The sequence below is a fragment of the Copadichromis virginalis genome, linkage group LG10 (genome assembly GCF_057382275.1).
Source record: "Copadichromis virginalis isolate Kocher_CV1m ecotype Utaka linkage group LG10, C_Virginalis_male_GT1.1, whole genome shotgun sequence".
NCBI classification, from domain to species: domain Eukaryota; kingdom Metazoa; phylum Chordata; class Actinopteri; order Cichliformes; family Cichlidae; genus Copadichromis; species Copadichromis virginalis.
Window position 1 is genome coordinate 26,340,170 of NC_140627.1, and position 128,965 is coordinate 26,469,134.

At 40.3% G+C, this 128,965-nt stretch overlaps 4 protein-coding genes and 1 long non-coding RNA gene across 10 annotated transcripts; 2 read left to right on the forward strand and 3 right to left on the reverse strand.

Annotated features, from left to right (window-relative positions):
• Nucleotides 1-889: 889 nt before the first annotated feature.
• kcnj15 (potassium inwardly rectifying channel subfamily J member 15) lies at nucleotides 890-6,366 on the reverse strand. Of its 2 annotated transcripts, none has more exons than XM_085470874.1 (2): nucleotides 6,136-6,366; nucleotides 890-2,971 (listed from the first exon to the last, which is right to left on the reverse strand). In XM_085470874.1, the coding sequence occupies exon 2, from the start codon at nucleotides 2,901-2,903 to the stop codon at nucleotides 1,881-1,883; it is 1,023 nt and encodes a 340-aa protein (XP_085327000.1). In that variant the 5' UTR covers nucleotides 2,904-2,971; nucleotides 6,136-6,366; the 3' UTR covers nucleotides 890-1,880. The 2 variants fall into 2 exon arrangements, with proteins under 2 accessions (XP_085327000.1, XP_085327001.1); XM_085470875.1 differs by lacking the exon at nucleotides 6,136-6,366 and adding an exon at nucleotides 3,326-3,615.
• On the forward strand, nucleotides 2,374-10,767 carry LOC146700611 (uncharacterized). The gene is made up of 3 exons (XR_014922595.1): nucleotides 2,374-2,751; nucleotides 10,000-10,160; nucleotides 10,265-10,767. It is a non-coding gene; the product is annotated as an uncharacterized LOC146700611 (long non-coding RNA).
• On the reverse strand, nucleotides 10,683-17,568 carry smg8 (SMG8 nonsense mediated mRNA decay factor). The gene is made up of 5 exons (XM_085470873.1): nucleotides 16,850-17,568; nucleotides 14,769-15,666; nucleotides 14,476-14,621; nucleotides 13,176-14,057; nucleotides 10,683-11,877 (listed from the first exon to the last, which is right to left on the reverse strand). The coding sequence occupies exons 1-5, from the start codon at nucleotides 17,471-17,473 to the stop codon at nucleotides 11,665-11,667; spliced, it is 2,763 nt and encodes a 920-aa protein (XP_085326999.1). The 5' UTR covers nucleotides 17,474-17,568; the 3' UTR covers nucleotides 10,683-11,664.
• Nucleotides 17,569-21,213: 3,645 nt separating this feature from the next.
• On the forward strand, nucleotides 21,214-80,609 carry ppm1e (protein phosphatase, Mg2+/Mn2+ dependent, 1E). 3 transcript variants are annotated; one of them, XM_085470876.1, is made up of 8 exons: nucleotides 21,214-21,383; nucleotides 21,496-21,683; nucleotides 62,742-62,863; nucleotides 68,069-68,268; nucleotides 69,395-69,583; nucleotides 69,866-70,009; nucleotides 70,993-71,086; nucleotides 71,997-80,609. In XM_085470876.1, exons 2-8 carry the CDS (start codon nucleotides 21,505-21,507, stop codon nucleotides 72,923-72,925), a joined length of 1,857 nt encoding a protein of 618 aa, XP_085327002.1. In that variant the 5' UTR covers nucleotides 21,214-21,383; nucleotides 21,496-21,504; the 3' UTR covers nucleotides 72,926-80,609. The 3 variants fall into 3 exon arrangements, with proteins under 3 accessions (XP_085327002.1, XP_085327003.1, XP_085327004.1); XM_085470877.1 differs by having other exon boundaries at nucleotides 21,214-21,364; nucleotides 21,448-21,683; XM_085470878.1 differs by having other exon boundaries at nucleotides 21,214-21,364.
• Nucleotides 80,610-89,982: 9,373 nt separating this feature from the next.
• On the reverse strand, nucleotides 89,983-116,118 carry trim37 (tripartite motif containing 37). 3 transcript variants are annotated; one of them, XM_085470879.1, is made up of 26 exons: nucleotides 115,856-116,118; nucleotides 113,978-114,047; nucleotides 113,712-113,813; nucleotides 112,356-112,396; nucleotides 111,869-111,985; nucleotides 111,462-111,549; nucleotides 111,223-111,345; nucleotides 108,971-109,094; nucleotides 107,787-107,854; nucleotides 106,753-106,877; nucleotides 106,432-106,482; nucleotides 105,995-106,076; nucleotides 105,786-105,862; nucleotides 104,937-105,116; nucleotides 104,720-104,834; nucleotides 104,281-104,472; nucleotides 103,794-103,927; nucleotides 103,586-103,668; nucleotides 101,553-101,801; nucleotides 100,099-100,407; nucleotides 97,894-98,040; nucleotides 95,323-95,518; nucleotides 95,125-95,216; nucleotides 93,582-93,692; nucleotides 92,507-92,549; nucleotides 89,983-92,334 (listed from the first exon to the last, which is right to left on the reverse strand). In XM_085470879.1, exons 2-26 carry the CDS (start codon nucleotides 113,996-113,998, stop codon nucleotides 92,097-92,099), a joined length of 3,108 nt encoding a protein of 1,035 aa, XP_085327005.1. In that variant the 5' UTR covers nucleotides 113,999-114,047; nucleotides 115,856-116,118; the 3' UTR covers nucleotides 89,983-92,096. The 3 variants fall into 3 exon arrangements, with proteins under 3 accessions (XP_085327005.1, XP_085327006.1, XP_085327007.1); XM_085470880.1 differs by having other exon boundaries at nucleotides 92,209-92,359; XM_085470881.1 differs by having other exon boundaries at nucleotides 92,209-92,549.
• Nucleotides 116,119-128,965: the final 12,847 nt, after the last annotated feature.

The following is a 128,965-nucleotide window of genomic DNA, read 5'->3' on the forward strand; positions in this document are numbered from 1 at the left end:
TTCCACGCTTTAAACGTTGCATGCTCATACTCTCTCCCGTACTCATTATATTATTCATTCTTGATCTGCACACAGCTGTTGCCAGGAACGTGGCACTTGCTTACATCATTGTCATGAGACACTCACAAAAGAATCACGGTTTTAGTAACGCAGTAACGCAGCGTTCTTACGGGAACGTAATGGTAATCTAATTACCTTTTTTGCAATAGTAATCCCTTACGTTACTCATTACTTGAAAAAATAATCAGATTACAGTTACTTGTAACGCGTTACTGCCCATCTCTGCTCCCATTATTAAAACCCAAATGAAAGAATCATACAGGGCTGTTAGCCCTTCATTCTGGTAGGGGAGACCGGGGATAGTTGTAACATTTTTGACATTTCTGTCTGTAAATTGAAGCTCTTTTAAGGTAGTGGATTCAAAATGTAATGCAAAGTATTTACATGTCTCTGCTATTAAATAGTGCAGCTATTTTCTCTGCAGCACAATTACCCATTGCATGGTATGGTCTCAAACACGAAGAGTGAAATGTTACAAGTAACCCCATAGTCTGGGTTAGTTGTAACATATCCTGGGGTAAAATGTAACACAATGAAAAAAGGGTACTAACAAAACATTAACATGTAATCTTTGTTTATTCAACACATGAATGCATTTACATCCATTTATGTAGCTGTGTGTGTGTGTGTGTGTGTGTGTGTGTGTGTGTGTGACAGAATGCAGAAATCTAGCTTTTGAACATATTCCAACCCCCCCCAAAAAGACAAGTTATGGAATTTTCTGCAACTGAATATTTCATTAATTTTGGTTGGTCTTCCTTGAGTTTGGCCTCATTGGCTCAGTGGGTATTATAACCTACAACTCTTGCACCAATTTTGAACATAACAATGAAGCTGAAAAAATGTAGTTGTTCACCAGCATCGCAATTCCATTACTTTTTATCATGGCTTACCTTGGTGTGGTTTGCAAAGTGCTTCAGAAAGATGAGGAAATCTGTTTCTTGCACCCATCCTGATTTATTTCCACTACCAGTACTTCCTACTGGTCCATCTCTGAAACAGTGGTCTGCATAATGTATGTGTGGGAACACAAACAGTGGAGGAATTGTGTTGCCAATGGCATTAACCGCATATACAAATGCGACCAGTGAACCTCTCTCTGCTGATGTCGTTGCCCCAACTTGTTTAATATAAGTTAAAGTAATAGTGTGGTAAGTTGCAACATCTGCATTATTGTTACAACTAACCCAGACTGTTGCTGTTACAACTGACCCAGACTCCTATAGCCACGAACTAGCTAACATTACAGCCAACGGCTAAAACATTAGCACTAAAGACCTACGCAGAATATATCCCCATAGACATACAAATAACATAATTTAAATTTGATGAGTTTAACTGCAAAGCAGATGATGTTATTAGAAATTGAAATAAAGTAGAAAAACGTACTTTTTGGCATACAAATTACTTTTTTTCATGTTAAATTGTCTGTGTTTGACAAAATGTGCTGATTTTTCACATGTGATAGCAGAACTGAGTTGGGCATGCACAGGACGAGTCACATCATTTGAAACTTAGCCCTGATTGGAGAAATTGGAAGTGTTACAACTGACCCACGTTACAACTATCCCCGGTCTCCCCTACATTTAATTAATTTAACTTGAAAATTAATACAAAAAAACATCATAATGATTAAACGAATAAACAGAATTTTACAGTGAACACATGTCAGGTTTCTAGTCTTCTTAAAAGTGTAGATAAAAAATCACTTTTATATGATTCAAAATAAACGTTTTACGTGTTTAAATCAAAGGTCATAGCTGTAAGGGACATTAACACAGTGGCTGAGCCTCAGGTCAATTAACAGTAATTAAGATCCTCTATTCCTCCCTGAATTCCCTCTCGAGTTTCAGCTTTTCTGAACTGTCGCTGTGGATGTCTGGATCACTGCTCTTTTGCACCTTGTCAAAAAAGTTGAAGTCTGCCACAAAGCGTCCACTGGGGGTGCTATACAGCACCGGTTTGAACTCATAACCCCACAGGATCTCGTCAGGGATGTAAGAGGTACGTCTCTGACACGTGGCTGCCGTCGACTCCATGGTGGCATTGAGGGTGATGAGCAACTCAAACCTACGCGTTTCGAGGTTTTCTGCCGTCAGTCCTGCCAGCGGGCTGTGCTGGTCTAGGACGTGATAGAAGGTGAGAGGGAGGATAAGGAAGGGGCACTCGCCACCGGAGTACATGTTGAAATCAACAGAGCTCTGATGGACTTGCGTCTTCTCGCCCTCCTCAGTCGCGTAGGGTTGCAGGAGCTTTCCTGTTAGCTGGCACTGGATCAGGAGGCTCTTCCTCATGTTGGCCACCCTCACCATCAGACACAGCTTTCCTTGGTGCTTGCAGATCACCGCCACCTGGCTGAACTTGATGGTCTCTGCTCGCTTCTTGGGTCTAGCTAGTTTGGCCAGAAAGGCACCGGTAACGAAGATCTCAGCCAGTCCAGTGATGACAAGCTGAGCCACCAGAGTAAAGATGGCCAGAGGGCATTCTTCAGAGATGTAACGAAAACCATAACCAATGGTGGTCTGTGACTCTAGAGAGAAGAGGAAGGCTCCAGTGAGCGTTTCCACGTTCATCAGGCATGGAGTGTGGGTAGAATTTAAATCTGGCTCAAAGTCACCATTGCCCATTCCAATGAAGTAAAAGATGACCCCAAAGATGAACCAAGTCATGACAAAGGTGGAGGCAAATAAGGTGAGTTTGTAGCGCCATTTCATGTCCACCACAGTCGTCCAAATGTCGTGCAGGTACAGCTTGACCATGCCCTCCACGTTATCGATCCTTACCATGTTGTGCCCATCCTTGGACACAATCCTTCGCTGGAAATCTTTATTCCCTTTAGCCATGATGCTCTGGGTCAATTCAAACTGAAGGTCACGTCTGAGGTTTTAGTTTGGCATTGCCAATTGAAGGTCTGGCAAAAGAGATAAAAGATATTAATTAATATCTCACTTTGAGCTGTAGCACCAGTCAAATCAGTGGAGATGGCAACCAATTCAAGGGCTTTTACTTATTTATACTATTTTCTGTAATGTGGAAAAAAACCCTGAAGGCTTGTTAAAGCAGCCAGGTTGTCTTGACCTCTTGCCCTAATCTGCCTCATGAAAGTGGCACCTAGAACAGCTTTGAGTTAACAGGTGAGTCTTACTCCTCAGTTACAAAAGCCTAAAGACCAGTTGGCAACCATCTAACATCTACCATTCACAAGGGAAAAATGTGTATTCCTTAACCAGCTAGCAAGTGGTTGCTAGAGTATTCTGGTAGTCACCATTAGTGCTCCATTCAAGCAAGCCTTTGGACCTTTCAGTGATGCTCTGGCAACCTGGTTGCTAGGCAAAAGTGTGTTCTCTGACAAGCTAGAGAGTGGTTGCTGTAAAATCCTGAAGGGATATTCAATACTCCTTTGTTTGCGAGGAGATTGCCACAGTTACCCATAATTAGCACGTAAGACACCGACTTGTCTGCAAAAAGATGTTGAGCAGTAGTAAAACTGGAAATAGAGAATGTTTTCCTTCAAAGTAAAAAGTTGTGCCTTGTGAGATGCATTGGCTGCAGCAGTGTGCACAAGGAAATTCGAACGGCGCAAAACCCAACTGAAATAATTTTTCAGTTCAGTTTTATTTAGATTTAGAGGGAGTATCATAGCGATCTGATGGTCGCTTATGTGTTAGAACTTGATAATAAGGTGTACAGAGTTGTTATCAAAGCAACTGTAAAGCTTTTGAGATTTTATGTCTATACTTTTTTATGAGCTATACTTTACCAATTGTGTTATCACTGACAGTATATAAAAGGTTGACATAGCTTCCAGGTCTGAAAAGCGAGGCCAATGTAAAGTCTGCTTGTATTGAAGTCTATGATAGAACGGTTCTATCTTCTAGTTGTTTTATGGCCTTAGCACACACTTTCTTAATGAGTTTATGGCCTCTGTCGGTACTTCTAAGTTTCGCTAAAAATAACACAGTGTTCTTTCTGTACAGGTCACCAGGTTTTGACTGGAACTGATTAAAGAACAAATATCCATTTATGATTTAAACATTTAATATTTTAAGTATCAACTAACATAAAACTCCAAAAGAAATTATCCCTTCACTGTGGTCTGTTGATATAGTTAGGGAACACATTCAGTACTATCTAGTTGTGGTACAGCCAGTAAGTGCATTTGGTAAAGTACTTGTAAGTATAATTGAGGTACTTTAATTTTAATTTCATGCTACTTAACACCCTAACTTTACTGCAGATAAAATAAAATTGATCTGCAAGCCTATGTTTGGAGTTATAGTAAAATAACACAAATATGAAATGTAAATAATTAACCGCTAAAGGTGAAGCCATTTATTTCAAGCTTTTATCCAAAAAAGTTGGATTAGAAACTTATTACATTAAAAATTTCAGATACAAGTTACGCATCTTTAAATTTCTATTTATGAACTTAAAATTTGAACTTACTCAGAAATAAGATAATTAGATATATGTAACTTTTAAGTAATTCATCACCTTTTATCTTTTTATTTTTAATTTAATAATCAAAATGACTTTTTTAACAGTAAAATAGTAACCAGATAGCTTTTTTCAGTTTCCTGAATCCCAGCTAAGCTAAGCTATGGCTATGTGTCGCATATAGATATGAAACTCACAGCTTTTTACCCAAGTCTAAGTAAATATAGCATAGATAGTTCATGTTCCAGATTGTATAAGAATCTTATGTGTTGATTTTAATATTTTTTTCTTGTTTGTTTTTTTACGTTTAGATAGAGATAGGTAACTGTTTCTCCGCTAGGCTAACTATCTATTTAGCATTCAAATAAGAAGCTGTTATCAGCCCTAATTCTAGGCAAAAAGAATCAGACACAGAATTATAGTCATTTGCTTATTCTTAAAAAATAATTTGCAGGCAAAGAACTGACTTGGATCATTGATCACATCTAGTTTTTTTTTTCATTCTGAAGAAAATGTAAAGATAACTTTTTTCATTGTGAGCCACATACAGCCCACTTTGACTGGACCAGGCGACTCTGTATCAGTGTAAAGATGTTTAACTGCACAACTAATCCCTGAGATAGTATATTAATGTAAGGAAAAGAAGTGCAATGTCAGTAGTATATCATAGTTTTTGTCCAGAATGTAATAATAACACAACGTTTTTGTTAATTCACAGTGCTGTTTTTTTTTTTTACTGTAGTAATTCAAGAAAGAAGAAAAAAGGAAGTGTTCTGTTATTTCATCTATTATATAATTTATTTGGTGCAATATGGATGGCCATGGGGATGATCTTTATCAGAAGCGAAAGCTGTAAAACTATAAAAATATAGTTAAAAGTCAAAAGACTACTCCCTCCTTCACAGTTTTAATGCCATCAAATGGGCCAGATTGGTCCTATTGTTTGAAACCCTTATCCTAAAAGATATTTTTTTATCTATATAAGTATAAATTAGGGAAAAGAATAGCCGACTGAAGTGGAAAAAGTCACGTAACAATAGCAGACGAACCTAATCAAGTCAAAAATGAAGTAGATCTATCAATGGATGTTGTATTAAGAGTCAAAGGTAAACAGATTGCGAAGACTGGTTTTAATTTAACTACTTTAAAGCTGAAAGCTAGTCTGAATAGAGGTCAGTCTCAATGGGAAAATTACATAATTAATCATTAAGGAAGTGTTAGATATTTAAAACAGTCTCATGACAAGTGTAAAAATGAAAGAGTAGCTGTGAAATACAGGAGAATATAACAAAAACACTCCAGTTCCTCAAAAATATACAGTTTTACATTAATTAATGGACTCAGTTAGTCTCATAAGGCAAAGCATGTAAAAACCCTGGTATGCTCTTTGAAAGTTAAGCATAATTTGTATTCACAGTAGAGTACAATCCAACAATGTGACAAAATAATCATTTAATGAATGGAATACACATATATTTTTTAAAACCCCACATGATGTATAATAATATGCTGCTATTACAGAGTACTGCTAGACAAGGTTGAAAGTTAACTTGGTAGTAAACCATTACAGAAGCCAGAGAGCACCTGCCATAACTTTAAATAATCATTAATTACTTCATAAATCTGTATTTTACTCACATCCTTTTGTCTTGCCTTGTTGAATAGTCCCAGATATTTGCTTTCACTTGTCTCTGACACAATCTGCAAGATGAAGCTGCCCGAGAACATGTAGTTCAGTGTCTTCTTTCGCCTATTGTGCCCACCTGTGAGATCTGAACTTTGGCACAGTGGTTTTCAGCGATAGAACAGAAATGGGAGACAAAGCTTGGCTGTTAACTGTGATCTGAATGTGGGCTGGCTTTTCCTTTCCCCCTCGTCCGCCTCCTCTACCTGTCCGCAGGTAAGGACAACATTCAAGTTTGTTTTGCTGCTTTTATGTATGTTGTTGCTTTACACACATACCCAGATTTACTGCTCGCAGAACTTCTCTGAAGGACATTTTCAGTTAAAACGAATAAAAGGTGGTCTGTCTAAATCCAGCCCTCAGGCTGTAACTGAAAATAAATAGTGCTAAGGAAATTTGACACCAAATCAGCTTGTGTTAAAACAGTGCAGAAATGTCAAAATACTGCAAACAATTAATAATAAGTGGCTGTCAAATAAGTAATACTCTCGTCAAAGCGAAAACTGTTGTACATTGTTGTCACTTTATTAACCCAATGCCGCATCCTTTGTAGTGCAACACAAAAACAAATCCAACTGTTACAAATGTTTGCACCTGTTGAGTCAGTAAACCTTTAAACATGTCAGCCTGGGATGGATCAGTGCCCCCTTGTGGACATTTTCTAACATTAAAAAATGAGTTTTAACTTTTTTCCCTTCACAAATTTATATATAAATATATAAAAACTTATATATTTTAGACTTAGACTGCAGTTCCACTGGTGGCCATTTGAGACAGAATCAAATAGTAAGTGAATTTTATAGACTGTAAAAGACCTCCAGCTTGTTACTCCTACAGTATAATACTCATAATAAAAGTACAGCAACAGTAATGTTAGTTAATGATTTGGCAGATACAATGGCTTTTTTGTGTTTTCCATAAAAGTCATTTCAGTGACTCATCGTCAGGTGTCTGCTGCACATTTTAATAACAGTACATTCAAAGCAGCAGAGCTAATGTCTGCACTACAGCACTGACTTTTAATTTATAATCAAGCATGAAAGACATTTTAGAAAACACACTTTTAAAAAGTGCAATGCTGATGCCTCGGAGTCAGTTATGTTGGTTTGTCCAGTTTACTGCAGAACACCTCACACTGTCAGTGGTTATGGAAAGTAAATGTTGGATGTCTCAGCATCTAGCTGCAATTCCTGATCAAATGTCTGACATAAATACAACTGATATACAACTTAAAGTTCTGAAAAAAAAAAGACTCAAAATTGAAACCATAATCTGAAATGTCAACATATGGATGCAAAAATCGTTTTCATACAATTTATAAAAAATCTGTATAAAAATGTTTTTGACCCTCAAAAAATTTAAATCCTTCTAAAGGTAAACATACTGCTTCAATTAGTATGCCATAGTGGCATTTTATTCATTGTAGCACATCCTCATGGTCAGTTATTTATCTATTTATTTTATATTTCTCAATAAATGGGAGCCAGACTTCATGCCATAGACTGTGTACAAAAGATGGCATCTGTCACGTCACGCACTGATAAAGCACAGTAAAGCATTCAAGCTGAGCGTTTTTGTAGTAAATTATGACGTTTTCATAATAATTTACTAAAAAACCATCATACTGTACTCAATAAGGACCTGAAACTAATGATTAAGATCATAAACTCATCGCATTTGAGTTTAATGAGGTCACAGAGTAAGAGAGTCAAAGGAACCTATAGACTTGGATACAACTTGATGCCCTTTTGTCAGCAGAGGAGTTGCCCCCTGCTGGCCATCAGAAAGAATGCAGTTTCAAGGCACTGCCACGTACACTTCTATCTTTTATATACAGTCTATGTGCTCCACGTACCAAGTCTTGTTTTGATGGATCAAAATGCTTTGGAAATATTCTTCACTTCCACTAAATTCGACCAGCTGTGATGGACCAACTGTTCTCATACTCATATGGAAAAAGGAGAAGACATCAGAAAAACTGTGGATGCTTCTTTAAGTTTTAGGATTGAGGGACCACATCACTAGTCTGGTTAACTGAGCTAAAGGAAACCAGACTTCTGCTGTTTAGGCATGACATGAATCAAAAGCAAAATACTCACAGGCCTGACTCTGCATCAAAAGAAAAGTTCAGGTGACTGACTTTGTTATGACCTAATAGCCAATCAAAATTCAAGCAGGTGAAGTGTGAGTTAAAAAGTGAGACAGCAGAAGGACAGAGAAAGTCCTGAAAGGTTGTTAGGTGTCGGTTAAAGAGAGAAAAAGTAAAATTGTGTTTAGTTTCAATTGATGTGTTATCAGTGAGATGAGTTTAAAAGGTACTGTTAAAAGTAGCAAAAAAATTTAAGAGTCACTTGAAATGTAAAAATCTGTTAATGTGTCAGTGAATGTAAAATTTAACTGAACTGAAGTGGTCAGATTTGAGTGTTCCCTTGAGTCTTTATGACCTTGAATCAGCGTCTTTGGCTTTATTATTAACCTCCCTGTTAGTGTGCACATTCCTGAAGGTTATGTGTGTGAGCTAGATCGCCCATTAACTTCCTGGTTCTCTGTTATCCAAGAGAAAATCTGAGAATCAAAGTGTGTTCAAATGCAGATGAGATTCCCACACACAAAGAAAACTACTGTTTTTAACCTGTCATCTGCATGCACCTGCATTCTTTCTGTGAAGTTTAAATACAGAAATATTGTCAGAAACACATGTAAAACTGTCTTTAAGAAGCTTTTTTTTACTGCTACTTCTGTGTCCACCAGACTACAGCATGATGCCCTAAAGGGCCATGAGATCATTTTCAGAGGTTGTGTGATGATTACTGGGAAAAGAAAAAAGAAAATTCTAAGTACTAATTAACAAACCTGTCTTCGTACTTTTGTCCGAGTGTCTGGGAGTGATTTAAATTAAACCACTTGAAACATTTAAAAGGCATTCTGACAACTACCAACTCACAAACATATAAAATGTGTTGAAGGACACAAACTATGCACTGATTTTTGTGAAGCCGAGTGGTCTGATTATACTAGTGTGCTGTCTCTGTTTTATAAGCACATCGTGTTTTCTTTTTGTAAAGTTTGAACTGTGTGGAAAAAAACATAGTTAAAAGTATAAAGAAACGTATATTGAAGAAAATTATGGATTTGACGTCCTAAATTCTTCTGTAAGATGAAGCACATAAATTGTCCAAGTCGCTTTTTTTTAATGTGTGGGAACCTACAGTTAAGTGAAAATATGTCCCAAAGAATCCAGCTCCACCTAGTGGACGTAAAGTGTACTGCTATTCATGAAACCAAACACAACCTACCTGGAAAATTAAGCTTCTCTTCTAAAGATGTTAGTCTTAGTGGTATTCCTGACATGATCTATCATATCAGTAGTGTGCAAAAGTCTAATTTCTTTATATTTTGCTTCCGTGGAGACAGCCTTTCTCATCAATTTAATACTCTTTACCCCTTGAAAGCCAGCTAGGAGTCATCTTTGAAGCTCCTTTCTGAGCTTTCTGTCAGGTTTCTGTTATATTTCAGACCTGCTTATAAAACAAAATGAAGTATCAGAAGTTAGTGAGGGTGGTCTCTGCCTATGCAGCTAACATTGTAAAAACCCAGAAACTATTCTAATATTGTGATCTAATGCACTTCCCTTTGACATAATACTGAGGTTGTCAAGTGTCATTTTTATGAGGGAAAGCGTTAAAATGTTCCATATCTCGGCATGGTGTGCACTGTGTCCTTAAAGAATTTGAAGAAATGGGAAAAGTGGAGGACCAAAAAAAGAAGTGGCAAGCTTAAAATGAACAGTGTCTGAAAGTCGTGTTCTTTTGAAACAGGAAAAAGAATCCAACAAAGACCTCACACAGGACCTGAGAGATGCACCTGGCCCTTTAGCTGATCCATCAACTGTTCACTGAAGCCTCATCAGAAATGGTCTCAGTGGAAGGGTGGCTGTCAAGAAGCCATTCTTAAGAAAGGGAAACAGGGAAAGTCTGAGGTATGCGAATTTACACAAGAGCTGGACTGAAAATCAGCAGCAACAGCTCTGATGGAGTGATGAATCCGTTCATCCATTTATTCTCTTCTGCTTATCCTTTTCAGGGTCGCCAGGGGGGCTGGAGAAGCCAACAAAAGGCAGCCAAAATTCAAAGAAGAGCTTTGAATGTCCTTCAAGAAGCCTGGAGAACTAGTCCTGAAGACTGCTTAAAGGAATTACAGGAAAGCTTCCCTAAGAAAGTTCAGGCTGTGTTGAAGAATAAATGTGGTCATTACAAACACTGACGTTCAATCTTAGAATTTAGACAGATTCTGTTTTACCTTATTTAATTCCTTTAGAATGTTTTCACCTATTTTCCTGGTGAATTGTAAAGAAGTTACAGGTGACTCAAGAAGTTCTGTTTTGACATCAAAAGAGGAAATTAATACTTCTCAAAGTGTAACTGAGGATTTTTTTTTTTTGCACTTGCTTTCTTGACATCTACAACACTGAGGAAAAAAAATCACCTCCAATAACATGAAACAGAATGTCCGAGTCGCTTTTATTTACACAGAAAAAACAAAAAACGTCTTTCGGTTTAGTTCGAGTGTATTAAATCTTTGTTTGTGAGCAATAGTGTGTGTTGTGATATCTTTACAAACTGAAACAAAAGAAACACAAGTTCAGACGTACACAGTCAACTCTAGTCTCTGCTCTAATGAGAGCTTCACTGTTTGACCAGTGACAGGAAAATTTACATCATTATTAAAGCCTGCCAGCGTGAATGTGCAGGGATGCTGGTACTGGAAATTTAGCTTAGCTTAGCTGCAAACAGCTACCACAGGATCCACGCCCCCTCATGTTAACTTTGAAGGAAGTTTTTCCTGGTGCTATTATTGTGCTCAAGCTTGAAATGTGAAGATTAATGTCACTGCAACATTGATCTGTCTTCTGGGGAGCAAAAAAAAAAGTGAAAATAAGTTATTTTAAATCACATTTTGCAATTTTTATTTACTGATAAAAATATAAAATAATCCAAGTCTTAATTTAAAGGCTTTTTTTCTGTGCTTAAATGTGCCTCACAGTCTGAGAACCAGTGGTCCAAATCTGTAGGTGTACAAAGCTGTTGTCACATATTCACTTGAGACAGATCAAATTATTTTTCACACTTGGGAAATAGCCCACTTCAACACAAACTTTCTCTGTGGTTTTGGTGAGGAAACATTCGACCACACCAGCATTTGCGTCTGCACTGGGAGAGGTAAATGCAACACAGTATTGCATGAATGGATTTGACACTAAACATGGTTTAGAGAGCAGCTAATACGGTCTCACATACACCAGAGCATGTGTGCAAATGCTTATCTGTGGAGACCATGCACGCCCGCATGTCATTTCATTGAAATCCAGAGTAAAAGATGTCAACAAAAAAGGAAATATTTGCAGTGTCTGCAAATATACAGAATGTACAGAAACAACACTGGGAGGGTCTGCGAAGGTGGAGTCTTGAATAAAACCTTAAGGGTTATTGTTGTGGAGAGGTGGCGGTGGTGGCTTTCAGGATGCCTCGCAGCACCTTGTAGTTGTTGAGGGGCTGGTTCTCTTTGGGGGGGTAACAGGGACCACGTTCTGTGGCGTAGGAATAAGGAAACCGCAGCACCCAAAGGCCATCAGATGGCAACGATATTTCAGTCTGCTCTGGGTGGAAGATCGGACAGGGAGGAGGGCCTGGCTGTACCTGAAATCACAGCAGAGGACAAAAGACGATGTTATTCAGTGCTGAACCCTAATAATTTAGCCACACAACTGAAAATCTAGGCTTCAAGATTGTCACTTTGACAGGTTACAGGTGGATACTGGGGTAGTGGAGAGGTTCAAACAGGAGGCAGCAATGGAGAGATGGGAAATTTTGCTGCTTTTTTGGTCAAGAATGAGGCATGTAGTGACCAAAAGAGTAAAGTTGTTTATTCACTTGAGTGTCTGGGCTTGGAGTAGAGCTGTGTCAAAAGAAACCAGCTGAGGTGGTTTAGGCATCTGCTTAGGATGCCTCCTAACTGGGAGGAAACCCTGATGCAGACCCAGAACTTACTAAGATCTTGGCCGGGAAAGCCTAGGATCACCCAGAAGAAAGTGGAAAGTACAGCTGAGGATGCCTGGAATGACCTGCAGCCTGACCTCAGATAAGAGCAGGATGGATGGATGAGGCAATTTAGTGTATGATGCAGAGCAGCTTGAGTTGCCTTTATTAATCATTTGGCAGATTTCACTCCTCTTTGTTATATATATGCACCATATATGTGTTAAAGGGCAACAGAATCTGCAACTACAGCCAAGTCTGAAGGTTTGTCTTTGTTAAAACTGTGACATGCTCAATTTAGTTTTCATACCTGCCTAAATAGTGACATGCTGGAGATATCTTAACCTTTTCTTTGCACATTTTGTGATACATTCCTGTTGTTGAACAATGAACTGAACAGTGCAATAGGTTCTTGCTTGGTTTGGGTCTTTAAGGGAAACCCCAGTCACCCTTCAAAGGAAACTCATTTCCACGCCTTGTATCTGCGACCTCATTTTTTCTGTCTCTACCCAGCGCTCGCAACTATAGGTTACACTCAGCTCTCTCTAGACTACAACGGACCGGCAGAGCTCCAATCCGTCTGTCAATCTAATGCTTCACTCATTTGGGAATAAGACCCTGAGACACCTAAACTCCTCCACTTTTCGTGGCAATTTGTCCCCGACTTAGATTGCACACTCCAACCTTTTCCAGGCGGGGAAAAAAAAGATTAAAAGTTTAGCTTTGAACTGTAACTTTAGCTTTTACAGAGTCCCAGACATAGTGATCATGGACATATTGCTGAAAGAATTAGCTGACTCACTGAAAACAGACAGAAAATGAATCCCCCTTTTTAAAAGAGTTTTTGTTTACGTCGCTGAAAAACATCTGAGAAAATAAACAGTAGATAAGAGTCCATTAAATCATCATCAGGTGCACCCCTGTTTGGAGATGACTTGGAGTCTCCTCCTGCTGCTTACCTGTGGGTTGAGGGTCACCTCCAGCGGGGCGTCAGGCACTACAACAAAAAGGCGAGTCAACTGGGCGAAGTGGGGCTTCAGGCCACGGCCCTGGGAGGGAGAAGGGATGTGCAGCGGCATGTCGGTGTTTAGCACCCTGGTGGCAGGATCTTTAGCACCCCCCGGCCCCAGCACCTTCACTACTTTATCAGGCCCGCAGCTGATGAAGCGTCTCCCCCTGCCGTCTTCATACTCGAACCCCACGAAGATGCGAGCCATGTCTTCCCTCCTGCGACTCCTACCGAGCCCACCGGTGCTGCCTCGCTTTCCCACAAGGGTCTTGTTGGGCACTGGCCACGAGGACGTGCCTCCGTCCAAAGGCTCCGTTAGTCCTGTATCTTCCTCCGATCGGGAGCGAATCACCAAGTCCCACGGCAAGAGGAATGAGGAGCCAGGGAGGAAACCTGGCTGCTCCAGGCCCGTGTGGCAGTTATACGACTTTGCTGGGCCAAGTTTCACCAGTGACCAGCTGGAGAATTTAGGGAGGAGACCTTTAGGGCAGCCAGAGTGCATCATTCCAGGAAGGTACTCCACAGTGGAAGGCTGCCGGTCAACAAGGCTCGGCCTCTTTTGCTGGACTTGTGTTTCGGCTCCGTCTCCGTCCCCGTAGGGCCCCAGGCTGTCTGTAGACTGGCCTAGACTAAGAGCGAGGCTAAGGCTGGTGTCTCCAGGCGTGTGGCTCTGGGCAGTGCTGGGCTCCTTCAACCTCTCTGCATCACCCGATCCTGAAGCCTCACAGGGGTTTCTCTGAGCCTGGTTTGCCGGGGCCGGGTCAGGAGTGCTGGGCTGGAACACTGGAAACTCAATCCTCTCCAGCTTCCCACAGCATTTCTCCTCCAGCATCTACTCAGGAAAAAGACAGTTAACAAGCAAATACTTGTGAGTGATTAGATGTTGTGTTTTAGATATACAATTTAAAAACACAGTGTTTTTATAATGACACGAGAAAACTGAACAATGTGGAGGGATAATCTCGTAGCGAAGAACCATAAATCTGCAACCGGATGACATTTCTGTTTTTGCTTCACTCTCGTGGCTCTTAGAGGCATTTTTGACAATTTTCAATAAGAAAATCTCTAAAAGCGCACAGCGTACTACCTGAGCTGATAAAGGAGCTGTTATCAGCTACAGAGTGAGACATTTCCCTCAAAATTTTGTGTCTGACTGAGTCTTTCACAGCTGTATGTAGAAATACTGACAGAGCAGAGAGCCTGTGCCCCTCTGTGGTCCTCAGCAGGACCCATGTGGAGTAAATCCTGACCTGGTAGAAGTCGTAATTTGCTGCCTGGATGTCAAAAGGATCCTCACGGGGAGCTTGCTTCCGTCCACAGTTACAGGAGCTGGTGGAGCGCCCTCTACTGTTGTGATTCATGATTGGTGGGTTGTGATCCATGTCAGGCTTCTCTCCTGTGGAATTAAGTGTCAGATTTCACACTTTTGGCTTTCATTTTATTTCAGTGTTAGAGCTACGACAATTATGTGAAATAGTCAATGAAAAAAATTGCATTAAAGGGGCCCTCCTCAAACTTGTGCAGAGGAAGATGATGCGCTCACCTGGCTGAGGCAGCAGGTGGAACTTGTGAACACAGTGCTGGTCAGTCAGACTTCGCTCCTCACACAGCTGGTGTCCGTTGCTCCAAAAGTTGTAGCAGTCCTCGTGAAGCTGTAAAGCGTAGCGTTGGAAAGCCACTCCTCGAGCGTGCTGGCTGTACACCCGCAGAGCGTGAGCCAACTGGTTTTTATGGACCGTGGTGGTGTAGTTATGGGGGAGGTTGGACTGGTAGGCGCTGTGAGCCAGAGGCAGTGCTTTTTGGCACCTGTTCTCAGAGAACTTTGTGTCAGCGTCAAGAAAACCCTCCAAAACCTTCACCTGGCTTTGCACTTTTGTGGCTAGCTCAGCCATTTCTTCATCTGTGTTTTTGATGAGGACTTGGTGGAGTCTGGAGGCGACCTGGACCCATTTGGTGTAGGTCGGCAGCTCAAAGTGCGAAGGCTGCGGGTTGCGGCCGACGCTGTCATCAAAACCTTTTTTGGTGAGCACCAGGTCGACATGCTGCCAGAGGAATTCCTTTAAGCTGCAGTCCACCAGCTGACTGCCTATCGATATGCTGCCTGAGTCTCTGCTGCTGCTGGGGTGCCGAGATGAATGCCGCATCTGCTGATAGCGCCTCGGCCCCGACACGGGCACGGAAGAGTCCTGCTCAGACAACATGCAGTTGGACCGCAGCTGACCGAGTAATGCACCTAAGGGGTCCTCATCTAGTGCTGGGATCACGTACACAAATGCTTGGTTGGCGGGCACCGTGAACAAGCAGTTGCTACTCTGGTTGGTGAGAACTCGGCTTTTACGGAAGATGCGATAAATCTGGTCTTCCAAGGCGTGTTGAAGCCTCCGCCTGGGGGAGTGCTTCTTTGGTTTGTCAGGATTTGACTCTAAGCCGTTTGCAGAAACCTTTAGAATAACAAACAAAGACAACATCATTTGTATTCATATGGCTACCCTGAGTTCTTATATGGCGTGACCATTTATTAAAGAAAGATTTGACAGTTTCTGAAATATTTTTGCAAAATTTCCTATGGACTGAACTGTCATTATTTTACTTAAAGTCCAGATTCTGTGTTAAAAGAAAAAATAAAACAGTTCCATCAAAACATATTGACCTGATTTTCTGTTTTTTGCATGTTTGTCACACTGAAATGTTTCAGATCAAACAAATGGTTTTATAATTGGTCATTAGATAACTCAAGTAAAGACAAAATGCAGTTCTTAAATCATGATTTCAGTTATTAAGGGAAAAGTAATTGTCCCTTGTTGACTCATTAATTAACTGCAATTAGCCACATTTTCAGCCACACTCAGGCTGAATTACTGCCAGACCAGAACCTGTCTGACAAAAAAATAAGCAGGCTAAAAGATCTCAAAAAGCAACATGTTATGCCAAAATCTAAAGAAACAGCTGAGAAACAAAGTCATTGACGGCTATCTGTCTGAAAAGAGTTAAGGCTTTGGGAGTCCTGGGTGGACTTCCCAGGCGTGTTGAATCTACCAAAATGAATCCAAGAACACATCAATGAATCTTCCAGCAGGTCCCAAAAGAACCCAGAACAACAACTAAAGAACTGCAGGCCTCACTTACCTCATTTAAGGACAGAGTTAATGATTCAACAGTAGGAAAGAGACTGGGCAAAAATAGCATTCATGGAGGGCTTCAAAGGAGAAAAACACTGCTGAACAATGAAAACAATTAAAGACTCATTGCCAGTTATCATAAATGCTTGATTGCCGTTCTTGCTGCAAAGGTTTGCACATTAGTTATTAGGTTTAGGGAGCAATTCCTTTATCACACAAGGCCTATGTAGGTTTGGATAACTTTTTTCCCCCTTATAAATGAAATCATAACTTTAAAACGGCATTTTGTGTCAACTCGGGTTATCTTTATCTAATGTTCATTTTTTAAATGATCTGAAGCATGTAAGTGTGACAAATATGCCAAAACCACCCCCAAAGAAATCAGGAAAGGGGAAACGATTTTTTCAAAGCACTGTAACTATACTAAAATATATATCAATATTTCAGTTTTAATATAAAGTGCATATATGAATGAGAGCGAATAAGGACTTGTTAGAGAGCAGACCTTCAGAGTGACGTTCATCTGGAAGACGAAGAGGAGCCGTGGAGGGCAGGGCCGGCAGTTCAGCTTCCACTCTTTAGATACCGGGGAGTCTTTGATGGCAGCCCGTATCAGAGGCAGAACCTTCTGCCGCAGAGCGTCCAGAGCTCGGAAGAGCCGGTCGTAGGTCACGTCGAAGGTCTGGTTGGGGTGGACGAGCAACAGGACGTGACACACGGAGAACATGTAGAGCAGGTGGAGGCAGTGCTGCCGCTCCAGGCCCTTCCAGAAGTCGTGGGCGTCCGAGTGTCCGTTCCCGGTGTCCAGAGACAGGCAGGCTCGCAGTAGCTGTCGGCTGTCGCAGACGGAGGAGAGCAGGAGGTACAGCACCCGGTTCTCCTGGTCGTAAAAAGCCTGGATGTGGCTGCTAGGCGTGCCGCCGTCCTCCGGTCCGCCGAACATCAAGAAAAGGTGTTTGTCCGCCAGTGTGTTGATCAGAGATTCCTTCAGCGCGCCGGGCTGCATGTTGCTTTTACCGAAAATACCGACCACACACAGCCCCTCTTCCCGGTAAGCAGCGTCCTCTAAGAGCTCCGCTTGTAGTAGATCCCCCACACTGACGGGACGAGCCATGTTTGCTTCCTTCATGTTGAAAACCAGGGGAATGAAAACAACCCCGGACTCTTTTCCCCTATCATTTCCGGTTCCTTGTACTAAAATGTCCGAGTCAGTGCAGCATTAGCTTCAACGTTCCTCTTCCCAATTTAAACCACAGTTTGTGTCACAGAGTTATTAAATTGTGGGTTTATTTTATTTTATTTTATTTTATTTTATTTGTTCGGTTTCAGCTATTGTCCTAGGATGGGAGCATACCAGGAGGAAGACGATCCACTAAAAAGGAGCTGCTAAAGAAAGAAGAAGACAGTAGTTTTTTTTTTTTAACTTTATTTAACAAACAATGAGTATACATAATACGAACAGATGAAGTATACAAAACAACAGAACATGAACACCAAAAGGCAGGGGTAAAAGAAAAAAATAACAATTATAAGAATACACGCAACAATTCACATACATATATTGTTTTGAGAGCCTTTTTGTTGGTGGGGTCTGATATTGATTGTATGTACATTTCCACATCCTTAAAAAAAAATGACAGAAATATGGTGTTTTGTTAGTAAACTTACATTTATGGATAAAAAATTTAGCTAAAAGTATTAACAAATTTATCATAAAAACACATTTATCATACTTCTTGGGGAACTTAAAGAAACAGAATAAAACATTTTCCCATCATAAAGAAAACTTCCTTAAAATATGGACAATAACAAACCTGCTAAATTCCTTCCTGAATCTCTGTGTAAGAGAACAGTACCAAAAAAGATGTGTCACAGTTTCTGGATGATCCCCACAGAAAGTACAATTATGTCCCTTTTAAATTTTACCATGTAGTGACTGGCTGGATAACATTTATGTAGAATTTTAAATGAGACTTCTTTCACCTTATTTACAATCAAATATTTATGGGGGATCATCCAGACTGTCTTCCACTTGATATCTGGAACATATCGGTTCCAATAAGATATTATATATGGGAGAGAGACGATATCTTCTTGGAATAAACTACGTATTCTCTTATTGCTGTTACCAAGTTCCTGTGAAAAGCAGATTTTTCCTATTGGTGACTCAGCTGGATCAGGGAGAGTGACTGAGGTAGATATTGAGCTGTCAGTGTTTTTATATAACATTAAAGTCCCTGACGGTATGGCACCAAGCACCATTGAGAATTCCTGAACACTGATTGGAAAATTATATAGTGCAATAAAGTCGTTGTAAGTAAGTAGTTGTCCCTCTTTGTTAACCAGCTGAGCCACCAATAGGATCCCATTTTGGACCAGGAAAAGTGATTTATTTTTATATAAAATATCTCTGTTGTTCCAGATAAGGTATTTGTGAGGTGAGAAGTTGTGTTTATAAATGAGGGTCCACGCTAAGAGGACTTGCTTATGGAAGGATGAAAGCTTTACAGGGAGTTTCTCAACATTGTAATTACAATTTAAAATAAAATTAAAGCCACCAAAACAAGAGAAAATATGATATGGTATAAAGTTCCAGATAGAGGTAGGGTTTTTAAGAAAATGTTTAGCCCAATTAATTTTGAAAGTGTTATTTAAAGTAGAAAAGTCTAAGATGTTAAGCCCACCTGATTCGTACTTATTCGTCACAACAGTTTTTCAGTAGTTTAGGTTTTCTTTATCATCGTACGGATGCTCTTTGTAGGATCCTAAGACTTAAGAAGTTAAATAGAAAATAGACATCCCAGTCTTATTAAACATTCACCGCAAACTCTCCTAGTGCTGTTAGTGACCAAAGACTAAATTAAAAAAAAAAATTTTTAAATTTAATTTGAGTTATTTTGATAATAACAAGATGTGCTTTCAGTTGTTTTTGTTTCCTTTTTTCTAATTTCTTTTTCAAATTAATTACTATTTTCCATTAACTAAACAGTTTTCTTTGCGTGTGTTTTTTATTTTCATACGTGGTTTTAGTGTTATTTTTTTAGTTTTAGTTAATTAGAATAACCTTAATTGACATAAATATTAATTCAGATGTAAAAATAAAAAAATAAAAAAAATAAAAGTAAAGCAAAACCATACTGTCAAAATATAAACCGTAAGAATGATGTGAGACTGAAATTTTAATTTGTAAAAAAAAATAATACAAATTTAAAAAATTAAACTGCCCATTTTAAGTAGTTAACATAAACAATCATTAAAGTTTTGTTCTAAGTTTTTTCTTTAGTAAGTCTCATGTTTTAGCTCTGCTTTTATTTTGCATTTAACTGTTAATATCTTTAAGCGACAGCAGCTGTCACATAAATGCAATGAGGTTTTTTCTTGTACTGAAATTTTGATGTTTTTTGTTTACTTTGGAAAAATGTGTTTTTAGTGTTATCAATGAAAAAAAAAAGTGTTATCAATGATGAGTGGATTGACCTAAAATACACTTTCAGATGAAATAACATATTCATTAATGTTCTGTTTTTTATTCTACTCGAATTGATCAATTTTATATATATAGACAAATAGACAGCTGTGTAATTATCTGGATATACACTCATGGCCACTTTATTAAGCACACTCTGCAAGTATTGATTTGAACGCCCCTTTCGCCTTCAGAACTGCCTTAATTCTTAATGAATATGAATGAAGCTAATGTAGGCTGCAAAATGCAAAATATACTGTGTAGAGATGTGTGTGCTTGTGTTCTGTGTATGGATGGGTGTGCTGTGACATTGAGGTTATACCTGCAACTTGTGATCATGTACATCACTTCTGACCGTTATAACATTTCTCCTAAGCTCTGTAAGCTGCTATTCTCTCCATGGAAATGTACTCTGTAAGTAAATTAATCCAAAATTATCGCTAAGAGGGAAATCATCTGGGAATTCCGGACTTTAGCCAGATGTGTGTTCATGGGGAAAGGAAATAAAGTAAGTAGACAAGTATTAGTTATTTAAGACTTTGAAACAGTTTGTTCAAATCCAGATAAAAAAAACTAAGTCATAACTCCTGTTTGAGGTATCAGTGTTTAGTAAAATACATGCTCTTATCAGTCCTGCTATTTTCTTTATCAAGTGGATATATACAGTATATCGTTTCAGTCTCTAGGGCTAACACAGAAAGACAGACAACCAGTCACACTCACATTCACACCTATTAGAACCACCAGTTAACCTAACCTCACTAACTGCATATCTTTGGACTGTGGGAGAAAGGCGGAGTACCCGGAGAGAACCCACACACACAGAAACTCCACACAGACAGGCCACGGCCAGATGGTGGATCCAAACCCCAGGACATTCTTGCTGTGTGCGGAGTGCAGAGTGCTAATGACGACGCCATCGTGCTCTCCTCAAAATATATTAATAATTCTGTAAATTGAAACATAGTCATAGTACTGTTCCCAAAAATACTGCAAGAATACTACAACCTAAGAAAAAGTTATATTTAAAAAAAAGCACTAAAACTAACTCACAAAATGAAAACACATAAAAACTACTACATTTAAATAGTATAATAAAGTTCTCTGTATAAGCTGTAATAAAGTGTATAAGCTGTAATAAAGTGCTCTGTGTGTGTGTATATATATATATGTAGTGAATCCATTCTGACTGTGATATGTTAGTACTGTTGTACTCGAGTTAAATATCTGAATTCCTTCCTCCACTCGTGTTTACTTTAAACACCTATCACCTTCATCGTGATGGCATGTCTTCAGAAAGGTCTCGGGACGTCAGGAGGCAACGTTGCGTGCGCGCTCGCGACCCCGCTTTGGCGTCGTCTCTCTGACGTCACCGCCCTCTGATCATCCGAAATCCCTGATAACACGGCGCGCGCTCCCGCTCTGCTCTGAATGGGGGCTCAGTCCAGCTTGTGACAGCTCGTCCTGTAGTGTAACCGTAGAGGCCACGGTCCGCTCATCCAGTCGGGTCCGCTGCTTTCAGACGCGCCGGTAGTCCACGGCCCTGCTCCTCCGGTAGTACACATTTATTCAGGTAGTATGGTACTGCACTGTCAGTCCAACTAGTTCGGTTAGTGTACTGACTCTTCTCTTCTTAGCCCGGCAAGTTAGTGTACTGACGGGCGGAGCTGTCTCTGTCTGTCCAGGAATGAGAAATGATGGCCGCAGCAGAGGAGAAAACCTTCCGACGGTTCTTGGAGCTCTTTATTCGGGAGATGAGGATGCCTCTGCAGGAGGGCGACCCGCTGCCGATGCGCCCCTTGTCGGACCTGGTGTCTGAGGACGAAGTGGAGGGGGAATGCCTCGACCTGTGTCTCCAGCACCTCTACAAATAGTTAAGTGTCCACTTTTTGTTCGTGGCATGCTGTCATTTCCGTGTCTCTGTATAGTCAGATAATGTCAGTGGCCGTGCTTTTGAAATGTGGGTTTCTACTTTGTGGAGAGCTGCGCCAGGTGAGCGGAGCTGCGACCCCGACTGGGTCCAGAGCAGGATGAAGCGGGATGCCCGAAGCCTGCTGCCCTCCCGGGCGGCCAGCCGCCTGCTTCTGGGCATACCAGGGTGTGCCAGCATCAAGTTTAGACAAGTGCCGTTACAGATGCGGAATTAAAGCTAAAGCAGAAGTTAAAAGCCGCCTCGCCTCGGAATGTGTTCGTGTTGTTCTGCGTGTTTTATTTGCGCACTTGCGCCTGTTTTGTGCCAGAAATTTACGTCGGAGCTGTAGGTCCACAAAAGGTGAACCCCTGGTTTTGCGTAACAGCACGACGTCATTGTGGTGTAGGAGGAGGAGGAAGCCATCGCCATCACTGCTGAGCGCATCTTCACGGGCTAAAAATAACCCACCGGTTACGTTATTAGCCTGAATCGTTACGCTCTAAAATCCAAGTCGCAGACTGAATGAATGGCCGCAGACTGAGATTACCACATTTATATCAGTGACATTTAACAGATGTGTGCTGTTTACCTCAACCTCAATCCCATTGCGAAAGGAAAAGAAGCAAAGTACAGATATGTTTATGAGTGGACTCTTCTCTAACATGCACGCTTTTAACAGCTGCTCAGTTAAATTAGTAACAATCCAGCTTCTGAGGCACGAACAAACTTGGCATGAACGGTAAAGCTGAGACAGAAATGTACGGCTGCCCTGAGCTCTGCTGCCTGGCCTGGTTTTTGAATCCAAAATAGGTGCAGAAACTGTGCTGGGAAGAAGAGGGTGGAAGGACTCATCTAGGGCACCGAGTGGCAAGGGGACTGCATGGTTGCATGTTGAAAATGACTGCACCGACCGGTCTGCATGCATGCTCTTCCAGCTGTGGTGAAGATAAACTCACGCACAGCCCGGAGTGCTCACAGGGGCTTTCTGCAGAGCGTATTTAACCTGTTGCAGCAGCAGCCACATCCAGATCAGTGTCACCGCACATTCACGCTGTCTCTATCGCAATGTCCAGGTTTGTTTGGCTGGCGGATACAAGGTCACTGACCGTTCAGCACTTAACATCTAGCGCAGCTTGCCACCTCCTCCCTCTCCCTGTCTTCACATGCAGGTTAACCCCAAAGGACAAAGAGTGGGAACAGTATGAAAAAACCTGTAGATTTTTCTGTTTAACTCATGCTCTTTAGGAGCAGCTGCATCGGCTGGCGTGCCTGTGCCTGATGGTTTTAAATATTCAAAGAGCAGGAGCTAACAAGTTATTAGCAGGTACAATACATAACCACTGAGTGTAAAGGTTTCCAAACTGAGATGCACAATAGAGGAGGAATTAGCTACTACCCACTCTAAATTTATTGAGCTTTTTTTTTAATGTCTTCTGTATTTGAGAAACCTCCACAATAACCAAAGAAAGCATGAAAGATAGAAGTGCCTTTAACCTTAAATCAGTATTTATAATGACCAACAGGGGGCGACTCATGTGGTTCCAAAAAGAAGTCCAGATTATAGAAGTCTATGGGAAATTGACTGTGGGCTCCTATGATCCATGACCTCAGTAAATGCCGTCCTGATGACTTCCTAGGCCCAATCACTAGTTTAAGGTCATAGATTAAAACATGAAGTCAATTTTGTAAAATATAGTTATTATTAGAGTTAGAAAGGAGGATCATCCAGCATAAAAATCCAGCCAATGAGAATGCAGTGTCTTTGTTTTCCCTTCGGACTGATCCTTTCGTCACATTTTGTATCAAATATCAAGATGACGATAGTGAAAATACTAAGTTTGAGGCTTCATGATGCCACTTTTTTAACCGTTCATCTACATTCATCTTTTGCAATGTCACATCACACTTCCATCTTTTCGTGATACTTTGATACCCACAGTGAATGCTAATCTAGTGAAAGCTGTAATGTTTAAAGATTGTCGCTCACGATCCAATCACAAACAAGTGATTGGGACTGTATTGCAGATATATATATATATTTTTTTTAACCCACTGTTTCAACGCTTCACAGTAGGCGTGCCTGATCTTTCAGCAACTGATCAACCATAAGGTGGGCTTACAGAGTTTTGATTAGCCTTTAGTAAAACTGTGCAATTAATCAAATTTTAATCTAAGCAGCAGTTTTGCCTTACACTTATTAATAAAACAAAACAGCCAAGGTGATTATTGGACCACGTGATCACTCCCCACAACGATCAGCTTCTCCCTTAGTTTTGTGTAGAACTTCAAAAGCGGCCAGAATTTTTAAATTTAGCAACATATTTGAAAACTCAAAAAGTAGAATTTTTCTCAACATTACAGCACAAGTCTCAAGTCTCAAAATCTCTTGGTGTTGCCGGGTTCAGCTAAAGTCACAAAAGGGAACACAACCCAAGTTTACTCCAAGCTTGTTGCACACTTACCTTCGACAAGACGTTGAGGGAGCTTCACAACCTCAACGTCTGGGAAACCATTTAAATGCAATCGCTCACCAACCATGTTTTTTTTGTGGTCACACGGAGGTTGATGATCTATTTTTTCCTCTACTGTGATTGAGGCCTTAAGCAGTCACTGCACTTCACACTGTGCTTCGTGTACTTTATAAACCTGGATACGACAAAACATGTCGCCTGTACGATGATATCACCTACGGAGATGCACGTCTGCACTATCCTCCCTCCTGCATCGTGATAATACAGAGGTGGAATACACAGGGAGGAGACATCACACAATCTTTGTTAAAATTTCAGATTTGCACTGTAGATATGCACGTTTCCTATTGCTTGGCTGGTTAGTGGATCAACAGCAGCCATCTTTGATCGTATGAGCGACCAAAGACATTGCCAGGAAAATTTCAGCATGCTTATCTTTAGTCTTGGAAAGCCCGAAATCACACATCATATATTTTATCTAGCTGCCCATATGGACACTAAAACAGGTTTGGTTTTCTGTGATGATTCCTCCAGTTCATACTGCACATTAGGAGTCTACTCGCTAATGCGCTTCATACTTTAATCCAAAGATGTGTGACTTCGCTCTGACTCACAAGTCTGAGCTTTCAGCTGGGTGAACGTGAGCTTCCACCCTCACCACCTGGTGCCAAACCACTCCAAGGAAGCAGAAAGTTGAGGCCCGAAGCAAGAGTTTGAATCTGATGGGTTTCTATAGAAGTGACTGTTAGTTCATACATTCTTGGTTGTATTCAACCGATTTCAGAGCTGACAGAGCTGCATATGAAAGTACAAATGTCTGATGTGATGAAATTGGACATTAGTTGATCTTTAACCCGACAGCTTACTAGTAAAAAGTAGCACACCTAATCTTTCAGTGGACTAGTTACCAATTCAGGCACCTTGCTTAAGACAACCCTGGAAAATATCCCAATCTTTAATCAAAAGGTATTCCACATTGCCTCTTTATCTGTTTCTTAACTTTGTAATAATTCTTTGATGATATAAATGAATTAAAATACTATCAATAATAATGCAAAATAATTGCTGCACACCAAGATTATTACATAAGACTGTGTTTTTATAACTAAAGCTAAACCAAAAAGTAAAAGTAGGTGTGAAAAAACATTTTAGCCAACTGCCACACAGCATGTTTGTTCATCTGTAATATATAAATGGTAATATAACAGTGAACTAGGCCATTTGGAGAATGATATTAGTCTTAGATGCTGTTATTGCTTGAACTTCGTTTTACTACAGCCCTCGGAAACTTCATGCCCTCTGAAACAGGTGTGAAGGTGAAACAAGGCAGAAGCATGGCTGCAAGATGTGGGTGTTTTATATGTACTGTAGTAATATTTTTGCGCAGCTCTGTGTGATTCATCGTGTGAGAGTTACTGCTGATCGGATTCGAGTGAAAAGCTAAAGTTGTGGCAGTCATTTTAAAAATAAGAGTCCGTCCAATCTGGATGTGTGAAGCATCCTTTAGCCAAGCCTACCAAAATAACTGCAGCTCAATGCACAGGCTTACTTTGTAAAATATCCCACTGTCTCTGTTTTCTGGCAGAGGCACTTTGTTGTACATTTGGCTTGTTAGAGGCAATGAATCACTCATTGGCCACTCTCCATGTAACACTATATTTTCAAGGGAGACAGATTTGAGGAGCTACTGTATGAAGGTCAAACAGGGCCATTTATTTCTCCCATCTTATATACCCAAGGCAAAATGTTGGAGGCGTTAAATTATTAATTAATATATACTGCTTAAGGAAAAGCCAGTTGGTTCCCAAAAACCCAGAGGACTCGTCTTCTGGGAAACATGAATATCCCAGATCGGCTCTCCAAGATAAACAAAAGCATCAGTCATTTCAGCCAGCGGAGCAAAACTATATGTTTAGAAGCCATGACGCTGGTCAGTTGGGAGCAGAAGTGGGAGTAATTTACTGCAGAGCCATAAAATTTACTAACAGTTGGACGTGTGAAGCAGCCCGGGTTGATGGATGGGTCAATAAAACATTTAACTGTAGAGACGACCTTTCATTTACTATTTCAAATTCACATGCTACTCGGGTTTGCTTCAATAAAATCCACAATTTCCCCCCCAAACCTCAATGAACTTATTATTATAACTAGTTAGACTTAGCAGAGAAGATGTTTAAACCCCAATGTTTCACTACATTTTTAAATTACTGTGCACTGAATGGGTTGAATCAGTGAATGATTGGATGAATCTGATTTTCGGCTCAGTTTTATGTGATTTAGGTATGTTTTATGTCGCTCTTATTGCTCACATTGTGCTGTGTTGGGCTGCTGCAGCTGTTTTCAGAGAAAAGCTCTTAAACTCGTTCTGTCCAGACCATTTGGCAATATTTACAAGTAAAATAATCAGTCAGGGAGAAAGTTGGAAACAATAATATCCGTCTCACTGTTTTTCTCACATGCAGTGACGAGTGGGTGCTCACTCTCAGAAGTTGTGCCTCAAGGAGAGTTCTTGCAAGAGAGCACGGCCTCTGAACAAACCAACAAAAACAAGCTGTATATCAGAGATGGTAAAAAACTAGAAAAATACACATAGATACACATCAAACCATACTATTGCTGGGACGACAACAAGCCAAATATGATAAATATTGAAAATGAAATGAGCAGCATGCACGCTGCAGGGCTCCAGTTTGACTGTTTTATCGCACTAGCAAAATGATAAAAAGCGCTTGTGCTTGAAGACGGTAGCAGTAGTTGACAGAGACAGTATAAAAGATGGGACATAGCTACTGTGACCTCACTCCAATCGGTTTCTGAAGTCCCGTTTTGAAGCCTAGAGATGAGCGTTTTCTGCCAGAAACATTTTGGCTGCACAAAACAGATTTGGTGAAACGTCACAGTTTTCATGATGTAGTTTTCTATTAAAACTAGAGCCCTGCAGTGTATGAGCCTGAGCAGAGCATTTTCTCCAGTGTCATCTCCATTGTATCTTAATTTTTGACCATATTGGGACAATAATTGACAGAAAAAACATCATCTTGTGTTGAATAATACTTAAAACTAATGACTGAGACTATAAGCTCATAGATCAACGGAGCTAAAGGGTCGGTTTCCCATAGATTTCCATACAACCGTTTACAGCCAGAGAAGTTTCCGCCTGAAGGGAAAGAGTTCAGGTTAAAGCCTCACTTTTCAGTCCCAGAAGTAGGTCCTTCCATTTTATATCGGGAATTAACACAAAAACGGTCTAAACTTTCATCAGATCAAAATGAACAGAACGCGTTATGAGATGGTTGAAACCAAAATTATAGCAAAAAAGAGAGTGAATCACATTTGCAAAGGGATCAGAAAAACTTACAGCTCAAACTAAAAAGTGGATGATGTGTCAGTGTTGTTTCCTCAACTTGTTTAAAATCTGTTATTTTACTTGAATCCAACCAGGAAAGTTCATCACTTTAGCAGCCGATCTTGCAGATTTAAGTGCCGTCTGGTTTAAAGTGTTTTAACATGTAAAATGAGCTCCCTCAGTATTAGGCTGGAGGCAGTCCTGCAGGTACAGGAGAAACAGGCAACACATAGATCACGTATCACCTCCAATTCAGACCCGATACACGATCTAATGTATCACTTAAGCGCCCATTAACCTTGGCTGCAAGCTCTTAAAGCTGGGCTCTTTGTGCATTAAGGCTGCGAGTGGAAATGCAGAAGTATTAGCTGCGTGTATTATTTGTTTTTGTTTTTTTACATAATTTACAGCACTTATCATTGTAGCAACCCAGGTATCCTCTTGCTTAGAGTAACAATGGTCAGTCTGAGTACAGCAGGCAGGAACAGCAGCAGATTAATCATGTTTCAATCAAGCGTCTTTGTATGTGAAGTTTGATAACAGTGCTTCAGACAACAACATGGCCAATCAGTATGCCTGGTCCACTCTCACTGTATTATTTAGCTCCTTAGTTTTACTTGTTTGAGTTGGCATGTCCTTAATTTCTGGTTGTCTGAGGACAGTGTGTTCAGATCAGTGGGAAGGACATTTTATAGCAGAATGTGGAGCCGAGTTTTATAGTTTACTTTGCAAAATAAATAAATAAACATTAACTATAACATAAAATCCCTTTTCAGTTTAACACAGGGTCTTGGTCTTTTGCTTTTATAGGGATGCAGTAAAAGAATTAAATGAGCGTAAAGGGACGCGGGGAAGGAAAGCTGAAAACAGCTTCCTGCTCTGGCTGTTTGGAATAATGGGTAGAACCGGAAAAACTATTTTTCTGACCCTGAGTTCCTCTTTTACATTTCCATGGGGTTATCCCCAGTGCTAACCAAATAAGCAGCCAAAAGTAGCTGTGTTAATATATGTAGCAGCTATCTTTCCTCTTAAATGAGATCAATGGGTTGTATTGTGCTGTGATATAATTTGGGCTCTCTTGAATCTTGTTTTTTTTTGTATGTCATGTATGTTTCTTTATGTATGTCATGGTATGTATGTGATAATCATCACCTTATGGTTTAAATTGGGTTTGTGTGAATGGACAACGTCCTCACGGGGTCGAGGTGATGGGCAATTTGCTCATTTCCCTGCTAACTCATCAGTTTAACATTATTATTATAACAGGACTGATAACAAGTTGAGTCTGCCTCGCTGTAGTTTCATGTAGCCATCTCCAGATACGATTAATGCTTGTAGATCTCGAGATCTAAAATGAAAAAAGTAAAGAGCAAGGGAGATGCTATAAGTTGATACCATTTAAGATGCTCGGCTGATATCCGTCCACTTATCACGGCAGGCTAAATCGTGCAAAGAACAGGTAACCATGCAAAGACGTCTCTCATCTCTCTAATTTATAGAGGTTTTCTAGTCTTAGTGACTCCTCAAAGCAATTTAGACTACATCTAGCTATACAGTCATACTGCACTTTATCTTCCTCACATTCACAGCCACATTAGAATCCCGAGATAACCTGGGAGGAAGCCACGCAGGCACATGGAGAACATGCAAACTCCTCAAACCGGGAACCTTCTTACTGTGAGGCAACAGTGTCAGCACACGTATGTGCTGCTGAGAGAGAGCAGTGTTGTCTTTTTTGTGTTCGGGGCAAACATGAAGGGTTGGAAGCACAACCTTAGGCAGAGTCCGGTTTGAATGATCATCTGGTCACAAGGGAAAAATACGTAGTCCCCAATTGGTTTGTGAGTGAATTATTTTGAGGTTGCCGTCAAACGCTAAAGATTGTGCTGCATCAAAGACCTCCATGCGATTTGTTTGACTGAATTCTCTTTACTTGAAAACCAGAAATAGAGGACATTTGCCTTCAAAGTAAAAGTTCCGCCATAACGTGTTAGAATAGGCTTGACTTATTTTGTAGGCGATTTCCATTCGAGTCGCACTTTTCAGAGTTTCAGTACTGCTTGGACAATAACTAGCAGGGGGTTGTAGACAAATCATTGCCCGTGGCAACCTGCTAGTGACCAAAATTATTGCAAGGAGGTCTTTCAAACAATTTTTCCACCAGCAGCTCGTGACCATTGGTGACCAGTCTCTAGGCCTGAGGTAGCATGCCTACCTGTGCTTCCTCTGCCAACCTGTTGGTGATGGTATTGGTCATCAGAAGACGATGACCCTTTGGAACAGGTCACCCGAAACTAGTTTAAGAAAAATTTATGAGCAAAGCACTGTAAAACAGTTAAAATTGTTTAGGCTTAATTTTATAGGACAATGGGGAGAGGAATCAAGAAAGGCCTTGGGGCGGATTTGAACTTCTTATGGTGCATGCGCGCCTCTTATTTTTCTCTGCAATGCAAAAGAAATCTCCTTTCCCAGATGGAAGCTGTTTATATACCTCACTGCCTGGATAATTTTAATGCACGGTAACAGGAGGCTCTGCTGTGGCTGTTAGAACTGACTGATCATGTAACTGAACTGTAATGTAATGAAGATATTTACAGAGAATACGTGCTGAGTGTGGAGTTTGGCTGATACCTGATCGGTCTGAGCATTGAGGCTGAGAGATGCTAAAAAGCTTTGCAGGGGTTATTGACAAAAAATTTTAGGATATGAATCTGTCAAGCCATCGACACAGTAATGAGGTTAAATCCTCAGATGGATTTGATATGAAATAAAACAGTGGGTATTTGCTGAATCTAGATTTGTACCTGCAGACACGTGGGCTTCGGACGCTAATGGACGAGAAGCTGTAGCAGTTGAAGCAGACTAATGGTATGAGTGTGTTTATATTTGTGGTGGCCAGCATCCTACATGGATGTCTCTACAGTAGCTCTGCTGTGAGTGTAATGATAGTCGGAGGCAGCAGCTCTGGTGATTCATCCCAACGTGTCATTAGTTTGTCTCTGGGTTGAACAGCTAATAATAGACTTGTGCAAAAAGAGAGAGATCCCCTCTGCGTGTGAATGTGTGCGTTAATAGGGGGTGGGTGAAGCACTTGGTGTGCTAGAACGTGATTGGAGGTGTGGACAGAGCTTGTGTGTGTGTATTAATCCATTTTCCTCCAGGCAGCTGGGAGTCACATCTGATTTTTGTAGATAATTGATACATTTGTTGAAATATCTACAGATATTAGCGGGAAACACACACACACAAACAGACTGGGTAATATTTGTAAAGTTGCTTTTTTAAACTACTCTTGTCCAGAAATGTGTCCAAACTATAATTTGGAACCTGTAATTTAGTATTCAGTATCTTTATATAAGTAGAGATACTAAACAAAAATAATCAGCTGCTGATGTTTACTTCATTTCTATCAGACAGCAGTAAAAAAAAAAACCCCTGATGTGCTGCACTATTATTAAACGCGAGGCTGTGGTTAACTAAGGAAAATCCTGCACACTATCTGCTTAAATAGAATTACACACAGATATAAGTATCAAGTATCATTTAGCTTGGAGCGGGTGGAGCTGCTGACAGAGCCTTAAGCTGGTGATAATTATTCAACTAAATATATTGAAATAAGCCAGCAGTGTTTCCTTACTCATATAATTTACTTGGGCGGGTCACCCAAGCATTTTAAACATACACCACGCAAGTAAATTTCAGCTCTGTAAAGCCTGAACCATGAAATAATTCCCTGAAAATTCAAATTTTTTGAAACAGGAATGGTTATTGATTTTTTTTCTAATTACAGCATTTTTGTGCATTTTATTGTTCGCAGTAGCACTGCATGTGTCTACATCAGGTTTTTAAAGGATAAAAAAAATCACACTGATGATGTAGAGGCATCAAAAACTCATGTATCATATATGATGAACTTAGTTTTACAGGGTTAGGATACATTTTTATCCTTTCATCTTCCAAAACTGGTAAATGGTAAATTGTACTGGTTCTTATATAGCACTTTTCTACTTCTACTACTTTCATAAACACACTTTTTTGTGGAGGGGTATTGCTCAAAATTTCTACTGTAAAAAACAAAAAGGTAGGAGCAGAGTCTACATCACTTGGTCACCACCTTTGTTACCAGTTGAAGATCAGGCTCTGGCTGCTGGGCTGGGGTCAGCAGATATTTGGCTGTGTCATCCCTTGAGGTTCTTGGCTCTGTGTTGACTGCCCAGTACGGAAAGGACAAGTTTTGATACTTTTCTTGGCCTGCTGTTAAGATAACTGAAGAACTTCATAATTACTTTAATGTATTTACTGAATGTAGTACAGTAAATCATTACAATACCAACTGAAAAATGTAATGTGACTATTGTAATGTGGTACTTTAAAACACACTGCACCCACCAATGTTTAAAACAGCGATGCAATTTGTTTTTGGTATAGCCCCTAGTTCTTATTTTGAAAGTTTAATCACTGAAAACTAGCTAACTCCAGTTAAATAGTTAATAGACTGTTATGTACAGCATATAAGGTGCTTTTCTAATATAACTAAACCCCACACTCACAAAGATTTCATATGCAGCTTTATTCTGGAGGATCTGGGAAGCAAACCACCTTAACCAGAGTCACACAGTTCTTCTCTTCTAGTGTTTCCCTAGATCAGGGGTGTCCAACTCTGGGCCTCAAGGGCCGGTATCCTGCAGGTTTTAGATGTGTATTTAATCCAACACAGCTGATTTAAAAGGCTACATTACCTCCTAAACATGTCTTGAAGTTCTCCAGAGGCCTGGTAATGAACTAATCATTTGATTCAGGTGTTTTCACCCAGGGTGATATCTAAAACCTGCAGGACACCGCCCCTGGAGGCCTGGAGTTGGACACCCCTGCCCTAGAGGTAGGTCAGCTTGCTGAGTCTGTCTCCATCATTTTGGACTCCATCTATTGGTGATTGCCTTTTTCTGCTCTGGGATCTGGAGGGCTACTCTGAGGACCTCAATGCAGGTAGCTAACTTCAGTCTGCAGAAGAAGTGGCTGGAGATACATCTGATTATTGCTCAGATGTCACGAAGTGTATATGATGGCTCAGTGTTCAGAGGCCAATGATGTGACTTGTATCTCCCTAGGAGAGCATACGGTCTGAACAGTTGACCAGTTGAAACTAGGATCCTAAATAAATGCTCATGTTTGCCAGGAGATTATCGACTGAAGACAGTTTCTCTGCACAACGCTCCGGGTGAGCTGTCTGCCCGCTGATCTCTTTCTTGTTACTACATGTAGCACAGTTAAGCAACCATACATTTCCAGTGAAGAGATTATTTTGTTTTTAGAGCAAATGAAATGATCTGTTTGCACCTGATTGTTTTCATGTGTATTTGCACACATTTGATCCTTTGAAGGAATTCCCTCAAATTGAGTCCTTGCTAGATTACAATACTTTAAATTATAAATTTGTTATCGTCCATGAACTGTTAAGTACTGTCCTTTGTCTAATAACTGTCTAAAACGAAAATAAATGTAAATCTGGCCTCATCGGGCACAATTTAGCTTTTCCGGAATAAAGAAAGTGGGCAGCAGTCATCACTGTCAGTTTGTGCTGAATGTTGATGAATTGATGATGACTTGAAGAGCAGGAAGAGGGGGAGTTAAATAACCCCTTCTCTCTCTCACACACACACACACGCAGCTGATAGATAGTAATTGAGGGGAAAGCCTTTCTATACCTCATTAAACAGAAACGTCTCCCACAGCTGTAAAGAACCAGGGGGCAGGATCCGGCTTCCTCCTGCACACAAGCACACACACTGTTATAGAAGAGTGGGCGGTGAGAGAGGAGCTGCCGTTGACGGCTTTATTAAAGGATAAACCACAACGTGTGACGAGCCGCTGTGCACATGTACTGTATGACTCCATGACGAGCGTCTGATAGCCACAAATCACCTGCCTCACATCACAGACAGTTCTCTTCTTTCCTAACCTTTATTTAGCACTAACCTTTACAGTTTAGGACTGCCTGCGCCTCAGTTATTATATAACGCCACAATATGTTTGGCGTAAATGCGTCAGAGTATAATGTCAAAGCCAAAGTTTGACTTCACATGGATTTCATTGCAATGATTCCTGTTTTAATTGACAACTGAACTTGTCTTCTTCTTAAAGTTTTGCAGTAAATGTAGCCTACTGGTGAAAAACCAGGGCTTTGTAGATGCCTTGCAGTGGTTCAGGCCCATTATACTGGGAATTTACAAAAAAATTTTGATGTTTTTTTTAAATCAATGTATTAATCAAGATGATATTTATCTAAATAACTGGCACTGAGAAGAAGCATTATTTTCTTCATTCTTGAGGACTTGCGGTCTAATTTTGTTTGTATCAGTAAATGCTTTAGTCAGATAGCTGTTTTTCATGTGCAATAAAACGAAAGCCGTTAAACATTCAACCATTTTCTGCTTTTTGTGCATTAGCAACAAGACAGTGAATTCCCCATAACGCTTAATTAAGACAAACAGATGTTTCTGGACTGCTATAACAACTGTAGGAGGAAGAATACCCTTATTTTGTGCATCTGCTGGCGCTGAAGTCCCAGAAATGCCGTTCCCTGAATGGCCAAAATGGTTGACAACAGTGTTGGGGTGAATTTTAAATTACTTTCCTTGTATTGTATTGAGGCTTTTTCATTATTCGGGGTGTGAGAGATGTACCGATTAAGCCACTATCTCCCCGAAGGTATCACCTCAGCTCATTCAATGACCTCAACTGGACCTCTCAATGTGGTTGTGGCCCCTTTAGGAGTCTTTGTAACACAATGATCTGACAAACAATAAGCGTTTGTCAGGATTTCTTTGTGTACTTTCTGTCCAAGTAGTCAGCTTTCTAGTTCAGGTGAGTGCAATTAAAGAATTAGCACAGTAGCAACTGGGGATAGTTGTAGTTCTTAATGCCTAGGTTAGGGAAGGTAATTCTCCAGGACAAGATGACTGTTTAGTGACGCAATTGTTTGCCTAGTTATGGTTAGTTGCCATAGTTGGCTGTGCGAATGCAAACTTCATAGGTTTCCTATACAAATCCTGTAAAGTTTAAAGTTGACAGCATTCAAAGTCCTTGGTGCCAAACGATACCATACTCAAGTTTTTGCTTTTTGTTTGCTAACTTCGCTCAAGGCACTCTTATTTGAATAGTTCAACTTTTGCTCCAACGCTGTGGCTGTCGGTGTGTCTTCTTTCTTTAATCAACCAAAATGCACAAGGGTCCAACATGGCGATGGGGCTGCGGACACTGACGCTCAAAGTATATAGTTTCCTGGTGGTAGGTCAGGAATCAAGGCTATAATAGGTAGCTACAATTAAACTAAAAAGTAAAACTTGATGTGAAAAATCATTTTGTGAACTTTGATAACCGAAATGAAAAAATATAGAGGAAGTTTTAGTATTTGTGAGTTTGGTATAAATCTTATTTCAACTTGTCTGATGAGGTTTTGATGGATGCATTTATTGAGACTTTGGATGTCTACAAGGCTGTGGGTCATAATACCTGCACTGATTTTCCTAAATCTTGCCTCTGACATATGCTGTCCATTTAATGGTAATAATTTAAAATGACTAAAACTAACACTGAATCTAAGAGAAACTAAACTTAAACCGGTTCTGGAAACAAACTAAAGTAAACTAAACATAAAAGCAAAAAGTCAAACAAAATGAAAATGAGAAAATACAAAACTATAATAACTCAGTGAGGAAATTAGTAACTCTTAACATCTTTACAAGAGAAAGAGAAGAAAAAGGTCACGTGGAAGATCGCAAATGTCCCAAACTTCTATAACCATCCAAGTTGCAGGAAGCCAGCGTCCTCTTCATCTCAGGTATAGGAAATCCATTTCCCCGTAAAATCTTGGTGTGAAAGTCATGGTCATCATTAAGATGGGAAGCATCATGTTTACTCCAGTTCTGTCCGTCTCCTTTTTTTTTTTTTTTTTTTACCAAAAATTTGTAATATTTTAACATATACCATTCATTTTTTAACAACACTTTCTTTTATTAGCCCAAGGTACAATACAATGGCACCTTTAACGTTTTCATACCCTGGGTCCTTCTTTAAAACATATATTGTCCCAAAATATTAGAATTTTCCTGTGTGGTTAAAATATGTGTGAACGGTTGGCGCCCATGTGGCGGCACTCCCTCCACTGTAAGGTGTAATAAAAACTAATCCTGTGTTTCCAACCAAATTCTCTTCACTTCCTTAAAGAGCTTTAAATGCTAATAATAGTATTTTAAAGCTAATTCTTTGCAGTACAGGGAGCCGGTGTGATATGTTCAGCTGAACGTGCAAAAATCCAAATAGTTTTAAACCACTGTGTTTAATAAAGCTTTATTTGGACCCTGGTTTATTTGGTGGAATAGCAGGAAGTTGTTTGAAAGGTTCCTCTTCCTGCTGCTGTTGGTTTGTTCCTTCAGTATCAGTGCTAACAAACCTCTGTCTGTTCTCAGCTTGTGAGCTACAGTTTGTAGCGGAAGTTAGTTTACACCTATGCTCCTGCCAGCTTAGTTGTCAATCACACCGGAACGGTTTCACACCCACACTGAGGCTAGCAGGCTAAAGGCCTTCTGATGTCTCTCCAAAGACCAGTTTCTTCCTTTCAGTAATCAAAACTAAAATAATTAAATGGTGGGTATTAATTTATCAGAAATATATTAACAGATAATTGACAACAGATGATGAACTTTACTCATACTTAAAGAGAGTGACAGCTGCCACCCTGTTATAGCCTGCTGTGATCAACCTCTTTGACTTTAACTGACTGACATTTGCCTGCTTCGGGCTGGGCAAACCTCTGCTTTTATAAGTCATGTCCGCAGGTCAAGGACAAGCTTAGCTTTGTTTAGAACAAGCATACCTCTCAAGGGCTTTTTTTTAATGAGGACTTACCTCAGGCTGTGTCGATGAAGTACAAGCCCAATTTGAAAAAGGCTGGGACAATGTAAAATAAAACAGAATGATTAATCTCTAAAAAGTTGTGACAGGGACATGTGTACCTCTGTGTAGCATCCCCGTTCTTTTAACAGCAGCCTGGAAACTGAAGAGACCAGCTGATGGACTTTTTTGTCTAATATAGGATTTTAGCTGTTCAGCAGCTTCTTTGTTGTATTTTTTATTTCATGATGCACCAAACATTTTCAGTTTGTGAAAGGTTTGAATCACAGACAGGCCAATTCAGCACCCGGACTCTTCTACTATGAAGCCCTGCTGGGGTAATAGAGCCTCAAAAGCCTGAAAAAGACATCATCTGGATGGGAGTGAGTATATACCTTTCAGCACTCATGGACCCTTTCTAGCTGCATAAACAGTCAGTTCCATAGGCACTAATGTACCCCCATACCATCAGCAATGCATGCTTTTGAATTGAGTTCTGATAACAAACCAGATGATCTCTCTCCTCTTTACTCCGGAGGACATCCATGTTTTCCAAAATTCATTTCAAATTTCCAGTCGTCTGAGCACGGCACAGTTTTCCACTTTGCCTCAGTTCGTTTTAAATGATGAGCGTATCTGTAGCATGTTTACATATGGCTCCTTTTTTTGCATGATGCGTTTGTGGATGGCACGGTCTGAAAGCGTTCCTGAGCCCTTGCAGTGATTTCCATGACAGAATCATGGCTGACCAAAGATCGTTAGTGCGAAATACAGATTTTTGCCTTCCTCCCTTGCTAACAGAGATTTCTCCAGATTCTCTGAATCTTTTGATGGTATTATGATGAGTTATTCTAGGTCTACAGAATTCTGCACTCAGGAACATTACTGTGAAATGATTTCACATTTGTAGAAGTTTTTTTTAATTTTTTTTATTGGTGATCCTCTCCAAATCTTTACTCCTGAGAAACGCTGCCTCTCTAAGATGCTTTTTATACCCAGTCATGTCACACTGACTTGTTGCCAATTAATTAGTTCCAAAATGTTTCTCCAGCTGTTTATTTTTAGTATCAATTACTTGTGTCTGTGAAGGTTCTCAGTCATCCAGGTCATCGTAGTCAAAGGAGCTTGCAAAACTGGGCGTGGGTCCCAATCAGCCAGAGTTTCGGGTGTGTTCGGGTTGATTGGGACCCACGCCCAGTTTCCCACCTTGGCTCAGGCAATTAGAGGATCATCAGGGGGTCCTTTTGTCCCTCTGTGGGGGGTCACTCCCACTAGGTTTACATCTGGGACTCTCCACCATTTGACCTTAGAACTGAAGAAGCTTCTCGGATGAGAGGTGAAACGTCTTCAAGCAACTTAAAGAAGTCCAGACGCTTTTCTTTGCAAGCTCCTTTGATCAATTACTTATCCAGCCTTTTTTTTTTTTTTTTTTTTTTTTTTTTTTTTTGTCCCTGTCCCAACTTTTTTAGTCATGTCGTGCAGTCATCAAATTCAAAGGGAGCTAATGTGAATTAAATATGTTATATGAGATTTACAGATACAGATCTGTTTTTATTTACATTTGAAAAAACAACCCAACTTCTTACCCCTCAGCAGTAAAAAGTTGATGGGTAGTCGTAACCCTGTCCCGGGGTTTATCTACTGCGAGGCTGAGGGGTAGCACCGGCAGCTTCTGGTATTTTTTTGGACCTGGGGTTGTAGGATGCTGCAAATGAGAGAGAAAATACTGCCAGTGCAGGCGTGTGTGTGTAGCAGCATTGATGTCCAGCTGCCCACACACAGTCTTCCCACCCCTACACGCCAGGAGATGTGTTCACACATAGCTGGTGCATCGCAAAAATGAGTGACCTTTAATGTGTAGTAACACCGAGCAATCTGCACGGAGCGATAACGGTTAAATTAAGGAGCAGTAAAAGCATTTTTAACAGTAAATCGGCTTTAAAACTGATAACAAATGAAAACATTCTGTACAAAGCTGATGCTGATTAAATATCAGGATCTTATCCTGGGATACAAAATTTATTTCCTAGTGGGAGATGAAATGGTGTAATATTATGTGCTATCAAATGATTTTAATCCTATCTGGAGCAGTTGGACATGTTTTTTTTGTTTTGTTTTTTTAGGCCCAAACATCTACTGTGTGTGTGTGTGTGTGTGTGTGTGTGTGTGTGTGTGTGTGTGTGTGTGTGTGTGTGTGTGTGTGTGTGTGTGTCCTCTGCTTTTTCTTAAGGTCAAGTCTTTGTGCTCGTAATGCGAACACACACAGTTTTTCATGTGAACACTTCTGTGGAGTTTAATGAAAGAAGACACACTCTGTGGTTTTATGAGCACGCAGGGGATTGTCTTGTCTCATATGAACAATCTCTCTCCACTTGGCGCAGCCTACCTCACATTAATTGTCTCTGATGTCTCTCCTGAGCACAGTTTGAAATGTTTTATTATTTATCATTTTGTTGTGACGATAAATAAATGTCTTAACAAGAGAGACCCAATGTGAATGTAATCCAAACATAATTAAGTTGAATCTAAGCGGCAACATGATGTGATTTTAGTTAACAAGGAGCAGTTTTAATAAAAGGAAAAGTAATCCACTAAGAACATATTGTGAAGTAATGAAATCTAATTCCAAAACCAGTCGGTGCTCTTTAAAGAATAGTTTATATTAGGAATGTAACACTTCCTGCAGAGAAGAAGGACAAAAGCTTACTTCATCTTAATTTTTTAGTATGAATACAGACTGTGAACATGGGCCCTTATGATCGTCTTGACTTATTGATTTCTAAGCAGGAGCTGTCAGACAAGATCCCACCGAGGTAACTGACTTGTGGTGTCTAAGCGCTCATAGCAACTCAGTGGGTTGATTTCTGTTTTGGCTGTGAAGCAGAATTCACCAAACTTTGCATTGTTTACTCAATAGCAGAGAAAGTGACCCAGGTTTAGACCTGAGACGGGTTCATTTTACCCGCCTGATGATGTGTTGTTGCAACAGTAATCCTGCTAAGCATGAGAGGAACTGCAGGTTTAGACATTTGGTGTATGCACTTGGCTGAGAAGCCAATGGTGCTAAGCTACCATCTGCCTCCAAGGCAGAATCCTGTTGTATGTATCCACAGTGACATTAACCATTTCTAAGCTTCACTGTTGGCGCTTTGGCTGCTACTATTTCATTTTTGTTTGTTTCTTTCACACCCGGAAGCTATGTCCATCTTTTATGGCACAGACACACGTGTTGGCAAATTGGGCCTATATAATGGACTGATAAAACACTCGAACTTCATCCACCAAAATGAAAGTGCAACTTTTTTGGATGGTGTGTACTGCACAGAAAGAAATAACATTAGTCTTACAATCCATTGAAAAATCTCCAACAGTGCAAACACACCAAAGAGATTTAGTTAAATTAGTCAGAGTAGTGGATGAGGCCTAGCAGCAGTGTTGGTCAAGTTACTTGAAAAAAGTAATCAGTAACTAATTACTGATTACTTCCCCCAAAAGTAATCCGGTTACTTTACTGATTACTTATTTTCAAAAGTAATTAATTACTTAGTTACTTTTTTAAAAACACGATTTACAGCCTGAATAGGTGATAAAACGATAGATCTTTCAGCCCAATTCTACTTTTTCTGCATAATCTATCATACAAAATGTAATCAAATGGAAAAGTCTCTTTTTTAAAACTTGTTTTATTAGTTTTAATCTTTTAACTTTATGCATCACGCAAAAATTAAATTATATGCAACATTCTCTGACTTGAAGAATTTTTTTTAAACATTTAAACCTATTTTCTACACACGTTACTGCTCATCTCTGCCTAGCAGTCACCAATGTCGGGACACCTGCTGCCACCATCCGAACGTACTTATCCAGGTGGAGGAGTTAAAGCAAGAAAATTCAACCCCACTGGGGAAACTATACATATAGTTTCATTAAGCCTGTCGGGTTAGTGCCATCGTACTGTGCTTCTTGAAGGTTTGAGTCCCAGTAAACACAACATTGCACCATAAGAACATGTTACCCACAGTCAAGCATGGTGGTGGTAGTATGATGGTCTGGGACTGCTTAGCTTCCTCACGACCTGGATGACTTGCCATGACTGATGGATCCTCTCTACCAGAAAATGCTGAAGGCCATCAGTTTATGCCCTGAAGTTCAAGCTCACTTGGGTTATCTGATCTGAAACACAAGTCGTCATAAGAGCTTAAAAAGAAGGCGACTGGACTTCTATGTCCATCCCAAAGGTGAACGACCATCATTGAACAGAGGTGGTGGCTGACACCAACTCAGCCACTTACAATGCCGTCTCGAGATGCCTTCTCAGAGACCTTAAGCTTCCATCAGGTGACCTCAAAAGGTCACATGATAGGGTAGGGCACAACCAGTAACGTTTTCACCCTTAATAAATGAAATCATAATTTTAAAATGATATTTTGTCTAATATTAAAGCTGAAACGTGTGACAAATATGCATGTGGCGTGGGTGTGGTCTCTGGCCAGCTGCAGAGGAGGGGTGACGCAGTGAGCTCCCGGGGCGGCGCAGGGGCGGGGTGAACAGGTGTGCTGGGGATCTGTCAGTGACTGTCACTGTCAACATATAAAGAGAGACAATCACTGACAGATCCCCAGCACACCTGTTCACCCCGCCCCTGCGCCGCCCCGGGAGCTCACTGCGTCACCCCTCCTCTGCAGCTGGCCAGAGACCACCCACGCCACAATGCAAAAATAAGAGATCAGTAATACTTTAACAGCACTGTAACTTTTCTCCACCTTGCTGATATTCTACCTGACACACAACATGTACAATAGTGAAAGTGGACCAGCAGTTTTATGCTGGTGACACAGAGAACCTGTGAAGTGCCAATCACTCCTACAGTGCGCAGAGGGGGCTGGGAATCAGTCGAGAGGTTGACAGTAGAAACATGACAGAAATCGAGTGGAGACATGCAACAAAGATTCCTCACATTGTAGGAGGACCTTGGTTTTCATAGTGGAGCAACCCAAGGCGTTCTGTTAATAAAAGAAGCCCATTCACCTTCAGAGAGCAGAATGAAGCTGTATTCATTGCACAGGCTGTCGAGCACAGCTGACAATACGTTCTTCTTTCTGCTTTAATTAGAACATCATAAAGGTCAGAGAGCCCGAGAAGATGTGTCAACAGCAACGGTACTGCAAAGTCACAGAGGGAATGTATTGTGTGTATTACCATAGCAATGATCCAGAAAACAAGGCTGCGGTCCAGAGCTCAAAGTGGATTTTACTGACAGTGAGCAAATGTTAGTTGGTTTTGTCACTTTGCAGCAGACAAATCAGAACATCCACCAAAGTCCCACTTGCACTGTCTCAGAATGAAGTGACCTCCTTTTGAGCTGAACTAGTTTCAAAGACAGCGGATATCTTCCTCACCGCACACACACTATAAAACAACATCAGGCGCGTTCGCCGCTTGTGTGAAAGCCGCCGCTCACCATCAAAAGTCGTTATCATGAGCTTTAAAGGAAAACTCAAGATCTGCCCGAGCACAGAAAGTGCATTTGCCTGGAATGTTTGAAGTCCTACTTTTTCATGCTACCATCTGTCTGTCTGCTGGCTTCTCTCTGTTTAATCAGAGCAATATGATGCCGGGAGAGTTGATCCCCCTGGAGATGTATATCCATCGAGGCTTCTGGGAAGTAACTGTATGGCTTTCTAGAGCAGCTCTAAAAACTAAAGATGTGTTTTTTAGGCTGTGAGAGCCTCCCTCTGTCCTTAAAGGGGTTTTTCTGTTAGTCTGAGGCATCCTGCCTTAGAAAAACACCAGCCTGGTAATGTATACCAATGAAAGACAGTGCTGGAAGCTTTTAGAGAGTTATCGGTGCTCTTCTTCGACACGTTTAAGGGCTGTTTCGCATGCATCCCCATCCTCATTCTCTCATTCCTCCCACTCTTTTTCCTCCAAGCGCTGCTCTGGTCTATCCCAGCCTTTGAAATTAGTTTCAGAAATAATCCTTTAATCAGAGAGTCTCGCTGGGATTACCACAGAGGGCAGCCTCAGTTACTGCCCTCAACCACTACTGGCAATTGTTGAACCTGCAGTATTTGATTTAGGCAGCATCACACATCCAGCACCACCATGAGGCAGCAGGGATGCCTCATGGTGGCAACTTTTTCACACCCGTTTCCGACTCTTGCACGTACACATGCGATAACATTTCTCCTTCCTCTCTTTTAAGCTGTTAGTAACACATTTGTGTGGACTCATCTGAGTTCCAGATGTCAGCTGGGAAACTAATGGCAGCATTTTCCAGGCATCATCTGTCTGTTTCTTGGCGTGTCACACAAGTGTAGTCAGAGCATGTATGTGAATTTGAAACATTCGTTCCACTCAAATCGCTGCGTTCAGATGAGCTGTGCTATTAGAATAAAAGAGCAAGAAACAATTTTTATTCTAACATAAATAAAAACACTAAATAAATAAGGTTTTGCATAGGGGTCGGCAATGTTCAGTGACTGCTTAAAGTTTATTGTGGTTACTGTGTAGCCTGGTGGCCCATGGGAAGAAGCTCTGTTTGAGTCTGCTGGTCATGCCTTTTATTCTTATATAGGTTTAATGCAACGTGTATTTGCATAAACCATTTGATTTCTGACTATCTCAGTATCTGGAAATCATGCACATCCCTTCTATAGAGAAACTACAAAGTCTGAGTAATTGTTTTGAGGTTAAACCCCTCTTTATTTTCTAATATTAAGAGTAACCGGTGATGCTAATGATAATGGTAAGCCTGTCTGGGCTCACATCAAACATAGTAGTCATTCCTGTCTGTGAGAAGTAAATGGAGTTCCTCTTTATGAATGCATAGTTAGTTATGGATTTATGTGACATGACCCGGGAGGACTGGGGAGGGAAACCAGCACAGGCCACACAGTCATGAGCGTGAGTGTCCGGTTGACCGAAGCTGTGGGAGGAAAGCAGAGCACGCAGAGGCAAAACATGCAAATATGGAAAGGACATGCAAACTGCACGCAGACAGGAACCGGAGTCTGGCTGTCATGTGCTACAAAGCCAGTCTTCTTCACAAACACACAAAGTGTTTCATTTAAGAAGTTCTTCTGCTTTAAGGGACACATTCAGCACATCTGTGGTTTTGTGTATCATCTCAGAGATTTGTGTACATCACCAAACTTCTCTTCCTCTTTTTTTAAGATGCTCTCTCATTTTTATTTCAGCTAAAAAAACACTACCCTCTCTGTCCTTCTGCCCTTCCCCTCGTCTGCCGAGCTGTAACGTTTAGCCTTCTAGGGCTAATAGGAAGTGGAGTTAGTTAATGGCAGCTCTAAATATAAAATTTGAATAAACAGCATTGGATTGTTTTCATCATCCTTATCTGAACACATCAGTGAGACATTTGGAGCAAACCTGTTCATTTTGCTTTCGTTTCTCGTGCACAGGATCCAGTCATTTTAGAGGACAAGGACTTACTGGGGCCTTCATTTCTATTTAGTATTTGCCTTCCTCTGTGTATGTAGTTTAACTGCCTGTACTGGGAATAGCTTCGCAGTCATTCTGTGACCCAATTATTGAGCTTCTTTTTACTCCTGTGAACACAGTCTCACTAAAGCAAACACTTCTAATGATCCTAATGATCACTTACCTGAAAAAGTAAGTGAACTGCTGCATTTCCCCTGCCTTAAACTGGGCCTTCAAGGTGTTGTTGAAGCAGATATAGTTATTATTAAGGTAATGTGTCCAATTTAAGTTCACTTAAAATGATTTTTTGCCACCTCATGGATTTTTTTTAAAATTAACTACCTCTTAAAAACTCCTTTAACCACAACAACCTCCATCATGCATTTCCTCTAGCTTCTTACGAGACAAGGAGATGAGTTTTGAACCATTCTTCCTGAACTTTCATCTTTTAAAGCCTTACACTTATCATTTTACTTTTTCATTGTGTAGTTCCATCAGTAGCCCTCTTTCAGACAAACATAATGTACCTAGATAATGCTACTTATTGCTTTTCGTTGGGCTTGTGTGAGTTAGCGGAAAGAGGCCCTGTTGGGTGACCTTTCTACCTGATAGGTGGATTTTTGTATTTAGATCGTGGTCACGCTGCATTTACATGTGGCGAGATCTAATCGCAGCAGCGTCCTGACCTCCTCCAAATGTGGCCTGTGGAGGGTTTTTTTTCTTTTTAATGGAAGCAAACAAAGCTAATCTTGATATTTGTCACATTGTGATATCTTTGATCGCACACGAGTCAGCAACATTTCTAACATCCTGCATTGTTTTTCCTCGTGTTCTCCAGATATGAAACAAAACATCAGAGACTTGGTGAAGAGTTCACAGCATACATTTAAAATTTCATATGTCCAGATAAATGATCTTGCCGTGTCAGGCTTTTAAGCAAACATCTCTAACCACACCTTCAAAAAATGTAAAAGAAAATAAGTTTTTTTTGTTTCAAAATTAAACTAATATATTCAGTATCCTTAAGCTTTTTGGCTTCTGAAAATATCAAAAAAACAATTAGATTATTTGATTATTACCATGTTCTTCACAAAATTGTTTTCTGATATTTTTAAGCATCAAGTTAATCAACTGGAGCTTCTTACTGTGTGAAAAGCACTTTCCCTTTTTGTGTGAGAGATGCAACATAAGTTTCTTCTTTGAAAAGAACTCAGTGAGACATTTCTGTTCTAATGTGTTTGGTATTTCAAAAAGAAACACTTTTTACTGACATTTACAAGAGGACAACTAAAAGTTGGAGCCGTGTTGGTTTGAATGCTTAAAAATAGAAATCTTTTATGTGAAGCTGCAGAAATTTCTGAAGATATTTTCATTGCTTTTCTTAAAAGAAGATGAGCTTCAGGTTAACGGAGGAGCATTTACTTACAGTCCAGTTTTACAGCGTGGCAGGTTCACGGTTTGTGACTCATACTGGGCTGTAAAGAATGGAGAGTCTTTCCAGCAGTGGCTCACATTGATGTCTCTAAAACAGGCGCCTTAATTAATTTCAGCTCTGGAGAGGCCCCATTTTTGGAAGTGCAATGACCTTCAAAAGTGTGCAGTGTCCTCCTTTTTCCTTTTGCAGCATTATGGATGCTTTTGCAGAAGCTCTTCCAGCCTGCTGCTGCTGCTTGAAAGTGCTGGGCATCTTTGTTCACACAAGGTGCCCATAATTCAAATGATGAGTCATATGTCTGTGGCAGACGAACTGAATGCAAAGCAGTTCATCTCATGCTATAGTCCAGAATCCCTGCCTGTCTGACCTTGAAAAATGTGCCTGAAAGCTGCTGAACGAATGCCCCCAAAGCAGCCGTGCACAAACCGACATTGTTTTATCTGAATCTGAACGAGCACCTGCAGAAACAAACGGCACAAGTGCAGTTATTGTTCCTGGAATTGAATCGATATCAGGCTTTTTTCTGTATGCTAATGCAGGGTCATACAGAGATAACTGAGGTTGTGAATTTAATGTTTGTACAAATAAAAACTGATGGGCAGTGACAGAAGAAAGCCACGGTGACTTTAAATGTCACTAAATCAAGTCCTAGTTAGCAGTGAGTTTGCAGAAATCTTGAAATGTTGCAAAACACTGAAAAATGCTCTCAATAAATTCTCTAAAGTCAAATGTCTTATTTTACCAGTCCTAAATGCCCAAAAATGTGAAACCTAAAACGTGCAAACATTTGTTTTTTTATTTGGTGATTCTTTAAACAGCAGTTTTAATCTTTCTTCTGCCCAAAGCACGCTAAATGGGGAAACCACAAAATCTGTTCATGTCTGTGAGGGATAGCCTCTATATGTCATCTCACATGCCATTAGACTGTATCTGTGATGGCTCATTTCCCTCATCCAGCCCTAGCATGACGTTTTTTATGCAAGTGTGTTACCCCGCTACAATAAACTTGCCTCTGGTGCCTCATTGGGCTGTCTTGCTGCCTCTGGTTTAAATTAGTCTGTAGAAATAGGCCTAGCTTCTCTTTGAAGGCATGTTTGGTTTATTGCACCATACCGTTAGCCGGCTTCCCCGACAGATGACACACTCAGACTTGAGGCTGTTGATATTTGTTTTCTTAAGGTAGATTGGCCTCTGATGTGTCATTATCCAGCAGCTGTGCAATCAGACTGGGGTTTCCTTTGAAATTAGTTTTGTTTATAGATTAAATCATTATAGTAAATGAACAGTTCATTTATAACTGTACATGGATAATACCATTAAAGCCTCATTCTATTAGCAGGCTAGGTCTAATAGGTTATCATTTTGCCCCATAACTGCTGGGATAGGCTCCAGCTCAAGTTGGATGGATGGATGATTGCACACTTTGACAATTGGGAACCAGTTTTTAAATATTGAGATTTGGCTTCGGTGACTAAGAAGCACATCTTAAAATCCAGAATAGTGATTTTGGAAAAGATTAGATTTCGATGTTTCAAGGTGTGTCGCAAGAGATAAGCGAGTTTGAAATTGTCTTCAGCTTGAAATTTTAGCCTCATTTATACCACAGAAAATGTCAGGGGAGGTCACCAAATACACGAGGATTGAGTCTCCCTGCAGACTGGGAACATCCGCGGCTAATGAAATGAATCAGAGTTTCAGCTTCAGAGTAAAGGTCGCTGCTCTTTTTGTGGCCTTTAATACAATTTAAGTCATCAAACATGCACGAGGGCTTGTGGTGACGACACAACGTTTAACGGATGAAAGCTCACAATAACGAAATGATAAAATACAAGGAAAATTTGAATTTAAATTTTGTCACGCCTGGTCGAGGCTGGATTTATAAGTGAGAGGTTTCACAGCTGTTTTCTGAGCCACATCAGTATGCAGGGAACTCTTCCAAATCACCAGCATGTCATCCTCTGAGCGATTTAAAAATGTGTTTTAAAAAAACAGATGTACGAGATATGATCGTCCACACACTCAGGCTTGAAGGGACACTTCATTTTGCACTATTCGCTTCCCTTTGGACAGCCTTAAAGTCAGTATCTGAGTCTCTTTTTTCAACTATATCAACATAAATCACTTAGTTAAAGAGAAAAAAAATATTCTAGAGGTGAGCAGCAGTGCTGATATGATGTTATATTGTCAATAAATCTAAAAAAAAAAACCCAGTAAAAACAACAATGATTATCTTACAACAACTTAAGAGGATGATTAAAAAATATTCAAGAGCAATTTTTCTGCTTGGCAGCCTCAGTGAATTTGGTAGAGAGGTATGAATCACACCCTCGCCTGCTGTAGGCTCTGGTTGGAGTGCACCTCACAGATTGCAGCACCTTAACATCACTTTCGGTCCTCTCTGCATGGAGCTCCAGCCCGAAGGTGACTGATTGTCATTTTCTATTTCTTACTTTTCTGAATAATCACAGCAACAGTAGTCACCTTGTCACTGAGCTTCTTGCTGATGCTCTTGTAGTCCACTCTAGCCTTGTGCAGGTCTACAATCTTATCCCTGACATCCTTTAAAAGCTCTTTGGTCTCGCTTAGGGTGGTGGAACGGAAGAAATTGATTCCTTGGACAGCTATGCACATAACCAGAATTCTGGGTGGGTTGTAGGATAGCAAATACTTAACTTTTATGTAATTTTTTTCTGGACTTTTGGTTGATATTCTGTCTTTCTCCATTAAAATGAAATTACCATAAAAAACGTGTGACTTTTCATTTCAATGTAAGTGCGCAAACTTACAAATTCAACAGATGATCAAATAATTATTTCCCCCATGTGCACAGCATGTTGAAATGGGACATATTCCACTTTTCCTCATGTTCTGCTACATTCTTCAAATAATTAGAGCCAAATATGTACAAATAAACCTTAGCTGCTTTAAACTCTTGGATCGCTGTGATCGCTGATGTTTAAATAATGCTCTCACCATGCCAAACTGATGCGCAAACGTAGAACATCAGCTAACATGTTAAAAGCTGGCAGTTGTTTAGGGTTATTAATGTATTTGTGAAGGGCTTGTTTTTCTGTGTTAAGTAACTGAGGATGTTTGTTACGGGATTTGAGATGGAAAACCCCTCCCACAGCCTGCAACTTTCAGCTCCATCGCTTCTCATTATACTTAGTGAGCTCTAGAGGGGTCGTTAGGTGTGTTTTTGGAGGGCCAGACCAGCTGTTGGCCTCCAGTCTTTATGCTAAACGAATCCAATGTCCGGGCAGTATTTAGGGCAGAGACACCACAAAGTGGTATCGATGTTCTCATCTCAAGAAAGAGAAGTATGTTTTCCCGAAACTACAGCCCAGCCATCCATCTGTGCATTTAAGCTACAGCACCACTACAGCAACTAAATCAAATAAACTGCAGGTCTGTCTCTGTTTTGTGATTTGAATGCAGAGCAGAGGCTGAAATATCTGCCAGCTCAAAATATGCTTGATCACTCCCTTGTCTCAGATGTCACTATTGTTTATGAGAAAGCGGATCAATTAAAGGATACTCGAGGTCAGGACATGATGTGGCTTCCCTGTAGGCTCTCACCAACCCACCAACGATCCAGCTGGTGGATTACATAATGCTGCCTTAAGGCTTTGTGCAGCGCAGCGCTGGGCTTGCTCAAAAACCTCACAGGGAATTACATGTAAGTTCCCCAGTCTTTCTGCAGAGGCTGAGCACAGGCTCGAGGCTTATCTGAAAACTGACTACACTCAGCTACTACAGACACACAACCACTTCAACGACATGACACATGCAGAGCTGTACGGCTCATTTTCCTCAGAGTGTGTCACCTTTAAGTCTCCACTTACTGCCATGTCTTGTTGAAGTAGTAGAGCCGCTGCCTACACAGCAGTCCCAGATGTACCGTAGGCGGTTGTACGAATTCTGCGGCTCTGAAGGGTTTTCTAATTTTATGACAGATTAGACACGCCTCTCTGCAGCCAACATTGTGCAATTCATCGTAAGTGGAACATGCCACTGCGAGTGCGTGCGGCACCACTGTGTGACGTCTGCAGTCACAGTTGGTCCATCATTTCCACTCTGTTTGAGGCACACCATGTTACATCAGCAGAGCTCTGAAAACACCCGGAGGGGCACGCAGGTTATGAGGTAGAGCTGCTGAAAGGGCCAAACACAGCACACTTTCTTCTTGACTGCAGCTTGATGAGAGCCGATGGCAGATCACACTGCTCAGGTTGACTGTGGATGGGCAACACATCTGCACAGAACCACCTCTGTTTCACCGCCACGCACAAAGAGTCGCTGTAGCTGAGGCTCATAGTGTCACTGTGTTATCAGATATGGTGCTGTTACACAACATCTAGGTTTTTATCATTAATTACAAATGCTGCTGCTTCTAGTGCATATTATTACTTTAGTTTTGTTATAATTATTAAGAGTGAAGCCAAAATATTGCAGTAAATCGCCGCTGCCATGTTTCCCTGGCGATGTAATTTGTAACTGGAGGCCACAGACTGGTTTCCAGGAGGTGGAGATGGGGTACTGATGTCCCATCTCCTGGCTGACACAAATATGATGGACGTAGCTTCCAGGTCTGAAAAGCGAAGCCAACATGGAAATGCTTTAAATCTGCAGCGTTTTTAAAGGCCAGCAGGGGGGCATACCTGTGGTTGGAAATGGATTTCGGGTCCTGATTAGTTTTACGGTCAGATGGCGACAGTTAAAATACTTATTGCTGTAGCTACATTCAACTTTACATTGTCTATGAGCTAGCCATGAGGTAGTAGATCATTATATACCAGCTAATGCATTGTCAGTAATCCTCCAGACATTTCTGGTATTCAGCTTTCCAGCTTTGTTTGTGTCCAAAATTACAATAGTGCTGCACATTGTTGTTTTGAACCTCCTTAGCGTGCACGTCATTCTATCTGCAAATAAACACAACAGTTCAAAAAAAATTGAATGAATTCTGGTAAAACCTTGTAGGAGTGTGGCCGTGTTAAAAACCCACTAAAATTTGCCTGAAATCCACCAAAGTCTTGAAGATCAGCTTAATGATTTATTGGTCATAAAATGGACAAAAAGTTGTATAACTTAGAAACTATGATACTTGTGGTGTATATTTTCAACATATAGAAAGTATCATATATGATTTCAAATATCATATCAGATTTGACCTTTGACCTTCCTTTATAGTGAGTAGATTGATCTAAAGATCAAAGTCATGCTAATGCTATATAGAGCCATTTAAAAGCTTCTTCACCAGCTGACGCAGAGGTCGTCCCAATGTCTGCGGTGAATGACTGTAGGTAATTAATGAATCCAGACCACCCTCTAAACCAATTACTGTGCAGGCAGCAGAGAAACTTTCTGCTTCCACAAGGACAAATACAGACAGCGCCTCCATTTATAATGTTTAGATTTTACTTATTAAGCTACTTATTGGCTATTAGTGTTTAGTTTTTTTGACCTCTTAACTTTTTGTCTTTTTTTTAATGTTATTATTATTATTTCTTAAGGTTATTTTTCAGGCTTTGGCAGCTGTATTCGAGGAATTTCCCAACTTTTGGAGTAATCTTATCTTATCTGTTAGAGTCACAAAGAGAGTAGGAAAGGTTGGATGGATAGCCTCACCACAGGTTTCATTTTAAAACAGGAGGCTGCTGCACCTTGATTGTTTCCTGACTTGGTTTCTTTTAATTTGAACCAAAAAATTTCCAACATTTTAGTCAATACATGATCATTGCAACCATGAAAGCTCCTCTAAAACCAATTCAAGCGTCGATATTTCCTCAGCTCTGTTTACTCTAACTACAGAATGGAAAACTGTGGAAAGACTTCGTATCACCTGCAGTAGTATCCTGGAGGTGTGCATGCTCTCACCACACATTCTATTTTATATTTAAATGCCTGCTTACATGAAGGAAATTGCATATATCCAACCTCATTGTATCCATCCTTTGCTTTGCAGCCACAGCACCAAATGTCCCTTAATTCACGGCTGAATGTAGTCCACAACAAAAGAACGATTTAATCTGTTTGTTAACGTCTGCTAAAAACTAAAGTGCTTTGTGGTTGTTTTAGGGAATCATGCAGCAGTTTGATAAAAATGAAACTATAACATGTCTGACCCATTTTTAAAGATTTACGAGAGCAAGATGGCTTTTTAATAGGATTTGTCGATAATGCGGAAATGCACAAGCTTTATCCTTTAAAGAGGAACAAAAACAGTAATTACTGTTAAGTGTTTATTACCAAGTGATTATACAGTGCTTAACTTGTACATGCATGTTGGGTTATTATATTTTGGCAGCTTTATTTATATAGGTAAATTAGAAGAACAAAAGGGGTGATTTATTTATTTATTATGTTGTTTGTTTGCTTGTTTTTTTGCTTAATAACACATATTAAGACTACGACATGGTGTTATTTTAAAACATGAAAAAATCCTGAATGGAAAAATATAAAACGCCAAGCTTTACCCTTGATTTAGCAGAAAAAGATGTAATGAAAGCGAATTATTTGATATTGGAGCATTCAGAAGAGGCATCAGTGGATTCCTGCTACTCGCCATCAAATGCCAGAAGGCCCCAGTAACTGACTAAAGCACCACATGGTGAGTGTGGACTGAGGAGACAAATTAATTCATCAAAGTCATTTGAAAGCCATCTTAAGGGAGAAGCAGTACTAAAATGCCACGATTTAAGGCTTCCTGGCACACTTTGTGTTATGTAATCCTATCAGGTCCTCTTGAGAATACTGTGTTCACATAACAGTAGTTGTTAGGGATGGGCTAATTCAACATTTCCTTTGGAAATGTAAGGCTGGGAATAGCCTGAGGATTTTCTCTCTGTTGCTAGAAAAGGCTCTGCCGTCTTCCAGGTTTAATATGAGGGATGCCTGCTACAAGGGACCGGCGGCCAAACCAGAACATATCGATGGAGCCCAGTGAGTTCCCGTGGATTTCCACTCTCACCTCCACTTGGCACAGAAAAGGTTCAATATTTAGAATAATGAAGTGGGAGCTTGTTCTGTGGGCTTGGCAGCAGGACGACTGACACCACCGACTGTCAGTCACTTGCTTCCGTGTTGCTATGGAAACAACCTTGTTGCTCCGCTGCGGGGCTAAGAAAAAGCTTGTAGAAAGCATTGGTAGAAAAAAAAAGAAAGAGAAAAAACATGGCTGCATGCATGAGTCATCTGCTAACACATCCACCCAGAGCTCTCCAGTTTTATCACTGCGAGCAGCCTGTCAGAGCTCCCTGCACGACTGTAGCTAAACACAGCCGCAGCAGAGACCACATGAGAGAACAAAAGCAACCACAGACTGAGTTAAGGACCACGGGGGGAAGCCAGTAATCACCTTTGACTCAAGCATACCGCCATACCAGCTGCAAATCTTTTACTCATTTCTAATCACAGTCCAGCAACAGCAAGATGAAAGGGTTAGAGGGGAAATCCAGTCAGCAACAGCCAAAGTCATTTTTAAAGGAAATACAACAAATAGTCTCCAGTATATTTGCCTTTATTACTAGGATTTTTTTCTTTTTTTTATATCATTATGAATAGAGTTAATTTTGAATAGCCCGTATGAAGTCTAAGGAGCTTGGAAAAGGAAGCGTCTGGACTTCTTTAAGTTGCTTGAAGACTTGCTTAAAGAAGCCCAGACGCTTTTCTTTCCAAACTCCTTAGACTACGATCACCTGGATGACTGAGAACCTTCACAGACATATGACTCATGAAGAAATTTTAGCACTTTTGAGAGCTTCAGAATGCTTTCAGTACATTTACTAGGTGGATTCTGTTTGCTGGGCAGTCTCAGGCTTTTAGCTTTTAACTACTGCTTCCAAATATTATTTCTTTTACCCTCAGCTTCCCAAACCTGCAGCTTTATTTACTTGGACAAATAAAATCAGTCCAGGATGTCCTTGCTCTTTTCTAAAGTAACCAAGTATCCACTGAAAATCACACACATATTAAAGCTGTAATAAAACTGCAGTTCTTCTTCCTCAAGAAACCAGTTTGTCCTTTACAAAGTCTCGAGGTCACCAGTAAAGTGGCAAGCTCAGTACCACAAACACCAGTCAAGGCACTCTAATCCAAAGCGCCAGCCTTCTTTCTCAGTATTACTCTGCTCCAATTGTGTTGGATGATTTTATCTATGTATTTGTTCCTTTCAATTTTCAGAGATTCACACTGAAAAAACATAAGATAACATAAGAATAATGAGAAGGAAGGATATGTAAACTAGGGCAGAGCAGTGCCTGCAGATTGATTTTAAAGAAGCATTTTTTTAGCCCGGCTGAACCGGCGCAGGTCGAGTAACATGTAGTCAGTCGTGCCGCTGCAGTGTGATGGTGTGAACTGAGATTAAGCCCTGCTTTAATCCTCCTCCGCTCCACATGACCTCACTGTGATGCATGAGCCACAGGGAACTGTCATTGGTGCGTCACGTCTTCTCCTGTGTGACCTGCAGCCAATCAGAGCTCCTCAGCTCAGCATCCACCCCCAACAGCCAGCCGAGTAAGTAAGTAAGTAAGTAAAATTTATTTATATAGCGCTTTTCACAGATAAAAATCACAAAGTGCTTTACAACACAGAAAATGGGAATGTAAAACAATATAACAGTAAATAAAACAATGTAAGACAATAAAACTATAAAAACAGCATAAGAAGAAATTAATCAAATGCTTTTCTAAATAAAAATGTCTTCAGCTGTTTCTTAAAACAATCAATGGAGTCCGTGCAGCGAAGAGACAGTGGGAGAGAATTCCACAACCACCGAGAGTGAGGGAGGAGAGAGGGGAGTAGAGGGGAGAGAGAGGGAGGGGAAAATATGGGTTTCTATGAATGGAAACATGGAGGAGAGGATGCTGGTGATGGAGAAGCCCAAATAGGGACAGTCCCATACTGTCTAATTTCCTGGTGTCCACCCTCTTCTCTGTCTGTCTTTATTTTACCTAAAAATTACTAGATGCATAATTAAACAGTGGAAAGCAATCAAGAAGAGTTACTAAAGTAAAAGCACATCTCTCTGCTTTACTGCATTAACAGTGTTTTCAGCCAGGTTCTGACACCTTGATTAATAATCAACCATCCATCAATTAGCTTTTCCTGCTCTATCTTGCAGACAGTTGCCTACCCTCAGCTGACACTGAGCAAGAGGCGTCATTCATCCCGGACAGACAACCATGCACATCCACACCTACGGCTAATTTGGATTCACCACACTGTGTGAGAAAACCCACACAGTGTGCAGTCCCTTTGAATATTAATTACTTCAAAGAGCGTGGAAGAATAAATCACAAACAGAAAGGAAAACAATCCTAACCTTGTTTTTTTTTCTTTATGTCCATTAAAATCTCCTTTAAAAACCTTAAAGAGATAATTTTTTGTTTAAACCAGTAATGGAGTATGCTGTATGTTTACGCAGCTTTGAAAGCAAAAAGCAGAACAGAGGAGCTGTTATAACACAGACCTGGGCACAGTTTGTGGAAATACTGGATGAGTTTGCTGGTTTTGCCCTGGAGGGAGACAAAAAACATATTCTTGTCGCTAAATGCCCGTGTGATCATGAAAATACCTTGGAAGTGACTCAGTACCAGATAAGAGCCCCCCCCCTCCCCACCTCATGTTTTCAACAAACACATTATTATGTCTCTAATGGGAGCTGACTGTGTAAAAGAAAGGGGGGAAGGCGGTTCTTTTTTATGTTTGGTGGAGAGCAGCCAAGAGAAAGCAACATGGGGGTCAACAGAGTCAAAGAATAACAGCTAAAAAGGCATTTATTCATAGGAAAAGGATAAAATGATATTAACAAAATTCAACATTGCCATGCAAGGCAAAAAAAAAAACCTAATAAAATTCTGCAGAGTAAAAAGTGATAAAAGCAAAAGACTGAGTTAGTGGCTAATCAGGTGAGGGCTCAGGTAGGAGGTAAAACTAAATGAAATAAGCCGTGCAATGAAATTGTGAAAATTAAAAGCATGCAACATAAAACAGAGAGCAAAATTAACTGCTAAAACCTACACGCTAAACAAACCACAGCAAGTATAAAAACAATAAAAATATTTGTACTGGATTCATTGGATCCATTCCTCTAACAGTAACCCCACTTCTAAAAGTCGCTGAAAAGATAGCTTTGGATACGTCGCAAACCACATTGAGATTTGGTTGAAAGGGTGGTTCTTTTTTCACCTTTTCAGGCAAATTTAGTGGAAAGGGACCAATCTGCAAAGATGGCTTTTAACCTTCCAGGTTTCAAAGTTAATGAGATATCTGCCTGACTTAGTTGAACGTGCTATGATCATCGTTTTCATGGTTGTATCTCCGTGATCCAAAAAAAAGATGCCGATCTTAGGCTAAATTGGGACAAAATCCGATGTCAGTGACTAAATAAATGCAGTGACAGGCAGATTTAACCCAGAAAATGTTCGGTGCTTGGTGGGACATTTACTAAAGTGAAACAGCCCACCGCTACTGCAGAAAGTTAGATGTGATGGTGATATTTTGGGAGCACTTTAGAAACATTTCTAACTCAAAGACCTCCTTTTCAAGGATATTTTTTGACCTGATGTTGGCAGCAGGCTTAGATGACTAAATTCACATTACGGCTTTGCAGACAGACAGTGTTGTTCTTTCCTTTGATCTGCGCTTTAAGAATGAGAACTAGATATTTCACCAATACAGCGTCTACACTTTCAAGGAGAAGTTTACCCATGAGGTTACAGTGGATGCTGCTTTATGGGAGCAGGCGTCTACTACTCCTTTCGTCATGTTTCTAGGCCTTGACCCAGTTTGAGAGCAGTATCAAGGACCTAATGTAAGACAGGTTTCTACAGGAGGACATGTAATATAAAACTTTTTTCTTTGTCAGGCAGATAAAGAAATATGATGCTGAATGAAAACCAAAAAGATTTAAAACACAGTAAAGAGTTTCAAGCTACTTTGCCTTTTTATTTCTCCTCAGTGGTGTGAGTTGTGGACAGAAGCATGAGGTTTTTGGGTTATCTGTCCATTCCTCCGCTCTGAACTCATGGACACGATATTTCCAGGATTTCTCAAGAAAATTTCTTCAAACTTTCCAAAACATTCACCTTGATTTGGGGATGAACGTATTTGGTTTGTGGAAGTCAAAAGTTAAAGGCTTGTTAGCTTTCTGATGGTTCGTCTGTGCACCTGTGTTTCACCCTGTCACCTTGAATATGCTTCAGCTTCCTACCGCCTACCTCTTTTGGCCTTTGACCTCAAAAGAATTTTTACAGCCTTTTTTACAGCATCTGGTCAGTTAAACTTCTGTGATATTTATCTGTCCACTTAAACTGTTGTGAATCCATTTCAGCTGCTTTGGTGCAACCCAAAGTGACAATGTTTTCTCAGGTGGTGGCCACACATTGTTGCTCTCTTTGCTTTGTGCTGGTTCCCTTGTCACTGTTAGTAGCATGAGATGATGCCTGTAGGCCATTCAGGTTGGACACGTTGCCCAGCTTCTCCAGGGTGATGCGAGAGGGTTTGCAATGTCTCCCAGTGAGTGGAGGAGATATCAAGAGACACGAGGAGAGCTGGACAGCTAGAAGGGATTCAACCCAGCAGCAGTATGAGATATTTTGTGCAAGGAGTAACACGTGGAGCGCTGACGGAGCTCTGCCAAATGACCTCCAGTGGATACTCCTGTGCATGTTTCTGACCAAACTGTCAGGATCAGACTTCATCAGGGTGGAGCTGGCCTGGCGTTCGCTACAGAACTGGTAGGTTGCACCGGTGGCAGCCCCATCTTTTCACAGAGGACAGAGTGACACTGAGCACATGTGACTGATATAAATGAGTTTTGTTTTTCTAAGTGTATATACCAGGTGTTTATGCTGTAATCAATCAAAGAGTTGTTGTTTTTTTCCTCCTTCCAGTCTCTCAAATATTGAAGTGAGATATAGTGATTGGAAAGGCCATAGCATGTGATTCCATTTGAGTCACTCTGATGATAAATTATCAGTGAAATACAACCTGTAATTTGTGTAAAAATTACAGGTTGAATGAACCTGTTAAACTATAAAGTAAACAGGACTGTGATCCTAAAGCTGCTGCAAGATATCACCGATTCTGGACTGTCGTGTTAGTACAGTAAAACACAAATAAAGTTTCCCTTTTGTTGAAAAGTTCCTGAGGTTCATGAGGGTTCAAGTCTGTCGTGAAGCTACAGGAATACGTCATACTCTAACTGGATATATTCAGCTCAGTGTCAGGAGGGGAATGAGTAATTGCCTTTTCAACATATTTAACTATTTCTGTAAAGATGATCGTCAGTGAAGTTATTTGTAGTTTTTGTGGTTGCCATGGCATGGCTCTTTCTCCAACACTGTAAAGTATTGAGAGAGCAGGAAGAAAGGAGAGGCAACAGCAGGTTGTAACTGCAAATGTAAAAAGCAAATTAGAGCTTCTTGTTGGCAACATGAAATGTAAATTAAGACTTTATGCGCAGGTGCAACTGTTTTCATCTAATCTATAAATAAACTGCTCCAACGTGATGGATGACAAATAATAATCAAGGGAATATCTCATCATAAAAAAGTGGCTGCAGAGTAAATGCAAAAAACTGCAGCTGCTGTGGCCACTTGAGGAGTGTTAGTCCAAAACTACATCTGCAGCTTCATACAAAAAAGTAGATATTTTGCACCTTTATAACAAAAAACTCACCCACTGGGATTTTATTATGTTTTAAATTAGCTAAAAAATAAATAGCTTGCTGTGTGATAAATTGCACTAAATGCCTTTGCAACAAGACAAATTCTACTCTTTTATTAATGCGTTGTTTCACACCAATCCAACTCAGCAGGTTTAAGTATCTACACCCCATACCTGCACAGTCAGTGAATGCATCAGCTGATACCTTAGCATTTTTATTCATTTATAGCCACTATTACAAAAACACCACAGCGATGGCCAGAATACTAAAACATGGCTCCATGAACCACTGGGAGACGTGCTTTTTTCTTTTTTTAAACTATGAGTCGTGCAAAGCTACTCTAGAAGCTCTCATTTGAGTCCATGAATTAAAATACTTTAAATAAAGCTACGTCTACTTAAAATCAAATGTATTTAGGACCCACCCATCCACCCTGACCTCCTCTGGTTGTGAATTTGCATTGTCATAATTAATCCCGCAAGAAAGCTTTGTTACTTTAAAGGACACCATGTTGCCATGGGTACGAGTAAAATGGCTCATGCTGTTGATGTGCTTGGGAGGTCAGTCTTGCGATGAGACCACGCTTTGTTAGAGTCGTCTAATGGTATTTGCTAGTAAAAACACACATCTTTTCAGTCGTACATGGAAATTAACTCACTTAGCTGTCTCTGTTAGCAAGAGTACAGCTGAATTAATTAAAAATGTTGAGGTTGGCTGCCGCTGGCTTTGAGTTTTCATTGATTAAACCCATGCTATTTGACATATGAGCCACAGAGGCCCCTTTCACACTGACTGTATTTAATTTTAGAATATGTCCCTGCGTTGTACTCAGCCAACCCAGCTCATTTATTAGGGGGAAATTAAATGCAGTGCACTGAGTACTGTACTGAAAGTGTCCAACAGAGATTATCTGTATTCAGTTGCCCTAGTGCTACATTTTAAATTAATATGGAACATTATGCAGTATATCTGTTGAAGTTAAAATACGATGGATATATTGTGCTCCAAAGAAACAGAGTTCAAAATGACACATTGCACAAGCAGGATGTGGTCAAAATCAGCCTTTGGGAGTGATTATATATGTAAGGCTGATATAGGTAAAGCTAAGAGTCTACACAGCAGACATTTTATAAACAAAAACATATTTTCAGCTTAAATAAATCAAAGGTTATTAAAAAGAAACATAGTGCTGGTGATTTTTCTCTGGTGAAAGGTCAAAATGCCTTTTCGGACACCATCATTTTTTAGATGTAGGAACAACCCAGCTGTAAAATGCTGATCGAGGTCTAGACTAAAATCTACTGACATCTGGTACAGATGATGTTGTTGTTGTTCTGCAACTGCTTTTGGCAATCCCAGTGATGCTGAAATATTTTTGTTTTGAACAAAGTACCTGACCATAAGTGCTTTTAGATTTAAATCTAAGCACTAAAACAGACACAAAACCTATTGTGTTTAGCACTAATTAGAATTAGTCAATTTTCTACGTGCTGAACTAAATAGCAAACAATGTCCAGCCACAGCAAGTTATCATTGTGGTAGCGATGTGCAACAGATTTTTTTACCCACTAGTCTGGGGTTTGCCTAACATCTAAAAACAAAACTTTGAGTTAAGTGTTCTCCACATCAAGACATTTTTTAAATTATCTATCTGAAGGACCATGGATTAACTGGTGGACAGTGCCCTCGCTCTTATTTTGAAGGTTCAAGTCATTGTTAACCAACCAGCCCTGGACTTTTTGTTTTTGTTTCACTTCTGTCAGACAAAGCCAGTCACTTCAGATGCCTCCCAAAGAGTCTTTGGTCCTGGGGTTGATCAGCTCAAGTGCTTAGCTGTTATGCTCTTGAGTTCACTGCAAGTTGAATGGCCACTCCATCCAGAAGTGGATGAATTTGCTGAGATAACTAAACATATTTATCTGTCCGAGCAACTTATTAATCATCTTATTTAATCTTTAATTTATTAAAGGGTTAGTTTATTGCCATTTCCATTCACCCACACATATGCACAGCATCCCCCCCCCCAAAATGATTCAACTCTTTGGGAAACAGTGTCGTTAGTGCTTTTTAGACCTACTTTGATTCAATATTTTCACTTTTCAGTGATCTTTGTCAGTTTTTAGTTGCAGCAGAGTTTGGCTGAGGTACCAAAACTACTTGGTCTACTTTAGCAAAAGATAAGGTTTCAGGTTAATATAATCCAGTGTCCTCAATCATAGGTATAGAGACCAGTCAGCAACTCACTCGCACCTCTAATTGCTAGGGAGAAATGTGTACTCCCCAACCAGTTGGTGAGTGGTTTGCTGCACCGAAACCTCCTTGTGATTGTTTTGGTCATGGAAGACACTAACTTATTGCTTTTTGAAACATGTTTGGTTGCATTGGTAAGGCACAACTTTTACGTTGACGAGAAAGCCTCACTACAGCTGCTCGAGCACTATCTTTTGCAGACGAGGCACTGACATCCATTCAAACTGAAGGCGACCATGCCGACTTGCTAGCAACCAAAGCAATCACAAGGATTGCTTTGGTTTATTACAGCCTTACATAGCTGGTAGTCTGGGTGTGCTGTGTATATTCGGTTGATGTAAGCATAGGGTGTTAGAATATGTTTAGAATATAGCATGACATTTTTTTGGACACATATATACTTCAGTTTGTAAGTTTCTCTTTCAGCACAGTAACCTCTGAACACTCGCGGCCTCCCATCTGTTGTCCCACTTAATGAATCACCCCCAGAGAAGTGCACAGCCTCAGGTGCTGTTTCCTGGTTTGAACCTTTGTTCGATCATGCCCTGCTTTCTTTAAAACCAACATTACTGCTTCTCAACACACCTGCCGGAAGTTTTAGATTGTGTGAATGCTTGAAGGATTTTCAGGTGTGACCAGATCAGATTATTGTATCAGTCCAGTTCAGGAGAGTCGTTTTTCACTGCTTGTGGCTCCTTAATTAAAAAGCCATTGAGCTAGCATCACTTCAGTTCAGATATATTTTCAAGTTAATTTGAGTGCTATGGAGACTATCCAGACATTAGGTTACTATGGTTACCTGCATCTGGATGTGGCCTAGTTATCGTGGTGACTCATGTACAGCAAGCCTTCAGTCCTTCAAACGACCCTCCTCTGCTTCCTCCCACTCCTTCTCCTCCTCCTCCCCAGCTCTCGTTAACCTTAAGAAAACGGCACACCTCCTCCAGCGTGTGCAGATGTGGCCAGATGTTGTGATATTCTGCTGCACTAAGCAGAACTTTGTGTTATAAAATTTTTAAATCCTTCAAGGCAAATACGCACGTGGGCATTCCACAGATGACATGCATGATATCAGAATTCAGGGAGTGCCCAAATTGAATCATGCTGCAGCCACACGCACACACACACACGCGCACACACACACACACACACACACACACACACACACACACACACACACACACACACACACACACGCACGCACGCACGCGCGCGCGCACACACACACACACACACACACACACAAACCAAAATGAAGTGATTTCTCATTTGTGATTTGTTTTTTATAATTTTTTAGCTCTAAAAACATGTAATTTAAATTCCATGGCTTTGTTTAACTGTGATTATTTAGAAATGGTTTCTGTATTTAATATTTGATTTATATTTTATACCTATATTTTAAGTATTAATGTTAATTTCAAACAGAATTACAAAGTGTAAAGTTAAAGGTGTTTTGTTTATTGTGAAATATCTTGTACAGCTCATCAGCAGTGTCCATTAGGGGGCGGTACCCCACACTTTGAGAATCACTCATGTAATAAATTCTGTTTAGGTTTTTCATGTGATGTCATATTTCTCAAGAGTGGTCCACCATGTTGGACGTGATACAACCTCTAGTTTCTAGAGAAAAAAAATTTGTATTCCCTGACCCTTTGGCAAGTGTTTGCTGTGAAATTGGTGATTAGCCTTGTGTATGTTAAATGGGCCCCGACTGATTTTATGTGTTTGAGCTCTTATTCATTGACCCTACAGCACCATGTGCCTAGAAGATAATCCATGACTGAAAAACCCGAATAGTAGAGGTGAGGCCTAGCACATAGCTAGCAGTTACACCACATATGTCAATCAAGAAAGCCATATCCAAGATTAAGCCTCACCGGTATGCAAATGGATGTGTGGATGAAAATGGATGAAAAATAAATTGCCTACCTTACAGTTAATATAAAGGAAGAAACTGTGCATAGAGACCCAACCCTTTTTTGTACCAGGCTGCAAACACGTTCATTAACATGGGAGTCTATCGGGACTGACTCGTTTTTGGAGCCAGCCTCAAGTGGTGACTAGAGGAACTGCAATTTTAGATCATCTTTCAGCCTGCCAGAGTGCGGGTTTGCCTTGTTAAGTGAATGGCATGACTTATTATAAAAATGTAACTTTTAATAATTTTACTGCTATGTAAAAATGTGATTGCTCTGAAGCAGAAAAATGACCACAGATGTATATTTCTGAGATCTGTGTGCTGTCATTTCTTATTACTTATAATCAGATATGCAGTATCTGTGCTGATGCCCACACCTGTGACGAGCCAAAACCAGCCAATAATACCTGCCAAAACTTGTTTGTGTTAAGGCTCCAAGAAAGCATCAGTAATGCTGTTTGTTCCGGCATGTTAGTATTGTGGATCCTTGAATATATTTCCTAATAAACCTAGATCATGCTGTCAGTCGATGATGTAAGATGATTTTTCTTTCTGACCCATTCTTAACTGTGTCGTCTCTCCTCACCACAGTAACTGCCCGTGCTCCCTGGCTGCCGCCTTGGCCAGAGCCACAGCAGACAGCCTCCTGCAGACTGACCTCTCTATTCACCACCTCAATAAGACTGTAGAAGATGGAGCTGACCCATTACCACGTGAGTCCCCAGGGAGCCCACGAGACCGCTCTCTCGCACAAATTAGGTCTCTCTCTCACTTCATCCCACACACATGCACATAGGCATATAACCACCAGGGCTTTGTCCCAGTTCTCCCCCACAAAGCTGCACGGAGAGGTGTTTGACCGCTAGAGGGCACAAAGTAAACTCCGAAGCACACCCAAAGCTGTCAGCCAGGATGTGCTAAATCCAACAATGGCCAGCATATTTACATCAAAATGGCTTTCAAGCTACATGAAAGCTGTATACTGGAGAAAACACAGCATGCAAAGATATACAAATTACCTTCAACAGTCAACATCTGCTCAAACTGCAATTAGGCTGTCAGTTTGTCAGCTGTCATGTTTTGCAGAGGACGAGATATGTATTAGTCAAAAATAGTCCCAAAGAACTGCTGTTTGACATGTACATTGCCAGCTGTTTTCGAAGGCAACTGTCTTTTTGTTTTTTGTTTTTTTAAATAAGCTGAAATGATGTATTTATGACTTGTTTTTTAACTTAATGACTTCTTTGGGAACTAAAGTAAAGGAACCCGTTCAGTATTGACAGTCTAAAGTGTTGCTCTGTTAGCCCTTTTGATCAATTTGTGAAAAATCAATGAGGAAAACAGTTTCATTTCAAAGGGAGTCCTTCAACTGTAGCTTGCTCTCTTAATCCTGGTGGTGGGGTTGTTGGTGCCAAACTGGTCTGAGTATTTCAGAAACTGCTGATCTACTTCACAGCCATCTCTAGGATTTACAGAGAATACTCGGAAAAAAGGAAATATCCATTGAGCATCAGTTCTGGAAGGGAATAGTAACTTAAATAACCACTTGTTACAACCGAAATGCAGAAGAGCAACTCTGAATGTTGAAGCAGATGGACTACAGCAACAGCACTAGTTAGTCAGCTAAGAACAGGAAACTGAGGCTACAGTTCACCAGGCTCACTAAAATTGCTGTCTTGTCTTGAGTCTTGGTTTCTGCTATATTTGGATTGTAGGGTCAGAATTTGGCATAAACAATATGAAAGCATAGCTCCATCCTGCTTTGTATCAATATTTCAGGCAGGCGGTGGTGTAATTGTGTGGGGGATATTTTCTTGGCACACTTTGGGCTTCTTACTACCAACTGGGCATCATTTAAACACCAGGTCCATCCCTTTATGACCACAGTCCACCCATCGTCTGATGACTGCTTCCAGCAGGAAGACACACCATGTAAAAAAGCTTAAATCATCTCAAACTCGTTTCTGCGTTCACTGTACTCAAATGGACTGGTGGTTTCCAGCATCTTGTTGACTCTGTTGCATAAAGAAATAAAGCATCAAACAATGTACAAACAGTGCGTACCTAATAAACTGGCCGTTGAGTGTATGTTCTAATGTAACTTATTGTGGTTTTTAATCATTTGTGCAAAAAGGAGATGAAAAATCGCACAAAATTATCAAACATAATTACTTATATTTAGACAAAAAGATACTCTGCTACTCACAGTCTGAGCGACTTATGTGCATATAAGTTATATATAGCTTTAAAATATAGCTTTTTCTATTTTCCATTGTGGAAATTGTCTCTATGATTACAAATTATTTAAAATGTTAACAGGCATCTCAGTTTAATATTTAAATATTAAACTGAGATGCCTAATTATGGAATTATTAGCACCAAATTCCAATAAAATCGAATCTGATAATGTTAAAAAAAAACATAGAGGTATTAACTGACAGCCATTATCCATGCCACAACAATGGACCTATTTCTGCAAAATACTAAAAGTTGTAGGAGAAGTAAATTCAGAGGTTCATGGTAGGAAACATTAAGAATATTGCACGTGCAAATATCAGTTAATTAAAAATGATTTATTCTTTGAAAACAAATTTTTAACCATTTTTGATTTGTCGTGCAGCCAATCATTTGCTAACAGTCACAAAAATCTAGTATTGCTAACATATGTCAGAGATGTTGTTTTTTTCTTACAGTGAACAAGAAATTATAACTTTACGTTTTAAATTAAAATTCAAAAATGCTTTATTTATTCTCAACAGAGCAGTTATAAAGGAGCAGAGAACGTCAGCTGAGATATACAACATTGAAAAAAATTAAATAAATAGAAAAAGTACAAAAATATAAATGCAATCCAATTACCAAAAACACTCATTATTTACTAAAACCATAAAAGCATAAAGACTGGGTTTGTTTCCATTACATTACACCAGTTTCTCTTTAGTTCTCCTGCTTTAAGCGGGCGAAGCGCATACAGTGAATCCAGCATCAGGAGCTGTAGAAAGGTTGTAAATGTTCTGCTCTTGCTGGAGTTGTAGTGAGGCTCAGAGTGCACCACCACCACCATCTCTCTGCTTGTGCGTCTTGTGTTGTGTAACAGCCGATCACATCCTGTTTGATGCCGCTTCATTGCACGCCACAATTCTCTTTTTTTTTCCCCCTCCAACTATTTGCAAGGTGTTATGAATAGACCTTTACAACATCTCCATTTGGAGCAAGACAGACGGGAGGAGAGCGTGAAACATTCGGCTCACAAAGTGCAGTTTATTACCAGGACATTGGGTTTGATGTGCACATACTTTTAAAAAGGAGGATGAGTGGATGCAGCACCAGCTGGCTCTCCATCTCGCTGATGCCATATTTTTCAAGCAAAGTGACAGTGAGAAGAGAGAGAAAAATCAGGATACACTATAATACCAGCAGATAGCATTAGTAGGTCACGCTCACATACTCGCACAGACGTGGTTATTACAGCGAGCGCATATTCTGCTTACAGGCTCGCCTCTGTTCCACTAACTTGTGTACCTGAGTGAAATCTGCCAATGACTTTGCCTTTCTGACAAAGTAAAACAGGCCCCTGGAGTGCCTCTGTTCACAAGGGTGTAATTTCCTCCGGGGGATGAGGAGTTTTCAAATGTCATTGTTGGGTATTTTTTGACACAGCAGAAAAATTTAGACAAGAACCTTTTAGTTTAATTCACCCTGTAAAATCTCTCTGAGAGGAAGATGTGCAGGGACTACCCAGGGATAAAGTACTTTAATTTGACCAATGTTTCTTTAATTTTTAGATCTCGCAAAGCAGTTCTTGGTAAATGTTACTGACGATTTGTCTTCTGCTATCTGGAGAAATATTAAACCTTGTCCAGAAAACTGTGCTGTAAGGATGAAATGGCAACGGTGCAACCAATAAATTGGAACTGTGATCCACATGAAGCAATAAAAAGGTTTATTTATTCAAATACTTACTCATTAAAGAAAATACTCTTGTTGTAAGCTGAATGTAGACCAACCTCATGAAGGTTCGAAACTCGACTCATTAACTTTCTTTTTTCCTCTCCATCTGGCCAGTACGAGCAAAACCTGCCAGAGGAAAATATAGGAACAAAGAAGTAGCAAGATAACAATGTTAACACATAATTATTTTCAGCTATTAAATCCCCCCCCTTTCAACTTAACTGAACTTAACTACTGAGGTTTTGTTGAAGACAGAGTCGGTAAATTAAAATAAATTGATATGGTGACAGACACAGACGTCACACCCCTGCAATGGCTTATCCTGATCAGTTACCAGAAAATGTATTTATGCTCATTTATGTAATCACTTAATGCACTGCTCAAATGAATTAAGGGACCACTTGATCATCATAGTATGACACACAAACGTCTGGGATATTAATCTCTCCAGTCGGGAAGGAGAAACCACTGCGAGTCCATTTCAGCTTTGATGCAAATGAAATTGACGACAGGTGCACTGAAAGGCAACAACAACACAAGCTCCAAAAAGGGAGTGTTTTTGCAGGTGGTGGCCACAGATCATTGCTCTCTCCTTCTCCTCTGTGGCTCTTTTTTTTTCTACAGTTTTGCTCTTTGCCAGTGTCCTGATCACTGCTGTTACCACGAGATGGTATCTGTTGCACAGGGAGTCCAGCTTCTCCACGATCAAAAGGTTTCCTGTGTGAAGAGCGTGGAGGAGATATAAGGAGATGGGCTGTGGGAGAACAAGACAAGGGCTCAAAAGGGCTGAGATCTCCTCCTTTATGTGTGAAAGAACAGGAGGAAAACTGCCAAAGTCCAGTAAATTATGACCTCGGCCAGGATATTCACTTGCATGAGGTCCCAACGGCCTAGAGTGGGGCCTGTGCTCATAGATGAGAAAAATGCACTTCTACTGGCTTTCACCAGGAAACAGAGCTGGCAGGTCTATACTGAGCTCATTAGACAGATGCTGTCTAAAATCCTGGAGAAGCTGGTCTAGCTGGATAAACAGAATGGGCTGCAGGTCCCGTCCCCTGTTGCCAGCAGTGACAAAGGCACCAGCAAAAATCAGTCAGGAAGGAGAAAGAGAGAGCGATGCCCTGAAGCACCACCTGCGAAACCATCCCCTGTTTAGGGCTTGTCTTGTTGTTTCTTCTCAAATGCACCTTTAATCACTTTGATTTCCACTAAAGTAGCTGACATGGATTCAGAGTGGTTTCTGCTTCCTAACTGGACAGATTGATAACCCTGAAGTTGTGTTATATTGTGACGATAAGTGCTCCCTTCATTATTTTTTGAACAGCAAAAACACCAGGTGTTTTCTAATTTCTCAAACATGAATCTTTGCAGTTTATATATAAATGTAAACTGAATGTCTTTGAGTTTTAGATTAGACATCTGAAAATGTTGCCTTGGACTCTGGGAAACTACACTGAAGATTTTCTGTGTTTTCCTGACATTTCATTGAGGAACAGCTAATTGACATAAAAAATAAATGTACTTTGTACCTCAAACAGTTATTGCAAACCTACATTAAACCTTTCCTTATATGAAATAAATAACTATCATATAAATTTAAATGGTCACAAAAATGATCAGATTTACAGATGTGCCATTTCAGGGTAACCGAAATATTGTTTTACTTTCGCTATGGTAAGAAAACTGGATTAAACTGTAAGAGTGATTCATGCACATTTTCTTTATCTTTCCAGTACTCTGTGTCACTATTAGAAGCTATTGTTACTGCAGACTGAGCGATCACCTCTCAGACAGCTTTCAGAGGCACCTAGAGACGCACTGTTTGATGTTCAAAAGATACATCTCTGATAGAGTATACTTTCAAAAGTGCAAGCTCTATAAACTGAGCTCCAAACCAACAGTGGAAGCAATGAAGCTAAAATAGAACAGCCTGGCTCATCGCGTGTGTGTGTGTTTGTGTGTGTCAGAGATGGAGTCTGTGAAGCTGGCCCGGCTGGTGTTTAATAGACTGTTTGAGACGTGCTGCCTCTGGCTGAAGGAGCTCCCCTTCCGCCGTCGTCCACAGCCATATTATGAGACGTCCATCCACGCCATCAAGAACATGCGGCGCAAGATGGAGGACAAGCACATCATCATCCCTGACTTCAACACACTCTTCAATATTCAGGTAGGGGTTAGTGTCAAAAACACACAAAAACTCATTCATTAAATATGTTACATTAGGCCAGAGGTCAGCAAACTGCAGCTCATGAGCCATGGGTTAGAATTACGGTCAATCATAACCTAATTAATACACTATCCTGGATCAACACAATAATGATTCCACAACACTGGAACTGACCAATCACATTGTTGGGATGTCATAGCTTTGCGACTTGCAAAAAAACTTGCTGATGTCCACTTAGGAAAAGGTTAGGTTAGGTTTAGGATTACGGGGCTATAGGTTAGGGTTATGAGATCAGGGTTACGGTTTTGTGTGTGGTGGGACGGTCTTTCCACATCGCAAAACAATGACATCACTACAATGTTGAACCTGGACCAACGTTACTTTTGTTTATCCAGAAACAACACTAACATGACAATATCAGATCAAACATTAATACATATTAATGTTTGATCACATTAATCACATTAATGTGATCACATTAATACATCATTTCTGGCCCCTTGTTTCTATTTTTGTACTCTGTTAGCAACAACAAGCCTTTTCAAGCTATTTTTATTTAATTATTTATTGATGAAATAGGGCTCGAAAACTTAGGACCATAAACTCCAGAGTAAAATGTTTTCTGAAATCAGAGGAGTCGCCTCCTGCTGGCAATAAGAAAGAATGCAGTCGATTTGGCACAAATCATATTAAACACCCAGTTTCTCTCTCTCTTTGTTTGGTTGCCCCTAAACTACATGATCAGACCTTGAGCAGCCAGGTACATCTTGGGCCCCTGAAGGATCTTATTTCATCATCATGGTGCCTAGCAACTACCCACCATCATGCTAAAAGGACCCATATGTAGCATTTAAGTACCTGTAATTCCGTATATTTTATATAGAATACCTTAGCAAATATTGCATATAGTAACTTTTGATATATCCAAATTGTGATGTTTGCAGTCTCAATATTACATTACATCATTTGACCAATTAGGCCATTAAGTCATTTGAGTTTACTGTATTTAGGGACTACATCAAAAGTTTAATGCCAAATAGATAACTGTGGAAATTTGTTTTTGTGATATGGGAGTTTCACGCCATGCAGTCCAGCCTACAAAATCATGTTTTTTCCTGTCTGCCAGGATCAGGAAGAGCAGGCTTTCTTTGCTGTGTTTGACGGTCATGGAGGTGTTGATGCTGCCATTTATGCAGCCAATCACCTTCACGTGAACTTAGTCCGGCAGGAATCCTTCAGCCAGGACCCCAGCGAGGCGCTCTGCAGAGCCTTCAAACTCACCGACGAACGCTTTGTGAAGAAGGCCTCGCGAGAGGTAACCACATAATCCAAGGACGAAACCATTTAGTAGTATTTACTGCACAGTATTCCTAAACTATGAAGTACTGTTAAGTTTACTCATGGTGAATAACACTATTTATTTATTATATTTATGCTATGAGTATAATTCCAACAGCTAGTCCAATTTTAATAAGAATGAGACAGAGGTGTCTTTCTAAACAGCTCAATGTTGTCAACATTTTTTTCTGCTCGTTTCAAAGTATTTGTGGTGATGCAGCTGCTCTTGAGAACACTGTGACATGTGTCTGTCTGGCAGAACCTACGTTGCGGCACAACAGGGGTGGTGACGTTCCTGCGGGGCCGGACGTTGTACGTGGCCTGGCTTGGAGACTCCCAGGTCATTCTGGTCAGGAGAGGGCAGGTGGTGGAGCTGATGAAACCACATAAACCAGACAGAGAGGTGAGATAACTCAGTCTCCTCATACCTCAGACATGATGAGTCCTTTATGAATTTCTCTGTGGATTGTAGAAACTCTGTTAGCAGCCACGCCTACCTGCTGTTCTGACCTTCTGTTTGTGAGGGGCAGTCAATCAGATGTAAACTTTCTCAAATAGACAGTGGCAAGGATAAGACAAATGACAATAATTTATCAACTTTAATAAAGAGTTGTTTTATACGTTGGTGCATTTTGACTTAGATGGATTTCAGATTAATCATATTTGCACTTGCATTATGTAAAGATCCCGTTACTGTGTTGTGTTGATTTAATCGGCAAAAGTACTGAAGTGTAAAAACGTCGAGTTTCCATTTTACGGCGTTATGTGGCAAAATATTTATTTTCTCTGAGCAGTTGGCAGGCGGTGAGAACTTTCGTAGATTAATAGTTACAGCCAAAAAAATATTCTGGCACCAATAAACTCAGATAAAACAACACATTGTTAATTTACACTTCTTTTAAAAAAAATGAGAACAAATGAGATATAATGTGTTATTTAGTGATATTTTAGGGTGATTTCTGCCAAAGTTTTATATTTCACAACCAAATGTGAGAGCAGTATTATACCACCTGCCTGCTGAGTACCTGAAAGGTGCACGTCGTAGTCAAACAACTGAACTCCCTTAAAAATCTGTATATAGGAAAACTTGTGCTTCATGAGCTTTCCACTTCCTGTTCATTATTGTAATTTGTCGCAAAATTTCCACTCCATTATTGCTCACCATGTGTTTCTTTGTTTAATTCTGCAACAACAATAGTAACACAGGACACCGTCCTCCTTCCTTGCTACATCCCAGCCTGTTTCCAGCATCATTAATCTAGAAACAGCACCAGCATTTCAGATTTTAAGGGCACAGCAGAGGCGGGCAAAGCATTGTGCTTTAGTACTGAGCTTTCTGCTGCAGAATGGCAGCACAAGATGATTCCAATCATTTTGTGTCTGCAGGATGAGAAGCAGAGGATCGAGGCTCTCGGAGGTTGTGTGATCTGGTTCGGCACGTGGAGGGTCAATGGCAGCTTGTCTGTATCCAGAGCGATAGGTAAACTTTTCATGCACATTCTTTTTACTACACAATTCTCATACATTTTTGTAGCTTCATAGATGACCCTTAAACGTGTCACATTGAGTTAATCATAAAGTTTCTCTTTTGAAAAGAGAAATATGTGTAATTGTGGGCAGACTGTGGGCAGGTTGTGGGTGGTACCCTTCTTGAAAACTGCTCATCCAAAAAGAACGACAGAAGTCATTTGCTATAGAAAAGACAAAAAACAAATATAAAATGACATTAAAACACATCCGTAAAAGCATATCCAAGTTTAGCAGCTTACACGTTTACCTGGCAAGGAAAAGACTCCCTGGTTCAGACCGAGGAATACAGACAAATCCCTTTAAGGTTTTGAGTCAGGAAGTAAAAAAAATCGACCAATCAAATATGCAGAGCTACCTTTTGTGGTGACCCTTTGTGAATAAGGGAGCAGCCAAAAATAGCTTCCTTACAGAAAAATTGATCCAGCTATCTTTTTGAGAACCAGACTTAGTTTTAGAGCTGCAGAGTGAGGGAAAGGAAAAGTTGCACCTAACCCTAATGTATCGGTTCACTCTTATTTTTTTCACATCCCTTCAAGAACTAACATGAGAGTTAAAGATTTCCTTTAGGGTTAAAGTTACAATTTAACCCTAAAACAGAGTTAGATTTAAGGTAGGGTGTTAAATGTAAGAGTACAGAGAACTTTAACACCCCCACCCCACCCCCACCCCACCCCAACATTTAAAGCAGCACATGTACATATGCTAATCCCACTATTAGAAAGCAGTTATTATAAATATAATGTTATTATTTTAGATAATTTCCTACTAGATTCCTTTTCCTGATTCATGAGATGTTCCTGGATGTTTTTACCTTAGTCTGAGCAGATCCTCACAGATTAAACTGTTACCTGTGTTGACAGGTGACTCTGAGCACAAACCCTACATCTGTGGCGACGCAGACCATGGCATCTTCCCATTGGATGGTTCAGAAGACTACCTGATTCTGGCCTGCGATGGCTTCTGGGACACGGTGAATCCAGATGAGGCGGTGCGCGTGGTCAGCGATCATCTCCAGGAGAACGCTGGGGACACCACCATGGTAGCTCATAAGCTGGTGGCCTCAGCCCGGGATGCGGGCTCTAGCGATAATATCACTGTCATAGTGGTCTTCTTGCGGGACCCTCGCTCGCCACCACCCACCAGCACCGAGGAAGAGGAGGAGGGTGTGGTGGAGGGAGAGGTGGCGGACGAGGAGGAGGTAGCAGAGGTGGAGGAGGAGGAGCAAGAAGAGGAGGAGCATGAGGAGGAAGATGAAGCGGTCAGGGTAGAGCGTGATGGCGGAGAGGGAGGAAGCAATGCGGACAATGGGGGGAAGAGCCGTGGAGGCTGGCCCCTGCAGCAGTGCTCAGCGCCCGCTGACCTTGGCTACGAAGACCGAACTGACTCGTTCACGGACAGAACTAGCCTCAGCCTGCTGGGGCCATCGCTGGAGGGCCGCATCTCGCTGACCTGCGGCTCTTTCGGCCTTAGCCCCGACCTCTTTGCCGCCTCTCACATCTTCCGAGAACGCGCACTGAGGCGCAGGTCCTGTGTCCCTCTTCAGGAGTCCAGCATCTCTAGCTTCACGGACCCACTGTGGCCCCACACAGCCATGCTGTTAGGCCAGGCAGTGAGGCGAAGCCGCAAGCTCGGTTATGGTAGTCGCCGGTGGGGGCGGAGGTTGCCAAGCAGATCCAGGGAGCTGCTAGGCCTGTTACCATCTGGCCCCCTGCTGCCCCACATGCAGCGCTACTCCAACCAGAAATCCGAAGTGGCAGTGCCTCAACTGCCCCATGATGCCACCATCTGAAGAGGTGACCCAGACCAAACCATCTCCTTCAACCCTCCTTCCTGCCCCGCAGTCCACCCATCCACCTTTGCCTTCAACAACACGTCAACATGTCTTTCTTTGATAGTTGGTAGTTGTAGCTCCTGCAGTTGTTATGTGATTATTGAATCTCTGTCAGAGGAGTGGTGCTCTCTGTCCTAAGCTGAAATGTTTCCAATTGTAAGTTGGCCCATTAACACAAGCCCCACTCCTCAATGCTGTAGGTAAAGCTCATAACTGCATTCTCCATTGGGACCACTGACCAGTCAAAATGAAGCCAGAGCTGGAAGTGCAGGTTAATAAGATGTGTTCAGACTGAAGGACACAGCTTACCGTAGGTACCTTACATAAAGTTTACGTCTGAGTATTTCATTAACGAGGATATAAGTGAAGATTTAAAGGCAAATAACAGAAAGAACTGGACACCAGAAACATTTAGAAGCAGTTTTGTTGATGAGAAACATATTCAGTCTGAACACATTTAAGATTAATTTATGTGCTTGGTCGCTCTGCAGACTATTTTGAAGAGACCATTTTAAAAAGAAAGAAGATGCAACACAGAAAAGATTAAATCTGGTACTTGAAGAAGGAAAAACTGAGGATGAAATAAAGAAAAAATTGCTCGGCTTGGTCAAAAGTATGTGGACAAAAGTATCATGTACTGCAGGGATCTGATCCCTTTTAGCCATCTTTACCGTCATTTCTTGTTACTCTCTTGTTACAATATATAAAATGTATAAGCCACCACCAAACTACTTTTGCTGGTTTGCTCATTCGCACAAAGTGGACAGACGGGGGGGGGGAGTCAAATCTATCTCCGTAGCTCTAACTGAACTTCATGCTTTTAAGTGTAATCATCCACAGACTGTTTTTTTTTTTTTTTTTTTTAATTCTGCATCTCACTGTGCAGTCATACCCAGGTATAAATGCACGGCGAGGTGTCACATATCATCTTTTCTTCTGAGTAAGCTACTGAGAATGTCGAGCGACCCAGCATTAAATTAAGCTCTAATAGCGCAGCCTGCCTCTCTGTCTCCTCAACAATCCCTCGGTGGCAGATGAATAACATTCGTAAACGGAGGCCGGAACAATTGTTGCTCCTGGTTTCTCGGACTGGAAGCACACACTGTTCTGCCCCCTCCAATTCAGTCAATGACCCAGCCATTATCCAGCCACATTTGTCTACAGATAAAAGCACTTAGCACCGGATTATAAAAGATTAGCAGTCACTTACCTGAATAAATTCTTCATGTAGTCCAGATGGTGATATGCTCCTGAGATAATGGGGTTTTTAGAGCGGGTTTTTAAAAACAAAAAACAAAAAAACAATTTCATCATAGTTTTGGTTGTTTTTGTTTTTTACAGAAAACCCAGTGAAGAAAAGCATTTTTCCCACAGGTATTCCATACCTTCCATATTACTGAGTTACTGAGCTCCATGTCCTTTATGCACACCCAGTCACTCATTGTTTCCTATCACCATTAAAGACAAGTCTGGCTTGTGCGTTCAGCCCAGTCATATCACGAGGCTCTAACAGCAAAAGAGATTAACATTTTTATTTTGCCAAAATAAAAGTATGGATACCACTCTCACATCTGTCTGATAAATATGAAGCTATTACCAGCAGCTGATTGGCTCAGCTTACTGATGCTTACTTATGGATAACACCGATATCTATCACCGCTATGTCTATCAAGATAGGATGACCATGCAATATTTTCCAGCTGTATTATTTATTAATTCAGAGAAACAGGAAATTTTCTAAACGTTTTTAATAAGGTGGGGTCTGATACAAGTTTTTCTAGACTGTAACGTTAATATTTTGCTACCTTTCGGCAGACTATTATGTTACTACCCAACAAACATATTACATAATTCCACGTTGTTACATTTTGTCATAAGAACTTGGTAAGTTTGTATGCTTCTCTTGTAGCAAAATAACCAGACTATTTTGCAACGTTATAGTAACATTATAGAAAAATGTGGAGGTGATGTCATACATGTGAGGTACATTATAATGTTTTATAATGCTGCTTTGACTGGGCTTTCTCTTTTATGTTAGTATTGTGTCATTTTTAAATGTCGAGCAAATGTAAGAGACCAGGAGGAGGCGTTGCCGCTACACTGCCCCAAACAGATTTTGTTGTAGGGTACCTGCTTCCAGTCTTCACGCTAAGCTAAGCTAATTGACATCTGGTTTGCAGTGGCTTCTTGTTTAACTAAGTATACAGATGTGGGAGTGGTTTCAACTTCTCATGAAGAAAGCGACCCAGCCAGTGTCCCCAAAAGTTAGGAGCCTAAGAGACAGCTATCAAAATGTAAATAAAGAATCACTGCATAACAGTATATCATCTACATTACATAGTGCAGCTACTACTGTGCATTCACATCCTCCTTAGATGGTCCCAGTTGGGAAAATTGTTCTTCCAACTTCCGCTGTTCATGTAGCCTATAGCATTTAATGTGAAAACAACATGAGTGCTACAAAGAAGACATGTTGTATTTTCTTACTAAGTGCTTTAAAAAGTACACACATATTCATAGCTATAATGAATTAATATGGATTTACCTGACTTGTTATCCAAAGTTATGGCAAATTAATAAAGAAAACATTTCCAAAATTAATTTTCATCACAAATGTGTATGAAAATGTGAATTTGCACCACTAATCAAAGATTTCTCAGTATAAGCCAAACACTTTGTTTCATTTGTCTCGTAGCAACATTTTTGCAGACATTCAGAGTTGTTGTAACTTCAGGGCATGTTTTGCAGTTGGTAGCTAATTTTTCCAATTCCTTTCAACACCACATGAATAGACAAATAGCTGCCACTGTCAGAGAAATCCACTGTGGCTGACTCCCATGGCTTCACAGAGCCTTTATAATTGGATCTGATCTAGATTCTGCAATGGACAGGCCCTCTGTGCTGTCCAACAGGCTCACTTCAGGTATCTTATCAGGCCATAGAAATCTTCAGTTTTTATACCACTTTGCCTGAATTCCTCACATTTATGTTTGTTTTTTCATGTCTTATCCCAAATATCCACTCAGTACAGATCCTATAAACAATAATTCATAATCATAAATACCAAGCAACCATGTAGCCATCAAACAATAATCCTCTGACTGACTTTATGTGATAATACTACAAAGACAGTTTTTTTCATATTGGACTCATTAATCCCTTTCTAATGACACTAATAACACTTAAACCCAATATAATCTCACTTTGCATTAAATATATTACCTTTTGTATTTCACCATACTCTATGGCTATAATCTAATATTACTGAAAATTTACTCTGAAAAATATTTACCTTTATACAGAAGCGTGCACTAATCTGATTGATTCCTGGCCAACAAACTTTAGTTCAAACAACAGCTGTGGTTAGTATTTTTATGGGGTCATTCAATTTTGAAACAAAAACCTTGTAAAAGGTTCTCAAATATACCCTCATAACTAGCTAAAAACAAGAAGTTTACCATCCTCTACAGCTACTGAGAATGCTAACTTTTTCACAAAAGAAAATTATTTTTGTACTGAGGGCAAAGTTAATTAGCTCCAACAAAAATCCTGTAAAGCGTTAAAAGTAAAAGGTATTTTGATGCAACCCTCTTTAAAGCTTGGGGGAAAAAACACATGGAATCAGTATAAATCCTATCTGACATTCAGCTGTTAATATTGGACTTTTAATGTTAGCCCACATGAGAGAAGGCTCGCATCAGGGCTAACCAGTGTTTGGTGATTTTAATGTTTTTAGTGGCCGTGTTTTAAGACCACTCAGCAAAGACTTTAAAGGGGGTAAAGTGGGTATTTATGTTGAATCATTATCTAAATTATCTTAAGACATTAAAAATCACCTGTAAACCCTGATTTAAAAAAAACTTTAAAACGTTTGTTGATTTTTGCCACAAAAATGGGATTTTTGTTCTCCATTAGCCACCATTGTTTCTGTTTCTCCCACATACTCTGGATTAATTTAATGCCATCTGTCTCTTAGTCTGCTTTAATACTAGTAAACTAGTTATCCAGCTGAGCAGATATATAAAAAAGGTGGCGCACCTATATATTTTTTACATATTCGCCATGCTTTATTTGTTATTAAAGTCCAACTTCAAATCCAGATTATCAAGGGTAACCAAACGAAACAATAGCCAGCGAGATTGCAGCTATTTAATGAGGTTACAATACGAGCAAGTGCACAGACAATATAAAAGATGGATGTAGCCACCATGACGTTACGAAGCCTTAGGCGGAACTTTTTCAGTGTTTTGAAACTCGATGCGACAACTGATCAATCAGAACTTGTTAGCCAGTGAGTATACCCTGGATAATTCTCCTTTCTGACAATTAACAAAGTGGACCTGACGGTTTATTTGATATGACCTGAAACTCTGAGCTATATTTTTCCATAGGCTTCTCTAGGGCCAGAAGTCCTTTTGCAGCCAGAGAAGTCACCTCCTGGTGCCCTTTAAAAAAATGTATCTTGAAGGCACTTCCATGCTGGCTTCAGTTTTCAGGCCTGGAAGCTACACCCATTTTTTCATTGTCTATGCTAGCATACAGAAGCCCATTTTGAAGATGTAAGCCACCTGTACCCCCTCCTCCAACCCTCCAGCCTGTGAGTCCATGCACTGGTCCAAGAGGCCTGCTCACCATGGGATTACTTACCTTTGTTTCTTGTGTTTTGAGGTTTGGAAAGGCTAAAAATCTGGCTGCTACGCTTTTGTGTGGACATATTAATTCTTCCTGTAACACTGTACCTCCACTCTTTCCAAATGTTAGTGATAACCTGGATCTGTAAACAGTTCATCCACTTTCACTGGCTGACAAAACACCCAGCATCACTAACCCTGTTGCTGTTGTCTCCTGTAACCATCCTGTGGACTGAATAGTGACGAGCACGAGCAGAATGTACCTCATGTCCCAGAATGTCCTGACAGACTTGGTGAAGAGGGTCAACATGAGGTGTTTACTTTGTTTTTGTTTTTGTGAGGGTAAGAATAGTTTTTTGAGGAATGTACCGTCCAGACACTCAACAAACTACAGCCACTGGATCGCATTTTGTGGGACTGTATCTGCAGTGTTTGTCTCCAGAAGCGTGAAGACGATAGGCAACCAAGGAAATCAAGTCATTCTAAAAAAATCACTTAGGAATGGATGTGTGTATATTATGAGTAATGTGAGTTAATTGGGTGCTGGAGGAGTGTACATATAATAATTCTGTCTTGTAAATCAATGGTTTTAGTCCATCAGCTGGTGAGATATCTACTTGAAAAAGTCATGAAAACATACATTAAATTATTGGCTTAATCTTCTGCAATAGCTTTGATTTTTTTTATTAGTATCAGCCTTAAAAAATGCCAGTCATATCAGTAGGTTTGCGTTACAAACACAACCATTTTAGCTCAAAGATTAGAGCTTTCACAAAGCCTCGAACTCCGGGGAAGCAGAGCCGCCATTGGGTGACAGGGTCTTGTTATAATGATAGACATATGACAATGTTGGAAATACATTACAGGGTTACCTTGGCAACTGGAGCTTGGACTATCCACCAGCTGTTAGCTAAAAAGGCATGGGTGTGCGTCCACAAGCGACTCGCCTATAATTCCCAGCCAAAATCCTGCAAATGCATTGACAGGTTCCCAGATTATTGCCGAACATCTCTGATCCAAATTATGTCACTAACACCAAAAGGCAGCGTCCATTTCTATTATATTTTGTTTACTGCAGGGGAGCACAGTGGAGCAGTGGTGCAGTGAGGACAATGAGACAGTCCTGGGTTCAAGCCCATGAGCCGGCTGGGGTTTTCTCTGTGCCTCAGCTTCCCGTCACAAAGACATGTACGTTAGGTTAATAAACTACCTGTCAGGGTGTACCCTGCTTCTCACCATGATGGCTGGGATTGGCTCCGGTCCCACTGTGTGACACTGAATTGGATAACTGGAAGATGGACAGATGGATGGTAGTGATAGAGGGGAAATCATGGGTCCACCAAAGTTGTTAGGGTTCATCCTCTGGAAAGCATGAATTTCTGAACAAACTGTGGAAAAATAGCAGTAATACTATCAGAGATCAGTTGTTAGTCAAAATACAAATGCATGGAAGTGATGCAATGGTCTGTACAAGACCATACAAAAAGGAACAATCGCACCATTATTCACTACTTAATGATTTTTGCATTAAAGAAATGGTCCAGATATTCTCAATTAAGAATTAATAACTCTCCTAGGAGTTATTAATAACTCTCCTAGGAGTTATTAATTCTCAATTAATAACTCCTAGGAGAGACTCGAAAATTTCATTTTATTTACATTCATTTCTCTAATGCTTAGTTTAATACAGTTTTACTTTGGTTTAGGGTTGAAATATTGGACTATGGTGACATATCTGTCTCTTGAGTGAGCCGCTCACAGCCTGAATACATTTCAGATGCATTATTTTAGATCCTGAACCCATATCTGTTCAAGCAGAGAAACACTAAATATCCAGCAAACACACAGTCTGCACCATCTACTCCAACATAAAATTGTATTACATTAAGTTTGATGGTTTTTCATTAGAACGAGATCTCCTTTGATGTTAAGAGGTTTTGATATTTGGTGGCAGTTCTGCTCTGCTATAGGAAACTGCTGTGTGCACACTGACACTCTGAAGCTCGTTTTACTTGTGCCCACTCCAGCTTTGCAGTGCAGTTGTAGTTTTCGGTGTCCTGTTGTTCAGTTTTTCAAACCGTGACAGCTCTCAGTGACCAGGAATCCCCGCTGGCTGCATTCATGTGAATACAGTGTTACCCATCATACTGAAAAACCACAGAAGTTGTCACTGTATAAGCAAAGAAAGCATTTGCCATCATTCCCTGTGGTAAATCCTCCACTTTAGATCGAGAAACCCTACACTCCCGACCCGCTCACACTCTGCTTGCTCTTAATAAGTTCCTCCGAGTCGGACGTGTCCCCGCTCTCATGATGAAAGCAAGCAGAGGTTCGGCTCTGCTCTCCCATGATCACCGTCCAACTATAGGGCCCTCTGTGAATCTGCACTGTGTCTATGTACACAAAAGCTTTTTCTTTTACTCTGTAAGCAATAATGACATTGCATTAAAGGCTCTCTGTGGGTTTGTCTTCTGCTGAAGGATGCAACAAAATACAGTTGTGTTAAGCCATACTTGAAAGGGCATAATGGGCGAGTCCATGAAGTCCGTTTCCCATTCATTTTATCTGCAGATGAGTCCTAATATGTCTCAGATCAGCTTTAGCATTAGATAGAAGAATGAATGTGAAGCTTTCTTCTATAAAAACAAAAAAAAAGGAGCTGGGATAAAAGAGGCAGGATGTTTAAACTTGTATAAGCCATCTGTGTGCGTTAGAAAAGGAGTCCGGACTTCTGAGACCTATGCACTGCTCAAATGTAGACCAGTGGATATGTGGTGAGTTGGGAGTAGGGCTGAGAGTGAGAGCCTCTCCCCTTCTTGTCCTCCAGGCTTGAAGACAAACCCCATGATTGGCACTTCTTCAACATGCAGGTTAGGTAAAGAAAAAATTATAATAATAATAAAAAAAAATGTAAAACACACACTGAGTACCTGTATTATCTGTGTTCCTGTAGTATATAAATATGTGTATTGTAACTGGTGACTAATTATGTATATAAAGATTAGACCAAGTCTCTGGCTGATGCTTTTTCTTTAACTGTGACTGTCTGACATCGCATAAAAGACTGTCGGCTGATGCGTTCTCATTTAATTTATTGAATCTAATAGCTGTGAAGCATTTGCATCAATAGGACCGTCTGCAGGCATGTTTTTGGGAATAAATGTTAACATTTGGCAAGTAAAATTATCAACTACCTACAAAATATTGCTATTTAAGTAATTATTATATAATTTTTTCTTTGCCTTCATTTTTTCACATTTTGTCTGGTTTGGCCCACCAGAAAAAACACCAGGTTGGTTTTAAAAATACATCTATAGAAGATACTTTCGTTGGTAATTAGACACATAACAGGTTTATAGATTCACTAACTGATCAAATTTTATTATTATATGATGCTTAAAACATTATACCCATCCCAAATGGGCTTACAAGACACCTATGATAATTAACCAGAACTAGAGTATCACAATAACCTATAAGTTGCCCTATAAACAACCTTGAATCAAAACATTTCTGGGTTTAAAGATTTTAACAAAGATTAAATAAATGAGAACGGCACAAAATAAAGTTTAATTCATGCGCAGCTTCTTATTCACATAATTAAATTCAATTTTTATTTATAAAGCGCCAAATCACAACAAAAGTCGCCTCAAGGCGCTTCATAGGTACAGAGAAAAACCCAACAATCATATGACCCCCTATGAGCAAGCACTTTGGCGACAGTGGGAAGGAAAAACTCCCTTTTAACAGGAAGAAACCTCCAGCAGAACCAGGCTCAGGGAGGGGCGGGGCCATCTGCTGTGACTGGTTGGGGTGAGAGAAGGAAGACAGGATAAAAGACATGCTGTGGAAGAGAGACAGAGGTTAATAACAGATATGATTCAATGCAGAGAGGTCTATTAACACATAGTGAGTATAAAGGTGACTGGAAAGGAAAAACTCAATGCATCATGGGAATCCCCCAGCAGCCAACGTCTATTGCAGCATAACAAAGAGAGGATTCAGGGTCAGCTGGTCCAGCCCTAACTATATGCTTTAGCAAAAAGTAAAGTTTTAAGCCTAATCTTAAAAGTAGGGATAGTGTCTGTCTCCCGAATCCAAACTGGAAGCTGGTTCCACAGAAGAGGGGCCTGAAAACTGAAGGCTTTGCCTCTCATTCTACTTTTAAATACTCTAGGAACAACAAGTAGGCCTGCAGTGCGAGAGCGAAGTGCTCTAATAGGGTGATATGGTACTACAAGGTCATTAAGATAAGATGGGGCCTGATTATTTAAGACCTTGTATGTGAGGAGCAAGATTTTAAATTCAATTCTGGATTTAACAGGAAGCCAATGAAGGGAAGCCAAAACAGGAGAAATCTGCTCTCTCTTTCTAGTCCCTGTCAGGACTCTTGCTGCAGCATTTTGGATTAGCTGAAGGCTTTTCAGCGAGTTTTTTGGACATCCTGATAATAATGAATTACAGTAGTCCAGCCTGGAAGTAATAAATGCATGAACTTGATTTCAGCGTTGTCAGGATATTTCTAACTTTAGAGATGTTGTGCAAATGGAAGAAAGCAGTCTTACATACTGTATTTGTTTAATATGTGTGTTGAAGGACATGTCCTGGTCAAAAACAACTCCAAGGTTCCTCACAGTGTTACTGGAGGCCAAGGTAATGCCATCCAGAGTAAGAATCTGGTTAGATACCATATTTCTAAGCTTTTCAGGGCCGAGTACAATAACTTCAGTTTTATCTGAATTAAGAAGCAGAAAGTTAGCGGCCATCCAGGTCTTCATGTCTTTAAGACATTCCTGCAGTTTAACTAAATGGTGTGTGTTATCTGGCTTCATGGACCGATAGAGCTGGGTGTCATCTGCATAGCAGTGAAAATGTATGCTATGTCTTCTAATGATACTGCCTAGGGGAAGGATGTATAATGTAAATAGAAATGGCCCTAGCACCGAACCCTGTGGAACACCATAACTGACCTTAGTGTGTGAAGAGGACTCTCCATTTACATGTACAAATTGGTGTCTATTAGATAGATATGATACAAACCACTGCAGCGCAGTACCTGTAATACCTACAGCATGTTCTAATCGCTTTAATAGGATATTATGGTCAACGGTATTGAACGCTGCACTGAGGTCTAGCAGGACAAGCACAGAGATGAGTCCACTGTCAGAGGCCATAAGAAGATCATTTGTAACCTTCAATAAAATATACTCACTGTACACTTTTTAGGTACAACTAATTTAACTGGTTGTTAATGCAAATGTATAATCTGAAAATCAGAGGTCACAGGAGAATGGCCGACTGCCTCGAGCTGCGGAAGAGCATCTCTGAGCACACCACACAATTGAACCTTGACGCAGAAGCATTGGGCAGCAGAAGATCACACTGGGTTCCACTTATGGGAACAAGAACGCAATGGTAAAATTTGACTCAACATTGGAAAATGGAAGAGTGAAAAAAATGGTTCCTCAATTTCTGATGCAACATTTGGATGGGAAGGTTTGGCATTAGCACTATGACTGTATGGATCCATCCTGCTTTGTATCAATGGTTTTGGCTTTGGTCTCCAACTAAGCATCATTTAGCCACTACATACAACTCGTTGTATTGTTGCTGACCACATCCAACCATTTATGGCAGCAGTGTGTCCATCTGTATCTTCTGATGGCTGCTTCCAGCAGGAAAACACACCATGCCACAAAGTTCAAATAATCTCAAGCTGGTTTCTGGAACATGACAGTGAGTTCACTGTACTCAAATCACCTCCACACAGTCACCAGCTGACAACTTGGGAATTGGAGTTCATTATGTTTGGTTTAGTTAGGTTTTGTGTGTTTTACCCCTTCTCCTGTTTTTGTGGGCTGATCAGCCACTATTTAAGTTTCCCCTTTGTCTCGTTAAGTCAGGTCAGTTTGAATTATCAGTTGTGTTGTCAACTTTGAGTAGAGTTTTGTTAGTTTGACCTCTTTTATGGGCCCAAGATTTTGATTCTTTTTGCATGAGTTAACCAATTATGTTTTTTGGGTTAAATAAAAAAAATCATTTTTTGGACTTTAACCTGTGCCTAAGTTTCCTTCACTGCTCGGTCCATCACAAGTGGTGTCAGGAGTGGGATCGTCATGTTGCATTTCAATAATATTAACAGGGATTTTGAAACCCAAAGGTAACTCAGGCTCTGTGCTAGGAGCTTCTCGAACAGCAGTATGTAGAAACTTCTCTTGCCTTCTCTGTCCACATGACTTACGAGACTTCCCGGGTGCAGTCTCTATGTCCGCATCGTAGAAGGGCAAGGCACGGAGTGGGTGTAGGGACTCCTCTTTCTTCTTAGCTTGAGCTCTTGTTACTGCAACATTGCATGTATGACTAGGATTCAGCAAGTCAAACAACACAGGCAGATCTCAACCCAGCACTACTGGAAATGGCAGATTCTCTGCAACACCAATATTTAGAAAATACGTTTGTCCTTGTACCTTGATGTACAGATCTGCTGTTGGATATGATCTCTCATCTCCATGAATGCAGCGAACAGGGATTGTCTCCACATTAACTTTATTTGCGGGTACAAAGTCTCGGTGCACAAGAGTCTGAGTACTTCCTGAGTCAACAAGGGCCTTTAATGGTTTCCCATCAACCTCAACTAAGGTCATTTTGAAACCATTCTCAAACTCCACTTTAGGCTCCACACTTTGTCGGGGCACAAAACACATCTGAGTTATTTTTGTAGAATTCTTTGGGCACATAGGTTTTGTGTGGCCCTCCATCCCACACAAATAACAAATCACAGTCTTGGGTGGAGATCTTGACGGCATATTGACAGACTGGCTCTTTGGAGGTTTACTCACCCCTGCTTTCTGGTAGTGAGGGACAGATTTTGAACCACCTCTCATTTTCCATGCTGTGTGGCTCCATGGCTGTCCTTTTCTCCGTGCTGCCACAAACACATCAGCCAGCTCTGCAGCCGCCGCAGCAGAGTTTGGATTGCGTTCTTTAATCCATATCTGTAACTCAGGAGACAGCATTCTCAAGTATTGTTCTAAAATTAATATTTCACTAACCTCATGCACCGTTTTTCCTTTTGGCTTCACCCACTTCTCATATAACTCTTTCAATCTTGCATATAGTTCTTTTGGATTCTCATCAGGTTTTACCTCCAGTGAACAGAATCTCAGTCTATATGTCTCAGGATTAATGTCATATTTTTGAAGGATAGCTGCTTTAACTTTGTCATAGTCTAGAGAGTCATCCATATCCATATGAACATACGCACCTCTTGCTTTGCCAGTGAGTAAAGGAATCAGATGAAAAACCCAGTCCATTTTTTGCCACCGGCAAACTACAGCCATGCGTTCAAATGTTGTTAAAAAAATGTTCAATATCATCCTCTGTCAATTTTTCCAGCCTGGGTTCATAAAAGCGAGACTGACCTGACTGAGGATGTATTTGCTCATTACTGGAGCCAGCACAGGGAGGATCCTCCTCTTCAAAGGACTCTACCTCTGGTTGTTCAGGTTCCTCCATTTGAGGCTCAGGGACCGGGGAGGTACGAGCTTGCACTTCTACCTGCAACAGCTGAAACTGATGTTGCAGTGCTCTAAAGCTTCCTGCTTCCTGGGCCTCCTGCTGACCCATATGAGAACGAAGCATGGAAATCAGTTCTGACATTGTCAGCTCCTTACCTTGGCTCTCAGTACTATCCACCCCTCCAGAGGCTCCATTTTCCTCTCCTCCTTCTACTTGCTCTACCACTCCAACTGGCTGGTTTTGACAATCTCCTTTTGCTCCTCTGCCACTCCTTCCCATTCTGTGCATGGCTTGATGAGTGAAGAGGGGAAAAAAGAGAAAAAAAAAATCCTGTGCCTTCAACTGCTGATCCCACTCCTGACACCACTTGTGATGGACCGAGCAGTGAAGGAAACTTAGGCACAGGTTAAAGTCCAAAAAATGATTTTTTTATTTAACCCAAAAAACATAATTGGTTAACTCATGCAAAAAGAATCAAAATCTTGGGCCCATAAAAGAGGTCAAACTAACAAAACTCTACTCAAAGTTGACAACACAACTGATAATTCAAACAAACTGACCTAACTTAACGAGACAAAGGGGAAACTTAAATAGTGGCTGATCAGCCCACAAAAACAGGAGAAGGGGTAAAACACACAAAACCTAACTAAACCAAACATAATGAACTCCAATTTCCCCCCCCCCCCCCCCCCCCCCATGGTCCTGAGTTATGGCGTGAACCAATTTGTAGCCTTCCTTTAAACCTCGCTCCGCCCCTTTTCCACCTCTTGGCTCCTTAATCAAGGGACTGGAACAGCTGCAACTAAGGTAACTCAGAAAACAAAAGATTAATCATACATAACAGTGTAAACTAAAATGTGCGCACTTATTTTAGAATGCAGTCTATGTGGATATGTGAATTACCTCCAAAAAAGTCGAATTTCCCAGAGGAACCCACCCGAGGGATTAATAAAGTTCTATCTTATCTTATCTTAACCAAAACCAGTTATTTATTGTCCTGTCAATAAATTCCTATATTTAAAGAAAGAAATGTGAATGCAATGTTACTTATAAGCCTCTACACTAACATAATGATATCACCACTGTGTGGCTGTAAGTGCAGCCATCACACAACTATAAACCCCGTTAGTTAGTTTTGTATCTTTTATTAGTTTAATTCTAATTTCATTTTTTATTTCAGTTTCCTGATTGAGTTTGACATAATTATTTCTGTATTACTTTTACTTGTTTCTTTATTATAATATGTTTGATGACGCCTGACTCACATTCATGTAAACATCCAATTTGCAATAAACATATTAATCAAAATGACCACAAAAAAACATTAAAGACTAAAAAACATTCCATCTCTGTTGGATTTACTATACTTTAGTTTTGTGCATAATATACACTGCTTGGTCATAAAGTAACACGAGTCAGTAAACTGTCAGGGAAATCAAAATGCCAACAGGTGCACGAATGGTAGCATTGAGGTGTAGGTCCCACTGCGGGACGCTGGGTCCTCGTGTCATCCTCATGGAGTCCATCTCTGGCCAGAAACATGCACATGAGCAGACATCTGGAGGTCATTTTCAGGAACTCTGGCAGTGCTCTTCCTGTTCCTCCTGCTGCTAGGTTGTTGCCTTTTTATGGCCCCTGTCTAACCCATCTCCTGGTATCACCTCCACACTCTTGAGAGTGATATGAGAGAAAAAGCAAACCTGGATGGATCTGCCATCGCAACCCGAATGGGCTGCAGGTATCATGCCACTGGTACCAGCAGTGACAAGGAGACCAGGGAGGAATAAGAAGAGAGAATTGGTCTGTGGCACCGCCTTGGGTTTGCTCAGCTGAGACAGGTTCATAGCGGTTTCTGATTCCTGATTGGGCAGATAAATATCCCTGAAGTTTAACTGGCTCTGTGTTACACTGTGATGACCAAGTAGTCCCTTAATTATTTGAGCAGTGTACCTTCAATCAGTTTGTTTATTTCAAAAGTCTAGTTAGTTTTTATTGTATTGTATCGTGGTTGAGAGCCAGACGATCACTACACTTCTGTTTCACTACATTTCAAAAGGAAAAAACTGACACTTTTCAGTCCCCTACATACAAGTGACTTAAGCAGTGGTGAGGAGGACTAAGGTCCTCTACTGAAGCAACACCACCATGTATAAACCAGGCCAACAAAATACCACAAAGCTATTGAAAGTTCTTCATTTGAAGCCCTGAAAAGGTGACTCATCAGCTACATTTAATTAAATATCAACAGTAAAAGAATTAATTTACTTTGTAATTATTAATACTAATATCTAAGTGATAATAACCAAACAAATGAGAGGGCTCAGTGCTAATAAAATACTGAATTTTGACTTTGTTTCTTTCTTTTCTGTTTAAAACAGGGAGTTTTAGCTTCAGGGGAATTTCTTAATGTAAAACAAGTCAGGACTGTAAAAGATGGCAAAGAGTCATAACTAGCCAGTATTGATTTAATCTTCACAAAAACAACCTCTGTTGTCTTAACCCTAACCCCTAATACCTGACCCTTTTTAGTTTGGGGAAATTCTACTAAGTCCTGGAAATCAGGACAAAATGACTTAATTTTCTGAATTTATTTTTAAGGATTTAGTTTTGTTTTGTTGTTTTTTTAACAGTGTAAATAACCTGAAGGTGAAGTGGAGCTTCTCTAGATTTTCAGTGAGTTTTAGGCTAGTTCTAATACTTATGTTTAAAGCTGAGTGCTCCAGTTAGGGTTAGATCTCATAGGGTCAGTCAGTGTTGAAATATTAAAAATAATTAAAGCTGTGTGAGAAATGTGAGAATTGAGCATTTGCCTTTCTTATGCAGTGAGGAAGAAGCAGAAAGTTTCTTGTTTTGCATTAACTTGAGAAGCAAAAGGCTTTGAGTTAATAAATATGTAGTTGCCCTCCACGACTGCTTTCGCTACTTGTCACAGGTCTGAGGCAAAAAGGTTTGGATTGGTTTAATTAACCTTTTCAGGCTGAAGCAGGTCACATTCACAAAAAGCGAAGGTTGATTTATTTTTCCTTTCCACTCCGATTAATCGTCTCACACCTTTTGGCCTCCTGAGCTACAGATGACGAGGATTTTCTAGCTCCGGTTACTGACTGAGCAGTAAAGCCGGACCCGAGGGCTCAGTCATCCCTTTTGACTCCCGTGGGTGACCCCACAGATGGTCCCTCTTTTGTTTTCTTATGGCCTAAAATTAAAAAGCAGCCATCTGTGTAAAGGCAAAGAAGGTGAAGTCACTAATGTGGTCTGGTCAAACATGGCCCGAGGGATATAAAATCCATCCACAGAAGGTCTGACATTTTTTTTGTTCATTTGCAGCAGAGAATAAGAGGAAACCTGCACAAAGAGTTTTCACGTATGGCGAAGTGAAGCCACGGTGTGCGGAGATGTGATGCCGTAACAGGGCTTTCATGTGGAACGGTGCTGTCTGCTATTACATAAACAGCTTTACAAAAGTGAGCAGTCCTCCACATTCTTTCTATAAAAAGACTCATCACTTCACCCCTATCATAATCTGGCTTTATTCTCTCCATTCCAGCAGTTCAGGCTCCGAGGAAAATGAGAATCAGAGGTAAAAGGGAGAACGCGTCAATGTTTCTGTTCCTTATTCCAGTATGGAAACAGGAAAAGAACCGGGTTCGAGTATGGGAACCAGCGCGCGAATACTGTGTAAATAATGTGTTTTACACGTGACATTTAAAGATGCTCTGCAGTATTAACCCGTACCAGAGTATAATAATTATGATTACTGATTCATTTCAATACACTGAGCATCTAATATCAGGGGCTCAGGTCTTTCAATTCAGTGAAAGCTGCTATTTGATGCTCCAAATCGACACCGCTTCCCTCCTGAGATCCAGACTTCTACATTTTGTGTCTTTCTGATGCACATTTTTGTCTTTGTTTAGCTGATTTGCATCAGTTTGAGGTCTCTTTGAATCTTTCTTGTATTTTCAGTCATTCTCAGTCCTGCTTTGAATCCATCTGATCTTCTTTCCACTGCTCACTTCCAGGTTGACTACAACGAATAAGGAGCATGCCCCTTCTCTCAAACCCACCATGTGCATGCTGTTCTAAACAACATCCATAAACCCTCTCGTTTTTGTTTTGTTTTGTTTTTACAATTACAATTACAGTGACAGGAGAATTAAACATAATTAAGTAAAAGGATGAAATACAAGCTGCACATACAAGGGCTCTGAATTCAAACTCAGGACCTCTGTAGTCTTGGGTTGACAGTGTATTACGCCTGTTTCAAGCCTAATTTTTGCACATCTCATTTTTGGTAATTTGCACTAATTCTTCCTCTTGCCATCATTTTGTGAGTCGCTTCAGTGCCACTGGATTTTCTTGTTGTTCCAAGTCTTTTAGTCCTGTTAGAATGTAAACCCATGATGAAAAGGTCACATGTATCAGAATTTTTAAATCACAAAAGGCTTTAGTCTGTAGGCACTGGGCGGAGCTATGGTGGCGATGTCCTTTCAGCATGTAGATGTCTCAGCCCTGGAGGTTTATCAACCATGCCAAACTCACAAAGACGTGAGTTCTGATAACTTCCAACGCTATGGCGGATAAATGGCATTCTCCAAGCCGCCACAGACACGCCCGTTAACGAAGCTGCAAACGCTTCACCAAGCTTAGCATCACCAAGGTCTTTGGATGAGATTGAGAAACAAAATTGATCAAATTGAATCCCTAGTAGTTGGTTGGAACATAACATCCTAAAATAGCATAAGAAACAGGGCCAAAATTGAGTCTTAAATTCAAAATGGTGAACTTCCTGTTGGGTTTCGGCTACGGCTCCAAGAGCTTTACGAGCATAAGTGAGCTGTGGGGTACACAAATAAGCAACCGTGCTCTTTCTCAGTATCATAAAACATTTTATTTATTACACTCACAACAAAAAGAAAATATACACATAAAATTATAGACTGCAACTTCTGGAAATGTAAAACAAAAGCAGCTTTTGACAAAACAACATGTGAAGAATATGAGCTTTTCCATGTTTCGGTCATGTATGTGAAAGTGCGCAACAGTGGAACAGACGAAAAAGCAGAATTTACAAGATGAGCTGCAATGGACTTTTTCAATTATTAGTGTAAAGACTTGGTGCGCACAAGAAGTCCATCTTCTTTCAGTCCAGCTGTTAAAGCCATGTGCATTCAGGCACAGCCTCAAAAGAACATACTCCAACATATTTACAACACAAACTCCCGATTATGGGAAGAATAAGTGGCTTTTAAAATGAGTTACAGCTGAGGGGTGAAGGAGAAAGGTCTGACAGAGTGCTCGACATGTTTTCTCCCAGTGAAGTGCAGCAACAGCGTTTCACTCGTGTTCGCTCTGTTTGTTCAGAGAAGTGAGGTGAGAAATAATTAATCCATCAAGAAAAGCCAGCAGGGCAGCAGAGCACACGTTACATAATTACAGCGATTCTTATTAAGCTCTGCTGTCAACTCCTCAGAAAACTAAATGTGCCTCGACTTTAAAGGGTCAGTTCACCCAAAATTAGAAACACACTTTCATTCTATGCAGATTATTTTTGTTTAGTTTACTCCCCCACCCAAAAAAAAAACAAAAACCAAAAACCTTCCATCCTGGGAAGTTTTCATTAGAAGGTCCCCACATATTTCCAATTAAATTATCAATGGTAAGAGGGTCTAGAAGGAAAGTCATTTTTCAGAGCTCCCCAAACTAATTAGCACTCACCTAGAGGTGCAGCAATTATTCAGTAAATCTAGATAAAGAGGAAATTAACGGGCAAACTTTCTGATTAGCCGATCGTTTTTTTCTGCGACAGTCATTTTTCACTCTTTGGAATCATTAAATAAGCCAAATGAAATCCTGAGAAAATGATCCGTAGGATTAATCGAGAGAGTACTAAGTAAATGCCCTGCGTGCCCCTCCATCGTGTCCATGTAAGAACAGCAATCTCACTAATAGATAACACTACGTAAGCTTTTTAATTTGGGTGTACTAGCCCTTTAAATTTTGCACTTTTGTGCCTGAGTACAGCCCACATACAGAAACTCTCCAGAGCAGATGTGCTGACACACCACATCAGGAACACAGAGGTGTTACTAATAATTTAAACAGAGCTACTGCCTCAGTTTCAGCTTTTCAATGCTCGCTCACTCACTGCAGACTTAAAACATGGAATAAAAATAAATAAATTTTAAAAAAAAGGCAGTTGTTTTAGTGGTGTTTGAATCTGTGGGAGTGGAGAGGAGCAGGTGTGGATAGAGTCCAGTAAAGCTAACAAAGATTTTTACAGAATCAAGAGAAGACCCAAACTCAGACTGCTCCTTTAAATTAATAATAACTGATGAGCTGCCAGGTGTGCTGTATGTGTGTCAGTCTCTGCGGGCAGAGGCCCGTTGCCCTGCAGTCACTGGTGTTTATGCAGATGTTGAACTGAAAACACCTGCCTGAGAGTCTGAGGGTCACCGCGGAGGCTGCGGTGTGCTATGAAGTTTCAGCCCACAGACTGCAGCGGCAGCTTCATAAACCACGTTACTCAGTTGATCGTTTAGCCTTTTCAAATGTCAAATAAAGTCTGACGCGGCTGTTATTAAGAGCGAAGACATTTACATGACTTACAAGGAAAGCTAATGGTTCACCTCGAGAAAAAGAACAAAAAAAAAAAAAAACTGTGTGTCTGAAACGAAGCGTTTGAGCGGTGGATAAAGAGAGCCGAGTGGGTGAAGGAAGAGGAGAAGGTGCTGGGCCTGAAGGGCAGGAAGACTGAACTCAGCATGAACAGCACAGCAGTAGAAACACTAAACTCTTATTGACAGGCTACATATTATTTACATATATATGCTGTAGACAGGCCAGACTTAGAAAAGCATTTATACACAAGGAATTAAATAAAGTGACTAAAAAGCACTGCAGTCCTGCTTCTATGCACCTAACACTGTTAGAAATTCAGTCATTAAACAAACAGCAGTGTCGCCATTAGTACGTGGCTATTAAATAATGAGACTAACTGACTTACGTAAACCCAGTGCTGCTATATAACAGCCACACTGACGAGCAAAAAGCAGCACCGAGGGGTCAAACCCCCGAATGAAGACAAACCCAGAACAGAGAAAAACAACTTTAAACGCAAACGGTGATGTTGTTTGTCTTGAAGGGAGCAGCTCTGTTGTTTCTGCACAACATGAAGTGACGCTCTTAACAGTTATTTCATTAACTTCTGCCATGGTCCTATAATAAAGACATTCAGGAAACTCTAAGAAAAAAAAAACAAGTGTTTGTTTTCAGTTCATGCATAACAAATAGTTTCTACTCTACAGCTGTGTGTAACTAGCATGTGTGTCCTCTCCAGCCATTATTGCATCGTTATTATGGCGTGAAGCTGGCGCCCTTCTGCGCTCACCTGTCAGCAGGTAGACTCATGTCATCAGACAGGAGCTGCTCTCCTGGAAGAAGTAAGGAGGAAAAACACGCCAATCTGTGTGTTACTCATAACACTATTACAACACAAAATCAGCATTTGAACAGGAGACAAAAAGTACCAGGAAATTCCCAAACATCTGACTATTAAATTATTTTAGCTATCAGTAATCCACAAATATACAGATGAGGGAAAAAAACAAAACAAAAACTGCCAGGGTCGAAATCATTAGTCTCTCTGATGATGTGCATCCTTTTTGCTGGATAACAGTCTGCTGTCTCACACACCACCCCTGTGGGATCCCACTCACCTCATCCAGTTGCTCTCATGTTTTAAAAAAAGTAATAAAAAGAAGTGGTACTAATACTCATCAAATATAGTCGCCCCCCAAAATCTGCGGGGATTACGTTCCAAGAGCACCAGCGAACTGTGAAAACTGTGGATTTTGGATGTGGTCAAAGAAAATGCCTATAAATGCCTTTAAAATAGTTTAAACCCTAAATATGCATTTGGGCAGCATCATAGAGCTTTAAGAAGAACAAAATGAAAAACACAAGAAAACTGAGCAAAACACTCGAGATGGCTACAGGTGGTAAACTGATGATGCAGGAATGCTGGACTCCATCTGCCAGAGACGCAGTAAGGAGAAATGAATAACACCCCTGGACTGGCTACCTTTAAACCTCCTGCTTCTGAATACAGGGGTGGTACACCATCCCAATCTGCCTTCTCCTTAAAAAAAAAAAAAAAAAGAATAAATAAATAAAAAATAGTAAAGGATGTGCAAGGCTGTACATGAACGATTATTATTTAGAGTCTAAGGAAAAGTCTGCGAACGACTGAAGCTGCGAACTCTGTACATGACTGTACATGTATACTATACACGCACATACCAAAAAAGCGCTAGAGCAGAAAGAGAGGGAGGAGTGTGTAGAGATGATAACCACCAAAGAAAAAAGGGAAACATTAACAGATTCTGCAGAATCTGAACAATGATTTTAGTATCTACATCATGCACCTTGGCTCTGCCTCATTTCATGATGTGTGTGCTGGTTACCTGTGCAGGGTGGAGTGTGGTTGTCATAGCGAGAGTTGTTGCTCTGCAGGGCCTCGTCCTCAGTGTCGCTGTCGCTGCTTGTAGCCGTCACCAGGACAGATGCCGGCTGATCTGCAGACGAGACGAGAAAGAATGAGACTGTTACACGTGTGCAGAACTCTTTAAGTTCCAACTTCTCAGGCACGCTCATAATTCAGTGTTACAGAATTCTTATTGCGGGAGTATAGGGTGTCTGGCCCATTGCTACGGGCCATTCGATCCCTATACAACTGCTGCAAGAGCTTGGTTCGCATTGCTGGCAATAAGTCGGACTCGTTCCCAGTGGGTGATGGGCTCCGCCAGGGCTGCCCTTTGTCACAGATTCTGTTCATCATTTTTATGGACAGGATTTCTAGGCGCAGCCAAGTAGCGAAGGGCTTTCACTTCGGTGGCCTCAGAATCTCATCTCTGCTTTTCGCGGATGATGTGGTTCTGTTGGCTTCATCGGGTGAGGGCCTCCAGCTCGCACTAGAACAGTTCGCAGCAGAGTGTGAAGCAGCGGGAATGAGGATCAGCACCTCCAAATCGGAGGCCATGGTTCTCAGCCGGAAAAAGGGTGGAGTGCCCACTCCGGGTCGGGGATGAGTTCCTGCCCCAAGTGGAGGAGTTCAAGTATCTCGGGGTCTTGTTCGCGAGTGATGGGAGAAGGGAGCCGGAGATCGACAGACGGATTGGGGCTGCAGCTGCAGTGATGCGGATGCCGCACCGGTCTGTCGTGGTGAAGAGGGAGCTGAGTGTAAAAGCGAAGCTCTCAATTTACCCGTCGATCTACGTCCCTACCCTCACCTATGGCCACGAGCTGTGGGTAGTGACCAAAAGAACGAGATCACGGATACAAGCGGCAGAAATGAGCTTCCTCCGAAGGGTGGCTGGCCTCTCCCTTAGAGATAGGGTGAGAGGTTCGGCCATCCGGGAGGGGCTCAGAGTAGAGCCGCTGCTCCTCCACATCGAAAGGAGCCACGTGGGGTGGTTCGGGCATCTGACAAGGATGCCTCCTGGGCGCCTCATGGGGTTGGTGTTCCGGGCATGTCCCACCAGGAGGAGGCTCCGGGGCAGACCCAGGACACGCTGGAGAGATTATATCTCTCGGCTGGCCTGGGAACGCCTTGGTGTTCCCCCGGATAAGCTGGAGGAGGTGGCTGGGGAGAGGGAGGTCTGGGCTTCTCTGCTTAGGCTGCTGCCCCCGCGACCCGGCCTCGGATAAAGCGGATGAAGATGAATGGATGGAGAATTCTTATTGAATTGATGGATTTCACAGACCATCAGTCAGAATAGGGGAATGATTCCTTTTTTAAAGTATGCTGAGTGCCAGATGTTCTTTTTTAATTAAAGAAAGTATCATCAAGCTTCAATTTTGCAAACTTGTACCAAGACTAAATTAGACTGACTGACGGGGACATGGCCTTGTAGCATGACGCACAAAACCCTGCCTGGTATACAGAGAGCCAATCCAAATCATCAAACACAATCACTCCTGAGGCTCACAGTTAGAAGGTGAACCAACCTTCACATGACAGCAGCTGTGCAGACGGCACCTCCGGCAAGGACTGATGGGAGTTTCCTGAGCTCTCAGATTCACAGTCCAACGCAGCTGCCCTGCAGCGGGAAGAAATGAAAGACATATGGGACCCTGGCGTTCCATTACACGGCTGTCTCTTGCAGATATAATTTTTCTTGTGCATGAGGAGTCTCTGGGTCGTACCCCAGGCTCCTGCTGCCACAGTTCTTGCTTGAAGCCATGTAGCTCGATGCTGCCAAGGTGAAGATGTCTTCCCTGGACCCCGAGGCCCTGTATAGCTGTTGCTCCATCGTATATTGCTGCTTAGAGGTGGAGGGCTGCTCTGATGCGGTGCTGAGAGACACCAGGGGTCCCTGGAGGCTGTCAGCCTTCAGCACTCCTGGAATGAAGACAAAAGCCAAGTCACGTGATGGAAAAGTGGGAATGTGCTAAGAAAAGATAAAACAGGGAGCTGAGTGGGTGTGACCATAAAGTAATATTGTGTATTATTTTTCTAAAAAAAAAGCCCTGCTGGCGAATCCCAGAACCCATCAGTCATTAAACTGCAAATCAAATCTGGAAGCACTGAAGACACTGTCATAATAAGTTTCCTTAGAGCCTGAATAAAAGAAGCACTAGCGTAAGCATCGTCTTGAGGAGTGTGCAGAAATCTCTAAGTTCGACCTTTTTCGGCATGGCTTGCTCGTGATTCATTAAAATCAGAAGAGTTTATCTTCTTTGGAGCATGAAAAGTGTTTCTTGGGAATCAACGTCAAAGATCGTGGGACGTTCAGTTTGAAAATTCCACTATGAATAAGTTATAAATGCCTCTGCAATGAAGCAGGATTTTGTCTCATCCAGGTTCATCCTGGGTTTTCTGTACCACGGAGGAGGTTCACACTTCTTATCAGGGTATATCAGCTTGGTAACTTAAACTGCGAGCATAATTAGAGATCAACAGATATGAAATCACCGCCTGCTGATTAATTCCTTGGAAAACAGCATCACCATTCCTGGAAAAACCCTCGGACCACTGTGTGCAGACAGTAATATCTAATTTCTTTCCATTTCCCTGATGATCAGCAAGAAATACAAATTCTCAGAGACAATTTTATTGTTTCATTATTTTTCTGTTGGCTGTGAATAATTTTTATTGTTCTACAAGCAGAGCACTTCTTTGTATTTGTTGACCTTACATCCAGTGCGCATGCAAAACCAACTTAAAAATTTATTTAATAAAATAATTAATCTTCGGTATCTTTACACATATTTACACAGTTGGCGCACTTTCTTTCCAAGCTTCAAATAAGTTCAATTTCATTAACATAGTAGCTCTTTTATTCAGAGCTGTATGTATTAAATTAATGTAGAGTGATTGGTTATCTCACATCGCTGACTCATCTGGAGCAGCTGTGTTACTTTTATTCTGTATTATGGCTTTACTTGCTGATACACTTAACAGTGTGATTGTTCAGATGCTGGCAACGCCAACCATTTTTACGTAAACGTTCATACGCAGATCAGGAAACCCTGGGATAACTAAAAAAGTTCATAACCAGCTTTGTGTAACCACTCATCGTGATCGCCAGTGTTGGGGTAAGTGAATCCCTTCATACTGCAGGTTTAGGAGAGTGTATAATGTCTTTGGATATCTATTTATTTTGATCAGATGGTGGTGCTACAGAATGTTCAGTGGATAATAAAAACCACTGTGATTTGCTGCCTTAACTTTATACCTCGTGAAAACCCTACTAGCAGTAACCCTTGTTTCCCTTTTCTGAACCAAACAGTGTCTGCTTATAGAACAAAATGACTGGGTTTACTGCAGGTGGTCTCCGCCTATACAGTTACCCCTGAAAAAAAAAAAAAACTATTCTAATGGTCATTAAACTAGGTCGTGTCAAAACTAATCATTATGGGTACAGGGGAGGTCATCACATATTGTCTGTATTGGGAAGAGAGTTACGATGATTTTTTTTCCCCAAATGAAAAACCTCATTTAAAACCCTTTAAGGGGTTTTTTTGTTACCATGATATTCAGAGTGTCTTAAAGGTGAACTAACTGCAGGCCACACCATAATACTGATATGAAAAGTTTTAAAAGCTCAACCTCTTAAACCACAATATATAATTTATGATGATTACATGACTCATAAAGGGGAGATCATGAACTGCACGTCTGAAGGCTAATCTAATAAAGTCACCTATAAAAGTCAGGAATCAGATTTTTTTTTTAAATTCTTATAAAAGAAAAGTGTTACTGTTTTTGTGTCGATGTTAAAACATAAAAGCAACTAAAGAATCACAAACTATTTTAAGTCTTAATGAAGCAGTACAGGGGAGAGTAAATATAAAAATCAACTGCAGAAACTTCAGGATCCATCAGGTGGATACTTGACTGAGTAAAGTGCACTCAAGCAGTCAAGCTCTGCACCCTAAATTTTCAGCACAATCACTGTTGATTCTCTAAAACAAAATCAAAAAAATAAATAAATAAACCCTTCTCTATCCATATTTTGTCTAAACAGTTGTAAATGTTCACCTGAAGTGACGAAGTAACAAACAAATGATCACCTGACTCTGCCGTTTGTCTTTATTGCACTTTAAAGATCAGTGTTTCGGTTTTACAACATCTACTGTTCACGTCATTCTCACAGATTTGAATTCGGTTTTTTAGGACAATGTTACACCTTGGCTGTGATTTTATGCAGGTTTAAAGGAGAATAAAAAACAAACAAACAACAACAACAACAACAACAACAAGAATACACTTACCCTCTGCTCCTCCCATCCCATCTTTAGGATGCAGGCTGAGCTCCAGAGCAGCTTCTGCTCCCCTCAGGTCTTTTTCCATCTCCTCTGGACTCCTCCTCTTCACAACCAGAGAGCTGCTGTCCAGGACAGGAGACAGAGACTTCCTGGCTGCACACAGAACACAGACACACAAATGTAATAATAATAATAATAATAATAATAATAATAATAATAATAATAATAATAATGATAAAAACCATATTGATTGTGCCAGCAGAAGTCCCGTGAGCCTTGTTATCTGGAGTTTAATCTAAAGATAGTGAGGCAGGCCTTCCTGGCTTAGTGTAATAGGGGAATATGGAAAGTAAACTAATCCATCTCTTCCTAAGACTGTGCCAAAACAAAAACAGCATAATCTGTCCTGACAGAATAGAATCTCAAAAAGTCCAAAATTTCTCTGGGCACATTTTTCCAATGAAAAATTAGCCTGAATATCATCCACTGATGTTTCCCAGAGCTAGCAGGCAATATTACAAGTTTTATGCAATGATTAGGGTTTAAAAGAGTTTATTTCCCTTATAAGCTATAAATAAAGCTACAAATGATGTAAGGTTAGTTGGATCCAAAGAAGCAGCAAATATTGACTTTCAATGTTGTAATTAAATGGTAAATGGCCTGTATTTGTATAGGGCTTTACTTAGTCCCTAAGGACCCCAAAGCGCTTTACACTACATTCAGTCATCCACCCAGTCACACACACATTCACACACTGGTGATGGCAAGCTACATTGTAGCCACAGCTGCCCTGGGGCGCACTGACAGAGGCGAGGCTGCCGGATACTAGCGCCACCGGGCCGTCTGACCAATTCCCAAAAGACACAGAAAAAAAAGAAACTGAGGCTATGCCAACCTGTCAACTTGCTTCAGTCTCAGCAAGAGCATGTTAACCTGTTAGGTTTTAGCTTAGTGGATTCTGAGAGTATACGTATATCTGAGAATATAATGTAAACATCCTGTTCAAAAACAGTAAAATTTAGACCATGTAACATGTAACATATTGGAATCATATAAACACTTGGCAATAAATGAGTAATAAAAAATACTGGTGGCTCCCAGTGCTGTCCCTTAGCCTTGTAGTAGATACACTTGTGGTAAAATCCTATGTCGCCTTGTTCTAATGTCATTGCATTCAGAATATTTTCAGAAAACTTGACCTCTGACCTTGAGGTTAAAGTCGCCAGGCTTTGAAGTTGTCTGAGATTTTTAGTAGATGTACCTGTGGTATCAATATTTGAAAATATTAGGCGACTTCCTTCTTGAGTTATCACGTTCACAAACTCGGGTGTCCACACCGCCCACCCAGCCCACAGCAATAGCTCATCAGCCTTTTGCAGCTGATGGGTAAAAACGATATGTGTCAATTTAATATTTTGCAGTATTTTATGTTTCTGACCAAGTCCGCTTAAAAATGCTGGCCATCTGTAGTGCATTAATCTGCACTCTGCAGGCGAGTGCGATTTTTGCGACACTCGAGTATAACTTGGAAAATATTAGCTTATAACCAACTGCTGTTGTTGTTTAGCCAATTCATACTACTTCGCATGTGGCCGCTTTCTAAAAAGATACATAAAACCTGATTAGGTAGAACGGCAATGTCCAACTTGTCACTGTTTTCAAGATTGCAGGGCAACATGGTGGATTTTTACAGTGATGAACAGCTATACCTATTCAATAGATTTACTGTTCAAAAGCTAAAGAAAAAAATATCTGTAGGTCATCATGTACATTTTCTGTGATCTCCCAGCACAGATACGATGCTCTCTCTCTGTTATGTTCATTTGCTTTTGCAAAGCACCCCCCCAAAATTTTTTATTAAACAAAAGTATTCGGGACAGCCCTACATATGAGTACCCTTGACAACTGACAGTGTGGCAACCCACACAGATTGTCCTCTCTATTCCGGTTTGCACATTTGCTGTGTACTTTGTCCACCAGAATAACATGCCATGCAAAAAGAAGCAGCATAGTTTTCACACAGCTCTTCATTTCTACAATGTTTTTTTCTTTTCAAAAAGAATTCAATAAATTCATTTCCTCAGGCAGAGATTGAGATAATCAAACGGACCAACTGTAGCGTGGGTAACCAGATAACTCAGATTCCCTGTTTGGTTGAAACTGTCACTGTTTACACATTAACACTGAACAGCTTGCAACAGCAGTCCTCACCGGGGTGGCAGGGTCTGGCTCGAGTCGCAGCTGCTCTCCCCACCAGGTCAAGCTCGCTGGGTTTATGACAAGCTGCCATCTCTGAATCGCCGTGATGAGACGGGAGCTCTTCAGCACCGAAGGCCCCAGATGGGCCAGGCCTGGGCTCCGCTGACCCCCGCACCTCCAGCACTTGACTCTTGACATCGGCCATCTTGCTGCGGACCTCAGCCATCTGAGCCTTGAGGCGGATGAGGACCCCCGAGTCCGGAGCTGATCGTCGCACCACCTGCGGACGCCGCTCTCGTTCCTTCCTCGAGTGAGGATGAGCTGAAGACACAAGAAACAAGTTAGAGAAGCAGATAAGGTGAAGCTCCAAATATACAGCTTAAAACTATGTTTGGGGCTATGGTCGCAAGCTGCATGGTGGTTCGGGGACCAATCAGAAGCTTCCCTGTTGGTACTGAGAAAAAGTTAAACATCAAATGTACCTAAAGTCTTTTCACAAACTGCATGGCAGTTATGCTAAGTTCGGTTTAAATTCTCCAGATACTCAGGAAAACACTTCAATATTTCCTTTATTACCTCCTTTAGCAGAGGATAGCGTCCTATAACTCACAACAAGTGGTGCAGATCACATAAATGTTAATTAACAGTCTGTTTCCTATTTCACGTAATAAACTGCTGAACTAAAGGTCTCAATGTGGCAAACATCTTATTTTACTTTATATTGTTCTTTTAATGACCTGCAAAAGTACGTAAGATGAGATTTTTGTAGTCCTTCAGATCACTGTCGTTTCAGACTTAATAACATCAGCTGTTACAAGGTGAGAGGGTAGTTTGTTGCCCTAAAAACTGTTTTTCTCTTTCCACCTTTCTTCAACGCTTTTAATCGAACAGGTCAAGAGAAAGTGGTTACAAAAGGATGCTGGTGGTAATGGTTTTGACCAATTTTTAAAGAAAAAAAAAAATCCACAACAAATTAGCTCCAATGTTTCTCCTAGCAGAGGTGCTGGGACAATATTAGTCCCAAGAAAACTGATTTTGGTCTTTTTCTTTGTTCTTTTCACAAAATTCTTGGCGTTCGCTGCACCCTTCTTTCTGATTCCTGTAAGTTTAATTTTCCCACCCTGAAAATGAAAAGTTTGGTCTAATGTATTTCTTCTCCATAGAAAGCAGCAAAACCGATTCATATCGAAAGCAAGTTCAAATCCATCAAAAGAGAAAAAGGATGAGACTGATAAGAATCAGCATGAGGCTCTCTGGTAATCTTGTGCAAACACAGCGTTTATCCCCAAAGCCTACAGAACATCCTACATGTGTTTTCTATACTTAAATATGTTGAAACCAGTGCTGTTTACATGCTAACCTGTGACCTTACAAAGTGTTTTTTATTTTGAGGAACTCCTGTGTCAGAGTTTGAGTAATGACTCCCAGTTTAGTGGGACTGATATTTTGTTAGCGTGCCTACAGACCTTGGCTGTGGAGGAGAGACACCGGAGGCCGAGGCTGAAGACCCCACAGGGATTCCACGCTGCTGCGCTCCTTCAGATCCAGCAGCTGGATCAGGATGACCGGGTCGATCTCCAGGAGGCTGTTACCACCTGGCCCAACAGCACCGGTGGCGGCAGCAGCAGCAGCGGAAGCTCCACTGCCACTAGTACTACGACCGGCAGCAGCTGCAGCACTACGGTGTAATGATCGCACACTGGAGTTGGAACCGCCTGCAGATCAGACACAAAAACAGGGTTTATATGGTTCATGTGTGGCTGTGCTTAAATTAAAAGAGGAATAAGGGGTTATTTAAGTGATTATTGCTCCATTTCTCCTTCCAAATATTCATGTTTATGTGTTATTTGAGCTGTTTCTTTATGTTGGAGATCTGGTGCTCTTCATTGTTACTATAGGTAACTAAAACTAAACTAAAAGGCATTGTGAAAAACCTTTCAGTTAACTGAAATAAAAACTTGATTCAAAAGTAAACGTCTATAGGATATATTGTGTCCTTAAGTTTTTAATATGGTTAAATTTGCCAACAAAAAGCCTGAGGAGGTTTTAGCTGTCTGAACTTCTTAAATTTTTTAAAATACTTTTTTTCCCCCTTTTTTCTTTTTTTAATCTTTAGACCTACTGAATCTGGGATTCAAGTTTAAGTGAAGCTCAACAGAAACACTGATCTGGTTTCAAGCAGCAGTGAGACATGTTATTATCTGTACAGCCCACATGAGTTTCTGACTGGCCAGTTTCCAGCTGCTGGGAGAGAAAATTCTCTAAAGGTTTTCCAGACAAAGAAACCTGCATCAAAAACAGAGTTACAAAACAGGCTGGAGTCTCTCGCTGAATTGTAACCTAATCATAAAAAAATAAAAATTACTCCAATGTGGGATGTAAACAATATGCAGCAAAGATATGTTCAACTCTGACATCTAACACCCCCTCCCCACACATGTACACACACGGACACCAAGTGCTTCTATATCGGCAGGCTGCGAGGGGCATGGTGCACCAACACTGACTCATCCTCTTCATGCCTTTCAACACCAACACAGTCAAACACGCCTGAAGGAGCCGCTTTGAGGTCCACCATCATATTGCTGTGATCTGCCTCTACAGTTGTCAAACAACACAAATAGATTCCTAAAATTCTCAAACAGAGGCTGACTTTTATTTGCCTCAACTGAGGAGACAACAGGGCCTTTATTTGAGAAAGGACAATAAATATTTGATGGTTACACTCCGTAAATGGAGGGAATTGTTCAGTAAACCCACTGGGCTTTTGTAGCAACTTTTAGATGAACATTTTTGTCATGAAAATAATCAGATTTAACGGTTTAACTGCCCTACTGAGTTACAATGAGAACAAACACCATATTTTATTTAAATAACTGAAACATATTCATTTATACTATTAACCACAAGTTACAGCCCTCTAAGAAGAACTCAAGCATTTAGAAATCTTTTTTTTCCCTTTTTTAAAATCATGCTTTCATGTAATATGAATTAAGACTGGCTAAATTGCACTTGTATTTTGATTTAAGAGCTTCCATTTGATATTTCTAAGTAAGAAATAGAGGTTTATAATCAACTTTAATGTGTGAAAATGTCCTTATTTAGAACATCTGCTGTAAATGTACAACATTACACCTTGAGTAATGTGCATATTTAATATTACTTTAAATTGTGTTCTGCTTTATAGTCATTCATTATTGATTTCTCCTCCTGCTGATTTATACTTAAGAACAAATTAATGAACGCTTATTTCAGGACACAATTTGCAGGGGTAAAAAAATAAACAGTTCTTTGTTGTTCAGCAGCATAAATCATGTGTTCACAAATCATGGTTCTAAGTTTGTTTCTGTTTGCATAGGTTAAATAATCCTTCAAGAACATAACGATAAAACTGACATCTGACATTTTTAACACTGCTGTGTGTTAAAAAAACAAAACAAAAACATGTCAGCTGTGGGAAACTCAAATCAAACAGTTTTATGAATGTTTTAAATTATACCCGTGGCTCCAGCCAAGTCATCAGGAAGCTCTCCTTCTTCTGTGTCCAGGTTGCCGATGAAGTCGACATCATTCTCCCCGGACCTGTGAAAATATTTCTGTTAGTATCCATTTCTTCGGCTTACCAAAGAAACCAAAGCCTTCATTATCAAATTACCACCAAGCACATTTTTTGTAGAAAGTTTCACAATAAAGCCATTTGTGCTCACATTGTCTCCTCGTCTATGTCATTCTCCTCAGTGTTGCTGGTGGCTGTGGAGCTCCCTGAAGTGCTGCTGCCATCCAGAGGGTTCACCTCCTCTTCTGTCAGACAGTCCACCTCCAGGTCACCGTCTGACAGCTCCTGGACAACAGAGGAGCCAGGCAATTAATGAGCTGTATCTCGTACAGGAAGACGCTGGATCCCAAAACCTCCAGCTCTTATTCATTTGATTTTTAATTAAAATTCAATGAAATGCCCCATAAAAAGAAAATTTTAACACCAATAAATTAATAGCTTAATAAATAAAATACCTAAATAATACTAGATAATTAGTAGTTTTTGACATAGTCATAACACCTCCAGTGAAAACATGATGCCCATCACCTAAGAAAACCTGTATAAGCTCAGCTATGCACAGACACCCTCTCGAATAAGAAAACATTAAGAAGCAATCAGCTGTTTTTTCAAAGTCAAGCAGTATTTTCCATCCTCACATTAGAGTCATCGTGTTGCGTCCTCTCTTCTTCTTCTCCTTTCTTATTATTGCTCAAAGTGGTCTGAATCTCATCGTCACTCTTCACCGAGCGAGGGTCTCTTTCAGAGGTCGTGGTGCCCGCAGCAAGCCTCAGGTCAGGAGGCGAGGAGCTGCGTGAGGTCTGACGGCGAAATAGCTCGATAGCGAGCCTCTGGAATCAGAAATACAGAGATTCGGGGAATATTATTTAGCTCAAAATAAACAGACACTTAATTATGGAAGCAACTCCAACTAGATGAGTCAGAGTGACTCAGAGACTTTGGCATCTTTGAAAACTTTGGAATCTGTTTACTCTAAAACAATGGCTGACGAGAGTCAGTGAATCCTAAATTCAACAAACAGTAAAAAAACAAAACACGCCTATAAATACAGAACACAAACACGGACAGACAGAGTACCTCTTTGAGATTGTTGATCTGCTGGATGTAGCCACTCTGGGCCGACTCCAGCTGGCTGATGTACCAGTACTGATCTCGGCACTTCTGGAAAAAGGTAGGTGAGCGAACCTGATAGCTGAGCAAAGAAAACCAATGATACTCAGTCACACTGGGATAAAAGATCTCCAACTCAACCTGATTCTACATTAGAATTAGAATTGGGCGTGCGTGTTCTCACCGGAGGACCAGTGTGTCTGTCTGCATGTTCAGGTATCCCTCACTGGCTAGAAGATCAAGCCTGAAGAAGCGGTTGTAGCCCCAGCATTCACCGACCTCAAAGTCAGAGGCAAACTCCCGAATTATGTTCTTTGTGGGGTCACTGGAGGCCTGATGGACCATCTCCACACGGTACTCATATCTACGCATATCAAAGAGCATATCAACACACAGGAAATGCAGCAAAAGCAGAACTCATCCGGGACTTTTGAGGATGTATTTCTTTAAAGAACTAAAAGACAGTGAACGGATATTTAACACACCAAACTAGAAGTGATTAGTTTTTCAAGCCACAAGTATTATTGAGTCCAAGTAGGATCACCTGATTTTGGTATTAATCGGCTAAAAATGACAAAATTTGATGCAGTTTTCTCGTTAAATATTCAATCAGGGGTTCCCCTGTTGCTCCCCTGGTTGAAGCGGTAACACGTCTTTAAAACATGAAAGAAAAAGTATTATCTCCTCACTGATGCCAAACTCATTTTTCAAATATCCTATATCATGTAATGTAGTGGTTTTTGTTATACTGTGCATCTATTAGGACCAGATTTTCATTTCATTTTAAAACAATCTTGACGGTTTTATGAAAAACACTGGCTGCATTATAACTGAACATTTTTAATCTATGTGTCTTCCTGCATGTTAACTGTAAATTATTCAAATTGGACTTGAAAATAAATCTTTTACGCAAGTCAATTTAGCCCCAGGCTTGACTGTAAAAAAAATAAATAAAAAATTGTCACAGAAAGAAAACAGAGCAGAGGAGGAATTTATTGAAAGAGCAGTCAATGTACAACAAAATATTACATACTTTGATGTTTCGGGAAGTCCTGCAGACAGTTCGAGGAACACAGACAGATAGTTTCCGCGAACCACACCGTTACCGTCCTGCAGAAACACAGAGACATGTGCTGCTTTAGCAAAGACAACGTGATTTCTGTCTAAATTACTACAGTCACAATAACCAATCGATGTCAGCTAGAACTGCAGCCAGGTTTTAAAAGGCATACATCAACTCACTGGGTAGACTTTGAGTCTCCAGCAGAGGCCAGAGATCTGCAGGGGAGGGCTGTAGACCGGGTCAGCCCGCTGCCTCAGGGTGCTACAAACAAACATATATCAAACGAGCTGAAACCCTATCAGGATGTTTTGATAGATTTCCCATTTGAAGCTTTTAACTGGTTATTTTTACTCTGACTCATTTTATTTTGCATTTATATTTGAGTTTAACTTGTAACATTGTAATAGTGTGTAAAGAGATTTTAATCTCAAGGAACTTAGTTAAATAAAGGCAAAATAAATTTTTAAAAAGTACCTTACATTTTTCCATAGTTTATAAAATCCTCAACAAAATTTAAGGATGGTGTTTGAAGATAGGAAGAAGCTGACAGTATGTCAGAGTGAGAGTTCCTTGTTTGTCTTCTCTATGACCAAATGCAGCCTCAGAGATGATTTACCTGAAGTTGACTAGAACAAAAGTGCTGGAGTCATAGGCAGGAACCAGCTCACTGAAAGCACAAAGAGGAAAGATGACTGCACATAAAAGCACAATAATTAACCTGTAGTTTACAGTCACTGTCAGGTTATTTCCTTTAGTATTATGAGCCATAAAATTTAATCGATTGATTAAAAAAAACAAAAAAAAAAACAAATGGGAATCTCCTGCCACATAACATTTATTATTGATGATAATTTTTGTTATCCCTAGTAGCTAAGGCATTTCGTTGCATCCTCCCTGGACCGTGAAAAGCGTCTGGTGTTGCAGCTGAGGATATTACCTAGTGAAGTCTGGAGGGACGGGCGTGGTGACGAAAGACTGCATGGGTTTCCGGTGGACCTGCTGGAACATGAGGAGGATCTCTGGGCTCTTTGAGATCAGTTCGCTCTTACTGCAGGAGTGAAGCTGTTCAGCATACACACAATTCAGGAAAATCATCTCGTTACTGCCAGCAAGCAGCTGAACAATCGATGATGTGTTGATTTTTGCTCAGAAAAAATAAACAGTTAACTGAAATTCAACTAAATGTTTTACTTAATTCAGTAACAAAAGAAGCAAAGTCAGAATATAAAAGTTCATTTCTTAAAACAAAAAACAGTCTCCCACCTGACCCCCTCAAAATCTGATTCTTTTGTAAAAAAAAATAAATTGTAATTGTAATTCAGTAAAATGTTACATTTATGCTATGAATATCTATGAAAAATAGTAAAGTGCAACTTTTTTGGAGTCATTTTACAAAATAACTTCAAGATGGTAAATGAGATGACCCATCCCTCAACGCTGCCAGTATTTCTGTATTTAATGTGCTGTAATATTTTCTGGCTGCTACTCTTAGTGCAGAAAAGCTCATGATTCATCACATCACATTGTAAGAAACAATCGTGCAAATGCAACATGCCTGCTCGCCCGATTTGTCGTGCAACATGCTCTGCTACTCAATAATGAATAAAAGAAGTTCCCACAGTGTAAAATAAAGCACTTACAGTGAATTCTCACCAGCTCTGCAGCCATTACATCATACTTTTGGTTTTATAACTTGCAGATGTATTGTTTGGATAGACCTCAAATTAGTCGTTTCCTTTTTAAAAACAGTTAACAGCACAGTTGAAACTTTTAAAATATTGCACCAGACACTTGCTATAAGAGAGGATTTAAAATATACCTTGACCTTAAAGACTGGAATAGTGTTGAATCAATGAGACAGCATGTATTGCTGTATTGTGTGTGGGGTTTCTCAGCTTTAATATTACACAACTAACAATATGCAGTAGGAAAAAAATGAATGGAGGCTTTGATCTGCTGCAGACGACCAACCTGATGCTCCACCTCCTGCAGCAAAGACTCCAGCAGCTCCGTCTCCTGGGTCAAGGACGTCTTCTGGCCTGATGGGGAGGAACGCAGTTCTATTTTCAGTACTCTTGTGCTGAATGTCAGCCCTGATGGAAGCTGCTGAGTGAGAGTGTGTGGGAGTGCAGGTTGTGTATGTGGGCGCCAAGTGCACGGATCCACTCAGTCCAGATAAATATTTCATATGTATATTACCCGCAGCTATAAAGGGCGCCTCTCACTGCTTTCAGTGGGGAGTCTGCGTGTTTTGTTGGGTGAAGGTCTCGACCTTTAGACACATTTAAAGCCAGTCTTGCAACAACAAGAAAACTAAACACTGCCATATGTCTTTAACCTGTTAAAATGATGCTTATTCTATTGGGAATGCATAACCAGGTGGCGACAGAACTGGGATTAATTTATTTAACTGCTGAATATTAATTAATGACTACAGTTAGTAAGGGTGACCCTAACGTACCATTCTCTTCAGATAACTCTAAATATGTTTTTTCAGCAGTTTCATCTCTTATTTTTTGCAAAATCCTGCTGAATGCTCCTTAATTCATGTTTAATGATATTTTAATGGTAAAAAGATTTTATGTCACCCCGTCAGCAAAACATTCATTTTTTAAAAAATACTCCTGGCTCTGTATGATAGCCGAAATCTGGTCATCTCAGACATGCAGTTCTGTCTGTGAGTGCCCAAGCCCCACCCGCCTGCTTTTCAGCCAATCGGAAGACAATTGTTTGACCTTGTTCTAAACAGAGTTTGAACCATCTAATGGGCTGCAGGACATTTTTTTGAACAGTTAATCGTGCAAAGCTACTCTGGTGAAGTCAAAAAAATGCAGGTGAAAATGAGAATAATGTGTCCTCTCCTGCAGCCTAAAAGCCAGTCATTCAATTCAGCTTACCAGAGTTCTTTCAGTATTTTTACATAAAAGTAGGCAAGGTGTTCAGACATGGAAATAATGAGCTTGAAAGTGGTCAAAAATGTTTTTAAAATAAGATTTGAGGTCAGCTCTTTTTCAGATAAAAGCAATGCACTGAAATGATGTGTAATTAATTAAATTGAAGGTTAAAATGTATATAAAAAGCTAAAAAAAGAAAAAAAAAACATTTATCTGGACATCTGCTTTTGACAGTGAGTGTGTGCACAGTGTGAGTCCTACCCATGAGGGTGATGAGCTTATTCTTGAGCTGGTTATCCAGACGAGCGATCATCATTTCCACGGCGTTACGTATCTCTCGGACCCTCTCGTCTTTTGCACCCCTAACTGCCTCAACGTTCCTCTCCTGAACCATCAAACAAAACACACAAACACACTGTGTTAAATATGCGTTCACTGTGTCAACTTCACTGACAAGCTTTTATTAAAACAACAGTGCCATCTGCTGGATGTCAGCAATACAGCACGCCCATACTGTAGGCTGCGGATTTGATATCATTTTGAAGTCTAATCCTGTGTGTTGATTAGGACTGTTGTTCAATTCAATTCAATTTTATCTATATAGCGCCAAATCACAACAAAAGTTGCCTCAAGGCGCTTTATAATGTACAGTAGATACTTTATTGTTGTGGTCGCTATATCACAATGTCACATCTATCGTTGGATGTGAAGCATAGGAAATTGGGGGTAACAAAATAATTCAACTTATATGATTTATCAAGATGATATTTCATTTTCGAATGGAAGTATAATCACAATATACCTAGAGCTAAAATTTGACCACTATGATAATCTGGGATATGGAATTCAGATTAATGCAGTCCAAAGTTTTTGGTCTAACAGACAAACATGAAGGTATCCCGAGGCTATAGAAGCATCCTAAAAACTCTCAGGATACATCATTCAGTAGACACACAAACCAACAAAGTCAGGCACAATCACAGAAAGCATTTAGCCTTTTAAACAGGAGAGTGAGCTCATCCTCTCGCAGGACGTATTATATTCAAACAAAAAGCAAAAGCAGACTCCACAGACACTGAAACTGAACACAAGCTATGACGCAAACAGACTGAGTGTTTTTGCCTTGTAACTGACTTGCACTTATTTCAGCATTTATGGGCATTTTAATTTATTGTGTTATAGTTTATTATTATCTATTCTTTGTTTCACCTTTCGTCTCACTCTGTCCATCATGTCAGGTGACACGATACGTGTGAAGAAGCAGTTAGAGAGTGGATGCTTTCATAAGAGAGATAGAGAGACAGGCAGTCTTCATACAACTCATCTATGTGTATCTTTCAGGAGTATCATGATAACAGTTCCCTGAGTTCACTGCTGTTTGCTTTAATGTCACTGCTCAAATTGAGAAGGCCAGAGTGACCCTCAGGTGCTCCTGAATCCCACCACCGAACTACAATAATGTAGCAGTGTAATCACACAAATAATGACCAAGAAACACTGCAAAGTGCTTTGTCGGGACATTTCATGCTGTACCCAGTTGACATTAATAACCTGAAACTTTAAAGTGGGCCTCAGAGGTCCTAAGTTAAAACAATTTCCACAGGCTCTTTGACTTAAGCTTTCCTCTACAAGTGGGTCATTAATTGGGCTCTATGGATTATGGAGCTGATTTTATTTCTTTGTGCAAAACAAAAATGCTAGTTATTTTTTATATTAATGTCAGAAAATAAAAACATTTATGCATTTTCTGCATCAAAAAATGAATGTGTATAAATTCCTATGGCAGACAGTGTAACACATTGGCTTATCATAACAGTGGCATGTAAGATACAGCAATACATATAAAACCTATTCCTTCAGCAGAGAATCTAAACTCTACTTAAAGCAGCATAACTCATCGTGGTAATCTAGACCAGCGGTCCCCAACCTTTTTTGCACCACAGACCATTTTATGCCCGACAATATTTTCACGGACCGGCCTTTAAGGTGTCACGGATAAATACAACAAAATAAAACTAGTACCGGGACCGAAAAAAAGAAGATTTATTCATAACACACGTGAAATGACCCAGGAAGACCGAGTTAACGATAAAAACGATAACAAAATAACGCTGAAACCCGATAAAAACCCTGAAAACCACACATTTCACACCTGAGCCTCAACTCTCGCGGCCCAGCACCAAACGACTCACGGACCGGGGGTTGGGGACCGCTGATCTAGACAGCTAAGAAAGGACACCTTTGTAATACTGAAAACTGAGTTTGCCTCAAGATAACTCGCCAACCCATTAATAATTCTTCATAGTTGAGGGAGAGAACATCCTTCAAGTCCCATGAATGTCAAGAAGAATTCAAATATGTACTAGGATATGAATCTGCAGTTAAAAAGATTTACTGAAGAGGTGAAGGTGAAAAGTGATGAGTGCACGAAACAGAAGGAGTTTGATCTGACAGGACAGTAAATATCAAACTATTGAGCATTTGTTGTTCATAAGAGAAAAAGCAGTCCTCACCACTTCCTGCACCAGACTGATGAGCTCCATGAGGCGGCGGCGCAGCTTGGCAACCTCCTCCTTCACCTTGGTCACATGCTGCTCATAAATCTCCACCAGGGGCTTAAAGGTGTGGCCGCCGTGCTGGAAGCAACCAAAACAGCAAAATTCACCGGACGCCATCTGACTTTTATGTAGCGGAAAACTCATTAATGAGAGCGTTTCTGACTTTGCCAACTATTATATAAGTGAAGCATTACCATGCCTCCCCACAGGGCACACTGGTGACAGATGCATTTCTTACAGGTCCAACAGAAAACACTCAGCTTCTCGTGATGGTTCTCACATCTGCAGAGCAACAAGACAACCACTGTTTGTTTCCCACAACTGTACCAAATTTGATTGTTATTCTCTGAGTTGAGCATCACAGAGCATGTATAAGTAACCCCAACCAAAAAACAAAAAAACAAAAAACCAAAACCCTGACAAATATAAAACAATGGTGACACAGAATGAACAAAACTTCTTAAAATAACTTTTCATAGTTCTGGCATTAAGATTTGATTTATGAAGAGAAATTTAAGGAAGACAGGGATATAAAAATGACAAGAACACTTTCAACTCAGAAAACAGGACTGGGACTGAAAAACACTTGTCAAGAACTCACTTGTCTTTATCGTTGTCCTCATGCTTGGTGAGGCTGCAAAGCTGCAGGGTGTCCAGCTGCTGGGTGACCTCCTCCGCCCAGCGACAGTTGACAAGCTCCCTCAGCTGAAGTGGAGCCCTGTACAAAAGAATGCACACACATATTTTAATAACTGCATAGCTATTCTAACATTATGAAGCAGATCAGAAAGTTATCTTGAGGCTTTTTGTCTGTTTCGCTACGTTTCATCAGTTTTATTGGTGTTCTCCTTGCCCATAGGATATACTAAAGACATAATATGCTTATGTCTTGTTGAATTAACTCACATCGAATTCATATGTATTCCACGCTGTTACATTGTGAGTTGTATAGCTCTTACACACTGTTTTTAGTCATTACTCTGGTCTTACCAGGTACCTTATGAGTTCAAACAAAATTCACATGGACCATGAATTATTCCACCAAATGTGATTAGTTATATGAAGTGTGTGTGTTAGCAGGTGCTTACCGACAGTGTGGACACTGTGCTCTCTGCTCCGTCAGCCATCGCTGTTACACAGGAGAGATTTCAGCTTAAATACAAGCAGCACAAACAGTCTGCCAAAGATTCATGATTCAGGACAGAGCTGGAATCATTTTATATTTTTTTCTTATTTGTACATTCCTTATAAAGACCAAGAAAAACTAAACTACACAAACTGATCCTACTGAGTGTGAGGATAAGCAAAGACTGACTCATGTGAATCATCGGCATCCCACTGCTGCACTGTTGACCAAATATTATTGAAAGGGAACAGTAACAACTGTGGTTACTGTTGGTGGTTATTAACTTGATAAGTCATCTCAGTATTTATCAATGTAGCTATAAAACATGAAAGAAGTAGCGGTGGCAGCACGTGACCGATCCCAAAACCAGTCACCATCAAATTTTACAAAGATAAAAATAACATGTATAAAAAACACGAAGATCTTACACACATAACGGTGGGCTGAAAGATACACAGGTGTGCTGGACAGTGTGTAGTTTATTATTTTTTAAAAAGTGCTGTCTGAATGTTTGTGTGTTCTTTAAGGGTTTGGATAGTAAGACTGGAAAAGCTCTACATAAATCCCAACTGTGTGATTTAACAGACTTATCTGTCTCATCGCTTTATCATTAATGGCTCAATCACATTAGAGTAAAAATAGGACATCAACCTCATTTCAAGTTGGAAAAAAAAAAAAAAAAAAACAAAAAAAAAAAACAGCCTAATGCCTGGTGACTTCCATTATTTTATTTATTTATTCCCCACATTCAGTGATTGATTTCAAGTAGTTGCATGAAAACAGTTGGTTGCCCAGAGGCTGAGCGTGAAACACCCTCAACCAGCAGGTGACCACTTTTAATCACAAGGTGGCTGCACAGTTTGGCTGCTTGGAGGTAACCTCTCAAATAATTGTGGTTTAAGTCTGATTCTATGATGACTCACGGACAGGTTGGCGAAGTTTTGCAAAATCTGCTGTCTATAAAAACGGACTAGCAACATGCTGCAAGCAATCTGAGTCAGTCTGCGCTAATAAGCATTTGCAACATGTGTTTCTGTAACAGGGGACTCGACAAAAATTGTTGGCAACTGGTTGCATTTGGTTTATATTCCTCTATAAAACCAAGGTTGTCAAGTACGTATGTTGTTTTGTGGCCCTTGTCTTTGAAACAACTATTAGAAAAGCAACAAGACTGTACGTTCATTGCACATAGTCGCAGTAATTTTGGTCACATCACAAAATTGATTAGATAAAAACTAAGATACTTGTAAAAACTGAATGCAGAGTTGTGGAGTGAGGAGAACATTTTCTGATCGCTGCTATGTCTAAACAGACTCACTCGTATACAGCTGAAGCAGCAGAGTTTGGAGCAATGTGGACAGAGGCGAGCATCCCTCAGTTTCTCCATGCAAATGAAGCATCGAAACACCTCAGCAATGCTCTGCACAGGGACAGAAGAACGTTTTAAACCGACTACAGCCACAGAACTCAAGACCACAGATTATGAAGATTAAACCATGCACATTACATGAATTTGGTAAGTAATACACTATACAATACAATATATAATGTAATACATCATAGCAGTCTAACAGTGAAACTGACCTCAACACTTTGCTCATCCATTTCAGCCAGTTTGATGTTCTGGGCCTCACAGACAAGTCAAACAAGTATTCTAAAAAAGAAAAACAGTATAAGGATATATCAATAAACAAACTGTGCTTTAGTTGGACAGTTGAAAGTAGGCACCTGACATTTGAGATCAAGGTTTGCAGGATTTGAAACCTCACAAGCATTTCAGAAGGTTTACAGATGTGATGTAGAAACTTGATGGCTTTACTGCAAGCACACTGAGAATGGACCCCTAATTTTTGCTTTAATTACTTACATTTCTTAAATAAAACATCACTGTATAGAAATAGTTTTTTAATACAATTTAGTAATTTTAAGTATTACTAAAACAAATAATATTACTTTTTAAAATAAATACATCACTTAATTGTTAAGTTTAAATCTATACTCACAAGCCACTTCATTATTACCCCCATTCAACTGGTAGTTAACACAAATATCTAATCAGCCAAACACACAGCATCAACTCAGTACATTTAGGCATGTAGACATGGACAAGACGGCCTGAGGAAGTTCAAACCGAGCATCAGAATGTGGAATAAAGGAGATTTAAGTGACTCTGAAGCATAGCTGTTGGTGCCAAATGGGACCTGTGACTGCATAACACGTTGAACCTTGAAGCAGAAGATCAGATGACCACACCGAGGACCACTATTGACAGCCAAGAACACGAAAATGAGGTTCACCAAAACTAAACAGGACAACAGAAGATTGTTGAATTTAGTGTAAAAAATTGGTGCTATAAAGATGTGGGGGACATTTTTTTTGGCACACTTTGGATCCGTCATACTATGTGAACGTCTTTTAAACACCACACTTAGTATTGTTGCTGACTATGTTCTAAAAGGTGCTTCTAATGAGCTAATGTGCCATGTGAAAAAGGTCAAATCCCCTCAAACCCGTTTCTTGACCATGACAACAAGTACTCAAATGTCATTTACAGTAATCAGTCCAGTACAGTACCTTTGGGATGTGATGGAACAGGCGATTCACATCATACATGTGCAAATGAAACACCTGCAGCTGTGTGATGCCATCATGTCACTATGGACAAAATCAAAGGAACGTTTCCAGCTATTTATGCCACAAAGAATTAATGCACTGCTGAGGGCACAAGGGGGTCAAACCTGGTACTAGGAAGGTGTAATGTAGCTGGTGAGTGCATATGGTCCGGCATGTCTGGAGCCTTTTTTGCAACTTTAAAAAGCAATTTACTCAAATGCTTAATAAAGAGAAAGTAGCATAAGTTGTATTTATTTATTTTTATTATCATTTAATTATTTCTTGTGAAAGCAAAAATGGCACATCTTTTACTTTGACATATCGTATATTAAATGGGGTTTGGAAGGTCTGGCCACATAAAAATCCAGGAATGTGCGGTAGTAAACAGCAGTTTTTTTCAGGTATTTTTTTAATATTATTTTTTTTTTTATTTAATATCCGAGTAAATGGGGAAAACGATCAAAATTGTCACCCCTGCAGCTCTAATCGATACTCAATAGTTGCACGTGGTGAAGATGAATGTAAACCTCAGTAACATCAGTGCAACTGTGTCTGTAGAGCACAACACAAACAGCGGGCTCGCCTACATTAGCAACAACATGACAGTTGTTGTGAACGGCAGCCTGCAATCTGTGCCAGAGGCCCAGCATCAGCAGACACAAAACCAGTCCGACAGCAGCAATGGCAGCAGCTATAGATGGAAGGAAGATATACCCTGACAGCAGCATATAGCAGGATAGCCTGAATACAAAAACATATATAAGTGCGTGTATGTATATTTATATATCTAGAAAGAGAGAGAGAGCTTTCATAGCTAGCTTGCTCGCATTAGCAGGGTCGTTCACTCACCTAGACGGAGAATCGGCTCTGTCCACCCCGCCAGATAAACAAACCACGGCTAACGGCTACATTATAATATATTACAACACCTCCGTCGCGTAAAGCACCGCAAAAAAATAAAAAAGACTAAAGTGCTACTCAGATTTAGCTGCGACAAAATAGACCTCACACTGTGCCGCACCAAGGATGGTATACAGCTGCCTTTCTACCTAAGCTGAAGATGTAACAGTGGTTGGTGAGAGGCTGTTTGTCCCCTAGCAATAACCAATCGAATGGCTTTTTTTCTTCTTCTATTAATTTTATGTGTTTGCAAGTGACAGAAGGTCTGTGGGGCTTTGCCGCCCCCAAATGGAAAGTTTGGGAAAGTACAGCGTAAACCTAAGGCAGGGCAAAGCACAAAGTGTACACTGTATATCGTAAACTGTATCGTATACTATATATAACTGTCTAATATATATATATTAGTATATTAATAATATATACTAATATGAATGTATATATATATATATATATATATATATATATATATATATATATATATATATATATATATATATATATATATATATGTTAGAGTGAGACAGTTCAACTGCCAGACTGGGAGTAGAGGAAAAATTTATCTTAAAACCTTCTCTTTAAACTGCTGCTGTGTCCACAGTGTTCGGTCTACAGCTATTATTTGACCCTCAAGACGTAGCCATCGTTATTCTCTTTCCAACAGTGTGTCTTCCAAAGCTCAGAGATGTAAACTTTTTGAACTGTGTGGATCCAAGTAGGGGGATCACATTTCAGTCATTCAGTGATTAAAAGAATATGAACTTTTAATATTCTTTCGGTTGTTTTCTGACTCTATTTTCGTTTGTCATTACTCAGCTTTTTCTAATTTACATTTTAAACCTGTTCAGCTACTTTTCAACTTCTTCTGTGTGAACGTCAGCTTTCAACAGTTCTGCACTTTTTTCAGGTGAAAAATTCAGTATTTTTCAGCTCATTCAATATTTTTAACTTAACATTCAGCAAATATATCATTTCAGCGCGAAACATTCAGTTTCTTCATTCATTCATTCTTCAGAAAATGCATTTTCTAGCATTCATACTGAGAACATATTCATACTTACTTCATCACTGGATTGTTATTAACTTCATAGCTGGGAGGCAGTGATTACACTGGAACATTATTAACAATTTTGACACATAATAGTTTGAAAAAATCCCCTGGTTTGTTCTCGACACCCACTCACAGAACCGTATTAATTTTCATGGCATAGATAAAAGAAGGTGGTGGAAACATTCCTCCAAGATTTTGGTCCATACCAACATGATAGTATCACACAGTTTTTGCATTTGTTGGCTGAATATCCAGGATGGGAGTGCCCCTTTTCACCACATCCAAAAGGTGCTCTATTGTAGTGGGATCTGGTGACTGTGGAGGCTACAGTGGGGCAATCGTGGCTCAAGAGTTGGCAGTTTGTCTTGTAATCGGAAGGTTGCCAGTTCGAGCCCCGGCTCGGACAGTCTCGGTCGTTGTGTCCTTGGGCAAGACACTTCACCCGTTGCCTACTGGTGGTGGTCAGAGGGCCCGGTGGCGCCAGTATCCGGCAGCCTTTCCTCTGTCAGTGCGCCCCAGGGTGGCTGTGGCTACAATGTAGCTTGCCATCACCAGTGTGTGAATGGGTGGATGACTGAATGTGTAAAGTGCTTTAGGGTCCTTAGGGACTAATTAAAGCCCTATACAAATACAGGCCATTTACAGTGAACTCATCATTATGTGCAAACCAGTTTGAGTATATCTAAGCTTTGTGACCATGCTGGAAGCAGCCATCAGAACATGGGTACTCTGCTATGGATGAATGGATCCATGCTGTTACTGTCACTGAATGCATATTTTCGTTTTCTCATCAGTCTCTATAAATCCCAGAATTGGTTGTGAAGGAAAATCCCAGCATACATCACCACCTATAACGGCTTCAGCTCTTCTGGAAAGACTTTCGGCATTGTTTAGGAGTATGTTTCGGGGAATTTTTGACCGAAAGCACATTTGTGAGGTCAGACACTGATGTTGGACGAGAAGGCCTGACTCACAGTCTCCGCTCTAATTCATTCCTAAGGTGATGACAAGTTCTCCTGGGAACTGCCAATCCCAGACTCATCCGTTGGCTCATCAGGCAGAGAAGCATGATTTGTCACTCCAGAGAACACATCTCTCCCCTGATGCCCTGATTTTTTGGCTCATGATCAAGAAAGCATCTACCTTAATGCATTTCAGTTGGCCTCTTTTACCTTTCTTTGAGGTTAACGATTAGTTATGTAAACTAAAAATGAACACCATGTCAGGCATTTTTTTCCTAACCCCCTTTGTTCTGTTGTTGTGTTTAAGTATCTGCTGTGGTTTAATGTGCTGCAAGGAGATGTGCCACTCTCTCAGAGATATAAAAAACAGTCATCCCACAGAACAAGAGGGAAAACAAAAGGAGCTGCGCAACTTAGCAGAAGCACATGACTAAAGACAACAAGTATGTGAATGAATCTCGTAAAACCCAGGGAGTTGAGTCAGATGCTGTCTAACTGCTGGGTAAAAAAGTAAAACAGCAAAAATGTTAAACATGTTGGATGGTTAAATGCATTTGGGGATGAGGTGTTTTATTATTGCTTAAATTAAACAACAAAAAATAACTAGCTGTGAACATCAGCAGGATCTACTTCTCATGTTAAAAACTGTGACAAGTGTCATCAGTTTCTCATATAATGTTGTTACAACTGCTGTTGTAATGTTGTCTAAATATGCAAATCTCAGTGTGCAGGTGCCTCTCCGGGATTGGTGGATCCAAAGGACTGACCATACAGACTGGCTAAGTAGTTGGACACGACTTATTTAATGGCAGTGCATCAGGAGATCTTTTGTTACTTGCCCAGTGCCATTCGCCTTATACAGGAGTAGTAGGGGTGAACTACCATTCTGTTTGATTATATTAGGTTTTCCATAGTTAGGGGGGCATGTTGCTGTCATTTGGTTTCATTCTTATGAGCAGGTAAGTTTGTTAAATCGTTGAGGTAGGCCCCTTTTTGTTGTTGTTTTGGCATTAGGTCCATCTTGAAGTTATAACCACCTCCTTCTTTTGTGAAAAATAACCTAACGAATCAAATTATGATAAATAAATCATTGTCAAACTTTACCAGTTGTGTGATGTGGCTGCTGACGAGGATAGATCACCCTTGTGTTGTGGTCTGGCCACCCCTAGATGGGCCATAACAACGTAAATTTGCATGTTTTTCTGCTATTCCTGGGTTTTAGATGAATTATTGTATAAATGCATTCAATCAAAACCTACAGCACAGATCTAGATGTGCAAACATGAGCTGTTGAGTTAAACATATATGTGCTCCACCAAGCAGCACCTAGTGCTTTCATAGGTTACTAACATACACTAATACTATAAATGGCTCCTGCTTAATGAGGAGTTTTCTAACACGTTTACATGAAACTTAGTATTTTTTATTATTATTCCCCATTTAGTTCTATCGTTTTTTCAAATTGCTCATTAAACTCATTTCAGTCCTCCTGTTATAGCATACAGAGCCAGGACAGAAACGTAGGACAAACACAGCAGAAATAAACAAAAAAAACAAATCAATTATCAGCGCAGGAATCTAACGTGAGAGCAAACCAGGAAATAACACAAGTGCAAAGCTGATATGAGCATTACATAAAAGAGGAAAAATGGAAACAATCCAACAGAAAGTCTGACAAAGACAGGTGAGGACAGGATAGACAGATGAAGGACAGATGGTGAGAAAGAGTTAAAGAATGAGGTGCATGTAAACATAATCCTACAGACGTGAAGACGATCAGTAAAAAATAGACAAAACATGTGAGGAAAACCCCCAGCAAGGTAATACAGGAAGTAACCAAATGAAATATACTAAATACAAGATGATAACAGAAACATGTAGGCGAGCATGTAGATGGGACAGGGTTACCATCAAGCTTCTGGAAAGGCCTTTCCAAAGCCCTTACCTCAACTGCATTGAAAATTTGTGGACTATGTGTAAAAGCTGGGTCCCTGTAATGAAACCAACCAGTTCAAACTAACTGTGCCACTTCTGCCAAGAAGAGTGGCCAAAATGTTCAGCCAGAATTATGCCTGGTGGCTACCAAGAGTGAATAGGTGAGATGCAATTTGCAAAGCAACATTTAACCAAATATTAGTGGGGATGTATGCATATATTTGACGCTGTATGACCCTGTGTAGATTAGAGATTACGTAAAGTTAAACTTGCACCCAATTCTTGTCTTTTTTGTTTTGTTTTGTTTGTTTTTTAAGTAATTAAAAATGTATGCTTTCAAATCATTTTGCCCTTGAAAAAGAACAGATCAATTAAACAAAAAATCATTAAATTACCGTGACATTAATGCCCATGATGAGTATATGAAAACTTCTGACCAAAATTGTATATACTGTTGATTTGACACACTCAACAGATATCAAACAAAACACCGTGGTTGGATGGCAGCAGATGACTTGCAACAGGTGGTGGCTAGATTATATCTATCTATCTATCTATCTATCTATCTATCTATCTATCTATCTATCTATCTATCTATCTATCTATCTATCTATCTATCTATCTATCTATCTATCTATCTATCTATCTATCTATGCATATATATATATATATATGTGTGTGTGTGTGTGTGTGCGTGTGTGCATAGCGAGAGTGAGTACTCAGTACTTTGGGAAAGCTCCATGAAGGCAACAGAAAGCAGTGATGAAGATCTGACCTGTAGAAACCTTTTAACAACTTTTAAATCTATTACATCAGTATTGCTAACCAAACACTCTCTTTCTGGCATGTTGGATGATCTCTAAGCCAATATAAAAAAAAAAGAGCAGGGTGTAAAACTGAAAATAAAACATAATGGAGTACATCCAATCAGACCCCACCCCATGAGATCGTACAAGTCATCATTTTATGTATTAGAATCAGTGTTTCTTTATCAGCCTCTCACATCATTATGGAGGAATTTTGGCCCACTCTTGGTGTTTGTGGTCATTTGATTATTCATAGCTCTCTTACAGTTTTTCTCAGTCGCTTTGGTGCGTTTCTCAGAACACCATTAACATTTGCACAGCAGTTAGTGCATTTCCCAAAACAATTAGTGCAAACTGCAAAACCTAGTGGATAGCCTGCAAAAGCACGTCACATGCACAGAATTGATTATCCATACCTCAAAAGCAAGTATCCATGTCAATGAAACTGTCAGTGCCATCAAAATGAAAAGTCTTGACACCATCTTTATGAACAAGATAGTCAAATGGCATTGTCATGTTTCCACTATGACAGTTTATAATTTCAGTGTTTCCCATTGCAAAAACAATTGGTGACACCTGAAAATGCTGACGACAGCACTATGGCCTACCTGTACAGCCATCTGAAATGTGCAGTAAAGTCACTGTAGATGTTATGGGAGTCTTGGGAGTAACTGAGTCACTGAATACGTACGTTTCACATTTCCATTGTGTAGAAGTGTTTGTAATCCTACAGAATTGTGCAAAAGAAAAATATGCTACAGTCACTTGTTCACTGTAGAATACATGTAAACATAAAATCACCCATTTGGTAGAGCTGTGCACTAATGTGAACAATAAACAGCACATGTAACAGTACAGTAAATCATTCTGGCACATCCAGACGTTCCTGTCTGTCTGGCCACATATTTTCATCTACATCACAACAGATGTTATCCCTCGCAATGCAGCGAGGAAAGTATCTCCTGGAGTGGCGAATCCATCCTCTGCAGGACCCTGCTGTGATGTCGTCACATGCTGCATCCATGGCTGCTAGCAGGGCCATTTGCTCATGTGGATTTCATTTTTCTTGAGTACTCTGTCAATTGTTGAAATTGAAACAGATTCAATATTGCCAAATACCGTGTAATTCTCTATGACAGCGCTTTGTATTTCTCTCAGCTTTATTGCATTGTTTGCAATGACCATTGCACAAATGGCTTCTTCTTGCTGTGGGGTAAAAAGGGGCCCTCTTCCGCCTCCGCGAGGTTGTCTTACAATCCTATGTGGTGCAGAGTAAACTTTTTGTGAAATTGCAAATACAGTACAGTAACATGTGATGTGTCTGAGATGGCACAGTACAGTACAGTGTATTACTGTTTGCATACCTGTTTTCCCTACGGAATGTTTGAATGATTGAACTGACAGTAGTTCTTCCAATATTGGGTTGCACCCTTCGACCAGCCTCCTCCATGGTGAGGCCGTGATTGACAACATGGTCCACAATTGTAGCCCTTATTTCATTAGGAATCCGCCTATATCTGCCTCTTCTCCCTCTTCCCCTTCCCCTTCCTCCCCGCATCCTCACCCCTCTTCCATTTTGTGTCACAGAAGTGTAGAAATGGTACACACTAGCTCCTGCGCAGTTTATATATGCTTGCCAATTGGGGATTCACAGGATTCATCCATAATTGACAGTGAACAAGTTGTTTGTCATTGGTTACAACTAAACTTTCACACGCCTCCTCATGAGTGACAGCTGTAATTCACTTCAATTTCGGAGACATTTCCAGGAACAATGATACAGAAAGGTATAGGATTTGCTTGACAGATGGCCAATATTTGGCATGTGATAACTAGTTCAACAATTTTGTGTGTGATGACTCAAGCAATGGATGTATGACTATTAGTTTTATTGGGAACGACTATTCAGCATCCATAGGTATGATTACTTTTGACTGACATGACATAAGCAAATGGAAATGTCAGAAAGCAGCAGGGAAATGTATGGAAGCAACTGATTCATGTCCAAAATCATTTGCAGTTTGTTCAGAGAGAGGAGAAATTGCTACTATGATGTGCACAAATGACTGAGTGTTGTGGAGGTTGAACTAATAGTTATGAGAATTTCAATTCTGATCTGAGAAACGCACCAAAGCGACTGAGAAAAACTGTAAGTTCCTGCCACACAATTTGACTTACAGTTTTTCTCCTTTGGTTTGGCTCATTTCTTGAAACAGAAATTACATTCTCAAAACTCTAAGATCATTTGGCAAAACACTCTTACAGTTTAGCACAACACTATAGCTCACCTGCAAAAGCTCATATCTCTTCCAAAACTGTTCACTCAGGCTTCAATCTAAATCCCTTTCTCATTTAAACAGTCAGTGTCTCCAAAATGGCAAAGATCCTTTTCAATAGCTTTGGCTCATTTCTCGACACAGATCGGACATTCTCATCATTCTTGGTGCTTTTGTCAAAATAAACCTGGATGGTTGATCACAACAACATGGTCCACCTGCAAAAGCTCATATCTCTCCTAAAACAGTTCACTCATGTGTCAAAACTACATTTCTTTCTAATCTGAATAGTCAGTGCCCCCAAAATGCATCGTCCCCTTGGCATTGTGTGAGTGCTGCCATACAAAATGTTTAGATGTTTTGTCACTATGGCAGAGGTCCAACAATATACAACAGAAAAGAGTAGCCTCCAAGGTTTGACATCACAGATTGCACTCACACTACCAAGGAAATTATAACCATTTTTTATTCACACGCAAAGAAAGTTTCATACATATGTAAAAAAAAAAAAGTACATTACAGTAGTAAATTGTATGAACACAAAATCAAAAAACAAGGACTTATTCAGTGGTCGCTGTACTCATTCTCCCTCTCTTGTCCACTGTCTTCACCCTCCTGATTATTTACACGCTGTTGTCCGTCTGGCCACAGATTCTCGTCCACATCACAGCGGATACTTTCTCTTGCGATGCAACGAGGGAAGACACGGCGTGCATGCCGCAACCATCCCCTGCGTCCATAGCATGGAGCAGGGACAGCTGATCCTGAGCATGATGCTCATACACTCTCCAGCTCCAAGCAGAGAAAAACTCCTCTATCGGATTGAGGAAAGGAGAGTAAGGTGGTAGGAACCCCGTGATCATCCTTGGATGCATTGCAAACCAGCCCCTAATGAGTGGGCTATGGTGGAAATTGACATTGTCCCACACAATTACATGAATGGGTAGGTGAGGCCCTATGAAACCTCTCTCATTTTCAGTATAAAAATCGGTATAAAGGCGATCCAAGAAGATGAGGAGCTTGTGTGTGTTGTATGGGCCAAGACTGGGGATGTGAGTGGCCACACCATTCTCAGAAATGGCAGCACACATAGTTATATTGCCTCCTCGCTGACCTGGGACATCCACTGTGGCCCAGTGGCCAATAATATTACGGCCACGTCTTTGGCCCTTGGCCAGGTTGAAGCCAGCTTCATCCACGAACACCAGGATGTGAGGGGTCTCATGTCCTTCCAATGACATTATTCTCTAAAATAGAGTAAAGAACATAAAATCAGTCATACAGAAGAGTCAGTTAGACAATTACATGTTCTCCCCCACAGGTTCAATATACCACAGGCCACTACTCCAGTGGTTCTAAACTAGTGATAGGCCTATGAGGAAGTACTGCAGGGGTATTTGATAGAAAGGGGAGTGGGAAATACTGATGACTTACTGAGATGTTACAGTAAAACCTACAGTAGTAGATAGATTTGATTGGGAGACAATAAAATAAGGATTATAATGAGAATTGTTTCATACAGTAAACTGCAGTTTTCTGTTGAAATTGTTAGTCAGATGAAGCAAATACTGATTCTGAAATCAGGTAAAGGAGGTATTGAAACCAAATAAGTGAACTACTGCTTACTGTGATTACAGGTAAGGTTATAATGAGAGACAACCAGTAACTGACTTACATTTATATACTGGTAGCGCAGCTCCTTCACTCTGTCAGAGTTCCTCTCAAATGGTACCCTGTAGATTTGTTTCATTGTCATCTGATGCTTCTTCAAAACCCGGTCTATTGTGGAGATGCTTAATGTGTTTATATTCTGGAATATATGATTGTCCTGAAGGATGGCATCACGGATCTGTCTCAATGTGATGGCATTATTTGCGGCCTCTTCCCCCTATTCCTCCACCACGCATTCTCAGTCCTCCTCTTCTTCTTCTTCTTCCTCCTCTTCCTTGAGGAAGAACTTCCCCTTGTCCGTTTGCTTGGCCTTGTCTATCCATGTTCAGAGATCGGACTGGCTCTGGTCAAGCTCTATATATCTGTGTTTGGCAGCACACAATCATGGAACACACCTGTGTGTGACACTCCCCCTTCGTTAGTCTAGTTTCACCTGACTGTCAATGACTGTCATCAATTTATCAAATATTCAAAGAAATTCATATATGGTATTCATGGTATTATGTTCTTGACCAATTTTGACAATTGAACAGACAGTTGTGCATGCGAGTACTTATACAATGAAATCATGCTGACATGTTTTGGAGAGAATGATCATTAGACTGAGAATCAACTAATCAGTTTAGATCTACAAGATCTATTCATTTGGAAAATGTGCTAAATGTGGGCTAACTGTATAACTGTAGGCTACGTGTACTTAATCATTTGCAAAGATGCACTGAGACAATTGAGACATGTACTAAGGCATTTGCCATTTGATAAAATGAATGAGAAATGCCATTCTGTTGTGAACATTTGCCAAGAGGTTTGGAGGTTTGTCCATGTTATTTTGAGAATGTAATTTCTGTTTCAAGAAATGAGCCAAACCAATGGAGAAAAACTGTAATATGGGCTCTGGGCTATTGCAACACCTTGACTCTTTTCATTTTCTCATCTCATCGTCATCCATAGGCTTTCCCATGGCAGCCTTTCCAAATAAGGCACATGTCTTCAGTTTTCTAATTGTACTGTCATGACTTTTAACATTTAACATGCTCATCGAGGGCTGGAGAGCCTGATATGTAGCTCTTGAGCTTTTTGCAGTTTCTGACGTCTGATGAGGAGCAAGACTTGCTTCTTTAAGATGATTGCTGATGTCTTTCTTGCTTGGCACTGTGTTAACACACACTTGAATGCTGCAGACCAGCAAACTGCCAAAACCTCTGTTTTTTTGCTGTGTGGTTGTTTTTTGTTGACAGTTAAGCCAATAAACTCAAAGCAAAACTGGTGTGATGATGAAGACAATAGCGAGCTACTATCTTTATTTGCTTATTTGCTTTTTTAAGATGTCAAACACATGATGAGGTTACTTCATGAAAGCGCAAATAAAGAAGAAATGCATGCACTCCTTAAGGCAAAACAGTTGTTTACTCTTAGGCCCACAAGATCAGTTAAGTTTTGGCTCAGGGGAAAAACATATGGGGAGTTTTTTTTCTTTGTCTATCTTCACCTGTACAGCACTACAGGTAAAGAAATATCCAACTGTCGTATTTTGTGGAGAAATGCAAATGGTAACCAGTACACCAATAATAACATTTGTTTATTCTGGTTTGAGAAAAGCAAGCAACAGTATATAACTATACAAAGATTGTCCTATATGAATATGAATATTACATATTACATATTAATAGATGTATAACACCATGCTACTGCTGTTTGTGTAATGCTTCAGCTGCCAATATTCCAGTAGGGGGCACTATAATCTTCATACTACACATTAAATTAGTGAAGTAATAAAATAACATATGATAATATGTTATACTACTCCCTACCCAATCCTACTCCCAAGAACAACTACCTCCTAAAAGTTCCACTCAACCGCTTTTGTTTAAAACTAAACTTACATTAAATTCATTTGGGATTTTCTAAGTGATTATTATTGATCAATGAATCATTCTCAATTATTTGTTTTTGCTTTTATTGGCATATATACACAGGCAAATAGTTTTAAGTGCTTAAAAGTAACTATCAAGCGAAAGCAAAAGTAAAAAGGGGAAAAAAAAGATAAACAAAGTGCAAAGCATGAAGAGCGAAGCATGAAGAGCCCAGCAACTATGGTCTCAGACCTCTTATTGTAACAACATGACAATTGACAACAACTCTAATAGAAATCCATGTGCAAAAGAGTTAAAATAGGAATGTCATCCTTTGGTGGTAGACATTAATATTGCTGCACAAATGTCTATACTTGCAGTAGATGGCATTTGACAAACTGGTATTGTGTTGTGCTCCTTGATGAAAATACACTGCATGTCCTCTAATGCTCTCAGGTCCAAGACTTATTCATGATTCCTAAAAGTAGAATGACAGGTAGAGCCTTTAATAACAAAGTTATTAAATCCGCCCATGAAATTTAGCCCAGTTTAGTTTCGTTTTTGTCAAAATTTCCCCAAGTTCTTTTTAAACTGAGGGAAACAGCATTTCTAAACATACTAGTTTTCTTTAGAATCATAAATGACTTATATTTGCACACATTAACTGACAGAATTTCTTGAGAACTATCAAGAAATTACAAAGTGCAAAATAGTACAGATCAAACCTGGCAGACTTTGGAAGCGAAAGATTTCAGAGACTTTGGAAAGAAAACTAGTAAGAGATGTGTCTAAAGACCCCAGAACAAGTGCCAAGACACTACTGAATAACTTAGCCAAGTGAGGTAGTCTCAAAGAAGATGATCACTAGACCCTTGCACAGCTATGGACTGCGAGTTTGTAGACCAAGAAAAATTCCACTTCTGCAGATGAGACACCTTCAAGCCAGACTGAAGTATGCTAAAGACAACCTAGAGAAAGATTGTACAAACTGAACTTTGGTCAGATGAAAAAAAAAAACTAGAACTCTTTGGCTACAGAGATGCTGCTTATGTTTGGAGAAAGAAGGGAGAGATGCACAACCCAAACACTGTCCCAACAGTGAAACACGGTGGGAGGAGTCCAGTGGGTGGAAGGAATCATAAAGAAAGAAAGACGTGAAGAATTGAAAGAAAATGTCAATCAGTCCACAATAAAAAAAACTGAGTCTGGGTCATCACTTTGTCTTCCAACACAACAACAACCCATGCATACGTCGATGGAAGAAGTGCCTCCAGAAAACCAAAAAGAATGTAACTCACTAGCCTGCACAAAGCCCTGACCTGCATCCCATTAAAAATCTGTGAGGTGAACTAAAGACCAAGCACCATGCCAGATCACCAAACCCAGAGGACCTTCAGAGATTCATCAGCGAAGTGTGAGCTGGGATTGCTGAGGAGACGTGTGTGAGACTTATCCAGCAACAAGGATACATAACTGACACTTAGCATCAGGAGGCCTAATGATTTTTGACCCTGGTAGTTTTTGATTTTTGTAAACGAATTTTGTCTCTGTGCAAAGTAAAAAACATATAAGCATCTAAAATAAAACTATGAAAATTTCATTTTTATTTTATTTCATTCAGCCTAAAAATGATTTTTTCTTCTGCATCCAGTAGAAAAGAAGGTAACCCTTCACCATCTCTTAAGTTGTTGGGAGACTTCCCATGATGCACTGAGTGTTTATCCTCCACTCCTCTCTTTTCCTTCCGTGTTCCTTCCTCTTGTCTTTCAGCTATTTGTCTGTCCCTTCCTGAGCATGGTACTTGAGGTCTTGTCCTGCTGAAAAGGAGTTCTTCCTGCTCACTATTGTGCTATACCACATTACATGTAAATAGATGTACTTTCTTTTCATAACTTGGGATGTTCCTAACTTTCATGTAGTACTGTAAATATAAACTTAGGATAAATAAATGACTAAAATGTTGGATGTCTCAAATAACCATAAAAACACTCTATATTTTCCAGCTAGTGGCAAGGCGATATGCCACAGTCACCTTTGTCTCTAGCCCTGCACTTTTTAATTCACACGAATCTTGTTTCTCACCTAGCGCCTAGGACCCCTTCAGATGTAAACACAGCTCCAAGCTGCCCAGCTCCTAATCCTCACAGCTGCTAACTACTGTGCAGGCCCTGCAGCCTTGAACTGTTCCCATTATCTCAACATATTTTAATGTTCTTTGAATTTCAGCTCCTTGACTGACTCATTTTTAAAAGGGTGTCATTTATTCTCTTATTTCAGTTTTGATTTGGTGAATTATTTGTTGGAGGGCTTTCAAATCTCACTCTGGAGTAGTGACAGGGTCAGTGAAATTTATTGCATTTCAGTACTCTCCCAAATGTCTCTTGTCCATGGAGCCTTGGCATATTTTGTTTCTATCTTATAGTTTTGCAGCTGTTATAGATTACATTTGTTTTTTTCAGCATGATTCAATTTTTAGTATTTGTTGCATGATATGAAAATATTTTTTTT

Excerpts from the sequence above, each read along its gene's own strand:
- kcnj15 (XM_085470874.1), bottom strand. The coding sequence starts at position 2,903 with ATGGCTAAAGGGAATAAAGATTTCCAGCGAAGGATTGTGTCCAAGGAT.
- smg8 (XM_085470873.1), bottom strand. The coding sequence starts at position 17,473 with ATGAAGGAAGCAAACATGGCTCGTCCCGTCAGTGTGGGGGATCTACTA. Across the intron at positions 14,058-14,475 it reads CAAATTACGACTTCTACCAG|ATGCTGGAGGAGAAATGCTG; the intron begins GTCAGGATTTAC and ends TTTCCTGAGTAG. Across the intron at positions 11,878-13,175 it reads AGGTGACCCTCAACCCACAG|GTACAGCCAGGCCCTCCTCC; the intron begins GTAAGCAGCAGG and ends CTGTGATTTCAG.
- ppm1e (XM_085470876.1), top strand. The coding sequence starts at position 21,505 with ATGATGGCCGCAGCAGAGGAGAAAACCTTCCGACGGTTCTTGGAGCTC. Across the intron at positions 70,010-70,992 it reads CACATAAACCAGACAGAGAG|GATGAGAAGCAGAGGATCGA; the intron begins GTGAGATAACTC and ends TTGTGTCTGCAG. Across the intron at positions 71,087-71,996 it reads GTCTGTATCCAGAGCGATAG|GTGACTCTGAGCACAAACCC; the intron begins GTAAACTTTTCA and ends CTGTGTTGACAG.
- trim37 (XM_085470879.1), bottom strand. The coding sequence starts at position 113,998 with ATGGATGAGCAAAGTGTTGAG. Across the intron at positions 113,814-113,977 it reads TGGATGAGCAAAGTGTTGAG|AGCATTGCTGAGGTGTTTCG; the intron begins GTCAGTTTCACT and ends GTCCCTGTGCAG. Across the intron at positions 111,550-111,868 it reads GAGGACAACGATAAAGACAA|ATGTGAGAACCATCACGAGA; the intron begins GTGAGTTCTTGA and ends GTTGCTCTGCAG.